Source organism: Nothobranchius furzeri, chromosome 2, assembly GCF_043380555.1.
Source record: "Nothobranchius furzeri strain GRZ-AD chromosome 2, NfurGRZ-RIMD1, whole genome shotgun sequence".
Classification (NCBI taxonomy): domain Eukaryota; kingdom Metazoa; phylum Chordata; class Actinopteri; order Cyprinodontiformes; family Nothobranchiidae; genus Nothobranchius; species Nothobranchius furzeri.
This window is the reverse complement of record NC_091742.1, coordinates 66,049,988-66,194,166: the sequence shown is the minus strand read 5'-3', so window position 1 is coordinate 66,194,166 and position 144,179 is coordinate 66,049,988. Positions and strand designations below refer to the sequence as shown.

At 42.8% G+C, this 144,179-nt stretch overlaps 3 protein-coding genes, 1 long non-coding RNA gene and 3 pseudogenes across 7 annotated transcripts; 6 read left to right on the top strand and 1 right to left on the bottom strand.

Moving 5' to 3' along the window:
• Positions 1-40,265: 40,265 nt before the first annotated feature.
• Positions 40,266-85,003, bottom strand: LOC107373296 (zinc finger protein 271). 2 transcript variants are annotated; one of them, XM_054736764.2, is made up of 4 exons: positions 84,370-85,003; positions 84,126-84,238; positions 68,869-69,372; positions 40,266-43,198 (listed from the first exon to the last, which is right to left on the bottom strand). In XM_054736764.2, exons 2-4 carry the CDS (start codon positions 84,133-84,135, stop codon positions 41,181-41,183), a joined length of 2,532 nt encoding a protein of 843 aa, XP_054592739.2. In that variant the 5' UTR covers positions 84,136-84,238; positions 84,370-85,003; the 3' UTR covers positions 40,266-41,180. The 2 variants fall into 2 exon arrangements, with proteins under 2 accessions (XP_054592739.2, XP_070403594.1); XM_070547493.1 differs by lacking the exons at positions 84,126-84,238; positions 84,370-85,003 and adding an exon at positions 79,716-80,334.
• On the top strand, positions 50,610-68,812 carry LOC129157533 (SCAN domain-containing protein 3-like). Its single transcript, XM_054736772.2, has 2 exons — positions 50,610-51,529; positions 68,333-68,812. Exons 1-2 carry the CDS (start codon positions 50,610-50,612, stop codon positions 68,415-68,417), a joined length of 1,005 nt encoding a protein of 334 aa, XP_054592747.2. The 3' UTR covers positions 68,418-68,812.
• Positions 85,004-85,667: 664 nt separating the features above from the next.
• Positions 85,668-88,672, top strand: LOC139064283 (uncharacterized). Of its 2 annotated transcripts, XR_011517361.1 has the most exons (4): positions 85,668-85,920; positions 86,145-86,293; positions 86,948-87,249; positions 87,907-88,672. It is a non-coding gene; the product is annotated as an uncharacterized lncRNA (long non-coding RNA). The 2 variants fall into 2 exon arrangements; XR_011517360.1 differs by having other exon boundaries at positions 86,948-88,672.
• A 3,270-nt stretch (positions 88,673-91,942) lies between these two features.
• On the top strand, positions 91,943-114,478 carry LOC107374412 (gastrula zinc finger protein XlCGF52.1-like). Of its 2 annotated transcripts, none has more exons than XM_070547557.1 (3): positions 91,943-92,116; positions 92,647-92,759; positions 112,431-114,478. In XM_070547557.1, exons 2-3 carry the CDS (start codon positions 92,750-92,752, stop codon positions 113,396-113,398), a joined length of 978 nt encoding a protein of 325 aa, XP_070403658.1. In that variant the 5' UTR covers positions 91,943-92,116; positions 92,647-92,749; the 3' UTR covers positions 113,399-114,478. The 2 variants fall into 2 exon arrangements, with proteins under 2 accessions (XP_070403658.1, XP_070403657.1); XM_070547556.1 differs by having other exon boundaries at positions 91,943-92,190.
• A 5,886-nt stretch (positions 114,479-120,364) lies between these two features.
• Positions 120,365-120,483, top strand: LOC129158240 (5S ribosomal RNA; annotated as a pseudogene).
• A 343-nt stretch (positions 120,484-120,826) lies between these two features.
• On the top strand, positions 120,827-120,945 carry LOC129158867 (5S ribosomal RNA; annotated as a pseudogene).
• A 353-nt stretch (positions 120,946-121,298) lies between these two features.
• On the top strand, positions 121,299-121,417 carry LOC129157806 (5S ribosomal RNA; annotated as a pseudogene).
• The last annotated feature ends 22,762 nt before the right edge of the window (positions 121,418-144,179 follow it).

The following is a 144,179-nucleotide window of genomic DNA, read 5'->3' as shown; positions in this document are numbered from 1 at the left end:
AACTGTGTAAACTTTTTTAACACTAAAATGTGTTATTTCAACATATTAAATGTGTAACCCATTTTTACACATTAATTGTGTCAACTTTTTTAACGCTAAAATGTGTCATTGCAACACATGAATTGTAGCTTTTAATGTAGTTAAAATAAGTGCTGAAACTTAAAAGAGAAAAGGGCAGCTTTAAATATGTTTATTTTTAAATGCTCACAGAACATATAAAAGCATAACATGACCGCAGATGATCCATTTTGTTATTTAATCAGCTTAGATAATGTCTAAGCTGTAACACAATCAAATCTCAAATGCCTGCCAACAATAGCATGGCAAATGAACACAATTCCATTTTTCTGTCCAACATGTAAAACAAAAGGTTTCTGAATGTGATTTGAAAAACATGTGTGTTTTTTTAAGTGAAACCATTAAGTGTTTTAGCTCAGTTTAACACTTCAATAATACCAGTTATCTACAGACTAGTTGAATAATGAAGTAATTACTCTAAACAGTTCAACCAAACAGATTTTTTTAGACAGTATTACATTTATATTCATTTTTTGATTCTGTTGTATTTGCATGCTGGGAACAATGGACATTTTTAACATGTTATCAATCACAACTGCTTTTCTTTTATGAAATGTCAGATGTACATATTTCATTTGCATAAACAGACTACTTTTCCATATGCAAAACATTTTTTGGTGTCTTAAAATGTATGAATGGTCCTTTGGAAACATGTTCAAAACTGTTAGTCCAGTTGAAATGAACTTTGTACCTTGGAATTAAATCTATTTAATCTGTAATAAACCCCAAACTTTTGTGAAAAGGCTTGAAATCACCTTAATCAGTAAAGCTGATAACTTCAGTCTTTAGATTTTTGTACAGCATAGGGATAAAAATGCTCAAAGTTCCTTCCTGTTATGATTCTCACAAACATAACTGACCCAGGATCAGTCTCTGGCTCTTCTTTATTGTCCATTTCATGTAGCAGATGATCTGTGGTCGTGAACCTGAAAAGGCACACTGTCTATAAATGTCATGGGTTGGTGGTCCCGATACTTTGGACATTTGTACATAGATTTTTACTACGTAGCTTGAAGCTTTGAGATCAGTTCTAGTACGGTGGGCTTCCTGTTGGTTGAGATAGTTACCTTGTAGATATATTTGAAAAAGGTGAACGCTGGGATGAGCTGGGGTGGATAGGTCAAGTTGCTAACCTGGTAGCGCTTGAATAACTTGTCCAAGGCGCATGTCATTCCATCATTTGCCAGAAGGGTCACAAGGTCATTCCTTGCAATGATGATATACTGATGAGATGAGCTCTTTAAATTGTTGATGAAGATCATCAGTGATTAGGTCCCTTATGTCTCCTCAGAGTTTATGCAGAATGGTGGTTCCTGCCAGCAAGACAAGGCAAAATATGTGAATTTTAAGAGATCAAAAGCAACATAAAAAGTAACTTGTAATGTTACACTACTAGGCTTGGGCGGTATTACCGTGTACAGCCAGAATAAAAAAAAACAACGATGTCAGTTTAAAAAAATAAATAAATAAATAAAAAACCAATACAGTGCATGTAGGAGAGGAGGATTAAAAAATATTAAAGCAAAAATAAATAAATACAAGTAATTTAATGTAAAAACAGAAGTGTGGTTGAATTTTCTGTTTTAATTAAATAGTTAAAAATGTTTTGCCCAACTTTTGGAGACTTTCCATAAAGTTTATGAATGTGATGTCACCATGTGACAGCACGGAGAACAGCGAGCTGAGAGGAAAATGGCAGCTCGCGCATCAGCTGACTGGTGTCTAAAAACAGCACAACTTCTGCAGTTTAGGAGTATTCTGCTGGTTTGAATCAAACTTAAAGAGAGCAGGTAAACACTGATTAGGTAATTTGTGCAAACAAAAGATGACCACGAAAGATGAACGCTCCGTCAGAACTGCAGAGGAGTGAATCGTAGCTGAAATAGCACCTTTCTGTTAGGAGCCTGTTATTAAAAGACAACAATGCACGTTTCTGGTGAAGAATAAGCTATAGCATTTATTACAAGTAATTAGCTTATTTTTAATTGCTTTGCCATTCAAGATGGGATGAATATATCAAAGCATATAATTTATGTAGAAATCATGAATAAACACTGCATTCTGTGTAGTCCTCCTATAATCATGGTTGTTTTCATAGGGTTTCTGTCTATTGTTGGTTTAGCCCAAATTTTGACTAGATGTAAACCTGATCTGTGTCAAAATTGATTAATATGCAAGAGTAATTTTTATAATAGTATAAATTTTTTTATTCTAATACAATTTAGAGTTCAGTGATTGAGGAATCCTCTGAGGAAGAGTTTGAACCTCCCATTGCATCCTCAAGACGTGGTGCAAAAAGGAGATGCCCACCATCATCTCAAAGCCGTGGTGCATCCAGAGGCCGTGGTGCGTCTAGAGGCCGAAGAAGTGCGAGACACTCAGCTGTGGACCTTGGAGATGAAGATCTCTCTCGAGTTCAGAATCTTCGTTCCGAGCGAATAGACTTTGAACGTGTAAGCATAACAAAATTACACAAAATTATCCTAAAAACTGTTGCTGTAGCATCTCTTTCCACTTTTGTAGCAACACGTACAGAACCTGAACCCTCAGCAGGCTATTGACATCCTTACCATGGTGCTGGACAGAGACCCTGGTGTTCTCTTTGATGTACTTGCCCTCTCTGGTCCAAATGGCACAACACCTCCAACATCCAATCCACCTTCATGGTGTGTATGCTCCCACTGCAGAGATATGCCAACTGATTTGGAAAAGAAATGCTGCCAAAAGCCTCCCCAGACATGTATTTCAACTGTACCACACATGGAGGAGTTTATTTTGCAAAATGGTGTTCTTCGCTGAAAATATATGTATCTACCTTATAAGCTTCTTTTATATTTACCTTATAAGCTCATTTGTATTACTCTATGCTATGGACACTTGCTCAGATACTCAAGGCCTCTACACAAAGATTTACAGCAGCATGTTCTGTTCTGCAACCTTGAAGGGAGTGAGCACATTCCAGCTCCTCTCACTTTCCTCTCGGTACCGGTGAAATGTATCTTCATGTATCAGGATGTTCCTAGTAATCTCAAGGATGCATGTTCTCGTGATGTATTAACTGTCCACTAACAAGGCTGTTATTTTTTACCTGTCATGACCAATGACGTATGTACATGGCAAACTGCGTATGTAACATTCCTGTAATCTTCAATAAAAATCAGCCGTTTTCAGCAGAACGGCGAGAGTCTGTCCGAAGCAACTGTCAGGAGCAGATCGCGGGACCTGCTGAAGTTGTAAAGGCTCTCCCCCTCTCGAGTGGTGAAACAGTGACTGGACTTCTCTGATCATTTGACTCCACATTCTGCCAACTCAAAAGGTGTTTAACTCCATCTTCTCCGTACCCGTGCTTGGTCTAACAGAAGAAAGACCAACAAAATTTGGCGTCACGAACAGGATTTTTTCTTTTTGAAGAAAAAGGAGTTTTTGGAGGACGATTTGACCAACCGACCCAGCGAACGATCTTGGCACAAAACACCGCGGTGGAAAACAAGGTGAGCAGAACCTTATTTCTAAAAACTGCTCATTGGATTTATCCAAAGCCTTTGTGTCCAGAATCATAGTAGCTGTGGTCCTAAAATAATTGTTGGAGAAGAAAGTGGAGACAAGTGCAGAAGTAATAAGAGATTTTTTTTGTAATGGTTTAATGGTAAAATAAGATAAGGATTTTTACAATGGTTTAATGATAAAGATAAGGAAATAGAACAGAAAGAGGGGTTGGAGGCCCAGGGTTATTAGAGAAGCCCTAAAATCCATTTTCCAGGTCGTGGCTGACCACACTATTTGCTGACGAGTGAATAGAAAATATAACGAGGTTATATAACGCTTGGCTAGGATTCCATAGGGGTGGGAACCCTAAAAGTCCACAGGTCGAGGACCTGGTTCGAGTTAAGGCCCTGGGAGGCTAGAGAGAGAGCTCCCTAACTTTTATAGCACAGGTCGAGGACCTGGTTCGGGTTAAGGGCATGGGAGGCTAGAGAGAGAGCTCCCTAAATTCTAAAGGTCGAGGACCTTTGCATGAGATGAGAAAAATGTTCTAAGGTAACTGTTTTTGCATGAAATGAGCAATGTTTTTAACTGTTTTTGCATGAAATGAGCAATGTTTTTAAAGGAGACATAACATGCTTTTAAGTTATTCCTTTTTACATCTAAATCCTTCAGTTGGGGTCTAAATACAGTGGAACTGCAGTTCTTTGGTCTGATTTCCTCATCATTGTTGCTCTACAGACCCTCATCTACCCCTGTTCTGAGGAGAGTCTTGAGAACGAGCCGTTTTTGGGTACTGTCTCTTTAAACTGGAGGAGGAGCTGTAAACTCCGCCCCCCTCCATAGTGCAGACCTGTACTCTCCTCCCCCAGTCGGACTTTGTAGTTCTATAGAGAAATCATTATTTAGCATAGCAGATTTAGCATAGCATATTAGCATTTTTAAAACATGTGGGGAGGGTAGTTCATCAAGCTGTTTCAAGGCTGCTAACTCTCTCATGCATTTGTCTGTAGTCACTCACACACACCCGTCACGGCCGACGGAGGGACAAGCTAGCAGGCACGTGCGCGCGCACACACACACACACACACACACACAAGGAATGCTGCTTGCTTATTTATTTCTATAAAAAAAAATTTAAAAAATGATACAGCTCATTAAAACACCATTAAAAAGAATACATTTTATTAAGATCTCTATCTATATATACATACATATAATTATAAATAATTTTATAAGTAGTCTTATTTTATATTGGGTGTCTTAATGGCTGAAAATGGATAAAAAGCAGTTACATTTTAATTTAAAGATTTGAGATTCGAGTCAAAAATAAAGAACATTCCTCCAAATGTTCTTTAATGTGATCATTATAATTCTAATGCTTACAACTTTGTTTTTATTGTCTGCAATGCGTAGCCTATATCTTTATTAAATGTGTTTAGCTGTAAAGTGGTAATTCTCTCTAATGTGTACAGAGAGGTGGACATCAGTGCTGCAGTGAAATTCCCAAGATCAGTCTGCTTTGCTAACAAATATAGTTAAATCTGACCTGCATTCTAAATAAATACCGTTAGGTGGAAACATCAGTAGGCATTGAGTTATTGATACAATCCCTAACAGCCAGAATGGAAGAAGAGCATGCTGGGTCATCCTGGACCTGAGCCTGTTCTGTGTATTTACCTACAGGATGCAATAAATGTCTACAAGGCTGAGTTTGGACCATTACATCTAAAAGAAAACATACAATCAGTGATTTTTTTATTGTTTACATTAAAATACAAATTTTCTAAGTATTAACCTCACAGCAAATAAGTAGAACTATATAATAAACAGGCTTTAGTAGTTAAACAGGCATTGTGCACACAGGTGCTTTGTGTCTCGGTGCTGGTGGTGTCTAGGTCTCAGAGTTCCTGTCCTCCTGCCGTCTTCTGTTGTCCTCAGGATACGGATTGATGTTTCCTGATGATGAGGGAGGGGCAGTATGTGGGCTTCAAACTGGTCCTGGATAACAGTGGGAGACCTCCGTTGTCTGAATACGGAGACCAGAGGGTTGGTGAGATGCAGATCTTCTCTACCTCATCTAGAAACGGAGTTGGTTCAGGGAAAACTTTTCCAAAGACCAGTTCCATGATGTCATCGCCATATTCTGCAATGATAGACAATAACTTTAATGACATATTTTGTTTACAAGCAGCTTAAGGAAAGTTGTTTCTTTAGCTTTCATGTTTATAGTCACGTTTGTGTTTGTTCACAAGTTCACTTTGCTGCAGTGACTTCATATTCTTACAAATGTAATAAAATAGTGACACTAAAATTATACAAATGATTCCTTATGAAAGGAAGCTCATTAGAGAGCAGTGCAGACAGACTTACTACTCTATTAAATCTACTGTGTTGACGCACTTTAATGACTTTGTCACGCTGCATTTTAGCTGATATGGGACTTTATTTACTGGATGCTGAGATTTTATCACACTCACGTAGAATAACACACAGGCTCTGCTGCTACAATCAGTGGGAGGTTATCATCTGGTGTAAAAGAAGGCGTTGATCAGAAATCACGTTTTATTCCACGAAAATCAGCCAAATCCACATTAATCTGGGTGCTAACTTTACTAGCATACTGTGCTAGCGATAGCAAGCCGGATGCTAACGCTTTAGTGCTGCTAATGCCCGTAAATCTAAAGTAAAGTTTGTCGACATTTTAGAGTGATATGAAGCTTACCGCTCTGCTGCTGTGTCCCGGTGCTGCCACATTCAGATAAAAATGACTCCTTTTAGATAGATGAAGCCCTCAGTACTTACTAGCCTGGAGACACGAACGAACGAACCACGCGCACGCGCGCACACACGCACACACAAACACACTACTTTTTCTTCTGTGTTTTTTTAGCAGTAGTGTCATCAGCTCCTGGGTTTAAATACTGCCACACCACCCTTCCTTAAAACGAGGAACAGTTTTGAGCTGTGTGTGGCTAAAATAACCAGACATTCTGCATTTTTCCAATAGGACTACAAAAAATCTTAGCGAGAAGAAAAAATGGCGGATTGGCTCTGTGTTTAGCCGAGGGCCATTACCATATTTGGTAGTTATCCTCACTAAATTAATTACTGATGTAATAGATAATGTAAAAACTGAACGGGTGGACAAATATGCCCAAAACTTAATTATTAAATATCTAAATAGCAACTCCAGTGAATAATATAAGCCTTTTTGCTCACTTAGACACTTAAAATGTGAAACACACCGTGTTAATGGATAAAAAAGTGGGTTTTTCATGTTATGTCTCCTTTAAATATGACAAGCAGCCCAGTTGAAGCCACGAGAAATAAGGTTTTATTGAGAAAGTCAGCAGAAAAGGCGATGAAGGAAAAAGGAGTAGATGTTAACAGCAGAGGTAACTGGAGCAAGATTTGGGAAGTGAAGGCTGCAGAAGTGAGAGAAAAAAGGCACAGCTGTAGAGAAGCTTCACTGTGTGTGTAAGCTGAGTTCAGCCTGTGCGTGTGTGAAGCGCAGCAAGAGGCTGCTTACGGCTCTGGATTGAAAGTGCAGCACTAGGAGAGTGCAGAATGCAGAGCCGAGTTTTGGGAGCTCCGTGTGTGTGGGTGGACAGCGCTGGATGTGTGTGTGAAGGCCTGATGCGGTACCAGAAAATAAATAAATAAGATAAATAAGAGCTTTAAAAAGTTGCAACTCGTATATGTAAATTACACTGCAGTGCTAAAATTAATGTTTGGAGCTACGCAAAATTCAAATTCTGCAACCCTGTTCTGATCAGTCTTTGAACAGAACACCATAAGTTAATAAATAAAAGGTTTTTAAAGTAGCATATGTATATGTATGTGTGTATGTATGTATATGTGTATACATATATATACATATGTAGTGTACAAGCGTGATAATCATTTGTGTGCGGGGCAGCATGTGAGGGACCCCGATCTGGGGGTTAAGTGGCCTGGAGATAAAAAAAGGGAAAAAACCAACAAGAAACGCAAGTAAGGTTGTAAATGACAGCTTTATTTTAGAAATATATGGATATACATATACATAAAGTCAGATAGCTGCTAAACAGTAAAATCAAAACAGATCTGCAGAAAATAAATATATAAACTGTTCCTCAGAGCACTCTCAAAAAATTGCAATTGGATTTGCTCTAATGTTACATAAGTCCTGCTTAAAAGCATAGTAAGCATTAAATTCTGAAAATAACCAGTGCAGTGTTAAATAAATTCTGTGCTAAAAATATTATATATATATAGAGAGAGAGAGAGAGAGAATAAATAAGTGACGGACTGACTTACATTTAAAAAAAAAGGACTGTGACAAACAAAGAATGTCGTCTGTGCCGTTGTGTGAGTGAGTGAATGTGTGTCTTCTTGCATGAGAAGTACATGCTGCTTTCGCTGGATCTTCTCCTGAATGACTCAGTTTTTAATAGAGGGAGCAGCTGCTTGAGAAACAGGGTGCGGTCCATGTTTTTGCTCAAGGGTTATTTAGTTCAAGAGACTGTAAAAACAATAGAAAAAGAATTTATGGATAGTGTGATGACAAGAAAAATCCTTTAAATACAAAAAGTTGTATGGTTGTGGTTATAAAGGAAGTATTTTGTCTGATTATGGGCCGTGAAGTCAGCTGGACTCTCTCTTTCTCTGTTTTTCTGTGTAACATGCAAATTTAAGCAATTTGTGACTTTAGAAAAGATATTTTTTGGTGTCTTGGGTGTACCTTAGGCTTGTGGTTAGGATCTGCAGGAGACCCTTCCTCTCGACAGTCAGGGGTGAGAATGACTGGAGTTTCAGCCTGGGGACCTGACTCCACCCACTTTTACACACAAGAATCCCATAGTCTAAAAATAGCACAGGGTGCTGCGAAAAGCAGCTCTGAACTTCTCAGGATCATCTTTATGAAAACCATAAAATTAACAAATAATCAGTCAAGAAATAAAATATTTGTTAAATCTTGCTATAAAACAAAATCCAATAATTGTCTTGCCTCAACTTTAAGAACCATTAACGCTAATGGCTGGATTTTGAGATGCTGAATAATGAAAAAACAGATAAACTAAGTATTATTTCCTGTAACCTGGCTAGAAACTGTACCAGGCTGTTTTGAGTTAAAACTGTTAGTTATTTTCCCAAAATAAAATAGATAAATAAAAAAAAAAATGAAAGAAGGGATCTTGCATTTGGGATAGATTGTGCCTAATGTTTAAAACCTGTGTAGAACTGATTTGATGATTCAGAACAAATTGGCTCCTCCTTGAACCGTCACCTTATCGTGGTGGAGGAGTTTGAGTGCTCTAATGATCCTAGGAGCTATGTTGTCTGGGGCACTTAGTGCCCCTGGTAGGGTCTCCCATGACAAATTGGTCTTAGGTGAAGGGTGAGACAAAGAACGGTTCGAAGGATCTTTCATGGCGGTTAAAACGAAGAGTCGGAGTACCCGGCCCGGAGGGTTACCGGGGTCCCACCCTGGAGCCAGGCCTGGGGTTGGGGCCCGTGAGCGAGCGCCTGGTGGCCGGGCTTTCGCCCATGGGGCCCGGCCGGGCCCAGCCCGAACCGGATACATGGGCTCGTCCAACTGTGGACCCACCACCCGCAGGAGGAACATGAAGGGTCCGGTGCAATGTGAATCGGGTGGCAGACCAAGGCGGGAGCCTTGGCGGTCCAATCCCCGGACAAGAAAACTAGTTTTTGGGACATGGAACGTCACCTCGCTGGCGGGGAAGGAGCCGGAGCTTGTGGCAGAGGTTGAGCGGTACCGGCTAGATATAGTCGGACTCACCTCGACACATAGCATTGGCTCTGGAACCCGAGACCTGGAGAGGGGTTGGACACTCTACTTTGCTGGAGTTGCTCCGGGTGAGAGGCGGAGGGCTGGGGTTGGCTTTTTGTTAGCCCCGAGACTCTCTGCCTGTGTGTTGGGGTTTACCCCGGGGGACAAGAGGGTAGCTTCCTTGCGCCTTCGGGTCGGGGAACGGGTCCTGACTGTTGTTTGTGCTTATGGGCCAAATATCAGTTCAGAGTACCCACCCTTTTTGGAGTCCCTGGGACGAGTGCTAGATAGTGCTCCATCAGGGGACTCCATTGTCCTGCTGGGGGACTTCAATGCTCACGTGGGCAATGACAGCTTGACCTGGAGGGGTGTGATTGGGAGGAACGGCCCACCTGATCAGAACTCGAGCGGTGTTTTGTTATTGGACTTCTGTGCAAGCCGCAGTTTGGCCATAACGAACACCATGTTCGAACATAAGGATGCCCACCGGTACACTTGGTACCAGGGCAGCCTAGGTCACAGGTCGATGATAGATTTTGTAGTCGTATCATCTGACCTGCGGCCGTATGTTTTGGACACCCGAGTGAAGAGAGGGGCGGAGCTGTCAACTGATCACCACCTGGTGGTGAGTTGGATCAGATGGCAAGGGAACATGCCGCGTAGACCTGGCAGACCCAAACGCATAGTGAGGGTCTGCTGGGAACGCCTGGCAGAAGAACCTGTCAAGACGGTCTTCAACTCCCACCTCCGGCAGAGCTTTGACCACGTCCCGAGAGCAGTGGGTGACATTGAGTCCGAGTGGGCCTTGTTCCACTCTGCGATTGTCGAGGCGGCTGTTGCTAGCTGTGGTCGTAAGGTGGCCGGTGCCAGTCGTGGTGGCAACCCCCGTACCCGCTGGTGGACACCAGAGGTTCGGGGAGCCGTCAGGCTGAAGAAGGAGGCCTACAGGGCGTGGCTGGTCTGTGGGTCTCCGGAGGCAGCAGACAGGTACCGGATAGCCAAGCGGGGTGCAGAAGTGGCAGTTGCCGAGGCAAAATCTCGGGCGTGGGAGGAGTTTGGTGAGGCCATGGAGAAAGACTATCGATCGGCTCCAAAGAGGTTCTGGCAAACTGTCCGGCGCCTCAGGAGAGAAAGGCAGCAACTCGCTCACACTGTTTACAGTGGGGATGGGGAGCTGCTGACGTCAACTGAGGCTATAGTCGGACGGTGGAAGGAATACTTTGAGGATCTCCTCAATCCCACCAATGCGCATTCCGAGGAGGAACCAGAGCTGGGAGGCCTGGGGATGGACTGTCCGATCTCGGGGGCAGAAGTTGCTGAGGTAGTCAAACAACTACACAGCGGCGGAGCCCCGGGGGCGGATGAGGTTCGTCCTGGGTATCTCAAGGCTATTGATGTTGTAGGGCTGTCATGGTTGACACGTCTCTACAACATTGCGTGGTCATCGGGGGCAGTTCCTAGGGAGTGGCAGACCGGGGTGGTGGTCCCCATCTTTAAGAAGGGTGACCTGAGGGTGTGTTCCAACTATAGGGGGATCACACTCCTCAGCCTCCCTGGAAAGGTCTACTCCAAGGTACTGGAGAGGAGGGTCTGATCGATAGTTGAATCTCAGATAGAGGAGGAGCAATGTGGTTTTCGTCCTGGCCGTGGAACTGTGGACCAGCTCTATACCCTTGCAAGGGTGATGGAGGGGGCATGGGAGTTTGCCCAACCAATCCACATGTGCTTTGTGGATTTGGAGAAGGCTTATGACCGTGTCCCCAGGGGCACCCTGTGGGGGACGCTCCAGGAGTATGGGGTGGGTGGCTTTCTGTTAAGGGCCATTCAGTCCCTTTACCAGAGGAGCGTGAGTTTGGTCCGCATAGCCGGTAGTAAGTCGGAAATGTTCCCAGTGAGGGTTGGACTCCGCCAGGGCTGCCCTTTGTCACCGGTTCTGTTCATCACTTTTATGGACAGAATTTCTAGACGCAGCCGTGGTGTGGAGTGTGTCGAGTTTGGTGGCAGGAGAATCTCGTCTCTGCTTTTTGCGGATGATGTGGTCCTCCTAGCTTCATCCAGCTCTGACCTTCAGCTCTTGCTGGGTAGGTTCGCGGCCGAATGTGAAGCGGCTGGGATGAGGATCAGCACCTCCAAATCTGAGACCATGGTTCTCGACCGGAAAAGGGTGGCTTGCCACCTCCGGGTCGGGGGAGAGGTCCTATCTCAAGTGGAGGAGTTTAAGTATCTCGGGGTCTTGTTCACGAGTGAGGGTAGGAGGGATCGGGAGATCGACAGGCGGATTGGTTCGGCGTCTGCAGTGATGCGGACGCTGAGCCGATCTGTCGTGGGGAAGAGGGAGCTGAGCCAGAAAGCCAGGCTCTCGATTTACCGGTCGATCTACGTCCCAATCCTCACCTATGGTCATGAGCTTTGGGTAATGACCGAAAGAACGAGATCGCGGATACAAGCGGCCGAAATGAGTTTCCTCCGTAGGGTGGCCGGGCTCAGCCTTAGAGATAGGGTGAGGAGCTCGGACATTCGGGAGGGACTCGGAGTAGAACCGCTGCTCCTCCGGATCGAAAGGAGCCAGTTGAGGTGGTTTGGGCATCTGGTCAGGATGCCTCCTGGACGCCTCCCCGGGGAGGTGTTTCGGGCATGTCCTGCCGGCAGAAGGCCCCCGGGTCGACCCAGGACACGTTGGAGAGGTTACATCTCCAATCTGGTCCGGGAACGCCTTGGGGTCCTGCCGGAGGAGCTGGTGGACAAGGCCGGGGAGAGGACGGCCTGGAGCTCCCTAGTTGGGATGCTGCCCGCGCGACCCGGACCCGGATAAGCGGAGGAAGACGAGACGAGAGACGAGAACAAATTGTGCATAGGAAGTAGTTCAGATTTACCTTTGAGTCAATAAAGTCGACTAATTATTAGAAACCATCGTTGATTTTGATTTGTAAAAGAGAAAGTTCTGTCATTTCAACCCAATCAACATATTTAAGGAAAACGTTTGCTGTGCATTGTGGCGGGCATGAACTTTACTGGGTGGGCCTGTCACAACCAGCTGCAAAGAATGTTTGGGTCTGACTTCTATACAAAGAGAACCTGGAAGCCCTCACCAAAAGCTGTGACTTATAACATCAAGACGGGGAGCACTACAAGATGGACAAAGAGGCAGAAACTTATTTGCCCTGCTGCTGATGAAACAAAGTACAAAAGGGGAGGAGCATGTGTGCTAACATGTGAACTTTAATCAATGACGGTGGTCATCCTGGACTTACAAAGAGAGGCTCAAAAGAGACTGTTTCCTATGGTTACACCCAGTAAAAGAGTGCTTGCTGCAGTCAGGTAATGAACAAGGCTTTTTGGCAACAACCAGTTGAATTGATGAAATGTCAGAACTGTGGAAAATTTACTAAACTACTGTAGAACATAGTTAACTGAGAAAGTTAGCCTAAAATAATAATAATAATAATAATAGACAATAGTGTGGTAGAAAATAATGTTACAAGATATTGAATAAATGGTACCCCTCATTCGATAAAAATTATGTTCACATTTTTCAACTTGTGAAATCTTTAACATAACATTTTTAATTGGCCTTTTTGACGACAATTGGCTAAAAAGTCTTTAAGATTATCATCACCGGATGGCATGATAAATAAGTAAATAACATAAATAAATAAATAGATAAAAATAAGAGAGAAAAAGCAAAATTAATTAAATGAAACGTAATAGTAATAAAACGTTAAACTGATCTAAATCTGTCGTAGAGTCAAGTGCCACTGGAAAAAGGAAGAGGGTAAGGGAGTATTTCTTAGCACAAATCACGTTATTGATTTAGCAATGCAGCTTAATTTCAGACGCTTTAAGGATGATACTAACTTGTGTTATAGATGGAGAAGTAGCACAGAAACACACTTCTAGATGAGGAGATAAGGAAAAAACTGCTGATTACCAATACTATGCACAAACAAACCTGTAACTGCAGTTTCGTTATTTATGAATTAACCTTAACTAGTGAATTAATTCTTAGGATTTCTTGTGCGAGTAGTGTTCTTAAAGAAAAAAGAAAGAAAGAAGGTAAGAAAGACAGGTAGTTTAGGTAAGGGACAACCTGAAACTATTTGGTTGAATTGATAGTAAAGTGGTTGTCCTAATTTCTAATTGGAGAGATCACACCGCAACATGAGTTTAGAACGGCAGTTATGGGAAGTGTTGTTGGATTAATTTGATCACACGCTTTAGGTATTATTTTTTCTTTCCACTGATTTAGCGTTAGGTTAAGTGTTTTCACACTTTCGCTTCAGTCTGACATTTGCTTGGTGTGTGAGGGCACAGAGACGTGTATGGACCGTGTGTTTGACTGTGTTTGTCTTGTTTGTTTGTTTATTTATCTATATGGGCGTGGCCGAGCCTTGAGAAACATCAACAAAGCCATTGGGCTATTCTGAGTAAATTGACCAATTCAACTTCAGGATCCTGAAACAATTTGGTTATAACCTCTAATTGATGAAGGACATCTTAAGAATTCATTGTACAAGGCATCATCTCCAGTGTTGCTGGAACTGTTATAAAACCCATGCATGGTTGGGTATTCTAGTTAAATCATTTATACCCATTGAATTATTGTCATTTACTTTATGTTTTAATTTCTTTGTAATTTTTTCTCTGTGACATAGGTGGAGATGCTGGTGGCAGAATGGACCCCACTCATTTCTTTCTCCCACACACATTCTTACTCTCTCCCTCTCTCTCTGTGTATGTGCATGTGTATATGTTTGTGTGTCCATGTCGTGATTTCACTGTACCTTTAATTGCGCTTGCTGTTTGTAATTGTATGTGTCTGATGTTGAAGGTATCAGAGGCTAGGGTCAGTAAGAGTTAGGACATTTTTATGCATAACCATTAATCCCTAGGCGATCGGTTCGGGGAACTTCTGGTCCGGCCGGAGTGTGAATCTTCCTACCAACTATCTGCCAAGATCAATTGGACTGCACAAGCCGAGAAAGCCTTCATTGGACCAAAACCACACACACGAAGATACTTCGCCTTCGGTGCCAGGCGTCTGGGTCCTGCTGAAGGTCACCAAAAGAAAGTGGACGGAACCAAGGTGGACCGGTCCATACAGGATCACGGAGAGGATGTCACACGCTGTCCGGCTGGACGGTAAAGGAGACTCCTGGTACCATTGGACCCAGTGTGCTGCAGCGGAAGAGCCACACCGCACCCTGACTGAGGTTCAAGAGAACCTGTCACAAAGGGAGGATCCTGACCAGGAAGAGAAGCAGCCGACATCTGCCTGACCAGGAAAGAGGACCTAAGGACCAGGAAGAGAAGTAGCTGACTGCAGTAGCGTGCCAAGCTTCCAATTCTGCAGGACGAGGTAGCATGCCAAGCTACCACCACATCCTGCGGGACGAGAATCGTGACATCATCACCCCCTGCAGCTGCCTGGAGCCAGTGAAAGGACCTCAACGGGGGAAGAAGTAACCACCCTTCGAACATTTTACTAGGGTTCTATTTAACACCCGCATTTATTTTACGAGGGTTATATTTTACACCCTCTACTCATTTTATATTATTACTCATTTACCTGTTTAGTATTAGATATATGTTTGCGCTCATTGCATTTCTAAAAACTTAATGTACATATTGATCACTCACTTGTCCTGGCCGGAAGAAGATTCAGAGGGTAACATAATCCAACGACAATTCTTTCCATTAGCTTTGTATCCAAGTAAACTGAATTGGCTGGAAAAGATTTTGTTATAATCCCTTCACCTGTTTATTTCCATGAGTTTTTGATTATGTTGTTTTTATTTTTTGATCATTGTTGAGCTAGGCATGCCCACTCTGTGCCAAAAGGTGTTCGTCCCAAAATGGGAGGACATGGGGGAATTTTCCCTATTAACGTACGACAATTAGGGTTTTTCGCCCTCATACGGGTGAGCATGCGATCCATTCATGTTGTAACATGTTCAGTTACATATATGATCATGTTTTTTGTATTAGTTTACTGCTAGAAATATGAGAAGCTGTAATCTGATTGATTGTTTGTATTGGTATTTTAAAACTTTGCTTATTAGATTCTTTTTGATGAAATTTAGTGTTGTTGTTTTGATTTCCTACATCTTTGTTGAACTCTTAAAAGAGTTCAAAAGGGGGATTGAAAATATATGTATCTACCTTATAAGCTTCTTTTATATTTACCTTATAAGCTCATTTGTATTACTCTATGCTATGGACACTTGCTCAGATACTCAAGGCCTCTACACAAAGATTTACAGCAGCATGTTCTGTTCTGCAACCTTGAAGGGAGTGAGCACATTCCAGCTCCTCTCACTTTCCTCTCGGTACCGGTGAAATGTATCTTCATGTATCAGGATGTTCCTAGTAATCTCAAGGATGCATGTTCTTGTGATGTATTAACTGTCCACTAACAAGGCTGTTATTTTTTACCTGTCATGACCAATGACGTATGTACATGGCAAACTGCGTATGTAACATTCCTGTAATCTTCAATAAAAATCAGCCGTTTTCAGCAGAACGGTGAGAGTCTGTCCGAAGCAACTGTCAGGAGCAGATCGCGGGACCTGCTGAAGTTGTAAAGGCTCTCCCCCTCTCGAGCGGTGACACAGTGACTGGACTTCTCTGATCATTTGACTCCACATTCTGCCAACTCAAAAGGTGTTTAACTCCATCTTCTCCGTACCCGTGCTTGGTCTAACAGAAGAAAGACCAACATCGCCTGGCCAGAACATTGTGGAATGAGTTTCGAGCAGTTTATGATGACCCGGACCCTGGTGAGGACAACAGACAGTTCCGCCATGCAGCTTACAGACAATTTGTAGCATGGCTGCATGGAAAACTTGGTGGAGGACGCAGAGTAGTAATCCCAAGCTGCGTTGTCTGGAGGATAAGGGAAAAATTCCCTGACCCCAATAGTAACTACACTGGTTTTATTCCAAGACGATTGTAAATAAATGTATATATTTGATATTTTACATAAGTTTGTTTTTTATATATATTTGTTTGGTGCTCTAATAAAGTGTTCTAAAGCATATCTCTGTTGCATTTGTAAAAATACCATAAATTTTAAAACTCCTGCACAACAACAAAAACGTATGTCTACCTCCAGCATTTTATATACATTTTTAAATTATTAGTCCTTATTTCCCCAAAGCATATCTTTACTTAAAAATAAATAAATAAAACACAGGAAACAAAAATAAAGAAGGTTTTGGTTTTTCTCTTGCCTCCCCCAACACCTATGTCTGTGGCAAAGTTTTACCTGTAAATAAAAAATAAACTCAATTAGCAATGGACTATTGTGTGGAAGATGTAAGGCAGATAATGTTTTATTTTACCATCACCACGAGTCCGTAGGTGTTGTAGAAGTTCCTCTGTTGATGGTGCAAGGACTCCGGACAGCAAACCGTAACGCCTTGGATCCTCAGGCCTTAGCTTGTAGCGTTGAGGAAGACCTTTCTTGCTTGTCAAACGTTGGTTGACAATCATAGTTTCTTAGTTTCACCTTGTTCCATCACCTCCTCCAAATTATCATAGTGTTACGGACCCTGAGTTCTCCAGCACTCCGCTTCTACTCTGCACCCTTATTCCTGCACCATTTTCAGGACCATGGAGAGCGCCCAGCTCCCTGGCTTCACTCTATGCAGCTGACTCCCATCAGGAATCACCCAGCTGGAGCAGATAAAGATCAGCGCTGCTCAGAGAGGAGGAAGGGCGCGAGAGGAGAGGAGAGAGCGAGAGAGAGAGAGAGAGGATTGAGGCTGACAGAGAGAGGACTGGAGAGAGGATTGGAGTGAAAGATTGCTTACTTTGGAGAACTTGTGGACGGTTGCCCCTGGCTGGTTTAATTTCCACCCGCATAAGAAAACCGGTTGAGCTCCGGTTTTCTTTGCTCCTAACAGAGTTGACTGTTGCGTGGGTGAGTTGGTTCACCTGTGGACCTTTTGGTAAGGCCTCCGGGCAAGCTCCGTTGTTCCTGGTTTATTTTCAGAACCAGTGAGTTTCCGTTCCCATTGTTATTTGCTCCTTTAGTTACTTTAAGCCCTCGGCATTTGTTCCTGCAGCCTGAATTAAACTCCTGTTTTCATTAAACAGGTTTTTTTTCTCCCTTAGGGACACCTTTAGTTAATAAAAGGACTTTCTTTTTATTGTGACTTGGTGTCAGATTGGTTCTTTTCTTTTCTCACGTTCCTGTGTTAGGCCTCCCTGAACCTAGACCAGGCCGAGGTCGTAACATATTGGGGGCTCGTCCGGGATTTTATTTTGTTATTGATTCATTTGTTACGTTAACGTGATTGGTGGTGTGATTTGAGTACCCGTGTTGTTGTGCTAACGTGAGCATGTTTAATTTAAAGGAGTTTCTGGCTGCCCCTTCTCGGGACCAGGTCGAAAGCTTCAAAAGGACCGAACTGGCAGAGTTGGCTGTACACCTCGGTCTCCAAGGCATCCAGAACCTGCTGAAAAAGGACTTAAAGGATTCTGTGATGGCCGCGTTGGAAAAGGAAGGTTTGTTACAACCTCCTTTCAGTGACTCTTCTGATTTGCCCCTGAAACAGGACATGGAGGATGGACAGACTGTGAAAGCTGCTACTTCCGTTCCTGTGGGTGCTGCACCCGAGCGCCTTTCTGTCCCAGATGAACAGGACGCTCTTTCGCGGCAGACGCCGTTCACAGGAGAGAGTTTATCCACCGCTTCCTCTGCTGCTAGTATGGAGAATGCACGTCTTCGTCTCAGGCTGGCCCGCATGAAATATGAGGCTGAGGAAAAGTCCCGATTGCAGCAAATCGAACTGGAGATCCGCCGCTGTGAGATCGAGGCTGAAACAAAGTTAAAACTGAAACGTATGGAGTTGGAATACCAAGCAAGAGGAGGTGTTTCTTCTACTACAAACTATGAGCACGAGAGGTCCATGGACAAACAGAGAAACGAGTGTGACATCAGCAAGTGCCTTGTTCTGGTGCCGACTTTCCGGGAGAGCGAGGTTGACAGCTACTTCGCTACATTCGAGCGTCTGGCTGCTGCTTTAGACTGGCCCCAAGAGGTGTGGTCCACTATGCTGCAGTGTAAGTTAACCGGAAAGGCTCAAGAGGTAATTGCTTCTCTTTCTTTATCTGACAGCATGGATTATAATAAAGTGAAAGCTGCTGTTCTTGTTGCTTATGAGTTGGTTCCTGAAGCCTATCGTCAGAAGTTCCGGTCACAGAATGTAAAACTCTCCACGCAAACTTATGTTGAGTTCTCTAGAGAAAAAGCTCTGATGTTTGAGAAATGGATCCTTGCCTCAAAGGTTGAAACTCTACAGGATCTTAAAGAGCTAATTCTCCTGGAGGAATTTAAGAAGTGTTTGCCAGAGAGGTTGGCATTATATTTAAATGAAAGAAGAGTCTCTTCTCTCTCCTCAGCCGCCCTACTGGCGGATGAGTTTGTGTTGACGCACCGTGTTGGTGGTGTTCATCCGGGTGAATCTGCTCGCCCTGTGTCAGTAACACCTTTTAGAAACTCTCCTTCTCCTCCTCGTCCTCAGAAACCTCGCTGTTATTATTGCCACCTGGTGGGGCATGTCGCGAGAGATTGTGTAATCCTCAAGCGGAGGAATGAAAAAAGAGGGTCTGCTGCGCAGCCCGTGGGTTTTGTCTCCAAGTCGGGAGAAAATAACCGTGGTTTTGGTCCTTTCATGTCAGAAGGACAAGTGTCTCTTACAGAAAGCTGTGAAAAGGTGACCCCTGTTAAGATTTTAAGAGACACTGGGGCTTCTCAGACGTTAATTTCACAGAAAGTGTTGCCATTTGATGACTTGAGCTCTACCGGCTCTTCCGTGTTGTTGGCTGGAGTAAATGCTGTGCCTGTTTCTCGCCCGCTTCACAGGATTTACTTAAGGAGTGGACTCTTTACTGGGTTGTGTGAAGTAGCAGTCTGCCCTTCCTTGCCTGTGGAAGGTGTAGCTCTTCTTTTAGGGAACGACTTGGCTGGAGGTGCGGTCATTCCTCCCCCAGTGGTGAAAGAGAACATCGCACCCGGAGAGTGTGAGGAGACTCCCGCAGGAGTGCTCCCCGCTTGTGTGTGTACCCGATCTCAATCTAAGAGAGCGCATGAGATTTTGGATCTCTCCAGTTTGTTTGACGATTCGCAGAGTGATGTTCTTAATCCCGCTGAAACAACTTCTTCCACTCATCTGGTCACAAATGAAGTGTTGTCCAACATGTTTCCGCTAAGTCCGGCTTCTTTGGAGGCGGAACAACGGTCTGATAAAACTCTGACCGACTGCTTTGAGCATGTGGGAAAGAAAATAAATGGAACTACTGGTTATGTTATTAAGAATGATGTGTTTCTGAGAAATTGGTGTAAACCAGTAGCTAAAAACATCACAGACCGTCGCAGGAAAATTTGTGTTCCTAATGTTAACATGTTAGAAAGATATCTGTCTCCTCAGACTACTGCACAACCACCCGGTGAGGCCGCGGTGTGCGCAGCCGCTGCCATCACTCCAGTTCTGGATGAGGTTACCCAAACCCATCTAGTGGCGCCAGAACTTCCTTTGTGCAACATTTATCTGGATAACATAGTTACTCACACTTCCTCCTGGGATGACCTGTTGGTTTTGGAAAATCCTGTTACTCATCTGGAACCGACCAGCTTAACCACGAACCTCGCAACTCATTGTTTTTATAAGAAAGTTGCTGCTGTGGTAGCTACACTAACATTTTTACTGTCTCCAAAGGTCCCGTTTGTATTGGATGTTGGTGCTCAAGCATCCTGTGATGGCTGCAAACACATGAAGCCGCCACCGGAAAGGAACCGAGAATGTCATCGCTGATTGATTATCGCGATCCTTCAGCTCCCACGATCAGTTTTCAGACGGCTGAGATCCCCTGGCTAGGGTGGAGAGATTATTTCCTCTTTAGGGGATAATCTATTTGTTATTTTGTTAGTGTTGTGGCCCATGGGTTAGTGTTGGTGATTCATTTCACCTTCTCGGGAGCACTCCAGAAAGAGAACCTCTCTTTGCTGGTTATGTTTTTTTGTGTCTTTTGCACCGTGCTTAATCTGCCCGCCCAAATCCACATGAAGAGCTAGGCTTAATTTTAGTTAGTTTTTGGTTAGGCAGATGGCGGGGACTCGGTCTCTGTGTGGGCGTTTGGTGTTTCTGGTAGAAAAAAAAAAGGGGGAGACACATTATGAGAAAAATGGTGTTTTTATTCTGTTTTCACTTCCACCATTTTTCTTTACTTTAGGTATGGGGGTGTTACGGACCCTGAGTTCTCCAGCACTCCGCTTCTACTCTGCACCCTTATTCCTGCACCATTTTCAGGACCATGGAGAGCGCCCAGCTCCCTGGCTTCACTCTATGCAGCTGACTCCCATCAGGAATCACCCAGCTGGAGCAGATAAAGATCAGCGCTGCTCAGAGAGGAGGAAGGGCGCGAGAGGAGAGGAGAGAGCGAGAGAGAGAGAGAGAGGATTGAGGCTGACAGAGAGAGGACTGGAGAGAGGATTGGAGTGAAAGATTGCTTACTTTGGAGAACTTGTGGACGGTTGCCCCTGGCTGGTTTAATTTCCACCCGCATAAGAAAACCGGTTGAGCTCCGGTTTTCTTTGCTCCTAACAGAGTTGACTGTTGCGTGGGTGAGTTGGTTCACCTGTGGACCTTTTGGTAAGGCCTCCGGGCAAGCTCCGTTGTTCCTGGTTTATTTTCAGAACCAGTGAGTTTCCGTTCCCATTGTTATTTGCTCCTTTAGTTACTTTAAGCCCTCGGCATTTGTTCCTGCAGCCTGAATTAAACTCCTGTTTTCATTAAACAGGTTTTTTTTCTCCCTTAGGGACGCCTTTAGTTAATAAAAGGACTTTCTTTTTATTGTGACTTGGTGTCAGATTGGTTCTTTTCTTTTCTCACGTTCCTGTGTTAGGCCTCCCTGAACCTAGACCAGGCCGAGGTCGTAACATATAGCTATGAAAATAAAATACAAGCACAAGAATATGATTAGAATCAATACATATTTTATCATTTTGAAGGTAATAGACCTCGTCTATTGGCCGTCATCATCACCCTCTCCTTATTTTTCTCCCTCTACTTATTACGCATTTCTCTGTTTCCACTGAATTCCTTCTTTACAAATAATTTCCTGTCTCTCTCTTTACATTTTAAAAACACAATTGTGTTATTTTTTTCTCATAAACTTTGAAATAAAAATATAATTTTTTAAAATATGTTTAATTTTGTTGTTGTGATGTGCCTCAAGAGTTTTATCTTGAGAGGCGCTATATAAAATGTAGTTTTACTATTTATTACTATACATTTTTTATAGTCATTCGTTATCCCATTTCTAGAATTTTTTCAAAATAATCCACCACTAACTTAAAACAAACAGAGGCAAAATTATAATATTCCTGGTAGAGGTTTTTACGCAGCTATTTACCTTTCAGATGACTCTCCATGAATGCTAGACAGAGCTGGCACTGGTTTTGGAGAAATAAACAGTTGGCGTTTCAATGGTGTAGATGTTGATTCTTCATATTTGGACTGATGACTGTAAAAAACAAAGCCCAAAAATTAGTGATCACAAGCTAAACATGTCTCCCCAGCCGTCACAGATTTTTGCACGAGCTGATTATCATTACTTTTATTTTAATATGGAGTTTTCACGTAGGTAAGACCACAAACTCAGACGGTAATCTGTACACGTGGCCCACCCAGGTTAGCACAATAAGTCTTTCAGTGCTAATGGAAACGTAAGGTTTTGGATACGTTCCTCATCAATCACACCTAATTCTAACTGCTGAATCATCTCCTCAGACTTCTACAAGTGCTACATGATCTGCTGATTACTCATTTTAATCAAACACGCAGCTCAGGAAAGTGTAAACATCTAATTCAGCTTTCAAGATGCTAACTGAACCCCGCTAACGGGGAAGTTATAAACAAGAGCTTAAAACAATACACTGATATGGCCTATAGTTAAACGCCACACTAATCATTAGCTCCCATATAAAAAAAAAACTAAAATCCCCTTTCGTTACTCAAACTTCTTCCAAATATAGCATAAATAGTTCGACTAGCATCGATTCATGTCGACTTAGCATTCAAGCTAATGCTACATTAGCCAACAGGACACCAAGCATACAAAGCTTGTTTGCTCTATTACTTCTTTCAGTGAAAGAAAGATTTTAAGTAAATTTATCCGAAAAACAATAAATAACTTACCTGTCCAAAAGATACTTTGCCAACTCTTCATCCGTTTTCAGGACGTGTAGATCACGAAAATTTCTCCATCGTTTAAAACAATCTCCAATGTAAATTCTACTCGACTGTCTCAAACGTCTTACAGCCACTTTTGAAGAAGGGCTTTTAAACTTTTTTAATGTTTTTTGAGATGTGGAAGGCAGTCGAGGAATCGGTAATTTGGGGTTTTGTTGCTCCATGTTTCTGCAGTAAGCTGAGTGAGGCGCATGACACTGTTGTGCACTCTGAGACCTGCTTGTGCTCGATGATTGACAGCTGCCCCCTGGTGGTAACGCAGCGCTATTGGTCAACGCGTTAGGCTTGCAGAAATATTGGCTGAGCTCTACAGGGCAGGGGAGGGACTTAGGAGAAAATTGAAATATTAAAGATTATTTACTTCTTTTTAATAAAATTGGGTCAGATGGTCAAAATAAAACATTTTTAAAGTTATTCTACATTTAAATCTTACAGACTGTGCCTTTAAACCAGCTGTAATCAGCTTCCCAAGGAGCTGAAGCTTTTCTTTGCAGGACTCAAATCTTACATCACTCTCACAGACGGAGTTAAAGTTAGGCAGACATATTGTTTTACATTTTTGCTGCTATCCTGCACATCATGAAGGAAAAGGGGAAGAACCCTAAGTGCTGCACACATGGTTCACACAGGTGTTGCTGGTATGATCAGAACATCCCAAACTAATACCAATGTAGACACACAATAAACAACTTGTATTAAGGACTGATGAGCTATCTGCAGTGTAACAGGACCAGCTGGCATCCTCACACAAAAAGGAGGAACGGGTGTCTTTTATAGGCCAGCCAGGCACTAATTGGTGTGTTTCCATTACCAAAACTTCCCAGTATGACCGTCTCCACTTCACCGGAGACAGCCGAACCGGTCGATTTCCAGACCTTTTGAGAGTCTTCCCAGGTTCTGTGGCCTCACCCAGATCACCCGCGGGCAAACCGAATTCTAACCAGAAGTATCTGTCAACAGTGGCGGTTTTACCATTAGACATAGTTTGGCGGCCGCCTGGGGCCCCCTTATGTTGGGGGGCCCCTAGCCCTGACTGCTGGCACCCCTCTGTTAATGCTACAATGGACTATTCCTTTAATACGCCGATGTACAAACAGGAAGTGATTGGTAGTCATTCCACTCCAATCCAGTTGGTGGCAGTAATGCACCAAATTGTTGTTTGCCAAGTGCCATAAGACCACAAATAAGAAGAAGAAGAGAAAGCAGAAAAAGAAGAAGAGAGGCGCAAGCGTTTGTCACAAACTCGAAGCGGTAGTCAAAACATTAAGCATGAAATGGAGTTATCCTAGTGGCACCAATAAGAGAAAGAAGCAGCTTGCTTTAAAAAAGCTTTTATCTTCACTTTTGAAAGTGACGTCGTTTTTCTATGTAAACATCAAAAGCAAGCAGAAAAGGAAAGACAATGGAAAATGTTTAAAGGGAGGAAAACAGAGACCAAAATGGAAAATAGAAGAAAAAAAAAAGAAAGGCAAAAGCACAGGAGCACTGACAGGAAAAAGAAAGCAGAGCAATTATTGTAGGTGCTTAAAGGGAGAGAAAGACAGGGAAAAGAGGAGGACTAATAAAAAGTGAAAATAACTCGTGTCAGAAGAGGGGAGAGATTCGCAAATCGAGTTAAAGATAAGATTGTCAAAAATTTTGTGTAAGGGGGCCCCATGTCTGTGTTCGCCTTGGGCCCCCAAATTGCTAAATCCGCCACTGTCTGTCAGCATTCATTCTGGACAGCTTTACTTATTTTATGCTTCTTTGTGAGAAATGTCCTCATGTCCCCATGTCTGTGGAGGGATCAGACACGGACACTGCTTATCAGAGGCGGTTTTACCATTAGGCACAGGTAGGCAGCCGCCTGGGGCCCCCTTGTGTTGGGGGGCTTCCTAGCCCTGACCACCAGCACCCCTCTGTTAATGCCACAATATTCTTATTACCAACCTGTGGCCGCAGACGGGATTGGACATGCGCACTTCTCATTACCATAATTCCTGAACCGTTCAAGATATCATTAAGATTCCAAAAGTGCTGAAAAGATTAAAAATGGGGCTTTCCGTGCATATACAATACAATACGGTAGCCACCGGGATTCCCTGTCTTGAGCGCACCGAATCACAACAAAGATTCAGAGACGTGCTGAGTTTGTCATCCAAAATGCTCTGTTTTATAACTTTTGAATGGCTGATCAGATCCAGGAAATTCCAACGGTTCCTAAAAGTACATAAAAGCAGCTTTCCAACAATCTATAGCACAAAGCAATCAGAGTTAGGGAAGATATCGCTACGAGGGGAAATCCTGCTGTACAGCCTGATTGAAACGGAGCGCAGCGCCGCGGTGAAAGCTGATAACGGAATGGGGAAGCTAATTAGCATAAAAAGCCAGCAAGAAATTATGGAAATGCCTCAAAGAAAATCAACACGATCTACTAGGTGTCCCAGAAGGCTTATATCTGAAGACAGTGACCACGAAGAAGGACAGATCTCCAGTGAACCAGGATATGAACGTTTGTTCAGGCTTTTTTTTTTTTTGAACAACCCTCAACAATTTGCTAATTGTAAGATTCAGCATCATTCCAGCATTATTTATCTTTTTACAATAAATAATTATTTTTGCTAAAACAAATGTTTTTGGTATAGCAGTGCACGGTGTGCCAGAGAAGCACCCCATGGCGGTGTGAGGTGTGCAGGACTCTGCCTGCAGCTGGAGAGAAGCTGCTTCAAGGTCTACCACATCAAATAAAAACGTCTGAAAGTTTACAAAAATAAATGGTCTTAAAAACTGCTACAAGACACCAAGGTTCAAACTTTTTTAAGAATAGATGCATTTCAGTTCAAAGTTTAAATTGTTTGCCCAGTAATTTTGAAGTTCCTGTTCAGTAATAACTGTAAAAAATTCAAATCTGTTTTTTGCTTTTTTCACTTTTAAGCTGATTTTTTAAAGGCTGTAATAGAAATACATTCTAAATAGAAGAAGAAGAAGAAAATATCATTTCTATAGCGCCTGTCAAGATAAAAATCACGAGGCGCTTCACAAAAACAAAAATATGAATATAAAAAAGCATTTAGAAAATGTTTAAAAATATATTTAAAATGAGCAAAAATAGGCAATTGGGATTTAAAAGAAAAAATGTTAAGAAAGAGAGAGAGTGAATAGGAAAGAGGGAAATCAGTGAGGAATGTAGAATAGGTGGGGAGAGCAGAATGAAGAGAGAGTGGTGAAGAAGGTCATACAAAAGCCAGCTTGAACAAGTGAGTCTTCAGCTGCTTTTTAAAGGAGACCACTGAGTCCACTGATCTCAGGCTCAGGGGAAGAGAGTTCCAGAGTCTGGGGGCCACAGCAGCAGATGATCTGTCACCTTTGGTCTTTAGCCTGGTGCTGCACAACCAGTAGGCTTTGATCACTGGACCTCAGGGACCTGCTGGGGGTGTAGGGACTAAGAAGATCACCAATGTAAGATGGTGCTTGTCCATGAAAGGCCCTATAGACCAGAACCAGGATTAAGAAATGAACCCTAAAGTTGACTGGAAGCCAGTGACGCTGGAGTAGAAGTGGCTTCACGTTTCTTTTCGTGAAATGTTATAGTGGTTTGGAAATACAAACCATACACTGAAAGCTGAGGTTGTTCTAAAAAAAGGAGAAGAGTTACACACACTTTGCACTTTTTATTACAATTTTACAGCCATAAGATTAAAAAAAATACCAGGCGGCCCTGTTATAATTATGGTCATAAGAGGGTCATTAAAACTGCGACGCACAAACAGGAAGTGATTGGTAGTCATTCCACTCCAATCCAGTTGGTGGCAGTAATGCACCAAATTGTTGTTTGCCAAGTGCCATAAGACCACAAATAAGAATAAGAAGAGAGGCGGGAGCATTTGTAACAAACTCAAAGCGATAGTCAAAACATTAAGCATGACATGAAGTTATCCTAGTGGCTCCAATAAGAGAAAGAAGCAGCATGCTTCATAAAAGCTTTTATCTTCACTTCTGAAAGTGACGCTGTTTTTCGATGTAAACATCAAAAGGAAGCAGAAAGGAAAGATAATGGAAAATGTTTAAAGGGAGGAAAACAGACCAAAATGGAAAATAGAAAAAAAATAACTAAGGCTAAAGCACAGGAGCGCTGACAGAAAAAAGAAAGCAGAGCAAATATTGAAAGCACTCAAAGGGAGGGAAATACAGGAAAAAAAGAGGAGGACTAATAAAAAGGGAAAATAACTCATGTCAGAAGAGGGGAGAGTTTTGCAAATCCAGTTAAAGGTAAGATTGTCAAAAATTTAGTGTAAGGGGCCCTATGTCTGTGTTCGCCTTGGGCCCCCAAATTGCTAAATCCGCCCCTGCTGCTTATTATGGGATAGTAATGGCACTGATTCCTCCTCCAGCTTCCACAAGCCTGTAGTTTCACTTTGGTTCGTTCCGTCTGTTATTTTCTAACTTTGTTGACAACCATGTCAGTCACGTCCACCATGCGTGTGTCATGGCCTGTGCTGAGTTGACTTCTGTTTTGTGCTGAGTTCTTCTGTGTGCAGGTGGGTGTGTCCGGCGGGCAGCTGCTGTAGATCTGCTCATCAGTGGTCAGGGGATTTAAGGAGTGTTGGGACAACTCATCAGTGCCAGATGATACTCAGTATTGGGTAGTATTCTCGCCAGTACTTGCCTGTCTCTAGCTCGTTTTGGTCTCCTGTGTACCTCGCTTCGCTCATACTGATCTGCCCTGTTTCCTCCAACCTCCTCAGGTACCTCTCGTCCACCAGTTTTCTTCCATCATCAAAGTAATAGACTCATCAGATCAACCCTGCCTGCCAGCCCCGTCGCTCGCCCCTGACTGCCTGCTCTCCAACCCTCACCTGCCAACCTGGACACCTTGGACTAAGGTGCTCAGCTCCCAGCCATTGCCTCTGCCTCTCACCAGACCAGCTCAACCAGCCTTGACTTACCCTCCTCTCAAGCTCCACCAACAACCAGGAAACCGTAAGCCAACTCTCTTAGGCCTTGTGCCCACTGATCTGCAACTACTCACTCTTGTTTCTGCTTCAGAACTCCATCGGAACCACCTGAACCCCGACCTTCATCCACACCTCCACCGAACAAAAATGAATAATTTTTTTCTTACCTTCTGCCTCTCGTGTGATTCTGCATGCCGTGGGTCAAAAAACTACAACCCAACATGACAGAATCATCCGGCCATAAATCTGACCCACTCGTCGAATCACTTCTGCCTGCCCTCGCCACGACCTTGTCCAAACACGAAAACTCCATCCAGTCCCTCCTCGACTATCAGTCAAATACTAACCAGCATTTATTCCAGCTTGAATCCATGATCCGGCAGTTAAACGACAAGCTTACTGTGTCCACCTCTCCCGTCCCTCCGCCTGCCACTCAAGAACTCCCGGTCCAAGCTGTTCCATCACCCCGTTTGCATTTCCGGGTCCCAGAGTCCACTCCATCGGACACCTACCAGGGTGAGTTTGGCGAGGTACGGGGATTTCTTCTTCAATGCATGTCAACATTCGAAACATTTTCAGAGACTTACAGCAGTGATCCTATAAAAATCTCCTACGTCGTAGGTCTGCTCCTCATCCGCGCCTTACAGTGGGCGGAAGCAAAAAGCAGAGATCCCTATTTTCTCAAAGGTTCTCTCGCAGAGTCTGCACAATTTCCTCGCTGATTTTAAAAGCACCTTTGACCATACGGAGACCCCCGCGGAGATATCTAGAACCATTTGGAACCTGAAGCAAGGAAAGCAAACGGTGCTGGACTTTGCCATAGATTTTAGAACACTCACTACCACCTCAAGTATGGACCCAGGATCACTGAAGGGAGCTTTTACCCAAGCTCTCAATGACAAGATACAGGATCAGCTAGCTTTCTGCCCTGAGTCAGAGACGTTGGAGGACCTAATCAGTCTCGCTGTTCGCATAGAAAAGAGGCTAAGAAACTGTCCAAAACCTGCTCAGCCATGTTTTCAGCCAGCTCTGCCAAACTAGTTGGTCCGTTCCACATCACTCCCTAGTTCAGTTCATGTTTCAGCCCCCCCGGACGAGCCTATGCAGATAGGCCGGGCCAGCCTAACCCCTGAGGAAAGACAACACCGGTTCTCCTCCCGGCTTTGCCTATATTGTGGTAAGCCCAGTCACTTACTGTCTTGTTGCCTGGTTCACCCAAAAGAGAGAGCCCGCCAATAATTCCGGGAGTATTGGTGGTTGGTAGTCTGGACGATAAATCCTCCCGGTGTGCTCTAACTTGCTCTGTCTCTTTCAATCAGGACTGTTTTCCCACTAAGGCCTTGGTGGATACCGGTTGTGAAAAGAATCTTCTGGACCAGACTATTGTGGACCAACTCCATATACCAACCACTCCGCTCTCCACCCCTATCAGGGCATCGTCGCTGGATGGTATCTCATTAACAACCATCACCCACCAGACAGCGCCCATCAAATTACAGGTTTCAGGCAACCATCATGAAACTATAACATTCTTTGTGTTCCCTTCTCCCCAATCACCAGTTGTTCTAGGACATAACTGGCTAGTCACCCATAATCCCCACATTGATTGGAGAACTAGTCAGATTTCATCCTGGAGCCCGTATAATTTGTCTCATAGCCTCCTGTCTGCTAACCTCTCTGTCCCGGTTCCAGTTTCCAGTTCACCGACTCCTCCCGACCTGTCTCTGGTTCCATCCGAATACCATGACCTTCAAGCTGTGTTTTGTAAGGACCGAGCCGCCTCTCTGCCACCCCATCGTCCTTATGACTGCTGTATTGATCTTCTACAGGGAGCCACACTACCAACCTCCAGCAGGTTGTACAGTTTATCTAAACCTGAACGTGAGAGCATGGCCACCTACATTTCCAAATCATTAGCTGCTGGTATAATTCGTCCATCCACCTCCCCACTGGGGGCAGGATTTTTTTTAGTCTCTAAAAAGACAGTTCCTTGGGCCCCTGCATTGATTACAGAGGGCTTAATCGAATCACAATAAAGAACAAGTATCCTCTGCCTCTGTTGTCTTCAACTTTTGATCCTGTTCAGAAAGCTACCATCTTCACCAAGCTGGATCTCCGTAATGCCTACCACCTTGTCAGAATCCGGGAGGGCGACGAGTGGAAAATGGCTTTCAAGACCCCCCTGGGCCATTACGAATATCTTGTCATGCCCTTCGGCCTCACCAATGCCCCCGCCATCTTCCAGTCACTGGTAAACTCAGTACTCAACGATTACATAGATCAGTTTGTTACTGTTTACCTCGATGACATTCTAATATTCTCCAGTACCCTCTCAGGACACCGCTATCATGTCCGTGCAGTCCTGCAGCGTCTTCTGGAAAACTGCCTCTTTGTGAAAGCGGAGAAATGCGAATTCCATGCTTTATCAGTGAAGTTCCTCGGATTCGTCTTGGAGAGCGGGCGGTTGAAGACAGACCATGATAAAATAGAAGCAGTTCGCGACTGGCCTATCCTAACTACACATAAACAGTTACAACGGTTCCTAAGTTTTGCTAACTTCTACAGACGATTCATCCGCAATTACAGTCAAGTAGCGTCACCCCTCACACAGTTAACGTCCACTAAGAAACCTTTTGTATGGACTACTGAGGCAGACACAGCCATCTTGGAACTTAGGTCTCATTTTTTCCCAACCATATTTTGAGAAATAAGCTAATTAGTGAAAACACAGAAAAGAAAAGAACTTTATTGAGCCGGGTGTTAAAATCGCCACAAGGTGGCAGCATCGATCGGCCAAGGAAATGTGGTTATTGGAGGCGAGGCCCGATGCTATTGAAGCTAAACTCTTGTTTTTGGCTAAAACACGGTGGTTTTAAGACCAAATATTTACCCAAAGGATTAAGCGGGGACGTGTGGACGACGGCACCCTTGGTCGCTCAGATTTTACCGCAGTATTAACCTATCCCCTCGACAACATCGCTATTTTTAGCTTCGTTGGCGGCCACGAGTTGAAACAAACTCAGGACTTTTTAGGTATTTCCCCTCGATGAGGGGAATCCCTCTTCGGCGGCGTACCCGTGCACTGGTCGTCATCTTACGCCGGCTAAGCTATTTTTCGCGGTGTTCAGACGCGAAGCTATTACTGCTATCTTGCCTAAAACGTAACTTCTTTGTTCGTTTTAAACTAAGCAGATGCGCGCAGGAGCGGAATGATGAATTTTGCTCACAACCACTCTATTAGACTAAGTCTGAATGTTCCCGAAAGCTTAAGCTAAGTCATTTTAAGCTATATTTTGGAACACGGGGTGCTATTCATAGCCGTGTAGGCTGATTAGCTAATAGCTTTGCTAGCATGATGAGAGAGAATGAAATCTCTCTCAGGAGACACTATGTGTCAATCTAGATGGTGAATAAATGTTCAAACACACAAGCAAACAACACATTCACTTACTTTAGCAATTAGGATGTCCTTAAACAGTCCCACAGGCTCTTGGATTAATCGCTGTATAAACGCTGTATCATGAACTGCCGGATGATTATGCCGGAGTCGGTGTTACCGTAAAAAACTTCCCTCCTGGAAGTTTCCAGAGGAAGAAAATTAAGGTGACACAACTCCCGTTTTAGTAAAATATTGAAAATAAAACACAGAAATCGCGTGTGTTGATCTGAAAAAGAATGGGCTGTGTAGCGTCACGAAGGTCCTCTAATTTGTGACAGTGTTAATTTTGACAGGAATTTTTAATTGTATTTTAGTCTTAGTCTTTTGGCTAAAAATTAATTTTAGTCTTAGTCCAATTTTAGTCATTAGATTTATTTTAGTTTTAGTCCCATTTTAGTCGATGAAAATAACAAGTAATTTTAGTCGATAAAAATAAGCAATTTTAGTCAACAAAATGCATATATTTTTTCTAATGAAGTAATTTCCTACTTTTGTATAGAGCACGGAAAAACTAGTGTAACTTAATACACAGGGTCCAAACTCTTAACCACCACTGATCAGATATAGCACACACAGCTAAGAACATAGAATATTTGAATAAAAAAAAAAACACTTCGAATGTTTAACACTTACATGTTTAATAAAAAACAAAAAGCACACTGGAAATTACAAAGGTGCTCTTTTTAGCAATTGCACAACAAGAATTTACAAGAACAGCAAATTTAAACATGTTAACCCTGAGTCTGTAGATATTCACTTGTTACAACACAGGCTCAACCAAACAGTGTGAATATTTATTTGCTGCGATTCATTTTGAGAAAAGCACTTCGTGTTAGTGTGACCTTTGCTCGGTTGCATTTCCCTCTAGTGAGGTCACCTGTGATACTGAACACTCTTTCTGCAAAAGATTGAGAAGCTGGCATTGCCAATATATCTAATGCTAATGGTTTCAGGCTGTGATAAAATGTGTCACATTTTCCAAGCCAAAACTCCATTCCTGTTTCACAAGTGATGGACTGTGAGAGCTCTTCCTTATACTGGCTTATCTGCTGTCTAACACTACACTTGGAAGACTTTGGTTTAGGCTTTGCTCCGAATTTGGAGAGAAACCTAAAGACTGGTTGTCTGGAGGAGGAGGAGGAGGAGGAGGAGGAGGAGGCGGCGGCGGGTGGTGCCGGTTCAGGTCCATTCAGTTCCTCCAGATCAGAGTGGTTCTCCTGTGTCTGAGAGCACCGAACAACATACCCTTCTGCCTGCTTGAGCAGCTCCTGAATGTTATCATCAGCCACATTGAGGAGGGTCTGACACACAGTAGGATTGAGAAAGCAAGCAGCTGCTACAAGTGAGAAAAACTTGTCATTTGAGGGATCAAGTACCCAGGCAAAACGCTGGTTCACATTCCCTTCCATTTTACGTGCTAGAGCAGCAACATCTCGACTTGTGTTTTGTTCCACATCTGCCAGATGGCTGAGTAAATCAAAGAGAGCAGGGAGTATTAATGACATAGACATTGTGTCACCCTGAAGAGTTTGTGTATGCTCAGCAAAAGGCTGAAAAAGTTCTTGCATTGACTTCAGCTTCTGCCACTCACTTGAGAGCAAGCAGTCCCATCCCATCTTGTTTTCTACTTCACAAACAGATTCTTTAACTTTGAGGAGACGTGCAACCATTTCATAAGTACTTGACCAGCGTGTGGGGCAGTCATTCACAACAGTTAGGCCGCACTCATCCAAAATCTTCTGTGTTGCGACTGATGACTTGCGAAAAAGTTTCACGATTGATCGGACTTTGTTCAAGACTCTGTTGATGCTTTCCTCCTTGTTTATCATGTGGACAACAAGCTGCAGCGTATGGACGACACATGACATCCTGTACATGCCTAGGTCTTGACACTGCAGGTTTTCTGTCTCCTTGGAATCACTTTCACTTAGGATGGATGCATATGGATCATCGGAGCTGGAATCTTCATCTTCTGGAGCACTATGTTTGAATGCTGCCACCATATTGCTACCATTGTCTGTTATTACGGTGAGAACTTTCTCATTTGGGATCCCCCATTCTTGCATGCACTTTTCCACACAAGCCTTAATGGACTGGGCAGTGTGTGGATGGTCAAGTTGTTCAAGAGCTAGCAGTAAGTGTTCTGGTTTTTGTTGTTCAACACAGAAAAAGCAGCAACTTATGCCAAGGAATGATGCTGTCAGTCCCTTTTTAGTCCACAGATCAGTCCCAATACATACTTTTCTGGCACTAGACAGTCTTTTCTTAAATGTAGCTTTTTTGTTTTCATAGTGTTTTTCAATTAGATTACTTATCTTGGTTTTCCTTGGCACAGTAAACTTCTTATCCAAACTTTACATCATCAGAATAAAATCCTCATCTTCTACGGTTGTGACCGGCAATCCTGTACATCAGGGGTGTCAAACTCAAACTCACAAGGGGCCGAAATGAAACTCTGGGACAAAGTCGAGGGCCAAACTTAATATTTTTTGAAAAAGTGACGGTAAATTTGCACGTTTTCTTTATCAACATATATGCAATTTTGAACCTTTAAATTTGGAAACAAACTTATTTCTGCATTAACACTGAATGTGGAATAACCAAATTACACACGAGCAAGTCAGTTACAAATAAAACACATCAGTGGTATTCATTACTTGTGGTATATTCAGCATTTTATAAATCTATTCAGGATTTATATTTTCTTGTTTATTCATTTTTCTTATTTTTATTCTCCTTTTTTTCTCCTGTAATAAGTGTCATCGCTGCTGTGACATCTAGCTTTCCCCACTGAGGAACAATAAAGGGATTTTCTATTCTATTCATCTATCTGCAGCCTTTCCACTTCCTGTTTACTGTAGGTTAAATCTTTTCTCACGGGCCAACAACAAAATAAAAAAATAATTTTATCTTAAATGAAAATGCAACATCTCACCTGTTAACTTTCATGTTTTGGAGCAGAAAAAGAGCATAAAACCAACATATTTAAAGCTCAGTTTGCTGCACTGGTTTACTGTGATGCTCACCTGTTCCAGCCAGATACCTGCATCATGGGGTTGATCTGAGCTGAGGAGGAGACTCCTGTTGTTTTGTTCATCTTCATCATAATAATGACAACATTAGATGACAACGTGCTCACATAGGTTTGTGCTGATGAACATGTCTGAGCAGCTTGACCACGTTGTTGTGTGTCGGGGAGGAAACACGACAGCAGCCACAGAGTCATGCTGGTTTGAGCGTGTCGCTGCTCGCTGGAGTTATATCAGCTCTGTCTGGAAGTTAGTTTGAAAACTTTCTCTTTCAGTCGTGAACACATTACTGAGCGGCTAGAATCTCCGTTTCTGGGCTTCAACGTCAGAAAACAGCTGAGTGAACTCGGCGCTGAGTGAGAGGAGTGTAGTTTGTCCGAGACAGCGGAGCTGCAGACACCCAACTACCTCTGACTGCCTCGACGCAGAAAAAACACAAAGGAGGAGGCGCGTCTGCTCCGCGCTGGCGCCGCAAAGCATCATGGGAGTTGTAGTCTTTGCGATAAAATCAGCCAGCGGGCCAGTTTTAATATATTTTTGATATTTATCTTGCGGGCCACATAAAAATGCTCCGCGGGCCGCATCTGGCCCGCGGGCCTTGACTCTGACGTATGTGCTGTACATCCAATCCATGTAGCGATAACCTCTTCTTTAATTTGTTGTTCTTTGGCATCACTCTTGTACTTTGTAGTACTTGTAAATGTGTCCTCAATGTTCTGGTTGGACATTTTTGCCTTTTTGGTAGCTGGTTGGCCACCATCAGCAATGGTTTTCTGCAAATGCAAAAAAATAAAAATACACAATTAAAACATTGACTTTCTAACAATGATTTACCTGTTGCTTTTTGAGATTTCATACATTTATATATATATATATATATATATATATATATATATATATATTTTTTTTTTTTTTTTTGCACAGGTATGAACACTAGATGGCGCCCCTGCGCTGTTCACTTCGCCAGGCTGAGTAAGGGAGAGCTAACAGTAGTAGTCATCACAGCAGTGTTTATCCCAACTGATGCTAATGTAAACACGGCTCTCTCTCTCCTGCAGAACACCTCTAACAAACAGCAGCGGGCCTACCCCGAGGGCGTTCATATAGAGCTCCGGGAGTTGACGTCACTTCTCCCGGCATGCAACAGTTCAAATCGAAACGGCGCCATTTGGCAGGCAGAAGCCGGCAGCTGGACTATTTGTTATTGTCAGAAAACTCAATCAAACGGGAAATATGGTAGATTCCTGTTGTGCCCCAGGATGCAGAACAGACGCGGACAACATAAGGAATGAGCCATCTACAGGATTTCCCAATATCCGGAGCGCCGCAAACGTTGGATCATTGTAATAAAACGCGCTAGTGACCAGGCTGAAATGAAACTGGGATCCCGAGAGTAAAGGATTAAGCTTATGCAGCGACCACTTCATATCAGGTACTTAAACCAACGTTTCCTCAACTGTGTATGGTGTTTATTTTAAATGCTTTTATTACGATTCTTAGTGGGCTTCCTAAACTTATTTTGGCGTGGCTTTTTCTGTCTTATTACTTACAGCAACAAGTAAACATCACGTAAAACGTTGCCTCGTGAGTTCTGCGTGCTGCCGTTTACGTGTTTTATGATCACAGCAATTAACCGGCTAAGCTGTATTTCATTTTTAAGCAATGGTTGATCAATTGTCAGATCACACATGAAAAGCACTTTGGATTGCTATTATCTGTCTCACCGAGACAGATCTCAGACAGATCCTGAGACGCTCCTGCCTGACATATTTATTTTATTCACGGAAAAAAAATCAAACTAGTGATTTCTCTTGGTGTTCAGTTTATACATTCAAACAGCACAGCACTCTATTTAAACTACTTACGTGTAAATCTGTTATTTGTCCATCCATCCATCCATTTTCATCCGCGTATCCGGAGTCGGGTTGCGGAGGCATGTAGCGTCGAGAGTCCCTGACTTCCCTCTCCCCAGCCGCCGGAGCCAGCTCCTCCGGGTAAATCCCAAGGGGTTCCCCGGCCAGGTCCAGTAAGAAGTACGCTCCGACAGCTTCTGGCGTTTTTAAAAAGTATCCCAGGGGCACGGTAAGGGTCGGATATGTTTAGTCTATTTAATTTCTGACTATATAAAATGATTTCTTCGGTTTTAAAGTGTGAAGTAAACTCCGACGAAGTAAAATCCAAGTGGATCCCGTTCACGTTCATGGTTACATCCGTGTTTGTTTACCTTTTTTTCCTGCCATAATGGCGTCTACTAACTCAGAGTCACGTGGGGTCCGGAGCTCTATAGGCTACTAGCAGAGGATTTTAACAAGGCCAACCTAAAGACAGTACCGTATTTTCACGACCATAGGGCGTAACATGTTACGGGCGTCTTTTTGGTCTTTAACACATGCAAAAGGCGCACCGGGTTATAAAACGTACCGGTAAAACATCTGTGCGGGCTCAGGACTCGGATCATATCAGTGCAAACCAGACATTGTGAAAATTATAAACAGCCAAAAGCATGGTTCACTTTACTGGTCTAGTCCTGGTTTAGAGCGCACGTGCAGCGAGCGGCTGCGACCCAAAAAGTACCAGAACCGCTCACGGCGCATGCACAATCATGCATCAACACTGCTCGCCCGCTATTTCCCTAATAACACATGTTATAGTCGTGAAAATACGGTACTTCCGAATTTTTATCCCAACATGACAGAGTTGATACAGTTTTATTTGCCTGTATATTACTTTTCGGGTCGTCACGTGTACAACATTTAAGTGGATTTACCTTGGAGAAAATGGCGAAGTGGCCATTCTGTAGATGCCTCTTCAGATTCGTTGTGTTCTTTCCTCGGAACGACAGTCTACACTCTCAGCATGTAGTTTTGGTAGCAATGTTATCAGAAGAAAAATGACTCCACTCATCTTCTCTTCTTTTTTGCCCAGCAGTTAACATTTTCCTCTACTCCTTCTTATGCCGTCGATATATTCAGTGAGCTATGTTTAGCATACCGCGCATACCTGCCCCTTTATACTATTCGGGGTCTGTCTTCGCTCACGTCCCGCACGTTCACGGCACGCCACGCCCCTTGTCTTCTACTACGTTTGCGTCTCACAACAACACAATAGGCTCACCGCACCATAGAGTGCCATGTAGAAGAGCGTCATCGTGGATTTTCGTCTCGTCTTTAATTCGTTGACTAAAAGTTTCAATCAATTTAATTATCGTCTTTGTCTTTTTCCAAGCTTTTATTTAGAAATTTTGTTTCATTTTCGTCTGTAAATATATTTTCGTGACGAAAAAAAAGACGAAAATATTTTGTCAACAAAATTAACACTAATTCCATGCTGTCGTTCTTTTTAAAACACAGAAACGGTTTTGTTCCCTTTTTCGTCGCTACGTTTCACCGGCGGCTGCAGGCTTCCTCAGGCTGAGTTATCACTGGTTTTGGTTCTTGTCTTTCTGGGTTTCTGGTTCTTTGCTTAGGTTGTTCTTTGTCACATCCCTGTTCACAAAAACACCAACCCAAAAAAACCATAGACATAGTAGTTAACAGAATCAGACAGGACACGACTTTACACAAAAGAACAAACCTCACAGCAGACGACATTGCACAACTGATAGGACTGGTAGCTAACTCCACTTACTTCACATACAACAACACAATATACGAACAACTGGAAGGCTTCGCCATGGGTAACCCGTTATCAGCCACCCTGTGCGAGTTTTTCATGGAGGACCTAGAACAAAAAGCCATAGCCACTGCCCCCCAAACTGTAAAATAAAAATATGGAAACGCTACGTAGAAGACATACTGGAAATCATACCAAAAGGACGAACAGAAACACTAACACAACACTTGAATAACATTGACGACACAGGCTGCATAAGGTTCACTTATGAGTTTGAAACAGAAGGCAGCATAGCATTTATGGATATGAAAATCACCAGGCAGACCAACGGGACCTTAAACATAAACACATACAGGAAACCAACACACACAGACCAATATCTATTATGGACATCAGAACACCCCACCATACACAAAATGTCAGTAATCAGAACACTATATCACCGAACAAACATAATAGCAGAAGAAAGAGACCGTAAACAAGAGGACAAACACATACAACACGCTTTAAAGACCTGCGGATACCCGACATGGGCAATAAACAAAGGAAAACGGCAAACAAAAACAGAAAGAAAAGAACAACCTAAGCAAAGAATCAGAAACCCAGAAAGACAAGAACCAAAACCAGTGATAACCCTACCATACATCAGAGGCATAACAGAAAAAATAAGAGCAACAATGAAAAAACACAACATAAACACACCAACAAAACCATACACAACAGTTAAGACACAGACTAGTGCACCCAAAAGACAAAATATCAGCTGGACTTAAATGTGGAGTCATTTACGAAATCCCATGCAAACTCTGCAATAAAACATACATAGGAGAAACCGGACACCAACTCAACACACGAACAATAGAACATAGAAAGGAGTACGAGAAGGAGGCAAATCGAAAACACACAAGAGCAGCAAAAGAAGAAGCAGAAAGCACAATAAAGAAGTCAGCCGTAACAGATCACTGCATACGAGAAAATCATATAATGGACTGGGACAACACAAGGATCATAAACATTGAACAACAAAAATACAAAAGATGGATTAAAGAAGTAATCAAGATAAGGAGATGTGGATGTGGGACCATGAACAGGGACGAGGGAGTGTACACATTGGACCGCGCATGGGACTGCATCGTCGGAGAGGGGAGAGCAGGCAGTAGAGGGCGACAACGTCCTCTGCTGCCCGCGGATAAATGGAGAAGGAAGTGACGCGCCACCATCAGCGTCAGCCTGAGAAAGCCTGCAGCCGCCGGCGAAAAGTAGCGACAAAACAGGTAACAAAACCGTTTCTGTGTTTTAAAAAGAACGACAGCATGGAATTAGAACTAATACACAGCAAGAACACACCTAAGATGTTCAAAGAAAATTAACACTGGTGACAAAGGTCACATTTTCCCAGCTGGGTCGACTGTAACTTTGCCCCACAGATTAAACAGGTGAGGAGCCATGATGTCTGCTGAGTATCAGCTATATCTGCTGCTGTTCCATCCCAGATTGAAGGACACTTCAAGATCACAATAATAATTTTAATAAACTCTTTGACTTTATTATTGTTTATTATAATCATCGTAGATAATCACTTGGTTCAGTAAATGTATTTTAATTACTGAAATGACTTACGCTTTGGGTATAATAATGATTTTTGTGATAATCGGTTATGTGTGTTCAGCAAACCAGAAGGCCACCTCTCACGTAACCAGCCTCACACAGAGGGTACCACAGGGTAAAACATCATCACGTCTTTGACTCATGACCAAAGCTTTCTTGCTGAGAGTGGGCGTGTTCTGTGGGTTTGTTAAAACTAACTTTCCAGCAGCAAAACTTCAATTTGTGAACCAACCACCATACTGAGGATAAAGGAACGGCCGCCCTGAACCTCTACCTGCTGTTCTGTCACACTGATAGAATAGCTTTGAATAAACGCACGATAACCAGCTGAAGCTAAACTCCTTCAGAGTTATTGATTTTTAAGTAAGAGGCAAAACTCCTTCAGAGTTAAGCCAAACGCTCAACACTGTGTACCCTGCGACATCTCTGGACCAGAGGATCGGTTTCACTCGCGTCTTCTCTACCGGACCGAGTACCCTGAGGCTGACAACATCCTCCTTGACCTCCGGATCCACACATAGGGTCGTCTTGCTGGGTGAGGTAGCACACAGATTGTGTTTGATGCTGTTTCTCTAAATGACAACCGAGTTAGCTGCAAAACCATCATTTCATCCAGAACGAGTTCCTTTCTCTGAAAGAAACCCTTTGAGAATTCATTCACGCATTCATTTTAGCTTTCCATCCAGTCACAGGTTTGCCTTTAAACCAAGTTTAATATCAAAACTGGTAAATTGTCATCCATGAATTGTCATTTTTAATTGTCATTTAAATTGTCATTTCTGAATTGTCGTTCCAAATTGTCAAGTTTAAAATTGTTAGTAATAAATTCTTATCTTTAAAAACTTGACTCTCTTCTTGAAATTAAACACGGAATGGTGTATATTTCTGGTTATATAACCCACTTCATACACAAAACGGTAGCCCAATGTTCTTCACATAGTTAAAATAATCACAAGTGAAATGAAATAGTTAAAATGTCACATCATGTTGTGTAAAATAAAATAAAATCATATAGACACAGAATATAGTACACAAAAATAAAAGCACATAAAGTACAATTATTTACTTTAAAATATAGAACAAAGATAAAACAGCACAGCAAAGGTGTACATATAAAATACATATAGAATAAATGTATCGCAGTACAGATAAAGACCTAGTAGACCACAGAAGCAAGTATAGGTTAATGGAAGGCATCATGAAATTTTTAGTTTTTAATTTAATAAGTTTTCAGACCTGTGGAGAAAAAAACCCTACAAGATGCAGAAAAAAAGGATAAACCTCCAACCTACATATTGCCAGCAATAAACGCAGCAAAACTTAACTTTCATAACCAAAAAAACACAATAAAAATTATTCAGTAAATCAGGAGAGCAGGAACAACTCTTATTTCTGATTTTACATTTTTTATTTAATTCAAACTATTTAGAATTTTGTGTTTTCATCACATTTAGCTTGTATTTTATATAAAATATATTCAGCTTTACATGTTAGCTGTTCCTGTGTTCCTGTGTGCTCAAAAACTCATGTTACCAACCTCTAAAAAAAATTACCAAATCGTTCACATGAAGTAGATTTGTTATTCATTATCTGGAAGTATTTGATTAGTTTAAAAACTAAATATAATTTGTTTAATTTGGTTTTAAGAATGTCACTAGTTTACTTATACAAAAACAATGTATGTACTGAAATACGGAGAAATCAACTTGTGAGTACAATGCATGTTAATATAGTAAGTATAGCATTTTTAACATAAGCGCATTCACACATGGAAAGTATCAATGTAAATAAATCATATGGCAGTAACTCTGCTGTACTTTCATTGTGTAAAAGTAGCTCACGGGCCCAAAAAGTTTGGAGACCCCTGCAATAGATTGCTCAGCCCTAGTGGATGCTTAGATGATTGTTTAAAGTTTTCTTTCGGCTAACTCTTCATCCACAGAGTTCACACGCAAAAGGTTTCTGTCATTTGTGGACTCCCATGTGAATGTTTAGATTTGTCTTTCGGCTAAATCTTTTTGCACAGAGCTCACAGGCGAAAGGCTTCTGTCCTGTGTGTACTCGCATGTGTTTGTTTAAACTTCCCTTTTCACTAAATCGATTCCCACAGAGCTCACAAGCAAAGGGCTTCTCTCCTGTGTGTACTCTCATGTGTGTGTTTAAACTTCCCTTTTCACTAAATCTTTTCCCACAGAGCTCACAAGCAAAGGGCTTCTCTCCTGTGTGGACTCTCATGTGTGTGATTAAATGTGTCTTTCGGCTAAATCTTTTTACACAGAGATCACAGGCAAAAGGCTTCTGTCCGGTGTGTACTCTCATGTGTCTGTTTAAAGTTGACTTTAACCTAAATTTCTTTTCACAGAGCGCACAAGCAAAATGTTTCTGTCCTGTGTGGACACTCATGTGTTTGTTTAAACTTCCCTTTTTACTAAATCTATTCCCACAGAGCTCACAAGCAAAGGGCTTCTGTCCTGTGTGGACACTCATGTGGTTGTTTAAACTTCCCTTTTCACTAAATCTATTCCCACAGAGCTCACAAGCAAAGGGCCTCTCTCCTGTGTGGACTCTCATGTGTGTTTTTAAATGTGACCTTATGCTAAATGTATTCCCACAGAGCTCACAAGTAAAGGGCTTCTCTCCTGTGTGGACTCTCATGTGTGTGTTTAAATGTGTCTTTCGGCTAAATCTTTTTACACAGAGCTCACAGGCGAAAGGCTTCTCTCCTGTGTGTACTCTCATGTGTGTGTTTAAAGTTGAATTTAAGCTAAATTTCTTCCCACAGAGCTCACAAACAAAATGCTTCTGTCCTGTATGGACACTCATGTGTTTGATTAAATTTCCCTTAACACTAAATCTATTCCCACAGAGCTCACAAGCAAAGGGCTTCTCTCCTGTGTGGACTCTCATGTGTGTGTTTAAAGTTGTCTTTAGGCTATATCTTTTTCCACAGAGCTCACAAGCAAAAGGCTTTTGTCCTGTGTGGACTCTCATGTGTCTGTTTAAATGTGTCTTTTGGCTATATCTTTTTCCACAGAGCTCACAGGCAAAAGGCTTCTCTCCTGTGTGGACTCTCATGTGTGTGTTTAAACTTCCCTTTTCACTAAATCTATTCCCACAGAGCTCACAAGCAAAGGGCTTCTCTCCTGTGTGGAGTCTCATGTGTGTGTTTAAACTTCCCTTTTCACTAAATCTATTCCCACAGAGCTCACAAGCAAAGGGCTTCTCTCCTGTGTGGACTCTCATGTGTCTGTTTAAATTTGTCTTTTGGCTAAATCTTTTGCTACAGAACTCACAGGCAAAAGGCTTCTGTCCTGTGTGAACTCTCATGTGCGTGTTTAAAGTTGACTTTAAGCTAAATTTCTTTCCACAGAGCTCACAAGCAAAAGGCTTCTGTCCTGTGTGGACTCTCATGTGACTGATTAAAAGTGTCCTATGACTAAAGGATTTGTTGACAGTCCTAAAATCGGACTCAGAACACCTGTTCTCATTCCAGTCATTGTCTCGGTCTCCAGTTTCAGACCCAGAGTCTAACAGCTCAGAGTCTAGAGTTGAATCATCATCATCATCATCATCATCATCATCATCATCATCTTCATCATCATCTCCAACGTCAGTTTCTGAAGAATCAGGAGTCAGTTCGTGAGGGTTCAGATCTGGGTTCCGGCTAGTTTCTAGTCCACCAGTTTCTGCTGTCGTCTGGTCAGCTGAGCTGCTGGTTGAAACATCTCTCTCTTCTATTTGCTTCTGATGAAGCTGTGAGAACAGAGGCTTCTCTTCATCATCCTCACTCTTTATAGAAGCAACAGTGAATGGAAACCTGGCAGCATCAGTCTCCTCCTTCAAATGGAGATGCGCCCCTTCCATACTGGGCCAGAGTTTCTCCTGTTCCTCCTTTATGTGGAGAAAATCTAAGTCCTGCTGGTTGACACCAGTGCTATGTTCTTCTAGATCTTCTTCTTTAACCAGCACCACCTTTTGAAAAGCTGTAGGAAACACAGAAACGCATGAAGTGAATTACCGACAGCTGTAACTGTGTTTTCAAACATATAACAGGAGCCCTGACGACCAGCTAAGTAAAAGACATATAGTAACACCTATTATAAAAAGACCTTTTTTCCCCTGCACACTGGACCAGGACATGAAAATTCAGTGAGCTGCATACTGACTAGAAAGTTTGCACTTATAGCCTGGTGATATTGTGTGTGTGTGTGTGTGTGTGTGTGTGTGTGTGTGTGTGTGTGTGTGTGTGTGTGTGTGTGTGTGTGTGTGTGTGTGTGTGTGTGTGTGTGTGTGTGTGTGTGTGTGTCTTACATCCGCTGTGAGGACACATTTTTCACCTCTAACATGGGGACATAATAAAATTGTGAGGACATTTGCTAGGTTATCACAGTGAATAAAAACCTAATTTGGTTTTAGAGGTATGGTGTGTGTTAGGTATTTTTAATTAAATGTTCATTTTAGTGGGTCTGTGAATCTTTCTTTGTCTGCGTGGGGGGTGATGGGCTCCTGTGAAATTTGTGATGCCTGAGGCCAGATCTCTGGAATGTGGTAACCGTGGTAACCGTAGGAGATGGGTCTGTGCCTCTGTAACCCGAGAAGGCCTGCCTTCTCCATCCTGATGCTTGAATAAAAGGCTGTGTGTAGCTAAGGAACAGGGGGGAGAGGCGATGATGGAGCTCGGAGGAGTTGTTTTGTTGTTCTCTCTCCCCGCTTCCCAGCAGCACAGCGTGCAATGAAATCCTTTTTTGTGTGTGTTTATTTCAGGTTCAAGGGTTATGGAGAAAGTAAAAATTACCCAACATTTTGGTGGAGGATGCGAGCATGCAGAGCTGGTGAGCTGAAGGCTTTGTCAGGAGCTGAGTGGGTGAGGCCTCCGGTTGGCTCCATGCACGGGCTTTCTGTGCCCAGCTCTCGCATGTTGATTCAGGGTCATGGAAATTACGAATAATCAATCTACTCTCTCTCTCTCTCTGTGTGTCGTCCTTTAAGGTAATATGGGATAAATGAAAAATTACCTATCATTTGGTGGCCCGTATGGGGGAAGCTGTCTTCGGGGAGCCATGCAGGCGCCACTTACCTCATCAAAGCCTGCGGAACTAAGATTGTTTCACCGGCGGCTTTTTTAGCCCGGCAAGCAGATTCCCATTTAAGCTCTTGCCTTCCCGAACTCAGGACGAATTTACCACGCAGAGGAGAGTAAGTACCTCATTATTTGCACCCTTTTTTCTAATAACTGGTCGACAGTGTGGTGTTACGTTGGTAGTGATTTTTGCCATCCACGCACGACAGACGTTTCGGGCCCCGGCTGAGGGCTGGACTGAGAGCCGCCGGACCTTGTCCTGGACTCTCGTTTGCCTCTGAGGGAACAGAGTAAACGCGAGAGAGGTTGTAATGAGTCTGTGTCTGCGTACACAGACACCCCACGACGAATAGAAAAAGTAAATGTGGGTCGTAATAGGGTTGGAATGTGCAAAATCACTTAAGTAAACTCAATGCCGCCGGGATTGTTTAATATTTTATGGTGCGTCGAAGGTACACAAAATTAATTACCACTACATTTGGCAAGGAATCCTAAGTCGGTCTAAATTCGGCCTTGCTGTGTGTTATTCGTAATTTGTTGTGCATCTGGTATCGGGCTGCATCCCGTTTCTGATCGGGTTTGTTACTTCTGGTTGTGCAGAACTTTGTGGTTCTGTGATTTGTTACTGAAATATTGGTGTCAGCTGTCGTTTGTGTATATGTGTTGTGTTGTGGTTTTAAAAATTTTGCCGAAGTGCTAAAAAACGCGGCTGGGAACATTGGTTCGGATGACGTCTTGCTGCGTTCGAGTGTGTGTTTGTTCGGCTGCTGTCTTCGAGTGTGTGTGTGTTGATTGCGGTTTTTTTCCATTTGATAATCTGATCATCATCATCTGACACCAATTCTAATTTTAACCTTTCATCATACTGGGACTTTTTTCTAGGGTACAATGCGTACCTGTAAATTTTCCTGGTATTTATTAGTCCAGATTTCTGAGATTTCTGAAAAACATATCTGTGTTCAGAAAAGAACCAAATAATAGAATTGGATAACAAACACAGATATTATTTAACAAAGATGTTCAAAGCCTTTTCTCCACCCACAGCACAGTCAGAGCCACTTGGATAGAATAGAATAGACTATTATTCCCACAGTGGGGAAAATCACTCCTTACAACAGAACATACACTTAGAGAAAAAGAAGCAGAAAAAGAAGCTATTATTGTAACCTTCAACCACTAAAATCAACGAATAAAATAAAAACTTGGTTTTCCAGAAATATGCATCATAAAGGACACTGACATACTAATGTACATCAGTGCACAAGTATTGAACACATTCTGAATATTACATTGATGTCATTGTGTAACAGAGCCATTATACACGTTTACTGCAGAGGGGATGAACGACCTATGGTAGAGTTCTGTTTTACATCTTGGATGTCTCAGTCTGCCACTGAAGGAGCTGTCCACGGCCTCCGCAGTGGAATGCAGTGGGTGAGAGGTTTTTATTTAAGATGGAGGTCATCTTCACCATCATCCTCCTTTCACACATCTCCTCTACTGAATGTAGTTGGCAGCTGGGAATTAACTTTGAAGAACCTCAGCCTCCTCAGGACGTGGAGGCAATTTTGGCCCTTCTTATACAGAGCATCTGTGTTGTTGGACCAGTTTGGTTTACTGCTCAGGTGAACAACCCTGTACTTAAAGGTATTCACCACCTAAATGTCTGCATCCTGGATGTTTACTGGTGACTTAGGAATAGTAATTCTCTGGAAGTCAATCACCATCTCCTTTGACTTACTGGTGTTCAAGCAAACATCAGTCAATAAAATCTATGATGACTGACCTGTACTTCAGGTCATTCCCCACCGACTAACAGCCAAGTCATCTGAGAACTTCTGGATGTGACAGCGCTGCTGGTGTTTTAAGTTAAATCCGAGGTGTAGAAGGTGAATAGCAAACACAAACCTTTCTTTTCACTGCAAGTCAAAGCGTTAGGAAATGGCCGTGAAACATCCAAAATTTTCTCTCTCTGAGCCTCAGAACCTGGTTGAGCTGGAGAAAGTTTTCTGCCATCCAGGATTTGATGTCTAAACTGCAGTTAAAAAGTGCATCCATAGAGCTCCGGACCCCACGTGACTCTCAGTTAATGGACGCCATTTTGGCATGCTTAAAAGGTAAACAAACACGGATGTAACCATGAACATGAACGGGATCCGCTTGGATTTTACTTCGTCGGAGTTTACTTCACACAGAAGAAATCGTTTTATATAGTCAGAAATTAAATAGACTAAACATCTCCGACCCTTACCGTGCTCCTGGGATACTTTTTAAAAACGCCAGAAGCTGTCAGAGCGGACTTCTTACCGGCACAACACCGGACCTGGCCGGCCGGAGGAGCTGGGGAGAAGGTCTGAGACTCTCGACTCTACTGCCCGCTCCGACGCCAGAAGCTGTCGGAGTGGGCTTCTTACCGGCACAACACCGGACCTGATCGGGGAACCCCTCGGGATTCCCCCGGCCAGAGGAGGCTGGCTCCGGCGGCTGGGGAGAGGGAAGTCACGCTAATGCCCCCGCAACCCGACTCCGGATACGCGGATGAAAATGGATGGATGGACGGACAAATAACAGATTTACACGTAAGTAGTCTCGGTGAGACAGATAATAGCAATCCAAAGTGCTTTTTATGTGTGATATGACAATTGATCAACCATTGCTTAAAAATTAAATACAGCTTAGCCGGTTAATTGCTGTGATCATAAAACACGGAAACGGCAGCATGCAGAACTCACGAGGAAACGTTTTACGTGATGTTTACTTGCTGCTATGAGTAATAAGACAGAAAAAGCCACGCCAAAATAAGTTTAGGAAGCCCACTAAGAATCATAATAAAAGCATTTAAAATAAATACCACACACAGTTGAGGAAACGTTGGTTTAAGTACCTGATATGAAGTGGTCGCTGCATAAGCGAAAACCTTTACTCTCGGGATCCCACAGCTTCATTTTCGCCCGGTCACTAGCGCGTTTTATTACAATGATCCAACGTTTGCGGCGCTCCGGATCTTGGGGAATCCTGTAGATGGCTCATCCCTTATGTCGTCCGCGTCTGTTCTGCATCCTGGGGCACAGCAGGAATCTACTATATTTCCCGTTTGATTGAGTTTTCCGACAATAACAAATAGTCCAGCTGCCGGCTTCTGCATGCCAAGATGGCGCCGTTTCGATTTGAACTGTTGCATGCCGGGAGAAGTGACGTCAACTCCCGGAGCTCTATTGGCCGTGTGTCATCAGGAGACACGGAGATGCACAACCGTGTATCATTAGCATAACTGTGAAAGTTGACTCCATGTCTCCTGATGACACCACCAAGAGGGAGCATATAAGGGTTAAAAAGCAATGGGCTTAAAACTGAACCCTGAGGCACACCACATGTAATCCTATGAACCCTAGAGGAACAGGTGTCTAAACTTACCATAAAAGTCCTGTCTGTGAGATAAGATGAGAATCATCTGTGAACAGTATCAGAGTGGCCAATTTCTTTTAGACATGTTAAAAGAATAGTGTGGTCTAGTGTATCAAAAGCAGCACTTAGATCCAGTAGAACCAGCACTGTCGCTCTCTGTTCATCATAATTTTATTTAAAATCTTCACATGGGCCGTCTCCATGCTGTGGTTCACCCTAAAACAAGCTTTTCTAAAATTTTGCTTAAAAAGAGTAAGTTAGATACCGGTCTAAAACTGTTAAAATCATTTAAATCTTAATTGCTTTTCTTCAACAGGGGCCTCGCCACTGCCCCTTTAAAGACAGAAGGAAAGACCCCCGTCTAAACTGAGCAATTCGTAACGATTCAAATTTAATCTCCAAAAGATCCATAAATTGTTTAAAAAACTTTGTGGGAATTGGGTCCAGAGCACATGTGGTGGGCCTCACCAAGGAGAAAACTTTATAAAGAGTCTCACCAGGAAAAAAAACTGTCCAGCTTTTCCTCTGACAAAGCGCTGCAAAGACCCCCCTCCCCAGAGCGCACTGCCACACCACTGAACCTTTAGCCCCTGAGGCAAAATGGATTGAGATGAGCCAGAAAGAGTGGAGCAGAAAAAAAACAACTGAAAAAACTAAAAAAAAAAAAAAGCTCTGGCAACAGATGCATGTTCAGTCTGGTTTAAGGTGGAGATTTTGGGTCAGTTGAATTATCGTGCAGCGGCTGGGTGCGCGGGGAGGGTTGGGAAGGGAGAAACGGTGGCTGTCAGGAACTGATCTTGATGATGCGGTGCTGATGATCCGATTATCAGACTCATATCCTTTGGGGATAGAGAGCAGTGCTTTGGGTCGGTACCCGGACCACTGCCATTACTAATTTTGACCTTTCAGCATACCCGCACTTTGGTCTGGGGCACAGTGCATACCGGTAAAATTTTCAGGGTATTCATTCTGCGTGGAGTTGTGTGTTCTCCCCATGCATGCGTGGGTTTCCTCCGGTTGCTCCGGTTTCCCCCACAGATCACAACATGCCCTATAGGTTAAAAAAAAATTGTAAGTCGCTTTGGGTAAAAGCGTCGGCTAAGCACATAAACAACATAAACAACAACCATCAGCATCAGCTCAGGTAGAGGAGAGGAGAGGACAGAGAAAAAAGACGAGTTATCTGACACCGTGCGCATTTCTGCAATGAATGACAGCAGCAGCCAGTGGATAAATGTCTGACAGACAAGTAGACAGAGGTGGAGAGTGTTGAACAAAGATTTCAATTCCATACCTGTGTATTAAAAGGAAGCAGTTCTGGATTACCTCTCAATCTGTGTTAGTAAAATCACGTTGAGAGGCCAAAGAAAGGCCATGTGTGTGTGTGAAATGAAACCTGGATGAGAGGCCACAGAAAGGCCGTGGTGTGTGTGTGTGTGTGTGTGTGTGTGTGTGTGTGTGTGTGTGTGTGTGTGTGTGTGATTTGACTCCTGATCTCCTGATGTCGTAAATAATGGATGTACTTCACTACTCTGCTGTTTTGGGTAAATATATGTTGCGGCTTTAGCCTTCACTGACCTCTGTGGGGTTAGTCCAGGATGCAATAAAGATTCAGGGGAGACACTGCATCTGGGATATGTTTATGACTGGCTTAAGCAGACACCTGGAGTGGAGAAGAAGAGGAAAGGGGGCACACCTCCCCCTGCTGATAATGACCGGAAGAAAGGAATGAGGTAATGCCTGGAGAACACCAAGATGAGCCGGCAAGAGACGCTGGGAGGAGTCACAAGCGGACCGGGCAGAGCGCTTCATGAAGCGGGAAGAGTTGCCATGGAGACGAACAGGAGACAAGAAGGAGGGGGAAGTGGAGAGATAAAAATGGGGGGCCCACGAGGGACCGGGGTTGAGAGTGCTGGGAAAAGTTCTGTAGGAGTTTGGTGGAGCTCTGTTTTTTGTCTTACCCACTGCGTCGGGGTGATTCTGTTTGGATTAATGTTTTTTCATCCTGTTAAATAAAAACCTTGGTTTCTTATTGTAAGAAACGAAAAGGATTTCCGTGCCTGGGGTTCTCCGGTGGTGTCGTGTAACCGAAAAGGTGAGATGCTGGTTACTTGTTATCCCACTCCAAGAGGTTTAGGCAAGTCATTTTAGAGTCTTTAACCTGAGCATAAATAAGCTACAGGTGACTAAGATGTGTTTGGGTTTGAACCGAGTCTTCCTTTGAGCTGCAAGCAGTTTGTGCTGCCAGGGTAAGAGTCTAGGTTATTTGGTGATTGCTAATCAGCTCCTATAGTGTGCAGGCAGTTTTAAAGAGTGGCTGAATGTCACGCCCATGCATAAATAGAAATACAAATCAACCTGAGACGTAACATCTGTTAAAGAGTAAGCTAGTTGTGGAAGATGGCTTGTAACAGATAGATGGCATCCAAACGGAATATAGTTTGTGAGCAAACACAAGAAAAAACGAGGAGTGTGCTTCATTTGAAAGTGGGCGTGGTGTTGCAAACAATTTTGTAGTAATAAACATCCAACTGCTGCTAGTCATGAGACAGAAGAGGAGAATCATGAGTGGAAGTGAAAACAGCCTGATGATCATTTATGAAATCTCTTGCCAAACGCATAAACCAGCCCTATTCAATAGGCGGCCCAAGGGCCAGAACCGGCCCATCAAGCATTTTGGACCAGCCCATTGTCTTCATAATTCTTGATAGTTTTTTTAAGTAGCAGTGTCGCAGTTATTAGCAGCCGATGGCTAAACCGTAATCGCGGCAGTTTACAACACTTTGCGACATTTTACGGCACGTTTTGGAGCGGGGACCTATCCAACAGGTCGGTGACGCTGTTATGCTCTTCAGTGCCCGTAAACCGCAGGTTTTACGACAAGTTGCGCAGCTCCTGATGGAAAGTATATGACGATTTATAACAGCGGTTTCTTGGAAAAAAACATGTCACATTCAAAAGAGAAGAGACGTAAAATTGACACTGAAAATAGAAGATTTAACAAGGAGTGGACTGATAAGTATGCACACATTCAGAATGCTGAAGGAAAACCCATGTGCCTTGTCTGTCTCGTCATTTGTTCGGTAAATAAAGAATACAACGTGCGGAGGCACTTCAAGACGAGTCACGCTAACTTTGACAGTGAATATCCACCAGGCTCTGAGGCTCGACAGATAAAAATAAAGACACTGAGCCAAAACTATCAGCGGAGTTGTGTGCATTTCACCCGAACCTGCACGTTGCAGCAGAAAGCTACAACAGCATCTCTGCGAATCGCATGGATATTGACTAAAAATAAAAGACCGTGTACAGATGCTGAAACAGTGAAAGAATGCATACAAGCTGCTGTTGAGGAAGTGGTGACGGATGAAAACGTGAAAGAGCAAGTTATAACTTCGATTAAATCAATTCCACTGTCCGATACAACCACTGCGAGAAGAGTGGATGCTTTAGCCACGGATGTTTCTGACACTCTTCTTGATCAACTGAGGAAGGCTGATTTCATATCCCTCGCTGTGGATGAATCAACGGACAACTCGGATGTTGCTCAACTTTGTATGTTTGTGCGTTTTTATGATGGTCACGGTTTCAAAGAGGGCATATTGGGATTAATACCACTTGAAGGGCATACAACAGGAGAAATACTCTTCCAGAAGATTGTGGATTTTTTTCGAGAGAACGGACTGGACTTGGAGTGTATTAACCTGCTTGTTACAGATGGTGCACCTTCGATGGCAGGGAAGATCAAAGGATTGTCTGCATGGCTGTCTGCACTTGCGCCAAAAATGAAGTCGCTGCACTGTCTCATCCACCAGAGTGTCCTTAAGTGGTGAGTTGAAAAACATAATGGATTCTGTCATGGCTACAATTAACTTTATTAGATCAACATCTGGTCTCCAACACAGACTGTTTCGCAAACTTCTTGTTGATATGTCAGCTGAGCATGCTGACCTACTTTTGCATAACAATGTGAGGTGGTTAAGCCAGGGAAATGCACTCATGAGAGTCTGTGAACTGAGGAAAGAAATCATTACTTTCCTTTGTGAATGCAAGCAGAGAAAGGCTGAAACATTTCTGACCAACATGCTGGATGATAAATTTGTGTCTGAGATGTGTTTTTATGTGATATTTTCCATCATTTGAATGTACTTAACCTGGGACTTCAAGGGAGAGATAAAACAGTTGCTGATGTGGTTGAAAGACTGACTGCTTTTCAAAATAAACTAGACATGTTTTCATCTGATCTCAGTAGCAGACTGCTGCATTTTCCAACCCTCAGTGGCTTCATTAAGTCATCACAATGTGGTAAAGTCACAAAGGTCATGTCAGACTTTCTGGACAATTTGAAACACAACTTTGCACAGAGGTTCTATGACTTTGACATTCCCAAAGAGTTGCTGCATGTTGTGAGGAACCCATTCACCAGCACGCCCAATACTTCCCCCAAAACAGCAGCGTTCCTGGAGTTACATGGCATTGATGGAGGTCCCCTGCAACTTGAAATGATTGAAATACAAGCATCAGGGGAATTCAAAGATGTCCTTCAGGAAAAAGGTTGCACCGAGCTTTGGACAAAGCACATTGTCCCAGAGATGTTCCCAAACATGAAAAAACTGGCTATATGTGTCTTAACAATGTTTGGGTCAACATATACATGCGAATCAGCCTTCTCTCACATGAATGCCATAAAAACAGAGAATCGAATGTCCTTGACAAATGAGCATCTGCATCATTGTTTGCGGATTGCCGTCACCCCATATGAGCCTAACTTTTCTCATCTTGCCCAGTCAATGAAGTGTCATTTTTCTCATTAGAGATTGATCAAAGTCTCCTGCAGTATGAAGACTAAACACATTTTTGTTTCCTTTGATATGCTTTAAAAGCCAGCAGTTTAATTTTGTGATTTAATTCAAAGTTTTGTTTATTCTTATTTGCACAATATGATATTGCTATTACTGAGAGCTGTGAGGTTGTTACTGTATTTGCACAAAAGACATTGGAATTATTGTTACTGACATTTTATGTGACTGTGATTTCAGTCAAACTAAAGCTGGTTATGTTTTCTTGGCTTTTATTTTAAGAGAAAAAAAAAGTACTGTCACTATGAGTTTGTGACTCTGATTTCTGTTAAAACCAGAGTTGGCTATGTTTTGCAGTTTCTATTATTTTCACTAAAAACCAGCAGTTAATCCTAATGTCAAAATGCAGTGGTACTTTGTTTTAATGGAAAAATATGAGATACAGGGAAATGTGCGGCCCACTGGCAAAAGCCTTATGATAATTTGGCCCAACAAAAAATCTAATTGAATACCCCTGGCATAAACCTTCACCTCTGTATTTTATTATCTTTGGTTCATAGCCTTTAAATCTATAGTTTTTGGTGTGCATATAAATAATATTCAGGAAAACATCCATATCTATTGACCTAAGTCTGTTTGTCTACAGAAAGGGTATACATATAAGGGCTGCACAATATATCTAAAAATTATCGTCATCGGGATAACAGGATGTGCGATAGGCCCATCGCAAAGCACGTCAAAAACGGCGATAAATGTTTGGTTCAAACATTTCCATCCGTGTCATACATCAGCGGAACCTTTGTCATTACACAACTTCCTCGTAGACTGAATATCACTGACGCACACAACAATGCAAAGTGCTAATGGCTACTAAAACGGAATAAAAACAGAAAGAAGTTGCCTTGCTTGGACTGATGCAGGATTTAGGAAACACGCCCGCCTCTTTTCTTAACTTGGAAAAAAAACCTTCCAGACAACAACGGAGTCCGTGTCGCGGACATTTTTCAGAGATCGTCTCTGCTGCAGCTGCCCGGTGGCACCGGAAACTTTACAAAAGTTGCGGTAAGCTATATTTTTAACATTTACGTAACATCTGTGCAGCGCTGAAAGCACCAGACAGAATAATTCTGTGCCCTAACAGTAGTTTATGAAAATAGTCAGACAAACGAGAGGCACCTGGCTGCCGCTGGGAGAACGCTCCGTGTTCTCACTACTCTGTAAACAATCACAAACAACGTGTCTTAAAGTTGAAAACAGAAGTTTAAGTTAAAACAGAAACACTCTGAAACTTTTCTGATGATTTTCTAAACAATTCTGTCGGGGAATTCTATGTTTCTGAGACGAGCCTCTGTCTAAACATCACATGCATTGCTATCATTATGCAGCGAGGTGTGTTGAAGCTGTCATCAGCTAAGGGGCGGATACTTAAGTGTATCAGAGGCAGCGAGGAACGAGAAAGTTGTGATCAGGCTGGAGATCACACCAGATTTGCTGCTGCAGGCGTGAATCTGCGGGTCTGCAGCATCCCCTTATTAACATGACAGCAGAACTTCCCATGTAAGGAAGGTCCGCTCACCTGTTCGTCAGATAATTATTTCCTCGCCATGATCTTTTATCATCCCATCATCCTCCAGTCATCCAACTGGAACCAGTTAGTGTTCCTGATCATTCTCAGAATATGCCATGCCTGCTCTGGTGTTAAAAGTTAGTACATTTAAGTCCTAGATCATATTTGTGCCTGTTCTACTGTCATTTTGAAGGATTATTATTTATGTGATTTTACTACATTATGAGTAGAAATGCTAATAAAAACTCCCAATTGTACAAACAAGTGAAACTGGAAAAATTAGAATCTGGTGCAAAGTCATATTTATTTCAGTCATTCAACTAGACAGAGAGACTATTTAAAGGCTCAGGAACCCTTTGCAGGTGTTTTCTATTTGTAATTATAAATTTTAGTTGATTTGGGTCTTGTTTCATATCACACAGTGACATTTGAATACTTAAAATGCATTTTTTTATTAAAAGCTTTAGTTTACAGTAATAACCATGTCTAATGTTTGATTCTCTGTCTCATAATTTTAATTAAAAGTTTACTTTGAGAGCACATTTTTCTGAATGATTAAAATGCGACTAATTGAGATTAATTAATTACACAGCCTGTAATTAATTAGATTAAAAATTTCAATCAAGTCCCAGCCCTAGTTTTCACATATTTTCCATGTAGTTTTTTTTTTTGCCAGTTCTTCCTCTGAAAGGTAGACAGTTGTTTTTCTCTTTCCCTCAAAAAATCTTAATATTCTCCTAGTTTGGCCCAGCACAGTTCACTTCCCAGTTACAGCAACAGCCTTATATCATAACCACATAAGTGGAGAAAATGTTCAGTAGCAATGAGAGAATTTGCTTTTGCATTTAAGTGACGTTAACTATTATTTAAGATTTAAAATTATTTTCAGATATTTTTTTTTTATTCAAAAAGCCTGGTAAGGGATGTTTTTCTGTATTTGGAGCATCAGAATAAGTTTTATGGTGGTGGTGATGTTTTAAAGTCACTGAAAAACTGCATGCATGCAGTTTGTTGTTTTGCTGCTAATACAGTAGCAGGTGCAGCTGCATATTTTTACAATAAAATGTTATGTTGTAATGGATTTCATGCATTAGTTTTTGTTTGCTTTGAACCCAGAGCAGACATCACACGCCAGACGACATCAACACTGCATATTTTAGTATTTATTCATTTATCGCAGGTCATATCGATATCGCAATATTAAGCACTGTTATAGAATATCGCAAGTTTTCCTAATATCGTGCAGCCCTAATATATATATATATATATATATATATATATATATATATATATATATATATATATATATATATATATATATATATATGTGTATATGTGTGTGTGTGTGTGTGTGTGTGTGTGTGTGTATGTATATAAACATATATACATATAAACATATATACATATACAAAATATAACATGTTAACGACGTTAATTAGTTTTTGGTCGTTAATTACGTCAATTTTTGCCTATGGATGGATTCAGATATAAAAAGAATAATGATGGTACAGTTAACAAGTGCAAGGTTTGTTGCCAAATTTGTAATAAGGAGTTTCAATTTCACCGGAGCTGTTCAAGCTTTAGGTACCAAGTCAACGCCAAACATGCGTTTGCTGGTGGACCGTCAGGTGCTTCAAGTGGTTCGCGTCAGACTACGCTGGATTTTCCCAGGCCATTAGCAAAATCAACCTCAGATAAGTTGACCAACACAATAGCAAAATGGATTGCCAAGGAATGTAGACCCATTAGCATTGTGGAAGACCCGGGCTTCGTGTACGTTTTGCAAGTTGCGTCTCAAGACTCATCCTATAAGCCACCGTCAAGAGCCACAGTTATGACGAAAATCCACGAGCTCTATGAAAAAGAAAAAAGGAAAGAGGTCTTGGCTCAAGTAAATCATATCGCCCTGACAGGAGACCATTGGACATCCGTGAGTAACAACAATTACCTCGGAGTAATGGCACATTACATCAGTGACGCATGGGAACTGAAGTCTTTTGCGCTGACTATATTAAAAACCGAGGAGCGTCATTTTGCGGATGCTTGTAAAGAACAGTTCCTGTCTGTGGCACGTTAGTGTGACATAGAGGGGAAAACGACAACTATTGGAACTGACAGTGCACGCAACATTGTTGCCGCAATTCGACTTACACCGTATGAACAAATGAACTGTGTCGCTCACATGGTGCAGCGAAGCTTCACAGTGAGTCTTGCTGACAGCGGCTTTGTGAATGCTTTGGTCAAGGCTCACAAAGTTGTCGGTCATTTTAAGCACAGCCCAGCAAATTCTGCGGTGCTTCAAGCACAACAAGCTAGCCTGGGAAAGAAGCTAGAGCCATTGATCCAGGATGTTCCAACACGTTGGAATTCGACGCTGGAAATGGTCAAGCGCTTGAGCAGCAATAAAGAGGCTGTCATCGCAGCCCTGGACAATCAGGAGCACAAACTCGTTTTGCTGACCGCAGCAGAGTGGAAAGAACTGCAGAGGCTGGAGACACTTCTAGAGCCATGCAGGTAAATCAGTCAGTAGCCCATCAAATAATATTGCCCTGATTATTTTCTGGAATAAATTAAACCAAGTTAACCCTTTGATGCATAATGGTCACTACAGTGGAGAGGTACTCAAAATTGTTATTTATTTATTTTTACTATTAAGCACAGCTGTTGAAGACTTTATTGCATGTGAGCCCCTCCATTTGGGCTTCAGCAAGTCAAGCCACCATATTTCATGTTCAGAATGCACACTGTCCCCTGAGTTGGACATATAATAAACTATTTGTAAATTAACAAAATGTTACAAAAGATATTTGTTGAAATTTGTTTCATTCACACCTAAAGATGAATGAAAAAAATTGTTTAAAAAATCATGGTTGAAGATTTCATAATTCATGCATCAAAGGGTTAAATATCTATAACATGTATGTATGTAAAATATGACGAAGACCCTGTATATGTGGTGCGATTCAAGACCAAGTTCAAGGAAGAGCTAGCATCCCGTCAAGAACAGCTCAATAATGCATGGCTCCAGATTGCTATAGTATTGGATCCTCGTTTCAAAGAAAAGAAAACCCATCTCCACGTCCATCTGCTGCACCTAAAGGATCTTCTGACATCCTTTAACTCTGCAGTCAGAGATGCAAGGGTTTCCTATTTCTCCAACCTGGTGTCCCAGAGCAAAGGGAACCCCAAGGTGCTGTTTACCACCATCAGCAGCATTGTCTCTCCTGCCACTCCTACAGCCTCCATCCACTCTGTTACAGACTGTGAGAACTTTCGGTCAAAGTCAGTAAGGCTAGATCTAGCATCTCTCCTTCAGCCTTATCGCTGCCTCTCCCGACTCCAACCAGGCCCATCATCCTAGATAGCTTTGCTCCTGTTTCTTTGCCTGAGTTAACCAAACTAGTAAACTCTATGAAGACCTCTGCATGCCCCCTCGACATCTTACCCTCATCTTTGTTTAAAAGTGCTTTTGAGTCCATCGGTCCCAGCGTGCTCTCTATAATTAATGCTTCTCTGGTCTCTGGTCAGGTCCCTGCTTACGTTAAGAATGCTGTAATCCACCCGCTTCTTAAAAAAACGAGTCTCGACCCCTCTCCATAGCAGCTTCAGACCCATCTCTAAACTTCCGTTCATCTCCAAGATCTTGGAAAAGGTTGTGGCTAAACAACTCACAGCTGCTCTTGATGAACATAACATCTATGATAGCTTCCAGTCAGGTTTTCGTAGAGCTCATTCTACTGAAACAGCTTTTCTTAGGGTCTCTAATGACCTACTGACTCACAGTGATGCAGGGGACTGTTCTGTTCTGGTCCTGCTGGACCTGACTGCAGCCTTTGACACTGTTGACCATCACCTGCTACTGGAGAGGCTCAGAGACTGGGTAGGCCTATCAGGATCTGCTCTAGAGTGGTTCTCCTCTTAACTCTCTGAGCGCTCCTTTTCTGTGGCCGTCTCCAAGTTTAGGTCCTCCATCACCTCTCTTACCCATGGTTTCCCACAAGGTTCTGTGCTGGGGCCTCCGTTCTTCCTCCTCTATCTGCTTCCTCTTCAGCACATCCTGAGCTCCTTCAAAGGAATCTCCTACCATTAAACCAGTCCTGTTTTGAGGGTTTTGTAATTGTTAACACTTTAGTGCACCTGTCGTTAAGTCCATGAATACCAATACAGCTGAAAGTGATTAACAATGTCCTCAGTTGCTTAATCAACCAGGAAATTATCAGACATGTTTAACTGATTTTATGCCAGGCCCGATACAAAAAGTGTTCCTTTAATTCTTGTGAGCAGTGTATTTACGTGTTATTTTGACTAAGATGAGTGTTAATAATACAAACCTAAAATGTTACTGAAATGTAGGTTAAGTATTTTAATATATTTTAACTGTAAATATCAGATGGGGAAAAGGGAACTAAACACATCTAAAGCATATTATTGAGCCTTTTATAATATTTTGTCTTTAAAAAAGTGAGGCAGTTGAATGCACAGAGTATGCATGTGCCGGCGCATGGTCAGGATGGTACCACCTCTGCCTCAACTTGAGCCAGGAAAAGCCCTGCTTACATGGCAACGTAACCTGCACCCACCTCAGCTGAAGACCCCCTGGACGCAACTACGACAGGACACAGCGAAGAAGAGACGCTGGAAAAGAATAACCTGCACCCAATCTCCAACCTGGTTTCACGGTCAAAGGATCTGAAGGACTTTTTGGGGACAAAATCAGCTCCCTGACAGGTGGACAACCACCTCAACATGCCATGGAAGGACCCAGACGTCTCCCTATTGAGAAGTTGAACTGTGCGCTTTCACATCCCAAACTCCATTCTTGCATTCCAGACCTGGACTTCAAGAAACTCATCAACTTAAGACTGAAACCATCCTGATCAATGAACGAGGACTCGAACCATTCCAACCTATTCTTCGACCAGGACCCTCAGTCCACGGACAAGCCCTTTGATGAAAAATACCTGGCTGCATAAATTGATACTACCTGTTCCTCATTCACAGAAACAGTCGTGTGCGACCTGTAGCTTAAAATTCATCTGATGTTTCAATAAACTCTACTGATGTTTTCTGTATATGGTTTTGTTAATCCTTCTCAATCTCTTTACAGGAATTGCTATAAATTGCAGAATTGTTGCATCACAGTAAATTCACATCTAGATGTATGAAATAGCTATTCTTTAGTTTGTGATGGTGTTGATTTAACTGATTTCCATTATCTCACTTGTATCTCTGTAAACTGCTGTTTGATGTTTTTGTCAGCTGTGTTTGCCTTATTGTGTTTTATTATTTTATTTGTTCTTGTCGTCGTCGTCGTCTTCCTCCGCTTATCCGGGTCTGGGTCGCGGGGGTAGCATCCCAACTAGGGAGCTCCAGACCGTCCTCACCCCGGCCACCTCCACGAGCTCCTCCGGCAGGACCCCAAGGCGTTCCCGGACCAGATTGGAGCTTTAACCTCTCCAACGTGTCCTGGGTCGACCCGGGGGCCTCCTGCCGGCAGGACATGCCCGAAACACCTCCCCAGGGAGGCGTCCAGGAGGCATACTGACCAGATGCCCAAACCACCTCAACTGACTCTTTTCGCTCCGGAGAAGCAGCGGTTCTACTCCAAGTCCCTCCCGTATGTCCGAGCTCCTCACCCTATCTCTAAGGCTGAGACCGGCCACCCTACGGAGGAAACTCATTTCGGCCGCTTGTATTAGCAATCTCGTTCTTTCGGTCACCCTACGGAGGAAACTCATTTCGGCCGCTTGTATTCGCAATCTCGTTCTTTCGGTCATTACCCAAAGCTCATGACCATAGGTGAGGATTGGGACGTAGATCGACCGGTAAATCGAGAGCCTGGCTTTCTGGCATAGCTCCCTCTTCACTACGACAGATCGGCTAAGCGTCCGCATCACTGCAGAAGCTGAACCAATCTGCCTGTCGATCTCCCAATCCCTCCTACCCTCACTTGTGAACAAGACCCCAAGATACTTAAACTCCTCCACTTGAGGTAGGGCCTCTCTCCCGACCTGGAGTTGGCAAGCCACCCTTTTCCGGTCGGGAACCATGGTCTCAGATTTGGAGGTGCTGATCCTCATCCCAGACGCTTCGCACTCGGCCACGAAGGTCAGAGCTGGATGAAGCTAGGAGGACCACATCATCTGCAAAATGCAGAGACAAGATTCTCCTGCCACCAAACTCGACACACTCCACACCACGGCTGTGCCTAGAATTTCTGTCCATAAAGGTAATGAACAGAACCGGTGACAAAGGGCAGCCCTGGCAGGGTCCAACCCTCACCGGGAACAGGTCCAACTTACTACCGGCTATGCCGACCAAACTCACGCTCCTCTGGTAAAGGGACTGAATGGCCCTTAACAGAAAGCCATCCACCCCATACTCCTGGAGCGTCCCCCACAGTGTGCCCCTGGGAACACAGTTATAAGTAGGGCTGTAGCGAAGCTTCGATGACGTCGACGGCTCGATTCTAAAAATTCGTCGACGTCAGATCCGGTAGTCGACGCACCGCGCCCACTTGTTGCATCCCCAGGAGTTTGTGAATAGAGGTGGAATCTGCCTGTTTTTCCTCTAGTTCGCCCTCTTCTCCGCCTTCACTAACATCTCAGCCAAATACCGAAGACCCGGAACAAAGTCCATCCGCTACTAGGTTCCTTTCCTGTTTTGCCCGCCTTTGTTTCCCGGCAACGGACAACAACTTCCGGGGTCAAATGCGCTGCTCCGTCTCTATAGCAGATGTAGAAAATCACCGGGAGCGTTTCTCCCTTCATAAAGGAGCTTCTTTCAGACATTAGGAGAGCTGTTTTGGTGGTAGCAGTCTCTCCTCCGAGCTGGTCTGTTTGCTGCTGGGTGTTTTTGGTTTATTTAAACTTGGCAACTTAACGTTGGTAAAGCTACTGTTAGCATTTTCGCTAACAGCTTCTTGCGTTTGGATAAGCTGTTACGTTTTGGTTTAGAGTTCATCTTTTTTCAATCCAATCCAATCCAATTTTATTTATAAAGCGCATTCACAAGGCATTACAACCAAACAAGGCGCTGTACACTAGAAATGTTGGTTAATTAAACAAGCGATATTTAAACATGTTGAACACATATAAAAAATAATAATTTGTGGTACAAATTAATAAATGTCTAAATGTAATAAAATCTCCCTTTTGTTACATTTAGAGTGTTTTGGGTTTTCGGTTTAGTTTAAAATATCACCTTGAGGTTGGTTTAACCGCCCAGTTTAGAGTTTGGAACTTTGGAGATTCTTATTTTGGTCCAAAACCCTGTAATCTTTGCACAGTGGGACATCCCTAGTTATCTGTACTTTTGTTTTAATTCCCCACAGGCAGAATTAGTTTTATTACTCCCAACCTGTGGATGGAAAGATTTGGTTTTTTGTAGTTGTAAATAAACCCGATCATCATTTTAACTTTTAAATCCCACATTATTGTCCCTTCCTTTTTGCACACGAGCCAAACTCCCCAGGAAGAGTCGTAACACCACTCGCCTCACGCACATAAGTGACCAAGACGAAGCAGCATGGAGACACTCCGTCTCCAACCACCTCTCAGGCAGCAGCCTGCACTCCCAAGTTCTACACATCACCAGAACCTAACCAACCAACACAATAAAAGCAGTGTTATACAAAATGGGAGGCCTGTAGTGTTTATTCTCTTACAGTAACAATTAATCAATTTTTTGGAGGAATTTATTAGAGATTTTTTGGTTTTTATTAACTGTGCAATAGAAAAATAATCATTTGATTAATTGTATAAATAGTCATTAGAATAGTCGACTATTCGATAAAATAATCGTCAGAATAATCGTTTTAAAAATAATCGTTTACCCCCAGCCCTAGTTATAAGCCTTCTCCAAATCCACAAAACACATGTGGATTGGTTGGGCAAACTCCCATGCCCCCTCCATCACCCTTGCAAGGGTATAGAGCTGGTCCACAGTTCCACAGCCAGGACGAAAACCACATTGCTCTCCCTCAATCTGAGATTCAACTATCGATCGGACCATCCTCTCCAGTACCTTGGAGTAGATCTTTCCAGGGAGGCTGAGGAGTGTGATCCCCTATAGTTGGAACACACACTCAGGTCACCCTTCTTAAAGATGGGGACCACCACCCTGGTCTGCCACTCCACAGGAACTGCCCCCGATGACCACGCAATGCTGCAGAGACGTGTCAACCACGACAGCCCTGCAACATCCATAGACTTGAGATACCCAGGATGAATCTCATCCGCCCCCGGGGCTCCGCCGCTGTGTAGTTGTTTGACTACCTCAGCAACTTCTGCTCCCGAGATTGGACAGTCCATCCCCAGGTCTCCCGGCTCAGGTTCCTCCTCAGAATGTGCGTAGGTGGGATTGAGGAGCTTCTCAAAGTATTCCTTCCACCGTCTGACTAAAGCCCCAGTGTACGTCAGCAGCTCCCCATCCCCACTGTAAACAGTGTGAGCGAGTTGCTGCCTTCCTCTCTTGAGGCGCCGGACAGTTTGCCAGAACCTCTTTGGAACCGATCGATAGTCTTTCTCCATAGCCTCGCCAAACTCTTCCCACGCCCGAGATTTTGCCTCGGCAACTGCCACTGCTGCACCCCACTTGGCTTGTTTTCTGTATATTATATGGTTTTGCTAATCCTTCCCAATCTCTTTATGGGAGCTGCTATAAATTGTAGAATATTTGCATCACAGTAAAATCACAGATGTATGAAATAGCTCTTCTTTAGTTTATGACAGGGCCAGATTAAGACTTCGTTGTACCCTGGGCAACAATATTCAAGGGCCCCATCATCACGACCCAAGGATCACCATAATATGGTCACATACAGAATATTTTACTGTAATATGCAGTAAATATACTCAATACTTGAATGCCTGACATCACGTAACCCGCTCAGGGTAACCTTTGACCCACCTTGTGTGGACTGACCAATGAGGAGAGAGTCTTAACTTGAGGCCCTCTCTTCATTGGTCAGTCTGCATGAGACTGACTCTCAACTGACGTTCAGTCATTGGCAGCGAAGCGTCTCTGTGCAGCGCATAAGCCCGGGTGGACAGTTTGTTTAATACAGGGTGATCATATTTCCATTTCCAAGAAAGAGGACAGGGGATCTGTGCCTATGACGTCACATTATGGCAACGCCACACAATGCTTGGACCCATTTTTTTTGTAAGAACTAAATTAATATCAGATTCTGCTAATAAAAGGGCTCTAAAACAATAAATACTAAGCATATTTACGGCAAAATCTCATTTTTCTGCTTTAGTGCTGCAACAAGGTTTTATTAATAATAAATTATAACTTTTGTTTTACTACAGCATCGGTACGCTTCCTGTGCACATATTATTAAGGATGCTTGTTTCAGCTGTGAGATTAGATGATAGGGTCAATGAAAAAATAAGTTGTCACACTGGAAACTTTCAGAGAATCCACAAATAGTGGCTTTCAAATGGTTTTGTTACTTTTTGCAAGTTTAGAAAAGCAGCAGATGAGACAGCATGTCTGATAATTTAGTTTTTCATCTGATAATATTAGAACATGTCAGTAATATCTGAGGGGCTTTTATAAACACTGTATAACTAATACTCCTGGAGAGGGTATGGATTACACAAAGGCTTCTGGGGAGCCTAGCTTTTGGGGTGTGGGGGGGTGGGGGCAGGGGGTTCATTTTGCCTTGGCCCCCAAAATGTCTTGAAACGGCCCTGGGTGTGTGACTGAGTTTTGAAGGTGATCTGAATTGTATCAGATGTATAAATATTACATGTGTATAACTTATTGTTTTGCAGGTAAAAACGTGTAGTGAAGATAAATCTACGTACATTTTATTTTTCAACACTTTGTTTTGTTTTCTTGTTTTTATTTAACTATATTTTCTTGTCCTGTCTGTCTCTCTTCTTCCTGCATCTCCTCTAAACTCTCCAGAAAAACTGCTGCCTGGATTCTTACTTTTCACCTCATCGGTTACTTTTGAGCAGTGTAAGGTTATGAAGTTCATTGTTTTCAACTCCATACAGCTGCCCCCTGGGCACAATAACACCGTGTAGAAAAACCAAGGTCGGGTGTTCCTCAGACTGTTTACATTCCAGGAGAAGAGTCCGAAGGAGAAGAAGAAGCTTTACTTAATCAAAGTACTTTATTTGTGATTAAAATTATTAAGCAAAACAGATGTTGATCAACAATAATCAAGTGAATGATCTGTGAAATACATATGTCATGAATTATGTTTAATGAAACCAGGACTACGGCACAGACATACTGATCCTCATCTCCATAGAAACGCATGACACATTGTTCCAACCAATCAGAGCTTTCGGCTGCCGCAGGAGAATCTGGTGTTGACTTCGAGTGTCCAATCCACTTTACTCCAACTTATCAACAATTCAGAGATATAAAACAAGGCAACGCCATTTTAAGCTTAGTTCCATTTTGACTTCAGTTCTATTCAACATCATCCTAAAGAAAAGCACAGCCTGTCCAGATGTGTTTTCTTCTCTAAACTAAGAACTGTGAAACGGGAGATTTTCGTCGTTTAACAACCAGACGACGTCCTTTCAAAATAAGAGCACCTGCTGACGCCGACGAGCGGTACCGGGGTCGACCCTCCAGACGGGCTTTGAAACGTTGCGACCGCTGCACCGACAGCTCCAGCGAACATCCGAGGTTCTTGGACCTGGCATTTCCTGATCTACCTGGGAGACCCCCACTGGGTGCGTACACGGCAAAATAGCGGCTCATGTCATCACTTTATAAGCCTCGTGATGTCTAGTCATAACAAAGACGACCAGATTCCTTTACGTCAGCCTAGAGAATCTGAACCAAACACACACACACACACACACGCACTAACACAACATCCGAATCCATTCTCATCCATCACAGAGTAGTCCTGGTAGATTGTTTAGAATTTATAATTCAGAAATTAAAGATTCTCAAACGATCCCATATCTCTCTCTCTTTTCTTGTCTCAAAGTCAATACAGAGTGTTTAATTAAACTCCCTGATGATAAAAACAGCAGGGGTGGACATTAACTTCAAAACCAACCGGCCAGCCGGGCCGGTAACTCTGAATATTTACCGGCCCTGCCAAGAATCTACCGGCCCCGCTGGTCAGCTGCCAAAATGAGTCAAAATAACAACTGAACCGTTTTAAATGTAATAAACCTTTATTTTGTACACATTCACAAACATAATAACGTATTCAAGTTTGAATTTGTTTGTTCCCTCAACAAAACACGATTTTGGCATCGCATACTTCCGGCATACAACTCAGTACATCACAAACTCCGCTTTGCTGTATTCGAGCCATTGACTGTGTTCGAGATGAGCTAGTTCTGCGCAGATTAGACCAGCGGTGATCGGCGAGCGGTGCATGCCGGTTAGATTTGTGTCAGAATTGACGCCGACTTGCTCTGACGTCATGCATACGTAGGCAACGATAACCTCGTGAGATCAAGGCGGCCGCAGATTTTGGAGCCAAGCCGCTGCAGTTGCTCTCCACCGGCTGCAAAACCTAGGGGATGACGGGAAACACCTGGCTCTCACCTGATCTAAGATCTGATTGGTTCATATTTTGATCCAAACATCCGGTGGTAGAACATGAAATGTTAGTTGGTCACATGTATTCTGTAAATCATGTAACGTTGATGATGACAACAATATAGGCCATGAAGAGAAATGTGTTTTGTTTTCTTTTGTCACGTTTCCTATGAGCACACTAAACCTACAGCTGCTAACCTTTACTTATTATTACAGTCATGTTTTCATATACAATATATGACATCCACAAGCACGTGAGGATGTGTTTCAGCTGCTAACAGGCACCAGAATTAAAATTGAAAATTGAACAAGTGTGAACGCTAACGCAATATCTTCATCCATAGTCACCCCCGAGCTACACATACAGGGAAGTCCAAGAGATTCAACTGGCAGAAACAACTGTTTCACACCATAGTCTCTCTCCTCTCCTCTCCTCTCCTCTCCTCACACACACACACACACACACACACACACACACACACACACACACACACACACACACACACACACGTAGAGGAAAAGAGCTGAGGAAATTGAGGACACCAGGTAGTTAAAAGAAAAACCACAGCGGAGCCGAGGCGCGCCTCGAATGGGGCGCGTCTGATCTGAACTGAGGAGCGGCCGGACTTCGTGAGCGATTCGCTTCGGGCGCTTCCGCTGCCGGTGTGTCCCCGGCGAAACGCCGGCTTTCAGCCACTCCCCCTGCTGCTTCCGTCTGCTCTCGTCTGTTTTCCAGGCGAGGCGCTGCTCAACTCGAACACGGCCATTCTCTGCGCCTCCCATCTTCTTTAAACCGCCAAGAATCATTTTACCTACGCACACGCGTCTCTGCTTCATACCGTTTCGAACTGTCTCGCTTCTCTTCACCAGTTTTAAAGCGTTTTGCCGGAGATTTCATCAAGAAATCCCATCCCTGTGGTGGTGCGATCTTCCTGCGTGCTTGTGTGTTTCTAGCGTGGTTCCACTTCCGTCTTTAATAGTGAACTTATAGTTCACGTGACTATAACTAATCGTGCAGTACGTGCACGGATCGTACAAGTGCAGTAGGTGGCTAGAGGCGCGCAGGTTCACGCGCGCGAAACGAAAACTGCGGCTTCCTACAGGGCGGGGCCATAGGCGAAAGCCGGTGTGTAAATGACAAATAAAGCTTGGGCGCCACCCGGGCGGTAAGTCGTCAAGTATTTACCGCCCGACGAGAAAATTTAGCGCCATTGGCGCTCGGGCGCTTTAACGGTCCACCCCTGAACAGCCTATTCTTCTGATTATAAAAAGTGAACTACTAACAGTGTATTAAACTACAACTTTAGATAGTTACATCACTTTGTTTCCGTTACAGCAGATCAAAGGAATCTCCTGACTGCAAAGCGGAGAGCGCGTTTCGATGTGTCAGTGAGGTGAAATCACCGCAGCACAGGTGATGAGCTCCGCAGAGCGCTTCAGGCACAAATAAGACAGAAAGTAGAGAACATGTGCGGACATGAACAATCGTGTGCTAATTATAGTTTTTTGGTTGCGCCACTTTGAGAATGGACCGTGCGCTGGACGCAGCAGCCTGGAGCGCTGCGCACCGATCATCGCTCTGCCGCTCTCTGCTGAAAAGAGTCCATGAATGATAATAAAGTAATATAGGTAGAAAACTTTTTTCCGGCTCCCCTGGATGTGTAGGATATACAGCTCCCCCATCCCTGCTCCTGGATGAAAAGCCGGACATTTTCATCAATACAAGAACCCTGCCGGAAGCCCCGGACAGAGTGAAAAGCGGACATGTCCGGGGAAAACAGGACATATACGGTCACACTAGTTTAATATAAAGCGGGATTTACATATACAGTAATTTGCTCGTGCCCTTGCTGCCCTGGGCCCTTTAGAGTTTGTGGGCCCTGGGCAATTGCCCAGTTGCCCATATGGTTAATCCGGCCTTGGTTTATGATGGTGTTGATTTAACTGATTTCCATTATCTCACTTGTATCTCTGTAAACTGTTGTTTGATGTTATTGTCAGCTGTGTTTGCCTTATCAAGTTTTATTATTTTATTTGTTCTTTACTTTATTATTTTACTTAATTGTTTTTTGTGTTGTTGTTTTCTTTTTGTTTAGTTATCCTATTCGGATAAACAGAAGGGATTATGTTATGGAAATGTTATGTTAATTATTAACTGAATGTATTCTTCTATGCCGGAAAGCATTCCCACACACTCAGACACACACACACACACACACATTCTTGTTACCTTGTAACTTCCCTCACACACACACACACACGCACACACACGCGCGCGCGCGCACACACACACACACACACACACACACGCACGCGCACACACACACTGTCTCTCTCACAGACTGTCTTATCTTTGTTATAAATAAACTCTGAGAGCAGAACCTCTGGGCAGTTGCCTTGAGCTTCTGCCCCTGATTGCAATTTGGTGACTTGTCTATTGTCTCTCCTCTCTCTCCAGCTGCAGGTATTGGGTTATTGATAAAATCCCTAACAGTCATGTAATCATTAGTTTAGAAATATAGAATTAAACTTATTTTTATAAACTATATTCTTGAATCTGTCTGAATTAATATGAAGTGTGTGTTCCTAAGGTCGTATTAAATCAAATATTCAAAGACCAATAAGATTGATAATTTATAATTATATGGAATATCACATCTTATTGATCATTCAGTAAAAGTAACCACTTCCATCACGTTACACTATCAGCATGGCTCTACACTTCATCCTGCAGCAACTGGACTCCCTGGGTAACTACACCAGGATCCTGCCAGAAGCAGAAACAGCTGGAGTTAGCAGGTCAGATCCACGGTGTGTAAAGTCCACTCATGGAGGGAACAGCAAGGGAAACCACTGAAGAACCAGGATAAACAGACCCGGGGAAACAAGGACGGAGACACAGCGCTGCCCCGTGGCAAGGCGGGAATGTGGAAACGGACCCGTGGCTATTCCAAACACAGGCGCCATCTTGTTACCGGCCAGAAGCAGAGTATGGGTCGGATGAGGCTGGTCCATACTCTGTAACAGCAGCTGCTATGTGTGGACTCTCAGGTGATTTGTTTATTTACATTTATAGTAAACCTTTTTCCACAGTCATCATGACTAAATGATTTAGGTTTCTTCTGGACTTTCCTGCACGAGTCTCCATGTTGCTTCACTCTAACACATTTCTTATTAACCAAACAGCCTGAAGACCTTACTGCTGGATGACTTGTCTCCCTCACGTGTCTCTGGAGAGACCACTTGTTGAGAACTTGTTGACAGACTTACCTTCTGACTCAGAAGACCTGCTCTCATTCCAGTCATCATCGTCATCTCCAGTTTCAGACCCAGAGTCTGACAGCTCAGAGTCCAGATTCACATCATCATCATCGTCATCATCATCATCTCCACTAACTTCAGTCTCTGAAGAATCAGATGTCTGTTCATGAGGGTTCAGATCTGGGTTCCTGCTAGTTCCAGCTCCTCCACCAGTTTCTGCTGTCATCTGGTCAGCTGAGCTGCTGGTTGGAACATCTCTGTCTTCTATTTGCTGCTGATGAAGCTGTGAGACCAGAGGTTTCTCTTCATCATCCTCACTCTTTATAGAAACAGCAGTAACAGGAAACCCGACAGCTTCAGTCTCCTCCTTCAAACAGAGATGCTCTCCCTCCAGCCTGGTCCAGAGCTCCTCCTGTTCCTCCTTTATGTGGAGGTGTTCTGGGTCCTGCTGGTCCGCACCAGCACTCTGTTTTTCAGGATCTTCTTCTTTAACCAACACCAGCTGTTGAACATCTGTAGGAAACACAGACACATGATGTTACAGACCACCATACCTTTATATTTACACGATGAGTGATACTGGCTACATGATGTGGGAAAAAGGAACAAGAACATGAACTTAATATAAATAAAAACATATTTCTACTTTAGGAACACTAAAAACTTCCATCACAATCAGCGTGTTTGTTTCTGACCATAACTTCTAAGCCTCCTACTGTCAAGTGTTTTCTTCCAATGTGAGGTGCCTCCACTTGAAAAGACCAGACTTTGGATTTCACTCAGAACAATTTATTTGACCAATACGGAGAATGGAGTTATCCTAGTGGCTCCAATAACAGAAAGAAGCAGCTTGCTTTAAAAAAGCTTATCTTCACTTCTGAAAGTGACATCATTTTTCTATGTAAACATCAAAAGCAACCAGAAAAGGAAAGACAATGGAAAATGTTGAAAGGGAGGAAAACGGAGAACAAAATGGAAAATAGAAGAAAATAAAAGAAAGGCAAAGGCACAGGAGCACTGACAGGAAAAAGAAAGCAGAGCAATTACTGTAGGTGCTCAAAGGGAAAGAAAGACAGGAAAAAGAGGAGGGCTAATAAAAAGTGAAAATAACTCGTGTCAGAAGAGGGAAGAGTTTTGCAAATCCAGTTAAAGATAAGATTGTCGAAAATTTAGTGTAAGGGGGCCCATGTCTGTGCTCGCCTTGGGCCCCTAAATAGCTAAATCCGCCACTGTCTGTCAGCATTCATTCTGGACAGTTTTACTTATTTTATGCTTCTTTGTGAGAAATGTCCTTATGTCCCCATGTCTGTCGAGGGATCAGACAAGGACACTGCTTATTATGGGATAGTAATGGCAGTGACTCCTCCTCCAGCTTCCACAAGCCTGTAGTTTCACTTTGGTTCGTTCCGTCTGTTATTTTCTAACTTTGTTGACAACCATGTCAGTCACGTCCACCATGCGTGTGTCATGGCCTGTGCTGAGTTGACATCTGTTTTGTGCTGAGTTCTTCTGTGTGCAGGTGGGTGTGTCCGGAGAGCAGCTGCTGTAGACCTGCTCATCAGTGGTCAGGGGATTTAAGGAGTGTCGGGACAACTCATCAGTGCCGGATGATACTCAGTATTGGGTAGTATTCTCGCTAGTACTTGCCTGTCTCTAGCTCGTTTTGGTCTCCTGTGTACCTCGCTTCCCTCATACTGATCTGCCCTGTTTCCTCCAACCTCGTCAGGTACCTCTCGTCCACCAGTCTACTTCCATCATCAAAGCAATAGACTCATCAGATCAACCCTGCCTGCCAGCCCCGTCGCTCGCCCCTGACCGCCTGCTCTCCAACCCTCACCTGCCAACCTGGACACCTTAGACTCCGGGGCTCAGCTCCCAGCCATTGCTTCTGCCTCTCGATCGACCAGCTCAACCAGCTGACGTGGTTCTGACTGCCATATGCATCGCTAAGAAAACTATCCTCTTGAATTGGAAAAAATAGAGATACTCTTTGCATCAACCAGTATAGAAATCTTTTGTTAGATCATATTACACTTGATACAGCCTCTGCTTCCACTTCAAATCAATCTCTCTGGGCTCCTTTGATCGGTTCCATCACATAGCTATGATGGGGGGCCATTGATATTGTCCTGCGGGATGATGTGGGTGAGGGGGTGGAGGGTCTGAGTTTGGCGTATCTGGACATTCCTTGGAGGTGGGTTCACTGGGGGTGTCTGGGACTGGAGTGCGTGCCCCCCTCTGGAGGTGCTTGGGTTGCCTCTGGGGTGGACTACTGGCGGTTGTGAGTGGGGCCTCTTGGAGGGCTTGGCGGTGGCCATGGGTTACTGCCCGGCGGCTGCATTGTCCCTGGGAGGGTCTGGGTGGGGGCCTGGGGTGTGGGGGTGGCCGGCCCCGTGGGGGGATCTGGGCGGGGCCTTGGGGGTCGGGTCCTGGCATGTATACTGCCGGGGAGAAGGTAGAAACATGCAGCAGTGCCTGGCCCGGGTTCAGGGGCCTCGGGTAGACCTCGGCTCCTCTGCTGTCCCATCACAGGGGAGGGGGAAGTCCCCAACCTGCCCCCTAATTTTATCTGCACCTTAAACACTTCCACCAACGACATTCCACACAAACACACACTTAGGGCCTTGGGAGTGAGCACATCTAACGGCATTTGGCAAAGGGATATCTCAGCCTCATCCCAAGTGCCGGTGCTCACTTCCAATTTTAAACTGCACTTACACACTGAGGGCTGTGGGTGCAAGTGGGGTGGTGTGGTGGCATCAGCTGGCATAGGCCAGACAATGCCTGCACTGCCTGCTCACCACAGTCATGAAATACACCTCATCAACACTCACTAACACCATATTGGAGCAGGCGGAGGGAGACTAGGGGGTCTTAGCACACCTCTGTTGTCGCTTGGCTTCCTGAGGCTGGAGGCTAGGAGGGAGATCCGACCGTCCGGTTGGGGTCTGGGGTGGTGAATTGCTGTGCTCAGTGTTGGGCTGGGGAGCCTGCTCATCAGCACCCCAGCAGAAAGGGTCAAACTCTTGGAACCGGTAATGGTTGTACTTAATGTGCAGCAGTACCGGGACCAGAGTGAATAGGGTGTGTATGGGGAGCATGAGTGGGTGTCCAGCGTGCATTTTTGTAAGTCTTTGGTTGAATGTGTGTGTGAGCATGAGGGAGGGAGTGTGTGACTGTGTTTGTGTATGACTGCATATGTCAGGTGGGGCCTTTGACTCCTCCCTTCTCCTGGGGCTTCTTGTGATGATATAGATCTTCGCCTCCCCTCTCCCTGCCACACCTGGTGTGGAGTGCGGTGCCTTGGTCTGCCTGGGTCGTGGCTCCCGGGACAGGGAGTTTAAGATTTTTGGCCTCTGCCTGACCATTCCCGGTGGCTGCCTGGTGGGGTATGGGACCCTGGGCTCTGCTGCGTCCCCAGCGGGAGTGGTCGTCCGTGGGATCAGACAGGGACACTGCATATGGTCATTGGGTCCCGGGCTCGGACGGCTAGGGGGTGGGAGGCTGCGGGCGGGCCTGTGGGCTTGCCGCCGATATCTCCCTGGACTCTGCCGGCTGCTGCTTGTGGCCCCCCGGGGCGATCCTCTGCACCTCTCTAGGGGAGCAGGGGCTTTTCTGGTCGCAGTCTCCCTGGAGTTCCTGTGCTCTGGGGCAGCTCCTGGATCTCTAGGACTTGGAGCTCCCTCCGTCTCCTGCACATCTTTAGGGGACAGATCTGTGGCCCCTCACACTCTTTATTGGACGCTCCTATAGAGAAACCTTACATTAACAAGCGTGTATACACACACAGGTGCTCACATGGTGCTCTCATAAGTATGGACTTGGGCACGTTCAACACAGGTCTTAAGGCTATGGTGGGCACTTAATGCACTGTGATTTATTATCGTGTGATTGTTCAGTTAAACAATGTTGATTATATATTTCTTCATCAAGTTGACGCAGTGATAGCTTGATCTTGTTGTATTGTTGTTGTCCCATTTTTTCTTCTTCTCTCTTTCTGCAGGTCTAGAAGCAGGTTCTTGTTCATCATAGTTTATTTTTGTGGAACACCCCCCTCCCCATCTTTTGTCTCTTCCTTTCTCTTTCACCTCTTACTCGGTGTCTGGTCAGAATTAAAAAGAATTCAAAACCAAGAACAATAAAGTTTTAAGTATCAGGCGTGACATTAAAAGCAGACGCTTTGATGCTCCACCTGGGAGTAAATCTGTAAGGTTGTCACCAGCATTTAGACATCAATTCTGCTTGCTTCACAGCCAGACAGGACACAAAAAAATAAAATAAATAAAAACGACAACCATGTCAGTCACGTCCACCATGCGTGCAGCAGAGCAACCAGGAAAAGGTGGAACGGACTTCAGCAGATGGAGTCATTTCTAATGAGTCAAGTGGAATGGATTTCTTTGAAACAATCGAAAGAGTAAAAGGTGTGTGTGTGTGTGTGTGGGGGGGGGGGCATGCAGACTTTTAAAAAGTGGAGGGGGCATTCCCTTCTGACATAATGGTTGCGACATCTATGAACCACCTCCACTCAGTCAGCCAATTCAGTAGTTTGCTCATAGTTTAATTCTTGATCCAAACGTTGGACCGTTTCTGCCTCTAACAATGGTTTCCGTCGTTGCTGGTTTCTCTTTTTTCCACCACAGCACCGAGATCACCAAGTATTGCTCCAGTAAAATGTGTTCAGAGTGCGGAGCTCACGTTTAACGAAGCTTCGAATCAGTAAAAAAAAATGAATCGAGGAACTTAATGTATCGAACCATTTGATGACTCGTTTCAGCCCTACTTCCTTTCAACACTTTAACAACTCTTTAACTGTCATTGGCTTGTTTTTACTGTGTGGGCGTCGGAACGAGCCCCCGCACCATGAGAATAAACATCCCAGCTCTAAAGCCGATCTTCACCCGCATACGTCAAGCGTCAAGTGATCAGGAAGCAGAAAGTCCATGTGTTAGGAGATCGTTTTGGGAGGCTGTTGTAAAAAAAAGTGAGGCACGAACCGGAAAAGCTTCTGCCGACCACGATTCAACAACAGCTTATGAAAGAACGGATAACGCTCGAAACACGCGGATTCTTCCTGACGTAAGAGGTGAGTCTTCGCTATGTTTTGGTAGTTTTGGCGTTGACATCATCATAAAGCGCAACGTTCTGTGACTCTTAAAAAAAAACAGTAAAAACGCTGAAAAACGCTGGCAGCGAAGGGCTTTTCTGATCAGGAAACAGCGGGCAGTGAGTGAGTTAAACAAAAATCTAATTTGTGCTGCACATCCATAAAAAAATCCATGTTTAGACTTCGGTGTTCGCAAATCCATGAATCATACCGTAATCAGTCAAATGCATAAACCACGGCCCATCGTCATTTACTGATGGGCGAATGGAAAAACAGCCCAACCATAGTGTGGGCTACCGGAGCTGCAATACTTACTCTGAACTGCGTGGCGCTAAAGAGTCGAATGTTTTTACACACTGAGCCTTTAAGGTCTAAACCACAGCGACATGCTGAAGCAACAGCAGCCATACGTGCTGTCAGCGCCGCTGCGGTCGTGTCTGCAGCATGCTGTCTCCCCAACTGTGATTGGTCAAATGATTATGCGTGAATGACGCTACAACAAAGGTAGGTTGTGAACAAGATGAAAACCTCTCCTGTCTCTGACTCTCGTAGTGACTGAAACCCGACAGAAGACCAAATAGTTACCACAGCTTAATCTCACCGCTCCCCATGGGGACGGGTCAAATGCAGGACATAACTTCACCAGTGTGTGACGATGACTTTGGGACTTTAACTCCCCTCAAAACAAAAAATTCTTTGGATCAATACGAGTCACATGACCACTATACTCGGCTTCAAAAATCATTCATTAGAGAGATCTAATCACTCTAAAACTTCAAGGTTATACAACAGTCTGTGAATGAATGAATGGCTGGTTGTGATGTAAAAAGCTTTGGGGGGGGGGTTTAGAACCCCAGTAGTGCTAAACAGGGCCGTGCAGAGACCTTTGACGGGGCGGGTGCTCAAAGTAAAAAAAGGGGCACTTATAGAGCAATCCAACAAGTTAGAACATTCCGATAATGAGACCCTTGGGTTCAAACAACATAATAAAATATATCAATTAGTGTCATTAGTGTTAATGTTAGTTCATAAACAATAGTTTTAGTTTTTAAAGCTGACATATCTAGAGATGTTACAACCACAGTTTTGCCCCTGATCCGAGTCCAAGTTATTTGATTTTTTTTATTATCTTCCAATACTGAGTCCTGTTCTGATACCAGGTGGTGATGCAATGCATTATAAAAGAAGAAAGAAGTTGTCCTTCTGTCTTTATTTGTCATTTTGTTATTTTAGCCTGAAAAGGTCACTCATTCAGGAAGTACATTTAACAGGAATCAAGATAATTTATTGCTATTGCACAGGTGTACAACCAAATATATTTTGCACCTACTAAAGACAGCTCTAATAAGAGGTAGTAAAATAAATGTAAAATAAATGCAACCACAGAGAGTTATCCATTGTGATCTACAGCTATGTTAGTTGAAATCTTTTTCCTGTCAGTAGACAATTCTTGATCCCATTCCATGATCTCACTGAACTTAACACTAAACACGACAGCTCTGCTACCAACCTAACAACAACATCCCTTACACAAAGGCACCATCATCCCATACATGGCAGGAGTCTCAGGGAAACTTAGAAGAATCTTCTCCAAACACAAAATCCCAGTAAACTTTAAACCCAACAACACCCTCAGACAGATCCTGGTCCATCCAGAAGACAAAACACCCAAACAGAAGCTCAGTGGGGTCATTTATGCAGTCCAGTGTGGTGAGGACTGTCCAGCAGATGTTTACATTAGAGAAACTAAACAACAATGACACAAGAACATAACACAACACAGGAGAGCCACCTCTTCAGGTCAAAACTCTGCAGTCCTCCTTGTTTGGGTGTTTTGTCTTCTGGATGGACCAGGTTCTGTCTGAGGGTGTTGTTGGGTTTAAAGTTTACTGGGATGTTGTGTTTGGAGAAGATTCTTCTGAGGCCCTGGCCACACGTAGCTGGGGATCTGCCAAAACGTAGATATTTTTCTACGTTTTGGCCTGTCATCCACACGAAAACAGAGTTTTTTCACACGAAAACGGATCTTTTTAAAACTCCGGCCAAAGTGAAGATCTGCGTTTTCTCTGTTTTGGGTGTCTGCATGTGGACAGACAAAACCGGAGTTTTAAGGTCCGCAACGTCACTTTCCGCGACAAAAAATGCTGACATCACGTGTGCGACCTGTGTTTGCACTAGCCGGCATCATGGAAGCCCTCAGAGCTGCGCTCTGTCACTACCCGATCCATCAATTGTCCAAGCGCTTTCCGCTTGTTTGTTTTTGCAAGCGGAATTACTGCTCCTTGCAGAAGACCACAGACGAAGGACGAGGTTAAGAACGGGGGAAGTACTGCCGCCTACAGGTCTGGCATGTCCTTAACAACGTATTTATCCGGGTACGTGTGGACAGTTTGTTTTTAAAACGTGGTGGTGTGGATGCAAGTTTTTGGAGGGGCGGATATTCGTTTTTAAAAAACCCGGCTACGTGTGGACTAGGCCTAAGTTTCTCTGCGACTCCTGCCATGTTTGCCCAAAGGATGTTGTTGTTAGGTTGGTAGCAGAGCTCTCATGTTTAGTGTTAAGTTCAGTGAGATCATGGAATGGGATCAAGAATTTTCTACTGACAGGAAAAAGATCTCAGCTAACATAGCTGTAGATCACACTGGATAACTCTCTGTGGTGCATTCATTTTACATTTATTTTACTACCTCTTATTAGAGCTGTCTTTAGTAAGCACAAAATATATTTGGTTGTACACCTGTGCAATAGCAATAAATTATCTTGATTTCTGTTAAATGTACTTCCTGAATGAGTGACCTTTTCAGGCTAAAATAACAAAATGACAAATACAGACAGAAGGACAACTTCTTTCTTCTTTTATAATGCATTGCATCACCACCTGGTATCAGAACAGGACTCAGTATTGGAAGATAATAAAAAAATCAAACAACTTGGACTCGGATCAGGGGCAAAAATGTGGTTGTAACATCTCTAGATATGTCAGCTTTAAAAACTAAAACTATTATTTATGAACTAACATTAACACTAATGACACTAATTGATATATTTTATTATGTTGTTTGAGCCCAAGGGTCTCATTATCTGAATGTTCTAACTTGTTGGATTGCTCTATATGTAGGGGCGCAGATAGGATTTTCAAACTGGGGGGACAAAGTTCCAATGTACCCTCAACACACACACACACACACACACACACACACACACACACACACACACACACACACACACACACACACACACACACACACACACACACACTATTGCAAGCGCCTTAACTAGAGCTCAGTCAGTTTGTGTAATTTCATCCAATGGTTTACGTAAAAACTAACACTTTTATATACGTGTCTGAAGCCATTACGCAGTGGAACGCTGGCAACAAAGCTCTGCCTGATCAGCACTATAAATGATAAATGATCCCCACTTGTATAGCGCCTCTCAGAGTAAGGACTCCAAAGCGCTTTACACTACAGTGTATCATTCATCCATTCACACACACATTCACACACTGATGGTGATGAGCTACGATGTAGCCACAGCTGCCCTGGGGTGCACTGACAGACGCGCCCCACTATTTAAATCAGTCATTTGTTATTCTTCCAATCAATTACTAACCAAAACATCATGCTTTATGCAAAATATTAAATGATTTTCAGCATACGATCTTTACAGAAAACATAAAACCCTAAAAAAACTGCACATAAAATATAATAAGAAACAATATTCACTTATCACTTAGAGCAGTGGTTCGCAAACTTTCAGCCTGACCAACAGATGTTTTACGATATTTAGAAATTTTCATTATATTTGGAAAGTTTTTATTTATACATATAAATATATAAATCTCATTTTAAATTGTATATTTTACTTTTTTTATGATTATGTGGCACACTTGACTTATGTACCTAACGCATCAGCATCTGCCTCTTTTTCACAGCTTTTTTTTTTTGCATTGTCGCTATGTCTGTCACGTTTGCGGTGCTTTTACCATCATTTCTACATCCATCACGTCCCAGAGAAGGTTAAACCTACATCAAACCCAACGTTTGGAGCTCGTAAACTTCACACACTCTCGTGCAGCACCAGCTGTCTGATGCTGCAGCAGCGCCAGTATTCCCGGCTGGATGAGTGAATTTCTTCATCAGAGTCAATATTCTGCTTCATAATCAGAGTCAGTCATTACCAGACAAAGTGATCAGTCAACAAAGACCAGACCTGCCGGCAATTATACATTTTAGCTCATATTTGCGCTCTTCATGCTGCGCACATCTCCTCCTCTCCCCGACTGGGAACCTCTCGGCGGGAGGCGATTTTCAAACTCTTAAAAACTCCAAAACTTTGCTCAGCCTGAAGGTTCCACATCTCCACTATCTTAAGTAGTAACTTCATGAGGGATCATATTTGTAGATGAGACTTGTTAAAGTCACCAATGAGGCTTTGGCACTTAAAACGAGTAAGTCCCAACACTGACAACAACGTACTGAAACTAGAACCAACATGCATAAACAAACAGATCGGTCCAGCCTGCTTACACTGTTGGTCTTTTTTAAATACGCAGTAATCGTTGCGTGCCTTTTTCGCTTCATCCGGCATCCTAGCAGCAACCACTTTTGCGCCTCTGGAATCAGTGTTTGTTTACGTCATGCTGCATTCAATGTAATTGGAAAAAGGAGCATCAAGCGCTAAACCTCAGATTTTGTTTTCTTTCTGGCCTTAGTTGGGGGGGTCGGATAGGGGTCGATCTGAATCTGGGGGGGACAGATCCCCCCTGTCCCCCACCCTATCTGCACGCCTGTCTATAAGTGCCCCTTTTTTTTACTTTGAGCACCCGCCCCGCAGGCAAAACACCGGTCTGACATCTCCATGGCTACAAGGTAGAGCGAGACAGGGTATCTGCAGGTTTAAGGGAGCCAAATTTAAGACTTTTTAAGACCTTTTTAAGGCCACTTTGACCAAATTTAAGCCATTTTTAAAAATTAAATTGAAGCTATCATTTCCAGCTATTGCCTGGCTGGAACCGGTGCCAACCACGTCGCGAACTTGGGATCAACCATCCAGTTATGATTAAACTTGCACTTCCCCATGGCGCAAGCTCCCACTAGCTTAACCAGCTAACATGCTCATCTAAAAATAACCCCCTTTCACAACCAACTGAATGTGTACGGTTCCACTTATGCCAACATCATACACAAAAAATGCTGAACACTAACTAGAAATTCAAGAAAATTTTATAGAAATTAAATAATCTTGTTTATTGGGTCTTTGGTAATTTAAGACCTTTGGAAACTGTATTTAAGGATTATTTGTCATTTTTAAGGATTTTTAAGGCCTTAAATTTGGAAAAGCAAATTTAAGTCTTTTTAAGACTTTTTAAGGACCCGTGGATACCCTGGCGAGAGCAGGGACAACCAATCACACGTTAGTATGATGCGGCAGAGCCAGTCAGTGAGCTTGTAGGCGGATCTAAGGGAAAATAGGCTTCAGCTTGAGGCGGCTGCCTCTGCATGGTCCTAGTGCCCGATATGTATCAAAGTATAACAGTTTTGTATGGTAAAATCTGACGAACGACTGGAAAAAGGGCACTTTGGACAAAAGGGGCAGGTGCTCAAGCACCCTCACCCCCCACCCCCCCGCATGTGCCAGGTGCTAAACATATAGATCATTATTTTAAAGTTTGAACCTCATTCTCATAATTTCACTGTAATGTCCCTCCATAGACTGACCATATATTCATTCAGTCATCCACCAGTACCTGTGTCCATGCTGTCCAGATCCAGGACAGAGCAAGTCACCCCCAAACCAACTTTTTTTTTGCTGATAAATGACATGAACGAGTGTCTAATCGCGCTGCAGACATGTGTAGTCAATAATTTAGAACTTCAGTGTATTTTAGTTAAATTTTAAATATTCTGCCTAAAACTGTCAGTATTGCACCGTCGTCAGGTAAAAACTCTGCGCTGTATTTGAATTTAAATCTGCCACCGCTACTGGCTAAGAGGTATGCTATGATGTAAACTGGTACATTATGATGTCACAATGCCATTGTAAGCCTGTGTGTTTGTTAGCAGCTCTGCCCTCTCGGTCTGCCAGGCAACAGTATTTGTTGCATTTTTCGAATATTACGTGGGAGTGAAGTTAGTCTCTTGTAGGGGGGTGACTTGTTCTTTAAAGGTTTTATTGAAAATATTTTTTCAACACTAAAACGCAATGGATGACTCAAATTGTGTATGATAAAGATGTGGTGGGCCACAGTTGTGCTTAGACTACATTTATTGCTTTCTGTTCTATTGAATACTGTATTGTACATCCTGGTTAATAGGAATACCAAAAAGGAAGCGTATATATACAGGTGCTGGCCAGTAAATTAGAATATCATCAAAAGGTTGAAAATATTTCAGTAATTCCATTCAAAACGTGAAACTTGTACATTATATTCATGCAATGCACACAGACCAATGTATTTCCGATGTTTATTACGTTTAATTTTGATATTTATAGGTGACAACCAATGAAAACATCAAATCTGGTATCTCAGAAAATTAGAATATTCTAAAGGCCAATGAAAAAATGTTTGTTTCTCTAATGTTGGCCAACTGAAAAGAATGAACATGAAAAGAATGTGCATGTATAGCACTCAATACTTAGTCGGGGCTCCTTTTGCCTCAATAACTGCAGTAATGCGGCGTGGCATGGACTCGATCAGTCTGTGGCACTGCTCAGGTGTTATGAGAGCCCAGGTTGCTCTGATAGTCGTCTTCAGCTCCTCTGCATTGTTGGGTCTAGCGTATTGCATCCTCCGCTTCACAATACCCCATAGATTTTCTATGGGGTTAAGGTCAGGCGAGTTTGCTGGCCAATCAAGGACAGGGATACCATGGTCCTTGAACCAGGTGCTGGTGGTTTTGGCACTGTGTGCAGGTGCCAAGTCCTGTTGAAAGGTGAAGTCTGCATCCCCATAAAGTTGGTCAGCAGCAGGAAGCATGAAGTGCTCTAAAACTTCCTGGTAGACGGCTGCATTGACCCTGGACCTCAGGAAACAGAGTGGGCCAACACCGGCAGATGACATGGCACCCCACACCATCACTGACGGTGGAAACTTTACACTGGACCTCATGCAACGTGGATTCTGTGCTTCTCCGCTCTTCCTCCAGACTCTGGGTCCTTGATTTACAAAGGAAATGCAGAACTTGCTTTCATCAGAAAACATAACTTTGGACCACTCAGCATCAGTCCAGTCCTTTTTGTCCTTGGCCCAGGCGAGACGCTTCTTGCGCTGTTTCTTGTTCAAGAGTGGCTTGACACACGGAATGCGACACCTGAATCCCATGTCTTTCATGAGTCTCCTCGTGGTGGTTCTTGAAGCGCTGACTCCAGCTGCAGTCCACTCTTTGTGGATCTCCCCCACATTTTTGAATGGGTTTGTCATCACAATTCTCTGCAGGGTGCGGTTATCCCTAGAGCTTGTACACTTTTTTCTACCACATTTTTTCCGTCCCTTCGCCTGTCTGTTAATGTGCTTGGACACAGAGCTCTGCGAACAGCCAGCTTCTTTAGCAATCACCTTTTGTGTCTTGCCCTCCTTGTGCAAGGTGTCAATGATTGTCTTTTGGACAGCTGTTAAGTCAGAAGTCTTCCCCATGATTGTGGTGCCTTCAAAACAAGACTGAGGGACCTTTTAAAGGCCTTTGCAGGTGTTTTGAGTAAATCAGCTGATTAGAGTGGCAGCAGGTGTCTTCTATATTCAGCCTTTTCAGAATATTCTAATTTTTTGAGATACCAAATTTGGAGTTTTCATTAGTTGTCACTTATGAATATCAAATTTAAATGTAATGAACATTGGAAATACATTGGTCTGTGTGCATTGCATGAATATAATGTACAAGTTTCACGTTTTGAATGGAATTACTGAAATATTTTCAACCTTTTGATGATATTCTAATTTACTGGCCAGCACCTGTATATATATATATACATATATACATATACACACACACACACATATATATATATATACATACATATATACATACATATATATATATATACATACATATATACATACATATATATATACATACATATATATATATATATATATATATATATATATATATATATATATATATATATATATATATATATATATATATATATATATATATATATATATTGTATCTAATGTCAGTTGTTGTAGTCGTATTTACAATAATTTCATTTAGACCAAAAAAATCTGCTTGTATGATGGATTTCTGGTCAGGGTCAATGCTTTAGAAGTTAACCCATCAACTAGGGCTGGGCGATATGGCCTAAAGTCAATATCACGATATATTGAGGATCTCACCTCGATAACAATAAATGGACAATAACTACAGGTATGCGCATAAAACAAAAGTTGTCCAATAGATGGGGCTGTCACATGTATCACGTTGAGTCACATTTCTACGTGACTCAAGGTGGTACAGCTTCTTAAAGGTAACGTTACCAACCTACACACATCTTTTCATTTTTTTATCATCAAATTTATTGATGGGAAAAATGATTTTGATATAAGTCAGAAATTTTGATAACGATAATTTTTCGGTTATTTCCCAGCCCTACCATCAACATATAAAAAATGGACATTACCCCATTGCTCATTGCTCTCCCTGTTAGTTGCTGCTGCTGACTGAGGCACCGCAAAACCGAGGCTCATCTATGGCCACTGGGTTGGCTGGCATACCTGCTGAACACCTAAGGTATGCTAGCAGTAGTTAGCACCACTCCTTGCTATATGCATTTCATAATTTCTTGCTCATAGATGTTTGCCTAATTCAGTGCTAGCTGTTCTGTTGGTCCCAGTGATGAAAGACAAGGGTGGGAGAGGTGGTAGCATGGATACCTATAGGCCCATTGCTCTGGCTAGCACTCTCTCAAAAGTCTTGGAAAGAATTCTGCTGGACAGAATTAATGACGCCTTAAAAATCACAGCCAATCAGTTTGGCTTTGAGTCTGAGCGTGGTACAAACATGTGTATAAATGCCCTTAAATGAGATTGTGACCAAATACAGAAACCAGAACTCCTCAGTCTCTATGTGCTTCATTCCAGCATTTCATTCATTGTCTCAGTTATCTTGTTTCAACCATCATTCATCATAATCTGTTCATTATTGTTCCTAACCCTCAGTTCACATCTGCCTGCTGCCCGTCCGGCCTGCACTCCCACCGCTCACCTTTCCTGAAGTCCTGGACAATAACCCGTTCAACTCTTCAAGCCACCACCTTGCCTACAAGCTCACCACCTCCTCAGATCTTACTCCTTCCCTCCCCCTCGAGCCCTCAGCTACCAACAATACAGTAGGTCACAACTCTCCGTTCACATCAGCTACCAGTCTGCAGCCAGTTAATTCACTCATTTCCAGAATCTCTCGAGCCCGAGACCATCGCCACACGTTGTTTTCTCCCTCAATTTTCCTTAAATAAACCCTGTTTGCTTTGATTTCCTGTGTCCGAGACTGATTCTTCGTGTCCTGGTACAAAAACTCAACCCCAGCAAGTCAAATATTCATAAAGTTGCTGCAAAGAGGTGTTACAAGATGCATTGAACACATCCTGGTTTACTGGTATGGTAAGCAAATGTTACACATAAAATGAGGAACAGTATCTCTGAGCCATTTAAGCTCAGTAATGGAGTCAGACATGGATGTGTTCTAGGCCCTCTTCTTTTTAACCTGTACATGGATGATTTATCAGTGAGGTTAAAGGTCAGCAGGACTGGTTGTGCAGCGGGTGGTGTCATAAATCATATGATGTATGCAGATGATTTAGTGGTTCTAAGTCAGAGCACCGCTGGTCTACAGCAGCTACTAGATATCTACTCTGACTACAAGTAGAACACAACATTGTGTATAATGCAGCTAAAAGTGTGGTTAGGATTCGCCGGGCCGAGGAGGACGAGCAAATGAAGTTTCCAGAGTTTTATCTGTCAGACTCTGTGATTAGTGTCACCAAGAATGTTAAACATGTTGGTCATATAATCACTGAGGACATGATGTCATGTACAGGCAGTGCTGTATGTTATACGCTCAGAGAAATACACTCGCTCCTAAGTTTGAGTCTTGCTCTGATAAGGTAACGATAACCTTGTTTAAGGCTTATTTACATATCTGAAAGGTGGCAGCCCTACCTGTGTCCATGCTGTCCAGGTCCAGGTGGTGAAGAACACACGATGAAGCAGTCCCAGCTGATGGATGATCCTGAAGTGGTAGCAGGTTTTCTTTAGCCGTGTTTAGCTAACAGCTGCAATAGAAACAAAGCAGGAGAGCTGATTAAGATGCTGCTTCCGAACAACGCAGGAGATTAAAGATCCAACGCTTTGGTTCTGATCAGCTGAGGACAGATCCAGTCTGGAAAAGAGGACCTTTGGTCACCTGAGTTCACGGAGTAGAGCTAACCGCTTTTTCCTCCAGAGTCACATTCAGATTCGGGGCTTTTCCGTCGGAGAGTGTGAGCAGGATGGATCAGAGAGCGAGCAGCGATCCTGCATCATGACCAACTCAGATGAGCGAGTCTGATAGAGGGAACCTCTTCAATCTGATGAAAGCAGCAAAACGAGCGCGTTTCTCAGAGAGGCCAAAGGAACAGCAGCAGATCCAGAGGGCAGGAAGTCTAGAGAAAAGCTTTTCTGACCCACGACCTGATTCTGGAGCTCCGATTGTCACGAAGACCGCAGAATATTTTCTCTGGTTCTGGAAAGAGAACACCTCCTCCACAGCCTGGTGAGAAGATTTCTGCAGCAGCAGTTAGTCGCTCTAGCTGATCAACTCTCCCAGAGACTGAAGTGAAGACATTTTTACTGCAGAGCCTCAAATATTCTCCTCACACACCAGAACAACAACAAGCTAGCTCTGCTAGCAGCTTCCGGTTTCTGCTTCTTCCGATGGTCGGTGACCAGTTTAAAGGTGCACTAGCGCCACCCGCTGGAGCCTAATAAAACACACCTGTGTGTTCAGAATGGGACTAATAAAAAACACAACGTGATGTCTTCCTCAAACAAGTACTTAAAGTAAAGACAAGTTAGTTTTACACCTGATATAATAATTTTGTTTTTTACTCCATTTTTATTTTAATGTTGTTTGTTTTTATTTAATCTGTTTTTCTTTGATGTAAAGCTAATCATGTGTCTGTTGCTGCTGCCTCTTGGCCAGATCGTTGTTGTAAATGAGAATGAGTTCTCTATCAGCTCATCTGGTTAAATAAATAACATTTTAAGTTGTTTATTCAAATGCACTGACAAACAAGTAAAATAATTTTCCTTATTGATGTTTCATTATCTAAATACATTTTATTTACTTATTTTTATATTCTTTATTTAACCAGGAAGGTTCCATTGAGATTAAAATTCTCATTTTTGAGGGAGCCCTGGCCAAGAGGCAGTAAAAGATACAATCACAACACTTTTGTTACAGTTATGTACAAAATTATAGAAGGCAGTTACAACCAGGGGCGTGGGACAAGAACTATGCCACAAATTGCCTTATGTTGCAATCAGCACACTTTATTTTCCACATGCATTAGGAGAGATTCTGCCACCCTCAGTCCCTGCGACAAATCTGAAGATTTTACAAGATGTACACCTTTTTATTCTTCCTCTCATGCTGCAAAGTTTCATGTTGACCCCTCCCTAACTTTGTTGAAGGCCATCACCTGTTGCCTTGGTAACTGACATTCCTCTCTGCTTTCACTCCCTCCTCCAGATAAGATGGGAGACACATTGCCCCATCTGCTTCCTACCCTATCTTCCTTTGCTAAGGCTGCGATGACATACGTCCTGGCTTTTGCCCTTTGAACAGCTTTTAGATGGTCTAGTCTGCACCTGGCCTGCGCCTGTTGAGAGTCTCCTTCAGCACAAGCTGAAACTTCTAGCAGTATCGGCCTGCATAAATCAGCTATAGGTCTAACTCAGTGCTAGGCTGTCACAGGTGAGTCATCCATTTGGTATATGCATCGTTCAGTTCAAAGGGATGTGAGTAACACCCTATCACTGAAATTATTAATGTGGGGATTAGCATACAGGTGATTAATTATAAGCATATAAATACACGTGTGATCAAACCTTATTTTCACAAAGCATATTGATGATTAACCATAAAAATGAATATATGCTTGTCACTTCTGTGATTAAACATTATTTTTCCTTACATAGGCCATCTGGACTGTGGTTCTCCTGTTTCAGCCAGAAGAGGAAATTTGACCTCAGTAAGATCAGTCTGGTTATTGGATCCTAACTGTGGAAAAACCTCTGAGGGAATGTGATGACACCTTCCTCTTACTCCATAGAACTCACCTGCTCAGGTAGATGGTGTCTGGCTCTTATTTCTACCTTGTCATGAACTGTATTTATCAGCTGTAACTGTAGCAAACACAGAGCAGCAGAGAGAAACGCTGAAGGTTTGTTACTGAAGCCTACTGTCAGAGGAAGGTTCTGACTTCTGCAGCTGCTTCAGAACAAACGCTGGTGCTGAAGTCATCCTGAAAGTGAAAACTCAACAACTTGGTCACTTTGTGTTTCTCTGCTTTTTCTGGGCCGTGGGCAGAAGGTGGAAAACACAGAAACCAGAAACAACACAAACACAAAAGTTGTTCACTTTGTTGTTTTATCTCAGATGTTTTTTCTCTTCTCACTTTTTATTTTCAGAGACGTTTTTGTTGTTTGTCCCTTTTTGTCTGATGAGGTCTGCTCCACTACCTCCTGTAAACAAAACCCTTCTATGGAAACGTTACCTCTGAACAGTCGTCTGTCATTTTACATGTTTCTGTTTTATTTGTTCACTTCACATTTATTCACAATTCTTTCTCATCTAAATGTAACTTTTCCTTTTCCAGAGTGAACTGATGCTTTTGTGTGTTGCTATCTTTGTTAACACAAATGTTTTCTCCACACAGATCTGACAAACTGATGAGTTTCCACTGAAGGTGTCTGATGCTCCTCTTCCTCTCTCTGTCCAGACTCAGACTGGTGGATGGGACTTACCGATGTTCAGGTAGACTGGAGGTGAACGTGGACCAGTCCTGGTCCTCAGTGGGTGAAGATGCTTTTGACCAGCAGGATGCAGAGGTGGTCTGCAGGGAGCTGGGCTGTGGGCCTCCTTCAGTCCTCCAGGGGGGGCTCTATGGAGAAACAGAGGCTCCAACATGGAGCAAAGAGTTCCAGTGTGAAGGCAACGAGACTGCTCTGTTGGACTGTAGAAGCTCAGGTTCAGAAAGAAGCACCAGCTCACCTGGTAAAGCTGTTGGACTCACCTGTTCAGGTAGAGGAGGAGCTACACACCTGATTCAGTTAACTGGGTTATTTCTTCTTCAGTATTTTCTCACTTTAAGATAATATCAGGTTGATGGGAGAGGCCAGTCACTGTGCTGGGAAGCTGGAGCTGTTTAACCAGGATCAGTGGAGACCAGCGGTTGACTGGTCTGATGTCTGGAACAAGAACTCAGCTGCTGTAGTTTGTTCTAACGTGGGTTGTGGTTCTGCTGTTTCAATTAACACATCAAAGGAATCATCAGAAAGACCCGCGTGGTGGATAGATGCATCCTGTCTGCAGTCAGCATCTCTGCTGATAGTGTTTAGATCCGCATGATTATTTCTCTGATGAGACCCTGGAGGTGATCTGCTCAGGTGATCCGGAACTCTCCACATGTTTAGTAACTTTTCAGCAGGTTTCACTTGTTGCCAACAAAACACCTCAAAGCAGAACTGGTGAACCTGTAGATGAACGTCTCGTTAACATTAGAGTCTATTCCACTTTCAGGCCCTCTCTGTTGTGCTTCAGCTTGTCCTCCAACAGCCCTTCCCACAGATGAAGTTGTCATGTTTATACATGCTTGTAACCATGGCAACTAATCAGTCTCATGACATTTTTCATTGATTGTTTGAGAACAAACTGGAGCTATTTCTATCTCGTTACCAGGTTTGTTGGTGTAGCCACAGATCTCCCTCTCTTCCTTCACTGACGGGGTCTCCAAAGCCATAAAACAGGGGTCTGAGGTTCCCATTGGCTCACATTTCAGCATCATGTGCTCCATCACACCTTAGTACCAAAGCGGTTCCTTCCAGCTCATCTTCATCACCTCCACCTCAACACAGAAATAATCATCAGCTTTTATTCTTTTATCGTGTCGTTCTGCTGCTGATGCTGCTTTCTGTTGGACTCTGCAACTTTTCCACACATCTTGTTGTGTGATGATTTCTAGATGTGTGAGTCAGCTGACCACAGATCGGTAAAAACGTGGTTTAGAAGTTGTGAGTGAAATGAAATCTAGACTTTCTGCTGCATCAGGGTCAGCATTAGAGCTCCTGTCACTGAGAGAAAACACAAACATTTACAGATGATCTGATTCTCTCCAACACTCATGTCAACAATGATGCTGTGTGTTATTTGTTCACTAGATGGTGATTTTAATCAGAGGAAGAAAAATCTGTCTGAAAATGTCATTTCTGTTTGTCCTGGTCTGACCCTTTCAGTTAAAGTCTAGTATGTTTTATTTCTATGTTCCATCATTAGAATTCTGATGTTTTATTGATCATTCTGTGGTAATTTTTACACTTTTATGTATTCATGCTGAATTATTCTATTTTCATTGAAGTAACAACAGCTGTTCTGCTTAATTTCTTTGTAAAAACAATAAAAATCTATTTTAAAGTTTAATTTTCGTTAAATAAAAGTTAAGACTCCAGTTCCTGTGTGGTTTGGAGCTTTTCCTCATGTGGCAGAGGAAGAAATGTGTCTGAAAATGTTTTAGTGCCACTTTTCTGATGTAGAACCAAGTTATTCTACAGCTCAGGTTTTATTTTTATTCTTCATTTAACTCACTTTCTTTCTGTCCTGATGTAAAACTTTTTATCCTGCATTTAGTTTTTGCTCAGATCATTTAGTGAGAAATGTAACATTTTGTTCCATTTCCTGTTGTAGAAGGGGTAAATATGCTGCTTTTAAGCTTAATATACTACCTTTACTTATGACCAATAAGATGTGATATTCTATAGAAATATAGAATATCAACCTGATTGATATTTGAATGTTTAATCAGAAGAACTAGGATTCTTTGCTTTTTCAGTGATCATAACACACTTCGTATTATTTCAGACCGAATCAGGTTTATAAAAGGTAAGAAATTTATTTTCTAAACAAATTAAAAACACGACAACTATGTAAGGATTTAATCTACATCTAGTTAACGAACCATAAGACATGAGATTCCATAGTGAATATGAAATCAATCTTATGGATCTTTGGGTACTTTTAACCAGAAGATTGTAACTTTTTATTGCAGGGATTATGTAACACTTCGTATTAACTGAGAGACAAGAGAAGAGAGAGTCGCCTTTAAAACGTTTAAGAAGATTTATTTCTAAACAATTTTAAACAAGACTAACTCTAAACTCTAAGTGATTAATGGATCTTGTTGTGAATGAGACGTGAGATGAATGGTGTATGTGTGAGTGGTGTTGTCATTAGAACTATCATATCCGGAGAAGCAAGTCTGAATGATGTTATGATGTTTTGCTCTTAAGCTATGATCTGAGTTTCATAAAAACATAAGACGCCATTTTGTCACTCCACACATACCCTTAGGATGAGACCTCTGCACAGATCCAGAATGACAGGTCCTCGGACCATAGACATAGTTTTTTTTTTTTTGGGGGGGGGGGGGGGGACATGTCCCCCCACTTTTTCCAAAGTCAAGTTTTGACCCCTGCACTTTTTACCATCCAAAAACAATATTACGCTATATTAAATTGACACTGGTTGAGCTCTAGGTCCAAGTGGAAAACAACCGTTTGTGTTGAAGCCTGTTTCCCATTAGAGCATACTGTAAAGATACCCCCCCCCCCCCCCCACACACACACACACACACACACACACTTCCAAAGGTGAAAATTACGTCCATGCCTCGGACCCCCCTTTCGGTACCGGAGCCGATGAAACAGCGTCAGCAGTACGACACACTAGTCTTGGGATTGTCTCCAGGTAAAAAGGGACAGTTGGTTGACAGCATCAGATGGACCCAGTGGGTCAGTGAGTTCAGCTTTTATTCTGAAAGGAACCGTTGCTTGGTTGATAAAGTGCAAACGATTTTATCCAGCTTGTTGGTTCTTTGCTTAAAAAGAGTTTTTGCTACTCTCTTCTCCTCGTGTGTGTTAGTTAGTCTCGGCTTTAGGTATTCATTTTGGTATTTGGTATTAGATTCAACTCTCTGGGAATCCCGACCTAGGAACGGCTAATTGACTTTGATTGTGGACTTTTCCCAGCGTCAAAGATTTTGCCAAAAGACAACTTTAAACAGACACATGTCTCCACACAGGGCTCAATGAACTAATTTAACTACACAACTACCAAAATTATCATTGTAGCATCTAGATCCTAGATAGTATTGCAACCCTGATTGTTGTCCTGTACCCTAGATCAGGGTCTCTTCCAGACCATGATCCACCTCTTCCTGTCCTGCAAGCTCCATATTGTGGCCACTAAGCTGTAAATGTTTCCATCAAGAGGTGGCTCAGTATTGTTCCACAATGATGAGCTGCTGACCTAAGGTTTCACTTTTGGAGTGTTGCTGAAAAGTATAGAATACCATTTAACGCTTAATCCGCCTAGCCTGCTGGTGGTGGTCAGAGGGATCGGTGGCATCATTGTAAAGCACTTACACTCCGCTTCTCCTCCAGCTTCACTGGCTGCCAGTCAACTTCAGGGTTTATTTAAAGATCCTGGTTCTGGTCTATAGGGCCTTACAAGGACAAGCACCACCATACATTGGTGATCTTCTCAGTCCCTACACCCCCACCAGGTCCCTGAGGTCCCGTGACCAAACCTACCGGTTGTGCAGCACCAGGCTAAAGACCAAAGGTGACAGATCATCTGCTGCTGTGGCCTCCAGACTCTGGACCTCTCTCCCCCTGAGCCTGAGATCAGTGGACTCAGTGGTCTTCTTTAAGAAGCAGCTGAAGACTTACCTCTTTAGGCTTGCTTTGAGAACAGTCTCTCCTGCTTCCTATTGCTCTTTATTTTATTTAAGATCTGAACTAATCTTATCTATTTGAGAGCATAATAACTTGTTGTATTTCTGCCTTGCTCTCTCTTTCACACTGGAAGCTTTTATAGAAAATGGTCTGTTAATCTGTTCTATTTTGTTTTAATAAACCTTCGCTCACCTGCGTTCCAGCCTTCCTGTTTTTGATTCTCAGTGTCCATCAGCTGTGCAGCAACATTTTGTAAGTGGGTGTTGCACAGAGTGCTCTGCTCTAAATGATGAACACAACAAGCTCCTGGCTGATGGTAGTCTCTGTCTTTGTGTCCAATGATGAAGCCTGACTCCATTGTCCTACCACTAACCCATGGTGCTCTGGAGACAACCTGTCCATAAACACCTCAGAAACTGAAGAAAAGATTCTGGACTTGAGTGAAAAACACAACAGTTACACATGTATTATATCTTTATACTGTGTATTTATTATATTATATTACATATGAGGAATATTTATTCTAAATAGAAACTAATTTTTTACTTTTGCCCATCAGAGCTCAGTGAGTGGACAAAACAAGAGTGTCACCCTCTGGTGGCCTCATTAAGCATTACATGAAGCTATAATAACTAAGTCAGCACCTTCCCAACACTTTTTATTTGCTTCAGAGCTGCTAAAAATAAAAACAACAACATCAAAAGTTTCTATCACATTCTTTATAGAAAGTAAGATTTTTTAGTTTGTTTGAAAATCACAAAGAATAAAACTGGTCAGATTTAGATTTAAAAACATCATAAAGAAAAAAATATTTTTTACTTGTTTTTCGTGGCTTTTGAAGAGACCACCTAAAATAATAAAAATATAACAGATGTTATGTGTTTTATTAGTCCCATTCTGATCACAAAGGTGTGTTTTATTCTGCTCCAGCAGGCGGCGCTAGTGCCCCATTACGCTGGTCACCGACCACCGGAAAAAGCAGAAACCGGAAGCTGCTAGCAGAGCTAGCTTGCTGTTCTGATGTGTGAGGAGAATATTTGAGGCTCTGCAGTAAAAATGTCTTCACTTCAGTCTCTGGGAGAGTTGATCAGCTAAAGCGACTAACTGCTGCTGCAGAAATCTTCTCACCAGGCTGTGGAAACTTTCTTCTCAACAACTTGGTGAGTTCTTTCCAGAACCAGAGAAGATATTCTGCGGTCTTCGTGACAATCGGAGCTCCAGAATCAGGTTGTGGGTGAGAAAAGCTTTTCTCTAGACTTCCTGCCCTCTGGATCTGCTGCTGTTCCTTTGGCCTCTCTGAGAAATTCAATCAAATTCAATTCAAAGATACTTTATTCATCCCAGAGGGAAATTAGAGACAATAGCATTGCCGCGCTCGTTTTGCTGCTTTCATCAGATTGAAGAGGTTCCCTCTATCAGACTCGCTCATCTGAGTTGGTCATGATGCAGGATCGCTGCTCGCTCTCTGATCCATCCTGCTCACTCTCTCCGACGGAAAAGCCCCGAATCTGAATGTGACTCTGGAGGAAAAAGCGGTTAGCTCTACTCCGTGAACTCTGGTGACCAAAGGTCCACTTTTCCAGACTGGATCTGTCCTCAGCTGATCAGAACCAAAGCGTTGGATCTTTAATCTCCTGCGTTGTTCTGAAGCAGCATCTTAATCAGCTCTCCTGCTTTGTTTCTATTGCAGCTGTTAGCTAAACACGGCTAAAGAAAACCTGCTACCACTTCAGGATCATCCATCAGCTGGGACTGCTTCATCGTGTGTTCTTCACCACCTGGACCTGGACAGCATGGACACAGGTAGGGCTGCCACCTTTCAGATAACTTCATTTGCTCGTCCTCGGCCCGGCGAATCCTAACCACACTTTTAGCTGCATTATACACAATGTTGTGTTCTACTTGTAGTCAGAGCAGATATCTAGTAGCTGCTGTAGACCAGCGGTGCTCGGACTTAGAACCACTAAATCATCTGCATACATCATATGATTTATGACACCACCCGCTGCACAACCAGTCCTGCTGACCTTTAACCTCACTGATAAGTCATCCATGTACAGGTTTAAAGGAAGAGGGGATAGAACACCTCCTTGTCTGACTCCATTACTGACCTTAAATGGCTCTGAGATACTGTTATCCCATTTTATGTGTAGCATTTGCTTACCATACAAGTAAACCAGGATGTGTTCAATGCATCTTGGAACACCTCTTTGCAGCAGCTTTATGAATAGTTGACATGCTGGGGTTGAGTTTTTGTACCAGGACACGGAGAATCAGTCTCGGACACAGAAAATCAAAGCAAACAGGGTTTATTTAAGGAAAACTGAGGGAGAAAAAGACGTGTGGCGATGGTCTCGGGCTCGAGAGATTCTGGAAATGAGTCAATTAACTGGCTGCAGACTGGTAGCTGATGTGAACGGAGAGTGGTGACCTATACTGTATTGTTGGTAGCTGAGGGCTCGAGGGGAGGGAAGGAGTCAGATCTGAGGAGGTGGTGACCTTGTAGGCAAGGTGGTGGCTTGAAGAGTCGAACGGGTTATTGTCCAGGACTTCAGGAAAGGTGAGCGGTGGGAGCACAGGGTGGATGGGCAGCAGGCAGACATGGGCTGAGGGTCAGGAACAATAATGAACAGATTATGATGAATGATGGGTGAAACAAGATAACTGAGACAATGAAGTAAATGCTGGAATGAAGCACATAGAGACTGAGGAGTTCTGGTTTCTGTATTTGGTCACGATCTTGTTTAGGGCATATATACACATGTTTGTACCACGCTCAGACTCAAAGCCAAACTGATTGGCTGTGATTTTTAAGGCGTCATTAATTCTGTCTTGCAGAATTCTTTCCAAGACTTTTGAGAGAGTGCTAGCCAGAGCAATGGACCTATAGGTATCCATGCTACCACCTCTCCCACCCTTGTCTTTCATCACTGGGACCAACAGAACAGCTAGCACTGAATCAGGCAAACATCCATGAGCAAGAAATTATGAAATGCAGATAGCAAGGAGTGGTGCTAACTACTGCTAGCATACCTTAGGTGTTCAGCAGGTATGCCAGCCAACCCAGTGGCCATAGGTGAGCCTCGGTTTTGCGGTGCCTCAGTCAGCAGCAGCAACTAACAGGGAGAGCAATGAGCAATGGGGTAATGTCCATTTTTTATATGTTGATGGTAGGGCTGGGAAATAAACCGAAAAATTATCGTTATCGAAATTTCTGACTTATATCAAAATCATTTTTCCCGTCAATAAATTTGATAATAAAAAAAATGAAAAGATGTGTGTAGGTTGGTAATGTTACCTTTAAGAAGCTGTACCACCTTGAGTCACGTAGAAATGTGACTCAACATGATACATGTGACAGCCCCATCTAGTGGACAACTTTTGTTTTATGTGCATACTAGTCTTGGGCGGTATCCAAATTTGAATACCGTCTAACTTCCACTTAATTTTACCCCGGTATACAGTATTACCGTTAATACTTAAAAAGTATGACGTAAGCCTCAAGTGGACCTTCACCTTTCTGAATCCGAATACCAAACAATAACTAAAAAAATAACAACGCAACTCACATACTATTAACAACATTTACTAACACAAAAAACGCAGCTTATAAACAAGTGCAAAGAGTCAACAGTCCAACAGCAATAAATCAACGTAAAAACCGAGGACAGCTGTTGTGCGCAAATCAAGTGAACAACTTATCAACGAGCAGCATGAAACAGTGCAAATAAGCTGTAACAGTCAACAAGAGTTGAATAACCATAAACATTTAAATTATTGCAACGAAAACAACTGCATTAAAATTATAAAAAGAAAACTCCGTCACACGGCCACACGCGTGCGCGCGCACACACACACACACAGGACTGTGAACATTACGGCATGTTGCAGCAAATCTAGTTAAGATTTCTCGCCAGAAAAACCAGAATGTTTGCTTTTTCTGGGTTCAAGTTTGCACGTTGTGGACCAACAACTTTACCTGCGGTGCTGAAAACCCGCTCCGATGGTGAGCTGGTGGCACAAATACATAGATACCTCCGGGCCAGTCGTGACAGCTGGGGAAAACTACTGCCAGCATATTTCCACCAGAGAAGAGGGTCTTCGTCCCCTTGAATAACAGGTTCCAAACAGTACGCTGTTATTTCATCTCCAGCTCGTTGCTCTGCGCGGCTGACGGGACCCTCCGGCGCAGCGTCAGCGGCTCGTTTTTGCAGGAGAGCCCCCAGATACACCTTTTTGCGTTGTGATCGTTCCTCTATGGTTCGGATGCTTCTGGTGCTGTTTGTCCCTCTAAGCTCACAATCTCAGCCTGTAATTCAGCTTTGATTTGAGCCAGTGCGTTGTCATCAAGCTCATATCTGCCGCAGTAACGAGGATCGAGGAAAGTGCATTTTCGCATTAATTTGCGCACTGAATCAGATTCATACTTGGCTTTTTTAGAATTGTGGTTTTTATTGACTTTGTAAGCTGGAGGTCGTCTTCTGATACAGCCAACACGCTCTCCCTGCAGAGCTGGAGTATGGGGAGGGTAGAGGAACTGGTCAGTCTCACAGCTGTTTTTCATGACGGTATTGGAACTGACACCGTCGCTATTTTGTAATACCCCGTGTATACGGTAATACCGTAATACTGCCCAAGCCTAGTGCATACCTGTAGTTATCGTCCATTTATCGTTATCGAGGTGAAATCCTCAATATATCGTGATATTGACTTTAGGCCATATCGCCCAGCCCTAGTTGATGGGTTAACTTCTAACTTCTAAAGCATTGACCCTGACCAGAAATCCATCATACAAGCAGATTATTTTGGTCTAAGTGAAATTATTGTAAATACGACTACAACAACTGACATTAGATACATTATATATATATATATATATATATATATATATATATACATATATATATATATATATATATATATATATATATATACGCATACCAAAATATAAATAACAGGATACAGATACACAATTTTCATATTATGTCTGTTTATTAACACAGCCAAATAATGGTGGTTTAAATCAAGCTGAAACATACTACACACTATAATATTTGTCTTTGCAATGTCCCACCGCTTCCTTTTTGGCATTCCTATTAACCAGGATGTACAATACAGTATTCAATAGAACTGAAAGCAATAAATGTAGTCAAAGCATAACTGTGGCCCACCACATCTTTATCATACACAATTTGAGTCATCCATTGCGTTTTAGTGTTGAAAAAATATTTTCAATAAAACTTTTAAAGAGTAAGTCACCCCCCTACAAGAGACTAACTTCACTCCCACGTAATATTTGAAAAATGCAACAAATACTGTTGCCTGGCAGACCGAGAGGGCGGAGCTGCTAACAAACACACAGGCTTACAATGGCATTGTGACATCATAATGAACCAGTTTACATCATAGCATACCTCTTAGCCAGTAGCGGTGGCAGATTTAAATTCAAATACAGCGCAGAGTTTTTACCTGACGACGGCACAATACTGACAGTTTTAGGCAGAATATTTAAAATTTAACTAAAATACAATGAAGTTCTAAATTATTGACTACACATGTCTGCAGCGCGATTAGACACTCGTTCATGTCATTTATCAGCAAAAAAAAAGTTGGTTTGGGGGTGACTTGCTCTTTAAATTAAATAAAAAGAACAATATTTTACCTTTTCCTATATTCACTAATCCAGTTGCTCAAGCAAGCCTAACTACTATATCATGTTGCACTGAAACTGGTCTTCTTGTTTACACATCACCTTTCAAATCTACTGAGCTTTTTCATCTTTCAGCCAGTTGCTGAGGGAAACTAACTTGTTCACATTTTCCGAAAGTAAAGCTGACATTTTCTTGTTCACAATGTGACCTGCAACTGAGAAAAGTCGTTCACAGGGAACAGTGGTTGCAGGAGTGGCTAGATATTTCTGAGCCAGTGAGGCCAGCTTCTCATAGGCTCCTGAATGAGATGCCCACCACCTCAATTCAACACAATAATACTTTATTAATCCCAGAGGGAAATTGACTGTCCGCAGGGCAATTGTTTCAGTACAGAAAATTCCAAGATCAGACATACATTTATACATAGACACATGACAAGAATTGGTGACTGTGGTCATTCGCAACACGAGTCGCACTACCGTTATAGATCGAGAGGGTTTATACGAGGATAGAGTCAGGGGGAGGGGGAAAAAAGAACTTCAGAGTTACCCCGACAGAGAGGATAGCTTTGCTATGCAAAAAAAAAAACACCTCAAACAGATATACACACAAACTTCAGACGATACACAACATAAGTCTCCACTAGGTAGGGAGGAAGGGTTCTGGGACTCTCCTCACTTCAGAGTACACAGCCGCAAGCATCCCCGAGGGGCAGCAGTGCTCACCACCTCCGTTTGAACAGGGGAGGGAGATTATTGGGTTAGAGAGCACATTGACCCTAGATACGGTTCCATGGCCTTCACCGGTCACAGTCCCGCCCAGGCTGGGATAGGGAGAAAGAGTTTCCATGGCGACAGCAGCTTTCCACATTTCTTCTGAGGGGAGTTTACACTTCAGCCTCAAGGGACAGTCCTCCAATTTAACGGTGGACTCTGCTCTGTACCTGTGTATGGCAGGCTGGACCTCTTCATCTTCTGAATCTGTATCCGAGCTCATTTGCAGAAGGCAGATTTTCTTTTGGGGTGGCCCGATCATCATGTGTCTGTGAAGACTTTCTGGGCGATTCTTGTTGCAGCATTCCTTCAAGTGTGGTCCACACTAGGGCTGCAGCTATCGAATATTTTTGTAGTCGAGTACTCTATCAAATCTTTTTTTCGATTAATCGAGTACTCTAATAAATTACCCTTTTGTGTTTGTAAACCATTATATGAAATAGCATGTTATAAAATATGAAAGACCTCTTAAAATGAGCAAGCAATTGCCATTTATTCTTCAAGTTTTATTCAAAATTAGTTTGCAAAACTTCAGCACTTGAACTTTACTTCACAGTAAACAAATGTCTGTGCAAAAAATAAGTAAACAACCTGAGCCGATTTTCCCCTCGTGCGAGAATCTGCAAGCCTGCAAGCCAGACAAAAACTAGGAGGATAACTGTTGAAGTAGCGCTGCAAGCGGCTGCGGCCCAAACAGAACCAGAACCGCTCACGGCGCATGCGCAAAAAGCTCGCCGGCTGTTTCCTTATCAACACACGTCCGTTTTAATTTCTACACTTTTTTTCTCACACAATAACAAGGACTGTCGAGAAAGCATGTTTGCTGTGGTTTGGTCAAATTATACTGATCACACAACATGTATTTACTTTCTTTCGTTTTCCTCCGCCACTCATAAATACCCGTGTCCTCCTGCAGCAATCCTGAGGGACAACAGACATCAATAACAATACAATAAAAAGTCCAACATATTGTGTAAAAACTGCTATTTTTTAGCACATTTTAAGTCTGACGTGTTGCTAGCAGACGCACAGTGTGAGCTTAAACTTGACTGCTACAAACGAGAAAGTCGCACAGTGTCCGCAGAATATATAGAAATACAGGCTAAAATGCATTATCTTGTAGAGGCTCCGAGTCCGCTTGCAGAAGTGACATTTACGTGTGCTGCAGCATGGAGGATGTGGTGTTGTGGTAGGCTAAATCCATTTTACAGTATTTACACTTACTAAGTGAAAAATGGTACCACAACTTTGACATTTTCTGTCTTTTTCGCACTCCACCGGGGTTCAAATTGTCCGCCATGGCTTAAGAGAAAGTTAAGTTACATTCGCTACTCACGTGTGCATCCAGTCCAGTGGGCATGTGCGTCACTTATTTCAGTCCGGGTGAAACATGACCCCGGGCGATTGCAAAGCCACAAATTAATTAAATATGAATTAAACGAATCCTCGAGGCAGAGAATTTGACTCGAGGCTTTTTTGTACTCGAATTATTCGAGGTAATCGAGGAATCGTTTCAGCCCTAGTCCACACCTCTTCCCTGTCTGTCTTGGGCAGGCATTTTAAGTCTTTGAAATGATGATCCAATACTGTAGCAATCTGGAGCCATGCATTTTTGACTAGCCCCCACAATGCGGCTCAAAAATTGAGGCCAACCCGGAAGTACCAAAAATTGCAGTTCCACCCTCATCCGCTGGGGGTTGGTGTCAGAAGCGAGCAAATCCTCATTGACTCCCATGTTAAAAATACCAATTTCACAGCAGAAATAAACATGTTTACAGCCTGGTACCCAAACATGTTTTTAGTTTAAATGATCTAGTTTACACTCATGACAACTCTGAGGGGGGTGAATTTTTTGTCACTATTCTGTTTAAGTGTATTAAAAGCCTAAAATTATGTATAATTAATGAGCATCCGACCCACGTGACCGCCGCCTCAGATCCGTGGAAAGGCCTCAGTAGAGCCTCGGTCTGGCCTGGAAACTGCTCCCGGATTTTGAGTCTCTGTGTTTGTGTCTTCTGTTTTGGATATTTTTTTGTGCAATTGTTGGACAAAATGACTTGCTGTGGCATTAATTGCACTAATAGAGCGTCCAAGGAGTCTCCACTTCATTTTTTTCGGTAAGTAAAATTATATTTATGTATTTCAGGTCACTGTCGAGCTAAGCTTAGATTTTAACATGTACGGTTTAACCATGAAATTTAAATGTAATAGGGTAAAACCCAGTGCATTTAACATAATGCTGCACTTTAGAAAATGGGTTGAAATATAACATGTTGGTGGAGCTGGGTTCCGACTATCGGCTTATGGAGCTCTCGGGAGACCTCTGTTTTCCACCCGTTTCTCCCCTCCCCGCAGCTCGTCGCCTCTCTGTCTGATCGCGGTTTCTCTCTGCTGCGCAGGCTGCCGGCCGGCTTGTGTTTCTCCCCTCCCCGCAGCTCGACGCATCTCTGTCTGATCGCAGCTTCTGTCTGCTGCACGGGCTGCCGGCTTTCAGCAGCTTTCGGGAGACCTCTGTGTTCCACCCGGTTTTACCCAGTGGTCAGCCCAGCGTATCTCTGACTCAGAAGCTCTGGTGTTGTGCACACTTAACTCTGGTTGTAGCTAGGTTGCTACCTCCATTAGCTTAGCTCCCACCTCCACGTTAGCTTTGGGTTAGCTTCAGGTTAGCTTGACCGGGTGTCGTCAGTTCATCCCAGCCTTTCAGCCCCACCCTCAGCTCCACCTCTCTTCCATTTTGTGGAATTGTCTGGGCTTGACGGAACTTGTGACACGGTCAAAATGGTGGTGGTGGCCACCTCCCATTTTGGCACAAAAACGTGTTATTGGAGACTATGGAAACCCATTGTCCAATATTTACAGTGGGGCAAAAAAGTATTTAGTCAGCCACCGATCGTGCAAGTTCTCCCACTTAAAATGATGACAGAGGTCAGTAATTTTCATCATATGTACACTTCAACTGTGAGAGACAGAATGTGAAAAAAAATCCATGAATTCACATGGCAGGATTTTTAAAGAATTTATTTGTAAATCAGGGTGGAAAATAAGTATTTGGTCAATAACAAAAATTCAACTCAATACTTTGTAACATAACCTTTGTTGGCAATAACAGAGGTCAAACGATTACTATAGGTCTTTACCAGGTTTGCACACACAGTAGCTGGTACTTTGGCCCATTCCTCCATGCAGATCTTCTCGAGAGCAGTGATGTTTTGGGGCTGTCGCCGAGCAACACGGACTTTCAACTCCCTCCACAGATTTTCTATGGGGTTGAGGTCTGGAGACTGGCTAGGCCACTCCAGGACTTTTAAATGCTTCTTACGGAGCCACTCCTTTGTTGCCCGGGCGGTGTGTTTGGGATCATTGTCGTGTTGGAAGACCCAGCCACGTTTCATCTTCAAAGCTCTCACTGATGGAAGGAGGTTTTGGCTCAGAATCTCACGATACATGGCCCCATTCATTCTGTCCTCAACACGGATCAGTCGTCCTGTCCCCTTAGCAGAAAAACAGCCCCAAAGCATGATGTTCCCACCCCCATGCTTCACAGTAAGTATGGTGTTCTTGGGATGCAACTCAGTATTCTTCTTCCTCCAAACACGACAAGTTGAGTTTATACCAAAAAGTTATACTTTGGTTTTATCTGACCACATGACATTCTCCCAATCCTCTGCTGTATCATCCATGTGCTCTCTGGCAAACTTCAGACGGGCCTGGACATGCACTGGCTTCAGCAGCAGAACACGTCTGGCACTGCAGAATTTGATTCCCTGCCGTTGTAGTGTGTTACTGATGTGACCTTTGTTACTGTGGTCCCAGCTCTCTGCAGGTCATTCACCAGGTCCCCCCGTGTGGTTGTGGGATTCTTGCTCACCGTTCTCATGATCATTTTGACCCCACGGGATGAGATCTTGCGTGGAGCCCCAGATCGAGGGAGATTATCAGTGGTCTTGTATGTCTTCCATTTTCTGATAATTGCTCCCACAGTTGATTTTTTCACACCAAGCTGCTTGCCTATTGTAGATTAACTCTTCCCAGTCTGGTGCAGGTCTACAATTCTTTTCCTGGTGTCCTTCAAAAGCTCTTTGGTCTTGGCCATAGTGGAGTTTGGAGTCTGACTGTTTGAGGCTGTGGACAGGTGTCTTTTATACAGATAATGAGTTCAAACAGGTGCCATTAATACAGGTAACGTGTGGAGGACAGAAAAGCTTCTTAAAGAAGACGTTACAGGTCTGTGAGAGCCAGAGATTTTCCTTGTTTGAAGTGACCAAATACTTATTTTCCACCCTGATTTACAAATAAATTCTTTAAAAATCCTGCCATGTGAATTCATGGATTTTTTTTCACATTCTGTCTCTCACAGTTGAAGTGTACCTATGATGTAAATTACTGACCTCTGTCATCATTTTAAGTGGGAGAACTTGCACAATTGGTGGCTGACTAAATACTTTTTTGCCCCACTGTATATGTCGATGATTTTTGAGCTGTTCTTGACGGGATGCTAGCTCCTCCTTGAACTTGGTCTTTAATTGCACTACATATCCAGGGTCCTCATCACAGGCTTCCATCTTGAGACACAAGTGGCAGAGAGAAGGTAGTACCACAGAACAGGAGACATAGGCCTCCCCACCCAGGAGATCAGTTACATACCTGCACGCACGCACGCACACAGAGAGAGAGAGAGAGAGAGACTAGAACAGAGGTTAGCATCATATTCATAATAATTTTTTACGTACATACATGTTATAGATATTTAACTTGGTTTAATTTATTCCAGAAAATAATCAAGGTAATATTATTTGATGGGCTACTGACTGATTTACCTGCATGGCTCTAGAAGTGTCTCCAGCCTCTGCAGTTTATCCCACTCTGCTGCGGTCAGCAAAACGAGTTTGTGCTCCTGATTGTCCTGGGCTGCGATGACAGCCTCTTTATTGCTGCTCAAGCGCTTGACCATTTCCAGAGTTGAAATCCAACGTGTTGGAACATCCTGGATCAATGGCTCTTGCTTCTTTCCCAGGCTGGCTTGTTGTGCTTGAAGCTCTGCGGAATTTGCTGGGCTGTGCTTAAAATGACCGACAACTTTGCAAGCCTTGACCAAAGCATTCACAAACCCGCTGTCAGCAAGACTCACTGTGACACTTCTCTGCACCATGTGAGTGACACAGTTCATGTGTTCATATGGTGTAAGTCGAATTGCAGCAACCATGTTGCATGCACTGTCAGTTCCAATTAGGGCTGCAACTAACGATTATTTTCATATCTATTAATCTGTCGATAATTTTTTCGATTAATCGATTAATCGGTTTGTTACTGTTTAGCTATTTAACCTATACAAGTGATGAATACATTTCAGTGAAGAAAAAGAAAAACATAAGAGAATTGTGCAGTTGACTGCAATGTATTTTATTGCACATGAACACAGTCAGCGGTGTAAAATGAGCTAAACAGTGCAAAATATCAGTCCAGAATAATTTTTTGGCATCAAAATATAACAGGTAAATTCCATAAAAAATAATGTAGAATCTAGAATAGAGTTTGTAAGTGGTATGCATTGCTGGGGGGTGAGTGTCTTGTTCCCCATGTAGTTGTCCATCATTGCTTGTTTTTTTCTGCATAAGAAACACAAATAGACTGAAATATGTACACATATAAAATAAAGCAGCGCACACACTACAACACTAAATCAATATTACATTATTTGAATTAATTAACAATATACAGTGATCATTTATTTTGACAAAAATGTGTTGTGAGGCGTTTTACAGCGTTAGACAGTAAAACAGCCTTTTAATAGTAAAAAAAAGGACTTTCTGAATTTCTCCTGTATTTAAAAATTGAAAGCGTACAACTATGCCGCGTTATATTCACCTGGACACAGCTCGTCTGTATATTTTTCTCCGCGGAGTTGTCCTTTTTTGAATGAGGAACATAGTTATGGGTTTGTGCCGTTTTTCTCTTAACGAGAACATTCTTATAAACAGACGTGCTAAATTTGGCAAGCGCATGATACACAACACGGAGGAGATTCACAATTGCATCTAGTCAATCAGAAGTAGAACACTGTAGACTGATGCGGCAAAAAAAAAACATGTTTAACATCCACTATAATGAACTCAGCTCCCAAATTTGATCTGCGTTAGCTTGTTTATTTTCTGTTACTTACCGGATTTACCGGACTTTCCTCTGCTGCATCAGCCCCCACATGTTTTCGTCTCAAATGTTCACTTAGGGATGTCGTGCTTCCGTGCCATGCTAGATGGTTTTTGCATATTTTGCAGGTCACCCGTCTTTTCATGGCATCTAGAGTGAAGTGCTCCCATACTCGTGAGGTTTTTGTCCAGGGTTTCTCTTCAGTTTTGTCGCTTCTATTTTTCTTCCGTATTTCTTCTTGTTCTGCCATCTCTCACAGCAAGATGAGCGTCAGTAACGTGATACGTCATGAAAACCGAGGGCACTTATTGGCTTGTTTCTTCTTCTACGGCTCCACTGGTAGATCAGTGGCTCATTACTGCCACACACTGGCGGCAAATTTAACAGATTGTAATCGATGTCAGATTGTGGTAAAAATAGACTTTATGTGGTAAAATATGATTATTAAACAACTAATCGATGACTAAAAAAGTTGTTAACTATTTTAATAATCGATTAAATCGATTAGTTGTTTCAGCTCTAGTTCCAATAGTTGTCGTTTTCACCTCTATGTCCCACTTACGTGCCATAGACAGGAACTGTTCTTTACAAGCATCCGCAAAATGAAGCTCCTCTGTTTTTAATATAGTCAACGCAAAAGACTTCAGTTCCCATGCGTCACTGATGTAATGTGCCATTACTCCGAGGTAATTGTTGTTACTCACGGATGTCCAATGGTCTCCTGTCAGGGCGACATGATTTACTTGAGCCAAGACCTCTTTCCTTTTTTCTTTTTTGTTCTCATCGAGCTTGTGGATTTTCGTCATAACTGTGGCTCTTGAACGGTGGCTTATAGGATGAGTCTTGAGACACGACTTGCAAAACGTCCACGAAGCCCGGGTCTTCCACAATGCTAATGGGTCTACAATCCTTTGCAATCCATTTTGCTATTGTGTTGGTCAACTTATCTGAGGTTGATTTTGTTAATGGCCTGGGAAAATCCAGCATAGTCTGGTGCGAACCACTTACAGCACCTGACGGTCCACCAGCAAACGCATATTTGGCGTTGACATGGTACCCCAAGCTTCAACAGCTCCAGTGAAATTGAAACTCCTTATTACAAATCTGGCAACAAACCTTGAACTTGTTAACTGTACCATCATTATTCTTTTTTTTTCTGAATCCATCAAAAGGCCCACCTTGCTCCATCTCGCCTTAACTCCCCAAACACTTTCCTAACAAATGATTCGTTACACTGCGCATGCATCAAATGTGTTAAAAAAAATGGACTTAATTAACGACCAAAACCGAATTAACGTCGTTAATGCGTTATTGTTGACAGCCCTAATATATATATATATATATATATATATATATATATATATATATATATATACATGGATGTGTGTATATATATATGGATGTGTGTGTATATATATATATATATAAAACTATAGATTAAAAGGCTATGAATCAAAGACAATATAAGCCAGAGGTGAAGGTTTATGCATTTGGCAAGATATTTCATAAATGATCATCATGCTGTTATTTAGATTATTATCGTAAACTTGAACAGCCCTTCTTCTGGGACGGAACAGCAGCAGATAAGGGGTGATATTCAGCAGACATCAGGGCTCCTGGGTTAATCTGTGGACTTAAAAGTTACAGTCTGACCCAGCTTGACCCAGCTGGGAAAATGTGATCTTTGTCCCAAATTAGATGACCTTCATGATTCTACTGCGGGTATGCTGAAAGGTCAAAATTAGTAATGGCAGTGGTACTGGTACCGGCCCAAAGCACTGCTCTCTATCCCCAAAGGATATGAGTCTGATAATTGGATCATCAGCACCGCATCATCATGATCAGTTCCTGACAGCCACCGTTTCTCCCTCCCCAACCCTCCCGCACACCCAGCCGCTGCACGATAATTCAACTGACCCAAAATCTCCACCTTAAACCAGACTGAACATGCATCTGTTGCCAGAGCTTTTTTTTTCTTTTTTTTCCCCAGTTTCTTTTTTTCTGTTCCACTTTTTCTGGCCCATCTCAATCCATTTTGCCTCAGGGGCTAAAGGTTCAGTGGTGTGGTAGTGTGCTCTGGGGAGGGGGGTCTTTGCAGCGCTTTGTCAGAGGAAACGCTGGACAGTTTTTTCCTGGTGTGACTCTTTATAAAGTGTTCTCCTTGGTGAGGCCCACCACATGTGCTCTGGACCCAATTCCCACAAAGTTTTTTAAACAATTTATGGATCTTTTGGAGATTAAATGTGAATCATTACGAATTGCTCAGTTTAGACGGGGGTCTTTCCTTCTGCCTTTAAAGGGTTAGTGGCAAGGCCCCTGTTGAAGAAAAGCAATTAAGATTTAAATGATTTTAACAGTTTTAGACCGGTATCTAACTTACTCTTTTCAAGCAAAATTTTAGAAAAGCTTGTTTTAGGGTGAACCACAGCATGGAGACAGCCCTTCTGAACATTTTAAATAAAATTATGATGAACAGAGAGCGACAGTGCTGGTTCTACTGGATCTAAGTGCTGCTTTTGATACACTAGACCACACTATTCTTTTAACATGTCTAAAGGAAATTGGCCACTCTGGTACTGTTCACAGACAGTTCTCATCTTATCTCACAGACAGGACTTTTATGGTAAGTTTAGATACCTATTCCTCTAGCATTCATAGGATTACATGTGGTGTGCCTCAGGGTTCAATTTTAAGCCCAGTGCCTTTTAACCTTTATGTGCTCCCTCTTGGTGGTGTCATCAGGAGACATGGAGTCAACTTTCACAGTTATGCTAATGATACACGGTTGTGCATCTCCGTGTCTCCTGATGACACATGACCAATGGATGCACTTTTTAACTGCAATTTAGACATCAAATCCTGGATGGCAGAAAACTTTCTCCAGCTCAACCAGGTTCTGAGGCTCAGAGAGAGAAAATTTTGGATGTTTCGCGGCTGTTTCCTATCTCTTTGAATTGCAGTGAAAAGAAAGGTTTGCTATTCACCTTCTACACCTCGGATTTCACCTACAACACCAGCAGCGCTGTCACATCCATAAGTTCTCAGATGACTTGGCTGTTAGTCGGTGGGCAATGACCTGAAGTGCAGGTCAGTCATCGTAGACTTTATTGACTGATGTTTGCTTGAACACCAGTAAAACAAAGGAGATGGTGGTTGACATCCAGAGAAACACTACTCCTCAGTCACCAGTAAACATCCAGGATGCAGACATTTAGGTGGTGAATACCTTTAAGTACCGGGGTGTTCACCGGAGCACTTAACCAAACAGGTCCAACAACACAGATGCTCTGTATAAGAAGGGCCAAAGCCGCCACCACGTCCTCAGGAGGCTGAGGTTCTTTAAAGTTAATTCCCAGCTGCCAACTACATTCATTAGAGGAGATGTGTGAAAGGAGGATGATGGTGAAGATGACCTCCATCTTAAAAAAAAACTCACCCACTGCATTCCACTGCGGAGGCCGTGGACAGCTCCTTCAGTGGCAGACTGAGACATCCAAGATCTAAAACAGAACACTACCATAGGTCGTTCATCCCCTCTGCAGTAAACGTGTATAATGGCTCTGTTACACAATGACATCAATGCAGTATTCAGAATGTGTTCAATACTTGTGCACTGATGTACTTTAGTATGTCAGTGTCCTTTATGATGCATATTTCTGGAAACCCAAGTTTTTATTTTATTCGTTGAATTTAGTGGTTGAAGGTTACAATAATAGCTTATTTTTCTGCTTCTTTTTCTCTATCAATCAATCAATCAAAGCTTTATTTATAAAGCGCCTTCCGCAACCCTGTCAGGAAGCCCAAAGCGCTGAACATTGTACAGTTGTATGTAAATATATTGAATAAATCAACAATAAAAGAAATTCAAATTACAAAATACAAATTACAAAATACAAAATGGAAATTACAAGATAGATGAAACATTCTGGTAAAGGACAAATGTGTGAAACACATTTGGATTGAGTTGATGGATTGAGTGTACCAATGAAAACTGTGGAATGGATTCAACATAATAGAGGGGCAAAATCAAACATGTTCTGGAAACGCCAAGCGGAGGAGGTGTGTTTTTAGGTGATTCATAAAGACTGGCAGAGAAGGGGACAGCCTATCTGAGGGTGGCAACTGGTTCCAGAGTGACGGTGCTAGGACTGAGAAAGCCCGGTCCCCACGGGTACGACACCTAGACCGAGGGACAGAGAGCAGGCCTTGGTCAGAGGAGCGCAGAGCACGTGATGGGGAATGTTTGTTCAGGAGAGTGGCCAGATAGGGGGGACCACCACCCTGGAAGAAATGATAAACAAAGACGAGGATTTTGAATTGTGAGCGATAGCAAATCGGAAGCCAGTGCAGAGAGGCCAGAACCGGACTGATGTGGTCCCGTTTCCTGGTCCCAGTCAGGAACCTGGCAGCGCTGTTCTGCACAACCTGTAGGTGATGCAGTGTTGACTGACACAACCCTGCATATAGAGAGTTGCAGTAGTCAAGCCGAGAAATAACAAAGGCATGCAGTACCTGCTCCAGGTGGGCTCTCAACAGCATAGGCTTGATTTTAGCAAGGCGTCTCAGGTGAAAGAAACTGGACCGGATCACAGAATTGATGTGAGCGTCAAATTTAAGTCCTACATCAAGTTTCACCCCCAAACTGGTAACAACTGGTTTAGAGTATGGAGAAAGAGGGCCAAGATCAGCATAACGATCCACATTCCTGCTGTTGGGGTGAAAAACAATGAGCTCTGTCTTTCCCTCATTCAGATGTAGATAGTTGGACATTAGCCAAGACTTCACCTCATTAACACAGGAGACAAAGGACTGAATGGAGTGACCTTTCTCCTGACACAATGGAGAGTAAATCTGGCAATCGTCAGCATACAGATGGAATGATAGGCCATGTTTACGAAAGATTGACCCCAGAGGTAGCAGATAAATGGCAAACAAAAGAGGACCAAGGATCGACCCCTGCGGGACCCCCCAGCGGAGCCCCTCCCAAGAAGAAAAAACATCACCCAGTTTAACACAGAATGTCCTGTTTTGGAGATACGATCTAAACCAATCCAGAGCAGACCCTTTGATCCCAACCCATCGTTCCAAGCGATCGAGTAGAATTGCGTGGTCAACTGTGTCGAAGGCTGCTGTTAGGTCTAACAACAGAAGCAGCACAGATGTACCCTGATCTAGTGATAGATAGATGTCATTTAGGACCCTCAGTAGAGCAGACTCTGTGCTATGGCCAGACCTGAACCCTGATTGGAAAACCTCAAACAGATCAGAGTCAGCTAAATGTGAGACCAGCTGCTGATAAACGACTTTCTCAAGCAGTTTAGATGTAAAGGGCAGGGTAGAGATAGGCCTGTAATTTTCTATCACAGAGACATCAGCACCAGGTTTCTTCAGGGTCGGCCGAATAACTGCTGCTTTCAAAGCAGCTGGGACAACACCTGTGCTGAGGCTCCCATTGATAATCTGACCAAGTTAAGGGCCAAGGCACGGAAAGGCAGCCTTCCAGAGACGAGGTGGCAGAACGTCAAGTGGAGAGCCAGATGGCTTCTGTCTCGCAACTAGCTCAACTGTCTCTAAGTGTATGTTCTGTTGTAAGGAGTGATTTTCCGAACTGTAGGAATTATAGTCTACTCTATTCTATTCAAGCGGCTCTGACTGTGCTGTGGGTGGAGGAAAGGCTTTGAACATCTTTGTTAAATATCTGTGTTTGTTATCCAATTCCATTATTTGGTTCTTTTCTGAACACAGATATGTTTTTCAGAAATCTCAGAAATCTGGACTAATAAATACCAGGAAAATTTACAGGTACGCATTGTACCCTAGAAAAAAGTCCCAGTATGATGAAAGGTCAAACTTAGAAGTGGTGTCAGGTGATGATGATCAGATTATTAAATTCTGGCAGCCATTGTTTCTTCTTACTCACTCAAACCCACCCTGCATACTCATAATTGCGCAATGTGCACTTCGTGTTAACTCAACTGGTCCGAAAACACCACCTTATACTGGTTCTTCCAAAATGGTCACTTATGGTGCTTTCTCATCTGGGCCAGCATGGACCAGACTGGGTAGCTTTTAAAGTGCCCATATCTAGGTAGTCTTATAATTTTCTACACTAAACTAGTCGGTTTTTTGGCCCACTTACCAAGGAGGTCTGCTTTGGGCTGAACAGGTCCAACACACCCATTACCAACTGATTGGCCGGTTCAAAAACACGCCTACCGTTAGTGGGAGCCTTCGATTGGCAGATTGAACCAAGCAGCGGGACCTTCTTGCATGCGCAATTCATTATCATGGATACCGTTTAGTATTGCCTCTGACTGAAGCGGCGTCGCTCCTCACTGCTGTAAGGATTACACACACACAGAAACACACAAAGAGATTTAAGCTGCACAGCCATTGTTTAAGGGAGTCACCGCTGACTTTCTCTGTGATTTATTTGGCCCAGCCCACTAGCTAGGAGATTTCCCCATTCATGAGAAGTGTGTGTGAACAAAACCTACTGGTGCAGGACCCGGACAAATGCCACACAGTCCGATCCGTGCATGCCCAGATGTGAAAGCGCCAATACAGGCCCGATTAGTCACATGACGGATTGTTCATTTATGGGCCATTCCCATCTGTACCGGGTCGGCCCGGTAGCGTAGGTTGTTTACATATCTGGGTGGCCTGGTATTTTTCCGGGCCAACCAAGGCTCATTCTCAGCCCTCTTCTCGAGGGGGTCTGCTTCAGGCCGACCAGGGCCAACACACCCACTGCTGACAGCAAATTCACACCTTCCATTAGAGCAAGCCTCTGATTGGTGGGTAGAATCAGCCCACATGGGCTTAAGGTAAGGATGTGTGGAATCAACCGGGCCAGGCTGGGGCCGACTGAGGCTACCCGGCCGGGGCCGACCCGGTACAGATGGGAATGGCCCATTAGACATGAAGAATGTCATGACTGACGGCAATCACTGAGTGGGCCAGGGTAATGGCAGGCCATTTCCCAGTTCTCTCGATTACCAGTCTGGTTAAGTAACTACTGTTGCTGTATTCCGGGGGTGGACATTAACTTCAAAACCAACCGGCCAGCCGGGCCGATAACTCTGAAAATTTACCAGCCCCACAGGTCAGCTGCCAAAAAGAGTCAAAATAGCAACTGAACTGTTTTAAATGTATTAAACCTTTATTTTGCACACATTCACAAACATAATAAACTTTTCTGTATATATTTACATATTTACAACCAGCACTGTGTCAGTCTCTGGCACCTTTGTGATGCAGGCTGAATATTTGGCTAGTGGTGGACTAGTATGTTACTCCACCTCAAAGTTCTTGTCAAGCTCGTCCTCATATTTCTTGCTCATCATGGAGAGCAAGCGGCCCTGACCCACACACATGAAATCTTCCTCTGGCTCTGTGTCGTCCATCTCAGCAGCAGTGGAAGTCTTTCCATCCATGAAATGAAGACGCCTTCGCCGTTGGACATCATGAAACCATATATTTATGGCTGGCTGGAAGAAAAGGTGAAAATAATTAAAAAAGGAACGTTTTTTTTAAAAGGAAATCTTTAAAAAAAAAAAAAGCAAAAGATGACAGTTAAACAGAAATTATTATTTTTTTAAATCAAAGATGGCTTACAGTGCATCTTTTCTGGTTCTATTTTTTCTCCATCAAACAATGAAATTGACAAAAACACATCGTTAAACAGATCAAACCCAGTATTTTGATAATTTGTTAAGCAAATAATACTTACTCGCACATCCAAGTGAAGTCTGTGTATGGCCTTCCTTTCTTTGCAATGGCGTGAGCCGTACGAAACAATTTTTCCAGTTTGTCTTGCTGTGCTTTCGTCATTGCCATGAGGGCCTTTGCAGCTGGTGACACTCCTACCATTGCTGTATTTGCAAGAGCAGTCTTCTGCCTTCATGTGGCTCGCTGTTTTTTCGTGGTCTTTAACGTATTCTAGTTTGAATTTGTTCCCTCAACAAAACTCGATTTTGCTGTCATATACTTCCAGCATACAACGCAGTACATCACCTCCTCCGCTTTGCTGTACTCGAGCCATTCTCGGCGCCTCCCGTCTTCTTTAAACCGCCAAGAATAATTCCACATACGCACATGCTTTTCTGCTTCATACCATTTCGAACTGTCTCGCTTCTCCTCACCAAATTTAAACCGTTTTTGCCGAAGGCTTCATCAAGAAATCCCTTCCCTGTAGTGGCGCCATCTTCCTGCGTGCTTGTGTGTTTCTAGCGTGGTTCCACTCCGTCTTTTATAGTGAACTCGCCTCTTGTCATGTGAACCTGCGCAGTGCCATGCAGTACGTGACTAGAGGCGTGCAGGTTCACGTGCGCGAATCGAAAACGGCGGCTTTCTACAGGGCGCAGCCATGATGTAGGTGAAAGTCTGTGTGTGAATGACAAAAAAGGCTTGGGTGCCACCCGGGGGGGTAAGTCGTCAATTATTTACCGCCCGACGAGAAAATTTAGCACCATTGGCGCTCGGGGGCTTTAAAGGTCCACCCCTGTGTATTCCCAACTCTAACCTCAACTAAAAGTTAATCTACACCATACCTCTAAAACCAAATTAGGTTTTTATTTACTGTGATAACCTAGCAAATGTCCTCACAATTTTTAAATGTCCCCATGTTAGAGGTGAAAAAATGTGTCCTCACAGCGGATGTAAGACACGCGCACACACACACACACACAATATCACCAGGCTATAAGGACAAACTTTCTAGTCAGTATGCAGCTCACTGAATTTTCATGTCCTGGATCAGTGTGCAGGGAAAAAAGGTCTTTTTATTATAGGTGTTATTATGCGTCTTTTACTTGGCTGTTTGTCAGGGCTCCTGTTATATGTTTGAAAACACAGTTACAGCTGTCGGTAATTCACATCATGCGTTTCTGTGTTTCCTACAGCTTTTCAACAGGTGGTGCTGGTTAAAGAAGAAGCTCTAGAAGAACATAGCGCTGGTGTCAACCAGCAGGACTTAGATTTTCTCCACATAAAGGAGGAACAGGAGAAACTCTGGCCCAGTATGGAAGGGGCGCATCTCCATTTGAAGGAGACTGATGCTGCCAGGTTTCCATTCACTGTTGCTTCTATAAAGAGTGAGGAACATGAAGAGAAGCCTCTGTTCTCACAGCTTCATCAGAAGCAAATAGAAGACAGAGATGTTTCAACCAGCGGCTCAGCTGACCAGACGACAGCAGAAACTGGTGGAGTAGAAACTAGCCGGAACCCATATCTGAACCCTCATGAACTGACTCCTGATTCTTCAGAGACTGACGTTGGAGATGATGATGATGCAACTCTAAACTCTGAGCTGTCAGTCTCTGGGTCTGAAACTGGAGACCGAGACAATGACTGGAATGAGAACAGGTGTTCTGAGTCAGATTTTAGGTCTGTCAACAAATCTTTTCGTCATAGGACACTTTTAAACAGTCACATGAGAGTCCACACAGGAGAGAAGCCTTTTGCTTGTGAGCTCTGTGGACAAAGATTTAGCCTAAAGGGTAATTTAAAGACACACATGAGAGTCCACACAGGACAGAAGCCTTTTGCTTGTGAGCTCTGTGGACAAAGATTTAGTCTAAAGGGTAGTTTAAACACACACATGAGAGTCCACACAGGACAGAAGCCTTTCACCTGTAAGTTCTGTGGAAATAGATTTAGCAAAAAGACAAATTTAAACAGACACATGAGAGTCCACACAGGAGAAAAGCCCTTTGCTTGTGAGCTCTGTGTGAAAGGATTTAGCAGAAAGTCGACTTTAATCAGACACATGAGTGTTCACACAGGACAGAAGCCTTTCACCTGTGAGCTCTGTGTAAAAAGATTTACCCAAAAGTCACATTTAAACAGACACAAAAGAGTTCACAAATGACAGAAGCCTTTTGCGTGTGAGCTCTGTGGACGAAGATTTTGCCGAAAGAAAACTTTTAAACAATAATCTAAGCATCCACTAAGGCTGAATGATCTATTGCAGGGGTCTCTAACATTTATTGGCCCGTGAGCTACTTTTACACAATGAAAGTACAGCAGAGTTACTGCCATATGATTTATTTACATTGATACTTTCCATGTGTGAATGTGCTTTTGTTAAACATGCTATACTTACTATATTAACATGCATTGTACTAACAAGTTGATTTCTCTGTATTTCAGTACATACATTTTTTTAGTATAAATAAACAAGTGACATTCTGAAAACCAAATTAAACAAAACATATTTAGTTTTTTAAACTAATCAAATACTTCCAGATAATGAATAACAAATCTACTTCATGTGAATGATTTGGTAATTTTTTTAAAAGTTGGTAACATAAGTTGTTGAGCACACAAGAACAGCTAACCTGTAAAGCTGATGATATTTTAAATAAAATACAAGCTAAATGTGATGAAAACACAAAAGTCTAAATAGTTTGAATTGAAATAAAAATGTAAAATCAGAAATAAGATTTGTTCTTGCTCTCCTGATTTAATGAATACATTTTATGGGGGTTTTTTGGTCAGGAAAGTTAAGTTTTAGTGTTTATTGCTGACAATATGAAGGTTTGAGGTTTGTCCTTTTTTTCTGCATCTTGTAGGTTTTTTTTTTCTCCACAGGTCTGAAAACTAATTAAAAACTAAACTTTTTCATGATGCCTTCCATTAACCTATCCTTGCATCTGTGCTCTACTAGGTCTTTATCTGTACTGTGTTAAATTTATTCAATATGTATTTTATATGTATACCTATTATGTACTGTTTTATCTTTGGTCTACATTTTAAAGTAAATGTACTTTATATGCTTTTATTTTTGTGTACTATGTTCTGTGTCAATATACTTTGATTTGATTTTACACAACATGATGTGACATTTTATCTATTTCATTTCACTCGTGATAGTTTTAACTATGTGAAGCACTTTGGGCTACCATTTTGTGTATGAAATGGGCTATATAATAAACTTGTCTTAACTTGAGGGAGCGTTCACAATCACGTTTTATTACTTTTTTTTCTCGTGTCCTGTCTGGCTGTAAACTTTATTGTTATTGATTTTTGAATGCTTTGTAATTCCGACCAGACATGGAGACAGAGGTGAAAGAGAAAAGAAGAAACAAAAAGGGGGGGGGGGTTCCACAAAAATAAACAATCAATGACAAACAAGAGTCTGCTTCTAGACCTAGATCATGTTTTATTACTAAATGAGACACAGCTGAAACTAGTGGAAAAATATGATGAATCTAAATCACAGAAGATGTCCAGAGTTTTTAAAGCTCATGTTCATCATGTTGTGGGGGACCACAACGAGGCTACACTCACACCCAGTTCTTGAGACCACAGACATATATATAGAGCTCCGGGAGTTGACGTCACTTCTTCCGGCATGCAACCATTCAAATCGTAACGGCTCCATCTTGGCAGGCAGAAGCACGCAGCTGAGCTATTTCTTATTGTCAGAAAACTATATCAAATGGGAAATATGGTAGATTCCTGTTGTGCCCCAGGATGCAGAACAGACGCGGACGACATAAGGGATGAGCCTTCTACAGGATTCCCCAAGATCTGGAACGCCACAAACATTGGATCATTGCAGTTAAACGCGCTAGTGACAGGGCTAAAATGAAACTGTGGGATGCCGAAAGTAAAGGTTTTTATATATGCAGCGACCACTTCATATCAGGTACGTAAACAAACGTTTCCTCAACTGAATATGGTATTTATTTTAAATGTTTTTATTACGATTCTTAGTGGGCTTCCTAAACTTATTTTGGTGTGGCTTTTTCTGTCTTATTACTCATAGCAACAAATAAACATCACGTAAAACGTTGCCTCGTGATTTCTGCGTGCTGCCATTTACGTGTCTTATGATTACAGCAATTAACTGGCTAAGCTGTATTTCATTTTTAAGCAATGGTTGATCAATTGTCAGATCACACATGAAAAACACTTTGGATTGCTATTTGTCTCACCGAGACAGATCTCAGACAGATCCTGAGACGCTCCTGCCTGACATATTTATTTTATTCACGGAAAAAAATCAGACTAGTGATTTCTCTTGGTGTTCAGTTTATACATTCAAACAGCACAGCACTCTATTTAAACTACTTACGTGTAAATCTATGTTATTTGTCCATCTATCCATCCATTTTCATCCGCTTATCCGGAGTCGGGTCGCGGGGGCAGTAGCCTAAGTCGAGAGGCCCAGACTTCCCTCTCCCCAGCCACTTGGGCCAGCTCGTCCGGGGAAATCCCAAGGCGTTCCCTGGCCAGGTCCGCTCCGACAGCTTCTGGTGTTTTTAAAAAGTATCCCAGGTGCATGGTAATGGTCGGAGATGTTTAGTCTATTTCATTTCTGACTATATAAAACGATTTCTTTGGTTTTAAAAAGTGTGAAGTAAACTCAGATTGAGTAAAATCCAAGCCGATCCCGTTCATTTTGTTTACCTTTATTGCCTGCCAAGATGGCGTCTACTCTCTGGGAGTCACGTGACGTCCGGAGTTCTATTGACTTGGGACTGTTTGTATGTAAATATTGTTGACTGCTTGGCCACTTGATCAGAACCAGAAACGTATGTGTAACAGACCATCTGGGTGTTCAAGGGACCGTATGTGGAGGGCCACACAGAGGCTACGCTCACACCCAGTTCTTTGGACTGTTTGTATGTAGATGTAGCAGGACTGGTTGGCGTCTCAACCAGCCTATCACACATATTCATTCGACAATAAACCAGAACAGCCGAAGTATAAAACTATGCCACATCATCTCTAACGCCAGTTCAAAGCGTTCCAGAGAAAGTGATGGAGTGGCCAATCCTGAACTACTCTTCAACCAAAAAGAACCAAGGACCAGCTGAAAAATTTGTTGCTATTCCAACTGCTGCAACAGTTCCTTTCAGAATAAAAGCTGAACCATCAAGACCCAGGCTTGGGTCTCACCAGATGCCAACAAATTGTCGTGACCCGGATGTATCCCAGGCAGTGTTGGGCAAGTTACTTCAAAACTGTAATGCATTATTTATTACTTGTTACCCTCGTTTTAAAGTAATTCATTACATAACAATATTACTGATTTTGTAAGGCATTACACTACTTTTGCATTACTTTAAGTTACTTTTACCAATACAACTTCAATATGAATCTGGTAATGTGACGATCAGTGAGCTCATGACATATATGTGGAAGGTGATGTGATGTCTGAGCTAGGATTGCTGTTAAAAACAGTCAGATATAATAACAGTGCTTTAAAATAATTGTTTATTAAATAAAAGCAACAACAATCTGTACTCTCAGCACTCTGCCATCTTATAGGGCCATCTGAGCAGGGAATGAGGTGGTGGGGGCTCCAAGCCTATATTTGCCTTGGTCCCCAAATGCCTTGATACAGCCCTGGGTGTGGGACTGACCTTTGAGGGTGACCTGATTCTATCACATGTATAAATATTAAATGCTTATCTATTATTGCTTTTCACTGGTAAAAATGAGTATTGGGGATAAATCTACCTACTTTTTTCTTTTCAAGCACTTTGTTTTGTTTTCTTGATTTTATTTGAATAATTTCCTGCCCTTTCTCTCTCTAACCTTCCTGCATGCTGCATGTTTTCTCCGTCTTCCAGAAAAAACTGTTTCCTAGACTTCCTACTTTCTATCAGCCAGAGGGATCTTCACATGCGCGGCGCTCCAGCAGTAATGAGTTTAAATCACCGGGGCACAGATTATGAACTCAGCTGAGGCAAAATACGTCAGAAAAGCACAAAATACCAGAGAGTATGTGCTGATATGAACGATCGCAAGTGAATTATTTTGTTTTAGTGGAGCGATTTTGTGAATGTTGCAGCTGCCGTGTGCAGGCGCCGCAGGAATATTTGAGCCGTTGCCGCTGCGTCCTCTCTGCCCGCAAAGTTGAGTCCATAAATGACGTAATATATGCAGATACTGGATCTTTCTTCGGGTTTCCCGCAATTTGAATTTTTAAGGAACACATCTTGATTCTGGGTCTAAAAATGCATTGTAATAACCGCGTTACTGACAATTGTACCGAGTAACTATTACCATTTTCTTTCCCTGTAATGCCTTACATTACCACATTACAGCAAAAAGCAATGCATTACAGTAATTAATTACTTTTGTATCGCATTACTCCCAACACTGATCCCAGGACGGGTGGTCGGTTGCCGTGGCTTCTTCTACATGCTCCGGCTCCATAAGGTCAAGCTGGACCTTTACACCTCCTGATCTAGACGGGGACGTCCGCTCAGGGTATGTAGACCGGCAAATGGCATCTCATGTGTTTATGAACCTCCTAACCAAAGCTTACCTACATGATAAAACTCTGTAGAAATGTGTTGTGTACATTTAACAAGTTCATTCTGTAGCTTAAAACATACATTAAACCATCTAAAGTTAACATGTAAGTCCTGAAAGCTTCTAGAATAAACAAAGTTACTTTACCTGAAAACGTTTGTGAACAAACGCTGCTGATAGACATGAAGCTGCTGTAGCTCCTTAATATTCCTGCTTGATTTTCGCTAGCTTTAGCATTTTTCCTTTGCGTGTAGCTGCCGCCACGGCTGTGACAGGACCTATGGGCCACCGCAGAGGTAAAGGCTAGGCTGTCCGAATTCAGAGCCACTGGGTTCTGGTCTTAGGGGTCTTCAAGGACCCGGCCTTGCTAGACCGGTGAGGACCCGTACTCGTAAGCATCCTGCCTGTTGATTCAGACCTCGGACACACCCGCTGACTGCTCTTTCACATAACCACGTTCGGTAGAACAACTTCTGGTTCAAAAGGCCAGCGGATCCATCATCCAATCAGTGATGCCTGTTGTTGCAGCACTGGTACCTACCTTTTCCTGTTTGTGTTTTCAATTTGGTTTTGCGTTTAGTGAATTTGTTGTTGTGCTTTTCAATTTGTTGTGCGTTAGTGATTTGTTTTTGTGTTTAGTGAATTTGTTGTTGCGCTTTTCAATTTGTTGTGTGTTTAGTGATTTGTTTTTGCGCTTAGTGATTTTTTGTTGCATTTAGTGAATTTGTTTTTGCGCATTTCAATTTGTTGTGCGTTTAGTGATTTTTTTTGTGTTTAGTGAATTTGTTGTTGCGCTTTTCAATTTGTTGTGCGTTTAGTGATTTGTTTTTGTGTTTAGTGAATTTGTTGTTGCGTTTTTCAATTTGTTGTGCGTTTAGTGATTTGTTTTTGCTCTTAGTGATTTTTTGTTGCATTTAGTGAATTTGTTATTGCGCTTTTCAGTTTGTTGTGCGTTAAGTGATTTGTTTTTGTGGTTTGCACTTCAGGGCCCCCGTACCTTCCTGACCTCTAGGCTCTGCGGGTTTCTGAAGTCTACCAACCTTTCTCCGATGCTGTCCGGCCTATGATCTGCAGCATGGGAATAGGCGAAGATATCCCACTGGTGGACTCACTGCTCGTCAAGGTGCAACAAGGAAGTCCACTTTCTTATCAGCAACCATCCAAAGAGAAAGTGAAGACCCTCCATAATGCTCCACCTCCTCCACCATTGCCTCTGCAAGACTACAGACTGAAACAATCAGAATGCATGTTTGTCTGTTCCAGGAAGCAACAGCTGCACATGAAAAGTCTTGAGGTAACCCTCGAAATGTCCCAGAGCATAGAATGTGCTACGCGAGAGCAGAGTGTGTGTGCCGATTGGCACAATGTACGGAGACCATGAGTGACTGCATCTCGATTTAGAGAGATCTGTCATGTGGGTGAGCTCTCCAAAGAGCTGCTGGCTGAACGCATCTTGAAAGGTACTCTCCAGACAGGCCCTATGAAGAGGGGTTTAGAGTTAGAGGCAGATGGTATCTGGGAATGCTGCCAGATAAAACGAGTGAACCACTACAAATGTCGATTTGTGGTGCACCCGGATGCACCATGGATTGGTGCATCACCAGATGGTATCATTTTTGACCCCTTAGAGCAACCTCAATTTGGCCTATTAGAAATAAAATGTCCAAACATTAAAAATTATGTAGACGCACCTTACCTCAAGGTCATCAGTGGGACATTGCAGCTTAAACCATCACATGCCTATTATTGGCAAGTTCAGGGCCAGCTGCTAACTACAGGGATGAGTTGGTGTGATTTTGTGGTCTCTGCTCAAGAAGATGTGCTCATCCAAAGAATACAGAGGGATGAGGGTGTGATGGAGACAATGAAGTGTAAGATGGACATGTTCTATTTTCATGTGTTCATGGACAAATTCCTTGCACTGTCATAAATGGTTAGCTTGTTATTCCTGACTTAAATGTATCAACTTACATGGTCTGAAAAGGCATTTGTGTTATTTTCCATGTTGTTCAATTTTTTAATGTATTAATATCTGCAGAGTTTGTGTTTAAAACATTAAATAAATGTTCATATGTTTACTGTTATAAAATTCAAAGTATGTTAAAATTTAGTTGATCATTTGAAATTTGTGTTTTTATTTCCGAATTCCAGGAAAATCGTATTTATCATCTTTAAATCTATTGCGGTCAATGAGAAGCACACAAAACAGAGCAAATGACTGTGTTGTTGAAGGAAGGCGGTTTTATTTGCAAAGTAAACAGTAAAACATCTATCATTGAACTTTATTTAACCATGGAAGGGGGTGTGTTAGCTCTTCATCAATTTTACTTAAAAACAAAATCAGCTACTTCTATTGTTGGGGAATAACTATATACATGAATTTAAAATACATATTACAAAACCATAAAACAGTTACTCTAACTTAGTAGTAACACTTTCATCTCCATTTCACTATTAAAGGTAAGAATTTTGAATTCAGTAACGAAAAGAACTGCAGATTATTTTTCCAAATACTGGCTACTTCTCCCACATACCACTAAACAGACAATAAAGTTTTTCCTTTGCTTACGGCCATACCACCCTGAAAAAACCCTATCCCGTCTGATCTCGGAAGCAATCCGGGATTGGGCTTGGGCAGTACCTGTATCGGAGACCTCTTGGGAATACCAGGTGCTGTAAGCTTTTTCACTAATTTGTTATAAAATACAGTTTTTTCACATCAGCACATCTTTGAACAGCTTCGTCATTGAATAAGTTTAAAGCCAGGTGTTCCACATGAACTGCACACTCTTGTTGGTAATAAACCTCATTTGATTTTTCCCTAGCAATAATGTCTCAGTGCTGGCATTTTAGAGACAAGAAATGGGGTGGGAGCCAATTGTTAGAGTCTAAAGAAGAGCAACAATGATGAAGACAACTGTTTAACTTAGCCTTTTACCTCTATATGCAGGAATCTAGTCTTTGCAGTGGGCGACACAATCATACCTTGACAAATACACAAGGGATTTTTCAAGGTTTTTCCTTCGCTTACAGCCATACCACCCTGAAAAAACCCGATCTCGTCTGATCTCGGAAGCCATCCAGGATTGGGCTTGGGCAGTACCTGTATGGGAGACCTCTTGGGAATACCAGGTGCTGTAAGCTTTTTCACTAATTTGTTATAAAATACAGTTTTTTTTCACTTCACCACATCTTTGAACAGCTTCGTCATTGAATAATTTTAAAGCCAGGTGTTCCACACGAACTGCACACACTTGTTGGTAATAAACTTCCTTTGATTTGTCCCAAGCATTAATGTCTCAGTGCTGGCATTTTAGAGACAAGAAATGGGGTGGAGCTGATTGTTAGTCTAAAGAAGAGCAACAGTGATGAAGACAACTGTTTAACTTAGCCTTTTACCTCCATATGCAAGAATCTAGTCTTTGCAGTGGGCGACACAATCATACTTTGACTTATACACAAGGGATGTTTCAGGGATTTTTCAAGGTTTTTTCTTTGCTTATGGCCATACCACCCTGAAAAAGCCCGATCCCGCCTGATCTCGGAAGCAATCCAGGGTTGGGCCTGGTCAGTACCTGTATGGGAGACCTCTTGGTAATACCAGGTGCTGTAAGCTTTTTCACTAATTTGTTATAAAATACAGTTTTTTTCACTTCACCACATCTTTGAACAGCTTCGTCATTGAATAATTTTAAAGCCAGGTGTTCCACATGAACTGCACACACTTGTTTGTAATAAACCTCCTTTGATTTGTCCCTAGCAATAATGTCTCAATGCTGGCATTTTAGAGACAAGAAATGGGGTGGGAGCCGATTGTTACTCTAAAGAAGAGCAACAACGATGAAGACAACTGTTTAAATGTATAATAATAAAAATGTGTCTTCAGCCTTTTTTTAAACACTTCAACTGAGGAGGACGTTCTAATGGTTCATGGCAGAGCGTTCCACAGCCTTGAACCTACAACTGCAAAAGCTCTGTTCCCTCTTGTTTTCATCACTGCTGTCGGAGCAACCAGCAACAACTGATGGGTTGATGGAAGTACGCGAGGAGGCTCGTACACACAAAGTAGCTTGGCCAAATATGACGGAGCTAAGCCGTGTAAGGCTTTAAAAACGAATACAAGAACTTTAAAATGGATTCTGTACTGAATGGGGAGCCAGTGCAACATGGCCAAGACTGGGGTTACCTGTTAAACATCTAGCTGTACTGTTCTGGGCCATCTGCAGTCTAGAAATGGAAGCCTGGTTTATCTCTGCTAGCAGGGAACTGCAATAATCCAGACGTGAGATTATAAATGCGGGGACAACAGTTTCTAGATGAGCTCTCGATAGAAAAAATCTAATCTTGTAGATGTGTCTTAAATGAAAACAGCAAGCTCTAACTGTCCCATTGATGTGTTTTTCCAAAGTGACCCATCCACTTTTACTCCCAGGTTGGTAACAACCTCCTTTCTAAATCAGTGCGTTTACATGCAGCCAATATCCAGGTTATGAGCGGGTTAAGGTCGGTATTCGGGTTTCTGAGTTGATCAGAATAACCCGTTTACAAGCATAAATAGAAAGAGTTACCCCTAACTTGCATAACCCGATTTAAATGCGGACGTTGGGGTAGCGTCAGGACGTATGGACTACGTCCAGACGCAATATGCGTCATTTCCGGTTCTTCTTGTTCCGGTATCCGTGAAAACAACATGTTTCCCAGTTCGGAAGAGATAGCGACCGCGTTTGTTTGCGTTTTAGTTTCCTCGTAACTCCAAAAGTGTGGTGCTGTGCCGCGACTCGCCATGTTGCTCCCAACTTGTTGTTTACTTCCGGTGTTCTGGCGCATACAAGACGTCTCGCTACTCAAAAGACCAAGATTCCTTGCGAACAGAGCATGCGCAGAACACACGCTTTGATGGGGATATCCCGATATGCGTTTACACGACCAAACATTCGGGTTAGAAAAGGGTTACCCCAGGTGTAGTATGAGCATATCCAGGTTTTTGGCGGTGTTTACAAGGACCTGCGGAACCGGGTTATTGTGAATATTCGGGTTTTAAAAGGGTTACTGGCTGCATGTAAATGCACTCAATGGGACCAGCGTTGTCAGCTCTGGAGGCATCACATTCATACATGTCGTATTTGGGCTAAAAGAATCACCTCAGTTTTGTCCTCATTAAGACTCAAGACATTTAGAGCCAACCATGCTGTGACATATGATAAACAGTCCAGACATGGCTGGACTGAGGTTGCTGCACCACGCTTTGGGGGAATATAATCCTTACGGGTATAACTAGATTAGGATTTGGAGAAACCACCTCCAAGCACACTGATTTGCCTTTGTGTTGGAAATGTGCTCCAGAAATAAAGCTGTGTTGTCACCGAGTCTGACGAGACTCTAGAGGTCAGGGAGAGGCTTCAGTCAGCAGTAGGCTCTTAATGTTTGATGTTGGGGCAGCTTGAGTCCTGATGAGGCTAAAGAAGACTAACCATGTTTGTTTTCAAGCCCTGTTGATGTTACATCACCTTTGTTGTTATTTACTATTTATTTAGCTTGTAGTTCTGGTTCTGATCTAAACAAGAGAACAGTTTAGATTGTTTACACCCAGAACGAATCCCCCTCAGTAACCCGGTGTTTGTTTACATAAATAAATAAATGTGCGTACAGCTGATCAGCAAACATTAGCATGTGGACTTAACATTTCCAGAGTCCCATTCAGTCCCCTGAAACCTTCAGATGTTCAGAAACATCATGAGGCCACAAAGAGTGTCACTTTAAAGAGTCCTGACCTCCCTAACAAAGTGCCAGGCTCTGATTCAGGTGACCTCTTCCTCTATGTTTGGATCTTGGGATATTTAGGGAATTCTGGGGGGTTGTCCTCAGTGTTATAGATGAAGAGTGGTGTTGCAGACCATCCTGGAGATGAGATGGAGCCAGACTGGGATTGGATCATCCAGAACGGACTTTGTTTCCTTCTCTATGTGCTCATGTTGTTTCTTTATGTGTTTCAGATGCTCTGAGTGCTTTAATGACTCGACCAGCGATCAGTATGTAGCTTTTAGCAGTTGTGATGGAGAAATGATTACAGCTAATAAATATAGAGCATTTGTAAATAAAAGAGGAAGAAACAAAGTGTGTTTATTTAGCTTTAGTTTCTAGATGAGATACTCGTTGGCTTTTTCACCTGCTTGAAAAAACTCAGCTTTTCTTTCAGTTAAATGGATCAAAACCAATGAGAGAAGTACAGAATCAGAATCCAGACCAGATCCTAAAGACTTATCCGTATTTCAGGAAACCTAACAGTCGCCAGGTGTCTGCACTGACAAAAGCAGAAACACAATCAGGTTTTTTAGTGTTTTCTTTTCTGATCCTGTCGTGTTGTCTTTGTCCTGTCCATGCCCTCCTATTTCTTTCCAAGTCCCCTTATGCATCCATGACCTTTGACACCTGTGTTTCTATGGTGGTGGTTCCCCTCATAGTGGTTATCTTTCATCATCTACACTGTAAAAAAAAATAAGGCAGATTTTACAGTAAAACGGCGACTGCCGGGGTTGCCGAAATAGTTCTGTAAAATTTCGGACAATTTTTTTTTCTTTTACCGTAAGAAGGTGTGCTTATTGTTATTTTATGTTTAAAAATGGTACTGAAGTCAGTATTTTACTCTAGAAGAAAATGTTTTTAGCTTTCTGCGTGCTCAGCCCCCCCTAAACCTCTGATGCTAGAAGCGCCCCTGGCAGACACTCTTTACACGCTTACTTTGATTTACGTGACAAGAGTTAATTTCTACTCTCAGTGTTTAAAAGGACAAACAGGAGACAGAAATGGGGAGGGGGAAGAGATGGAAACAGAGGAAAATGTAGAATGGCTCCAAAACTCCCAACTCCTAACAAAATAAAAGCCTTTAATATGTGATCATGATTTAATAATATAAATGACAATAAAATACTGAATATGTGATAATTGTGTTGATCTTTAATTTACCTATAATGACAGTAAATGAAACCAAAAACTAACTTTGTTTTGTTGATTTTGGCTTTTGAGTTTTAGGTAGATGTGTGATGTAGTGGAACTACAACAGGCATGTTTGCTCTAACAGTAAAAATAAAATAAACTTTGTTTATGAAAATGTTAAAACTTTAAAATATATTGAGCCCTCACATTATTTAGAAATGACAAATATTCACTTTTATAAGCATGCAAGAGACTCAGAAAGTAGATCAAGTTTGTTTATTTATCACCTTTCATGGCCAAAACCACAAAGTGTTTCACACAATTATTTTGTCAATTAAAAGCTAACAACAGGGTGGAGGCTCAGTACTTTGACTCCACACAACCATCATGCTTAACACAGCCACCTAAATAAAGTTTCTATTCATTTATAGTTAGACAATAAGGAAAACATCGTTAGCAGCAGTTACCCTGACACTAACACCAGTCAGAAATGCTGTTATAGAGTGATGGAACAATAGATATTTTAGGATTAAATGTGTATAATCAATGTGAATCCTCTGAATATGAAGATGTTTACCTTCATACCAGTTGGTAGCAGGTGGAGTGTGGAACGTTCAGAAGGATGGGTTGACATCCAGAACTGGGCTTTAAGTGTGTGTGTGTGTGTGTGTGTGTGTGTGTGTGTGTGTGTGTGTGTGTCTGCACAACAGTACCAGTGTGCATTATTCTGTAATCTTTAGATTTACTACTTACTAAACTGAAGCTAATTGGAATGCTGTTTTAAAAATGTTCTTTTTTCTTTCTTTTGGATGTTTAGATTTTATTGCCTGTTTTGTATCAAACTGAAGTTGGTTCCCTTTTTAAGTTTCTGATTCAGAAAGGACAATTCCAACTAATGTTTCCGCTCCTCGAGTAGCTTTAATCTGCCCCAATTATAACATTTAAACATGTTGATAGTGTGATAATCCAAAATAACATAAAGAGTGAAGAACACAGCCTTCTTTGAACTCACTAATCATACCATACCAACTTTATTTGTGTAGCACTTGAAACACCTGCAGGACCAAAGTCCTGCACACAGAACAACAGAATCAATAATAAAACATATAACCTGGACTAAAAACAGCCAAAGAGTTCAAACAATGAACTAAGCAGATTCATATATGGTTCAAACAAAATAAAAATGCTATTTAAATAATAAAAATGATCCAAAACTAGCTAAAACCCAACATCTCAGATGGTGTTAAGGCCAGAGAGGAGGCGGGTTTAAGCAGGTGTTTAAAATCAGACAGTGAAGAGGCCTGTTTGACATTTAAAGTAAACCCATTCCACAATCGGAGCTGCTGCAGCAAAAGCACCGTCTCCTCTAAGCTTACGCTTTGTCTTTGGGCCAATCAGGAGCAACTGATCAGCTGACCGGATGTGTGTGTGTGTGTGTGTGTGTGTGTGTGTGTGTTTGTAGCAGCTCACACAGGTAAGGCGGGGCAAGGTCATCAAGAGATTTAAAAGCAAATAAAATCATTTGAACCTAAAAGGCTCAGGCAGCTGAACAGGGGAGATGTGATCAAATGTTCTTTTTCCTTTGCAGCAGCATTTTGTTTACTCTCTGAAGCTGAGAGGTCTCACAAATCACCAACTGTCTTTCATAGATGCTGCTGTTGATGTAGACCAGGGGTGTCAAACTCAAACTCACAAGGGGCCAAAATGAAACTCTGGGACGGAGTCGAGGGCCAAACTTAATATTTTTTGAAAAAGTGACACACATTTGCACATTTTCGTTATAAACATATATGCAATTTTAAATCTTTAAATTTGGAAACAAACATATTTCTGCATTAACACTGAATGTGGAATAACCAAATTACACACGAGCAAGTCAGTTACAAATAAAACACATCAGTGGTATTCATTACTTGTGGTATAATCAGCATTTTTAAAATCTATTCAGGATTTATGTTTTCTTGTTTATTCATTTTTCTTATTTTTTATTCTCCTTTTTTTCTCCTGTAATACGTGTCATCGCTGCTGTGACGTCTAGCTTTCCCCACTGAGGAACAATAAAGGGATTTTCTATTCTATTCATCTATCTGCAGCCTTTCCACTTCCTGTTTACTGTAGGTTAAATCATTTCTCACGGGCCAACAACAAAATAAAAATATCATTTCATCTTAAATGAAAATGCAACATCTCACCTGTTAACTTTCATGTTTTGGAGCAGAAAAAGAGCATAAAACCAACATATTTAAAGCTCAGTTTGCTCTACTGGTTTACTGTGATGCTCACCTGTTCCAGCCAGATACCTGCATCATGGGGTTGATCTGAGCTGAGGAGGAGACTCCTGTTGTTTTGTTCATCTTCATCATGATAATGACAACATTAGATGACAACAGGTGCTCACATAGGTTTGTGCTGATGAACATGTCTGAGCAGCTTGACCACGTTGTTGTGTGTCGGGGAGGAAACACGACAGCAGCCACAGAGCCGTGCTGGTTTGAGCGTGTCGCTGCTCGCTGGAGTTATATCAGCTCTGTCTGGAAGTTAGTTTGAAAACTTTCTCTTTAAGTCGTGAACACATTACTGAGCGGCTAGAATCTCCGTTTCTGGGCTTCAACGTCAGAAAACAGCTGAGTGAACTCGGCGCTGAGTGAGAGAAGTGAAGTTTGTCCGAGACAGCGGAGCTGCAGAGACCCACCTACCCCTGACTGCCTCGGCGCTGAAAAAACACAAAGGAGGGGGCGCGTCGGCTCCGCGCTGACGCAGCAAAGCATCATGGGAGTTGTAGTCTTTGCGGTAAAATCGGCCAGCGGGCCAGTTTTAATATATTTTTGATATTTATCTCGCGGGCCACATAAAAATGCTCCGCGGGCCGCATCTGGCCCGCGGGCCTTGACTCTGACATATGTGATAGACTAACAGTAAGAGTCTAGGTGTTGTAGTTATGGAGCTGGACCAGTTCTAATGTCGTCTAGATGCAAAACGGTGCAGAAATAGGTGTTCTGTTCACTTTCACAAATCAATTAAAGGTTTCACAAACCACAAACTATGCTTTAAGGCAGCCCTATTCAATAGGCGGCCCAAGGGCCAGAACTGGCCTATCAAGCATTTTGGACCGGCCCATTGTCTTCATAATTCTTGATAAATAGTTTTTTTAAGTAGCAGTGTCGCAGTTATTAGCAGCTGATGGCTAAACCGTAATCGCGGCAGTTTACTACACTTTGCGACATTTTACGGCACGTTTTGGAGCGTGAGGGACCTATCCAACAGGTCGGTGACGCTGTTATGCTCTTCAGTGCCCGTAAACGGCAGGTTTTACGACAAGTTGCGCAACTCCTGATGGAAAGTATATGACGATTTATAACAGCGGTTTCTTGGAAAAAAAACATGTCACATTCAAAAGAGAAGAGATGTAAAATTGACACTGAAAATAGAAGATTTAACAAGGAGTGGACTGATAAGTATGCACACATTCAAAATGCTGAAGGGAAACCCATGTGCCTTGTCTGTCTCGTCATTTGCTCGGTAAATAAAGAATACAACGTGCGGAGGCACCTCAAGACGAGTCACGCTAACTTTGACAATGAATATCCACCAGGCTCTGAGGCTCGACAGATAAAAATAAAGACACTGAGCCAAAACTATCAGCGAAGTTGTGTGCATTTCACCTGAACCTACATGTTGCAGCAGAAAGCTACAACAGCATCTCTGCGAATCGCATGGATATTGACTAAAAATAAAAGACCATTTACAGATGCTGAAACAGTGAAAGAATGCATACAAGCTGCTGTTGAGGAAGTGGTGACGGATGAAAACGTGAAAGAGCAAGTTATAACTTCGATTAAATCAATTCCACTGTCCGATACAACAACTGCGAGAAGAGTGGATGCTTTAGCTACGGATGTTTTTGACACTCTTCTTGATCAACTGAGGAAGGCTGATTTCATATCCCTCGCTGTGGATGAATCAACGGACAACTCGGATGTTGCTCAACTTTGTATGTCTGTGCGTTTTTATGATGGTCACGGTTTCAAAGAGGACATATTGGGATTAATACCACTTGAAGGGCAAACAACAGGAGAAATACTCTTCCAGAAGATTGTGGATTTTTTTTCGAGAGAACGGACTGGACTTGGAGTGTATTAACCTGCTTGTTACAGATGGTGCACCTTCGATGGCAGGGAAGATCAAAGGATTGTCTGCACGCAGGGCTGGCTCTGGGTAATTTGGTGCCCAGGGCGAGAGTGCCCATTTGCCCCCCCCACCCCCCCCCCACCCCCCACCCCACCGCCTCTCACCCAAACCCAAGTCCACACATTGGAAAAAGCAGCTCCACAGTTATTCCTTAGTTACTAATTTTTTTCTTTTAAATATTCACACAGCAACTCTTTAAAGTCAACAGCCTGAAGAATAAATGTAAGCTTGAAAGATAAGTAACCTGAGAATATTACAATAACCAACAACTCAAAATGTTGTGCAAATGTCATTGGGGGGGATGCAAAATCAAAAGCAACATTAAACTGCAATCAAAAGCAAAACTCAAATATCAAAGTGTCATCATAAAGAAAGTTCTACTTTCCATTTTGTTCTACTGCTGTGGCCAGTCAGCAGGATCCATGGGGCCAGCAGCTCATACATGTTCACAGACATCTGTTGAAGCTGATGATGATGTCTCTTCAGGCTGTTGGATTGGAGTGTAACAGAGATGAAAATGTGAATTTCACCAAAAGTGATGTGCAGTGATTGTTTGTTTTTGGAGCCGCCTACTGGTGGTTAGGCGCAACTGCATGCAACGGGTCCTTCAGGTCCCACCAAAGCAGTAATGAAAGCTGGTGGAGACCGTTGTATGCAGTTGCAGCGCACACACACTGATGTATTATTGTGTGCTTGTTTTTACATCAGATCCTGCCAGTAAAAAGCTCTGAAGGACAGTCCTGTGTCTGTGGCCTGATTGTATGTGTGCGGTGATTTGAGGCAACTCCAATAACCCTGGACGGACAAGAAGAGGAAGCCGTCACACTGGTGCCGTGACCCGGATTCGAACCGGGGTTGCTGCGGTTCACTGGAGGTTACTGTGTCGTCTACCTGCAAGTTACCTCTTCACTTCAAGACCTCCACAATTGGGTCACAAGGTTTATGAACTAAGGGAAACAGTAGTTCTATTTCTAATTACCACTGGATTTTAATTGAGTGTGTTTTATTTCTGCTATATCTTAACATGGCAAAGAGATTTGAACCAAGTGGTAAAACTGTGAACAGTCACCCCTCTTTTGGGAGAGGTAGAGGTGTAACGGGACTTACTTTTCAACCCGGTTGTGCTGTTGGGTTTGATTTGGGTGCATCACCTATACTACCTGCGAGTAGTAGTAAACCCCAGGGATTAGCTCGGGATCCAGATGAGACACCTACTGGTCAGATGTTATTTGGAGGCCAGAGTCACTCAACACCTGTTGTTGGTAATGACTTACACCAAATAAGTGACATGATTTATCAGTTAGGTTCACAGATTGGGGAATCAATTGCAAATAAACTGTTATCTTCTGGTGTTGCTGGGGGAAAAGAAGCCTGTGGTACCTGTCAGAAACAGGACAGTGCCAATGTTGAGGACGCTTCTGTCTCAGATAGTCAAAGGTTTAATGTCATTGTAAAATCAGAAACCTCACCTGCAGTTTTCAAAGGTGACAATTCTGACAAGTACACTGTTACTGAGTGGGTTGAAATGATGAGAGGTTACCTTAGGCAGCAGAACTATGATGTTTCTATGCAAAAAGAGGAAATTATGGGGAAGTTGATGGGTAGAGCCAGAGATGTAGTTAAGATTGGCCTTAGAAGTAATCCTGCCTTAAATGCTACATCCTCCCCAGATGTAATTTATAACATGCTGATACAGTACTTCAGTAACACATCCTCCTGTCTGCCTCTACAAGATTTCTACTCCACACTGCCACTCCAGAAAGAGGATGCTGTTGATTACTGGATTCGCCTTAATAAGGCTGCAGACATGGCTGAGGAAGGTCTGAAGCGTCAAGGGAAGCGCATTGAGGATATTGGTAGTGAAATTGCTAAAATGTTTGTAAAGCACTGCCCTGATACAGAACTAGCTTCAGTGTTTAAGTACAAACAGATTCATGAGTGGACCCCCAAAGACATTCAGGAGAGGCTAGATGAACACCAAAGAGAACGATTGTCCAGTATTAAAACACCAATGCACAAACCATCTGCAGCCCAATTACTATGTTTTGAGACACACGTTGAGCCCAGAGTCTCCAGTAATGTGCATATGCCTGATGGTGTTCTGCTCCATCAGGTTGTGCAGCCAACCACTGAAGCTCCTTTATCCTATGCACCTGCGATGGTGCAGAACCAGCAGTTCCAAGGTGATTCAGTTACTCCAGCTGCACAGACATGTATTCCTTCCCTACAGCCTATGAAGCAGCAGAGTAAATGCACAGAAGTGCAATGCCAGTTCCAGTCTCCAGCTTCTGCCCCACTCAGTCAGCCACAAGAGGGTGCCATGCTTGGTGACATAGTGTCGATGCTCAGGGAGCTTCTCACCAAAGTTCAGCCTAGTGGTCAGCCCTCATATGCTCGTCGTGGGCGCACAAAGGGCCGGGCCAGATCTGTTATGAACTGTCGGGTGTGCAATGATGACAAGCATACAACAGAAACCCACTGCCGTTCAGACCGACTCTGTTTCACATGTTTCAGCCCAGACCACACGAGATGGTCCTGCCCAACCAATACTTCCCCTACAGAAAATATGCAGGGAAACTAGGTGACCTATGTCTGGAGGGAGGTCACATGGGTCAAGGTAAAATCTCCCACACATTTGATGCTGCTGAATTGTACCAAAATATACAGAAACTGAATGAATCAGAAAATGTTATTGTTCAGGACACACAAAGGGTCAAAAAGAGTGACAGCTTGTTTTATATGCATGTTAAAGTCGATGGCAAAGTGACTCTTGATGCCATGCTGGACAGTGGTTCGATGGCATGCTCACTGAGTGAAGTAGCCCTGCAGTCGCTAATTAATGCGGGTGTTGTTATCTCTCATCAGGAGGGTACTGATGTTGTGTTTGTGGGATGTGGTGGTGCCAGAGTGAAACCAACTTCAATAATAGATCTGGAGATGGAGATCTATGGATGCAAGCTATTGGTCCCCACCTTTGTTGTAAATAACCAACAGGCTGATCTGCTCGTGGGCTCCAATGTCATCAGGCATCTGTTACACCAGCTAAAGAATGACTCCTCCTATTGGGAAGCTATTTCCACACCAAACCTAGATCACCCTGAGCTTGAGGAGTTCCTCTCTCTGCTTGCTGGCCTGGATCGTCGTTCTGGTGAGGATGTCCCAGACAAAATCGGAACTGTGAGATGTAACACAGCTGTCACTTTGGAGGCTGGAACTGAATATCTTTTATGGGGCAAACTTCCCAAGGATACAAGGTTATCACCTGGCTTGACTGTGATGTCTGAACCCACAACTTCCCACTCTGCTCCCAGAGGCATATTGGTGGCAAGAGCGTTGACACAACTCTGGGGAGACAGGTTTGTCCCTCTCAAGATCCTAAATGCTTCCAGTTGTCCTGTAACCATTCGTAGAAATGCTAAACTGGCTGATGTCTACACCTGTCTTGCTATGGAGGACTTGGTTATGCAAGATGTAACATGCTCATATCAAGCTACCACTGAAAAAGGCACTATTGATTCTACAGCGGAAAACAATGACTGTCTGCAGGAGAGACTGAAAAGTGTTGGTCTGGGTGATCTGGACCTGCAGTCTTGTGACGTGTCAGATGGTTGGCGGAGAAAGCTGGCTGACCTTGTGATCAGCTATGAGGACGTGTTCTCCCGCCACCACTTAGACTGCGGAGAGGCAAAAGGGTTTGTGCACAGGATTCGACTCACTGATGAGAGACCCTTTCGGTTGCCCTATCGCCGTGTGCCGCCTGCTGAATACCAGAAGCTTCGTCAAGTCCTAAATGAAATGGAGGAGAAGGAAATAATCTGCAAATCCACCAGTGAGTTTGCCTCACCCCTCGTTCTAGTTTGGAAGAAGAATGGTGACTTGCGGATCTGCACAGATTTCAGATGGCTCAACAGGCGAACACTGAAGGATGCCCATCCCTTACCACATCAAGCAGACTGCTTAGCTGCTTTGGGAGGAAACACATTCTTCTGCTCAATGGACCTCACATCTGGTTTTTACAACATGCCACTACACAAAGATGACCGAAAATACTCTGCCTTTACAACACCCATGGGATTGTACGAATACAACAGGCTCCCCCAGGGATTGTGCAACAGCCCAGCTAGTTTCATGAGGATGATGATGTCCATATTTGGTGACCAGAACTTTCTCAGTCTATTGTGCTACCTTGATGATTTGCTGGTGTTTGGCCCCTCTGAAGAGGTGACTTTCAAGAGGTTGGAGATGGTGTTCGGCCGCCTGCGGTTCCACAACCTGAAGCTTGCTCCAAAGAAATGTTGGCTAATGAGAAGATCTGTGAAGTTTCTTGGACACATAATCAATGAGTCTGGTGTATCCACAGATCCCGCTAAAGTTGAGTCCATCAGTAACATGTCAACTGCAGATCTCATGGAACCAGATGGCGTCACCCCTTCCCCATCTCGTGTTCGCTCGTTTCTAGGCATGATTAACTACTACCAGCATTTCATCCCCAACTATTCCTCTGTAGCCAGGCCACTCTTTAATCTGCTTGCTGGTGCAAAACAGAAACGCAAGTTGAAGATACCCACCAAGCTTAAGCGTGTGCTTCGCAAATTGACTAAAGCGGACTGGACAGATGAACACCATTCTGCATTCATGGAGCTTAAAGCAGCTTTGGTCAACTCAGTAATTCTGGCCCACCCAGACTTCACTCGCCCATTTGTTCTGTTTACAGATGCCTCATTGGATGGTTTGGGTGCAGTCCTATCACAGGTTCAGGAAGGTGAGAGTGTGGCCCGGCCAGTGGCATTTGCAAGCAAGTCTCTTACACGTGCTCAAAGAAAGTATCCAGCCCATCGCCTTGAGTTTTTGGCACTCAAATGGTCGGTGTGTGACAAATTCAGCCATTGGCTGAAAGGACATATGTTCACAGTGTGGACGGATAACAACCCACTCACGCACATCCTCACCAAGCCACATTTGGATGCCTGTGAACAGCGATGGGTGGCAAAGCTGGCCTCTTACTCCTTTGACATTAAATATATCCCTGGCTCAAAGAATTTGGTGGCGGATGCCTTAAGTCGCGAACCATTTATTAAGTCGACTGTAGTAAGGAAGCTGTTGCAAAGACCGTACAGCCAGCTCCTTAATGAGGCCCTCCCTGTCTCAGTTGGCTCAGTCCAGGAGGCTTTTAGGCAGTCGAACGCCAAGGACCAGCACTCCAGCATGTCGCAACTCCCTAACAGCACAAAGTTTCAGTCCTTCACAAAAGATGATGTCCATGCTATTCTCGAAACACAAAGTGCATGGGAATCTGCTGCTAGGCTACGAGCTGTTAACACCCTCGAACACCTACCTCAGCTAATCCTTCCAGTTCAGGATGACCTACCTGTCTTTTCAGAAACCGAGTTGCGTGAGAAACAACAAAACGACCCTGTCCTATCAAGGGTCTTGTACTATGTTGCCCGTGGCCGTCGCCCATCCAGAAGAGAGAAACCCAAAGAGCAAGCCATGGTCGCCAGGTACCTCAAACACTGGGAAAAGTTTACAATGTCCAATGGAATCCTGTACAGACTTTCTAAAAACCCAGTAACCAACAAGAGACGTCACCAATTTGTAGTTCCTGATTCTCTAAAGGCTGAGGTTCTCAAGGGGATTCATGACAGTGCTGGTCATCAAGGGCAGTTTAGGAGCTTGGCTATTGCTCGTCAGAGGTTCTTCTGGCCCCACATTGACCGTGATGTTAAAGACTATGTTTGCCAGTGTCCCCGGTGTGTTATTGGCAAATCCCCTGATCCAGAAGGTCGAGCACCTCTTGAAAGTATCAAAACATCTTCACCGTTGGAGGTCGTGTGCATTGATTTTTGGACTGCAGAGGACTCCAATAACAAATCTGTTGACGTGTTGGTTGTGACCGACCATTTCACACGACTTGCACAGGCCTTTCCTTGTCGTGACCAATCTGCAAAGCAGGTGGCGAGGCAGCTTTGGGACAAATTTTTCTGTATATACGGGTTTCCTGAAAGGATACATTTAGACCAGGGTCCCTCCTTTGAGAGTCAGCTCATAAGGGAACTGTTGGAAGTTGCGGGTGTGAGGAAATCCCATACAACCCCGTACCACCCGATGGGCAATGGTAGTGCAGAACGCTTCAACAGAACACTGGGAAACATGATAAGAGCTCTCCCACCTGATGCAAAACAGAACTGGCCAAAACACCTTCAGACATTAACCTTCATGTACAATTGCACAGTCAACGAGACTACAGGCTATGCCCTTTTTTATTTGATGTATGGAAGAGTGCCACGCCTCCCAGTTGATGTGCTTTTTAAGAACATTCTTAGAGATCCTGAACTGTGTGGCTATGACAAGTATGTGCTATCCCTGACAAAAGATCTCCAGGACGCCATGGCCATAGCTCTAAGGCATGCCGACAGGGAACAGGAACGGCAGGCCTGCCTCTACAACCGCCGTACAAAAGGAAAACCTATTGGTGTCGGAGACCGTGTCCTAGTCTCGAACAAACGGGAAAGAGGGAAGCGTAAAACTGCTGACCGCTGGGAGTCTACAGTGTTTACTGTCGTGGGCACGAATCCTACAACCCACACATATCAGATACAGCATCCCAACACTGGTCAGGTCAGAGTTGTGCATCGTAACCTCTTGATGCTTGTGAATTTCTTGCCCTTTGATACAGCCAGTCAGTCTGTCGACTCTTCTGCCCTCTTACCTGATGGAGCTGATGTTACTACTGCATCAGATACACCGGAACCGGTTGTTGAAAAGAATGATTCAAGAATCAGAACCCAAGAGTGGGTCAGCTCCTTACCTGATGCATCCCGTAATGCTGCTCACATGAACGACTCCGTCAGCGAGATGGTCTCTGCAGTGGAGGGAGACGAGGGGCTTCTGTTGTCCCCTAGTGTGACGGGCTATGACCCTTATCCCTTGCTAGTTCCCTCTGCTGATAGACAGAGTGTTCTCTCACACACTTCACTGGTTGCTCAGTCTGCTATTGGCACTGACTCAGTCCACACAGTCAGAACCCGTGTTGGTAGGACAGTCAAGCCTGTCAATAGGCTGATTCAGGTGATGACCAACATGGCTATTAGTGACGATGCTGGTCAGCTTATGGACAGTTTCTAATTCAGTTTTTCAAATGTTTCAGTAGAGGCATGTATAATAATATGCCCTTTTCTAAACAAGTTGTATCTTGTTCTTTGTTCTGTGTTTTGTATTTTATAATAGATATATCACCATAACTTAGTACTAGTCCTGGGTTAGGGGCTTCTTTTTGTTTTACACGTGGGTTATGTAGGATGTAGGCTGCATCCTGCTTCCAGGAGCTGGTAGGGAATAGGGCGCCATTTCCTTGCCACTTCATCCTTTATAGAGGATACTGTTTAAGTTGAACTGTGTACACCCATGTTGAGTAATGTGAGGTTTTGTGTCATGGTGATGGTATTTGCATTTTAATAATTTTGGCTGAAATTCAGCAGGGGTGGGTGTAACAGAGATGAAAATGTGAATTTCACCAAAAGTGATGTGCAGTGATTGTTTGTTTTTGAAGCCGCCTACTGGTGGTTAGGCGCAACTGCATGCAACGGGTCCTTCAGGCGTATTCACGGCCCCTCCCACCCTGGGACGTAATTTTGGGGGGGGGACGGGTGGGACATGTCCCCCCCACTTTTTCAAAAGGCAGTTTTGGTCCCCTGCACTTTTTTCCGTCCAAAAACAATGTTACGCTCCATTAAATGGATTTGGTTGAGCACTAGGACCGAAACGGACACCGGTTTACTATTAGACCCGCCCAAAAGCTAATCTATTGGCTCTGCTGATACTTGCTAACGTATTATTGGCTGTTGCTGCTGTCACTCAAGTTGTAAACAGTGAGAACGTGCTCACGTTGTTTTGCTAGTTTGGAGCCGCTAGGGAACACCGGTACTGAGTCACATCGTCAACTAGACGCTGTGTAATATCAGAGCTCAGCTCAGCTTCCATTACATAACATTTGAATAAGTGTTCATTTGTGAGTCTTTGGTAGTTAGGCACAGCCAGGAGGCAGCATGTCAAGAAAACGAAAAGTGGATATAAGAGACTTCTTTCAAAGTCAAAACGTAAGTTGGAACATGTGACACCCCTGCATTAAGCTCAGACTCACCTCCTCCTTCACACACATACTCAAAACTAACTTTTACAAACTCATCTCCTCCACATAACTGACTCCTCAGACACAATTTATTCGTATTATTATAATAATTATTTTTTTATTATTACTATTATCATCATAATTATTATTACTACTAGTAGTAGAAGTGTAACTTCAAAACTTTTATCATTTAACTTTATTGTAAACTTATCTATTGCAATGTATATTTTCACATTAAAAAGCTCTGAAAAATGAACAGTATCATCGTCATCAACAGATTTTTTTAAGCTTAATGTCAAAGATGTACACTTTTCATTAGATTTATCTTATTTTTTCCATTTATTTTTTGTGTGTTGAAATGCAACAACTGTTTAAACACTTTTAAGGGAAAAAACATATTTAATATGTTTTTATACACTCAAATGTTAGGGTGATGATCATGTGTAAAACATTAGTTCAGCATGTCCTCTAACACAGCAAATGAACAAACGGCCAGATCTCAGGAGGGACCGTTTATGTATAAATAATTTTTATACTTTTGACTAGGCCTGGGAAAGTAACACATTTTGCTGGACGATATTTTGTCCAACAAATTGTTGATGATAAACAATATTGTCAACATTATCTAGACCAAAATAACCACTAATATAATGTTAATATATCATAATAATGCAAGTACACCCTTTAAAATGCAACAAATAAACCTTCATTTAACATTGAAATGTCCAGAACCAGAACTTCTAAATGAATAAAAATAACAAACAAAAATTAAATAAAAAAGGAATCTCACTCCCTGTTAGAAAATGTTGCACCAAAAACAATAAAAAAAGACCCAAAACAATAAATACAATGAGCTATCCATTGTCAACAGCCAAAACTGCACTTCAATAATGATAATGAATAAAAATAATAGAGTTGTACATTTTTTAACTCTGATATATATATATATATATATATATATATATATATTGAGGATGGAAAAATTATTGAGATGGGCACGTGACGTGTCAAGGGGTCTTTACATAACACCCCCCACCCCAAATCCGCACAAGCCTGCTGTGTCCCCCCCACTTCTGAAATCAAAATTTCGTCCCTGCTCCCACCAAAGCAGTAATGAAAGCTGGTGGAGACCGTTGTATGCAGTTGCAGCGCACACACACTGATGTATTATTGTGTGCTTGTTTTTACATCAGATCCTGCCAGTAAAAAGCTCTGAAGGACAGTCCTGTGTCTGTGGCCTGATTGTATGTGTGCGGTGATTTGAGGCAACTCCAATAACCCTGGACGGACAAGAAGAGGAAGCCGTCACAGGAGCACTGAGTTTGCTGGTGTTGGGTTCTTCTTCTGTGAGAAAATACACACACACACACACACACACACACACACACACATACACACACACAAAAAGCAACTTAGCCCTCTGATGCATGAATTACTTAAGAACAGTGCCACTTTTCACGTTCAGTATTCCTCAGTCATGTGCAGTGATGCTTTTCATTATTTTTAATGTTACTGGACTTTTTATTTTATTGATCTTTTTTTAATCTGTTCTGTGAAAACATGAATAAAATTATCAAAAACAGGTGGAAGTGAAAGCAGCCATGGGGAATATTTGAAAAAACGTATGCCTCACTCTCAGGTGCTCTTCAGCATCAAATAAATTGTAGAATATGAGGAAGAAGAACCGGTGATCTGAGGCACTCTGAGGTTTTCATTTATTAAACAAGGAAACACCGACGCGGGCCCGGCGGCAGCAGGGTCTCCCCCGCTGCCGCCGGTCAGCGGGGGAGACCCCGCCATGGCCGCGGCGGTGCCGCCCGCCCGATGTGTCTGACAAAGTTGAAATTTTGCTACACACACACACCTAACATTCTTCTGATATTAAACTATTAAATTCATATTGTATGCATACTTAAAACTTGAATCGAAGTCCATAAAAAGGCTGCAATCATACTCCAAAATCCAGTAAAAAAAATCTTACATTCTTCATCATCACAGTGAGACTCAACAGGTGTAGAAGACAGCCCCGCCCCCCGTGGTGTCAACAGGTGCCTGTGTGGCTGCAGATATTGTCTCACTGCATCTGGACACGATGATTCAAAAGTAAAAATAATTGGTTAAAGTTACGAGATACTGTATTGTGTATGTAAACAGCTAGCGAGGGTCCGTCCGTGGACCGTGCGTGGCAGGAGAGGCAGTTAGCTAAAATTGTAACGCAAAAAGTTCCTTTGCCAAATTTATAAAGTCTACATACCTCTGCTTTGGGCCCGTTCTTTTTCTTCCTCCTTCCTTCACTTTGGGAATGCTGATCCCGATGGCTTAGGTGTTCTTTTCATCGTAAAATATCAAAAGTTTAAACGCGACGACAACAGGATGTCCTACAGTGCTGCCCACGCACGTGATCTACGGCACCCTTAACTGTCAAATGCTTCGGTGCAGCCAGATCATTAGAATTTAAATATTGATGTTTTAATTTCATGTCATTTCAGAGGGGAATTTTGAGTATGTAGAGAGTGCATTTCATATTACAAACATAAATTTAAAAAACTTTTTTTTTATTTTTTTATTTTATTTTGCGCCCTATCCATCAGATGGCACCCCAGGCGGCCGCCTGTGTCGCCTGTCGCCAAAGCCGGCCCTGTCTGCACGGCTGTCTGCACTTGCGCCAAAAATGAAGTCGCTGCACTGTCTCATCCACCAGAGTGTCCTTTGCGCACAATTAAGTGGTGAGTTGAAAAACATAATGGATTCTGTCATGGCTACAATTAACTTTATCAGATCAACATCTGGTCTCCAACACAGACTGTTTTGCAAACTTCTTGTTGATATGTCAGCTGAGCATGCTGACCTACTTTTGCTTAACAATGTGAGGTGGTTAAGCCAGGGAAATGCACTCATGAGAGTCTGTGAACTGAGGAAAGAAATCATTACTTTCTTCGTGAATGCAAGCAGAGAAAGGCTGAAACATTTCTGACTAACATGCTGGATGATAAATTTGTGTCTGAGATGTGTTTTTTATGGATATTTTTCATCATTTGAATGTACTTAACCTGGGACTTCAAGGGAGAGATAAAACAGTTGCTGATGTGGTTGAAAGACTGACTGCTTTTCAAAATAAACTAGACATGTTTTCATCTGATCTCAGTAGCAGACTGCAGTATTTTCCAACCCTCAGCGGCTTCATTAAGTCATCACAATGTGGTAAAGTCACAAAGGTCATGTCACACTTTCTGGACAATTTGAAACACAACTTTGCACAGAGGTTCTATGACTTTGACATTCCCAAAGAGTTGCTGCATGTTGTGAGGAACCCATTCACCAGCACGCCCAATACTTCCCCCAAAACACCAGCGTTCCTGGAGTTACATGGCATTGATGAAGGTCCCCTGCAACTTGAAATGATTGAAATACAAGCATCAGGGGAATTCAAAGATGTCCTTCAGGAAAAAGGCTGCACCGAGCTTTGTCCCAGAGATGTTCCCAAACATGAAAAAACTGGCTATATGTGTCTTAACAATGTTTGGGTCAACATATACATGCGAATCAGCCTTCTCTCACATGAATGCCATAAAAACAGAGAATCGAATGTCCTTGACAAATGAGTATCTGCATCATTGTTTGCGGATTGCCGTCACCCCATATGAGCCTAACTTTTCTCATCTTGCCCAGTCAATGAAGTGTCATTTTTCTCATTAGAGATTGATCAAAGTCTCCTGCAGTATGAAGACTAAACACATTTTTTGTTTCCTTTGATATGCTTTAAAAGCCAGCAGTTTAATTTTGTTATTTCATTCAAAATTCAGATTGTTCTTATTTGCACAATTGCTCTTACTGTTTTAGTTTATGACTGTGATATTTCCACAAAAAATATGTTAGGTAATGCTACTGGGGATTTATGTTACTGGGATTTCAGTCAAACTAAAACTGGTTATGTTTTCTACACTTTACTAAGCATAGAGCAAGTGCTGTCACTATGAGTTTTTGACTCAGACTTTTGTTTCATTTATATGCTTTAAAAGCCAGTAGTTTAATTTTGTGATTTAATTCAAAGTTTTGTTTATTCTTATTTGCACAATATGATATTGCTGTTACTGAGAGCTGTGAGGTTGTTACTGTATTTGCACAAAGGACATTGGAATTATTGTTACTGGCATTTTATGTGACTGTGATTTCAGTCAAACTAAAGCTGGTTATGTTTTCTTGGCTTATATTTTAAGCGAAAAACAAGTACTGTCACTATGAGTTTGTGACTCGGATTTCTGTTAAAACCAGAGTTGGCTATGTTTTGCTGTTTCTATTATTTTCACTAAAAACCAGCAGTTAATCCTAATGTCATTTGACTTGTTTAAATAAAAATGTTGAAAATGCAGTGGTACTTTGTTTTAATGGAAAAATATGAGATACAGGGAAATGTGCGGGTCGCTGGCAAAAGCCTTATGATAAATTGGCCCAACAAAAAATCGAATTGAATACCCCTGCTTTAAGGGTTCTGTTGTTAGTTTAGATTCATGTAGTCCAGGTCTGAAGAGTCTTGTAGTTTTATAATTAAAACCAAATAATGATGTTCAGAGAGTGGAAAATGAGTTGGACTTGCTCTTTCTCACTCAGAAACTAAGAAAGGGAACCAACTTCTGTCATGGTTTGCTGAATCTAACTGTGTTGTGCTGAGTCTTCTGTGTGCAGGTGGGTGTGTCTGGAGAGCAGCTGGAGAGCAGCTGCTACCTATCTGTTCATCAGTGGTCAGGGGATTTAAGGAGCGTTGGGACAACTCATCAGTACCGGATGATACTCAGCATTGGGTAGAACTTTGCCAGCACCTAGCTCATGTCTGAAAACTTGTTATTTTGTGTATCTCGCCGTCCTGAGATTATCTGTCCTGTTCTCCTCCGACCTCCTCAGGAAACTTCTCCTCCACCAACCAGCCTCCATCAGCTGCAAGAAAACTCATCGGATTCCAACCCTGTCTGCCAGTCCCGTCGCTCACCCCTGACCGCCTGCTCTCCAAATCCCCACCTGCCAACTCGGACACCTCCAACTCTGGTACTCAGCTCCCAGCCTCACCTGACTCTCGCTCTACCAGCTCAGCCAGCCGTGACTTGCCCACCCCTCTCAGCCTTACCAACAACCAGGAAACTGTAAGCTACAAACTCATTTCTTTCACGGTCAAACCTGCATATACTCACTCCAGTCTCTGTTCTAGAACCCCACCGGAACCATCGGATCTCAGACCATCATCTCCTTCGTACATTATAATAAACCTTTTTTTACTTACCTTTGTCTCCGTGCATGATTCTGCATGTCGTGGGTCAAAAAGCTGCAGCCCAGCATGACAGAATCATCCGGTCAAAATTCCGACCCACTCGCAGAATCTCTCCCGCCGGCTCTCGCCTCGACTTTATCCAAACACGAAAATTCCATCCAGTCCCTTCTCGAGCACCAGTCCAAAACAAACCAACACCTGTTTCAATTAGAATCCGTAATCCGGCAGTTCAATGATAAACTAACAGCGTCTATTCCTTCTGCTCCTCCGTCAGCCGCTCAAGCGCTTCCGGTTCAAACCGTCCAAGCACCCCGTTTGCATTTCCGGGTCCCGGAGTCTTCTCCATCAGACACTTACCGGGGTGAATTCGGTCAAGTTCGAGGTTTTCTCCTGCAATGTGATCTAACTTTCGGAACATACCCTGAAATATACAACAATGACCAAATAAAGATTTCCTACATCGTAGGTCTGCTCCGCGGTCGCGCCCTACAATGGGCAGAGGCACGTAGTCGTGATCCTGATTTTCTTAAAGGCACATTGCACGATTTTCTCACTGAATTTAGGAACACTTTTGACAATACTGAAACACCTGCCGAGATATCAAAGACATTATGGAGTATGAAACAAGGTAAACAAACGGTCCTAGATTTTGCCATAGACTTTAGAACCCTCGCTACCATCTCCAAAATGGATCCAGACTCCCTTAAAGGAGCCTTCTCCCAAGCCCTCAATACTAGTTTGCAAGACCAATTAGCTTTTTGTCCAGAGCCAGAAACATTGGAGGACCTGATCAGTTTGGCTGCCCGCATAGAGAAGAGGCAACGAAGCCGCCCAAGACCTGTCCAGCCGTGTTATCAGCCAGTGTTGCAAAACCAATTTGTCCAATCCGCTTCACCACCAAGACCCATCAATGTTTCGGTCCCTCAGGACGAGCCCATGCAGGTTGGCCGGGCCAGCCTAACTCCGGAGGAAAGATTACACAGACTCTCCTCCCGACTTTGCTTGTATTGTGGAAAGCCTGGCCATTTCCTGTCTAGTTGCCCTGTTCGCCCAAAAGGGAGAGCCCGCCAATAATTCCGGGAGTATTGGTGGGTGGTAATATGGATAACAAGTATTCCCGTTGTGAACTAAACTGCTCTGTCTCATTTAATCAGGACTGCTTTCCTGCTAAGGCCTTGGTGGATTCAGGTTGTGAGAGAAACCTTCTGGACCAGACAATCGTGGACCGACTCAACATTCCTACGACACCACTTACCACCCCCATCAGGGCATCATCATTGGACGGTAATTCGCTGACCACAATCACCCACCAAACAGCGCCAGTAAAGTTGTTAATCTCCGGTAACCATCATGAAACCATAACCTTTTTCGTGTTCCCTTCGCCCCAGACTCCGGTTGTTTTGGGTCATGACTGGTTAGTCACTCACAATCCTCACATTGACTGGAAAACCAATCAGATTTCATCCTGGAGCCCATATTGCTTATCTCACTGCCTCCTATCTGCTAACCTCTCTGTCTCAGCTCCAGTTTCCAGTACACCTACTCCTCCCGATCTGTCTCTGGTTCCATCTGAATATCATGATTTACAAGCTGTGTTCTGTAAAGACCGGGCCTCCTCTCTGCCACCTCATCGCCCGTACGACTGCTGTATTGATCTCCTGCAGGGCGCTACATTACCCTCCAGTAGATTATACAGTTTGTCCAAGCCCGAACGGGAATGCATGGCCACTTACATTTCAGAATCTCTAGCTGCCGGTATTATTCGCCCATCTACATCTCCTCTTGGAGCAGGTTTTTTCTTTGTTGCAAAAAAGGACGGCTTTCTACGCCCCTGTATCGATTATAGGGGGCTTAACCAAATTACAATAA

Coding starts and splice junctions, on each gene's coding strand:
- LOC129157533 (XM_054736772.2), top strand. CDS start 50,610: ATGACGATTTATAACAGCGGTTTCTTGGAAAAAAACATGTCACATTCA. Junction 51,530..68,332: donor CACCAGAGTGTCCTTAAGTG/GTGAGTTGAAAA, acceptor TTCATCCTGCAG/CAACTGGACTCCCTGGGTAA.
- LOC107373296 (XM_070547493.1), bottom strand. CDS start 79,791: ATGTCATTTATCAGCAAAAAAAAAGTTGGTTTGGGGGTGACTTGCTCT. Junction 69,373..79,715: donor TCTGGACAGCATGGACACAG/GTACTGGTGGAT, acceptor TGTTTCCTACAG/ATGTTCAACAGCTGGTGTTG. Junction 43,199..68,868: donor CAGGTCTTCTGAGTCAGAAG/GTAAGTCTGTCA, acceptor TGTTTCCTACAG/CTTTTCAAAAGGTGGTGCTG.